The 144,179-nt window shown below is 40.2% G+C and overlaps 1 protein-coding gene across 8 annotated transcripts; it reads right to left on the minus strand.

Annotated features, from left to right (window-relative positions):
• Positions 1-33,750: 33,750 nt before the first annotated feature.
• LOC126272418 (mucin-17-like) lies at positions 33,751-118,039 on the minus strand. 8 transcript variants are annotated; one of them, XM_049975258.1, is made up of 10 exons: positions 117,697-118,030; positions 114,870-115,178; positions 114,644-114,760; positions 107,141-107,352; positions 100,744-100,992; positions 84,182-84,290; positions 72,646-72,902; positions 62,530-63,114; positions 56,159-56,300; positions 33,751-39,202 (listed from the first exon to the last, which is right to left on the minus strand). In XM_049975258.1, exons 3-10 carry the CDS (start codon positions 114,699-114,701, stop codon positions 34,338-34,340), a joined length of 6,477 nt encoding a protein of 2,158 aa, XP_049831215.1. In that variant the 5' UTR covers positions 114,702-114,760; positions 114,870-115,178; positions 117,697-118,030; the 3' UTR covers positions 33,751-34,337. The 8 variants fall into 8 exon arrangements, with proteins under 8 accessions (XP_049831215.1, XP_049831213.1, XP_049831214.1 ...); XM_049975256.1 differs by having other exon boundaries at positions 56,159-56,303; positions 117,697-118,020; XM_049975257.1 differs by lacking the exon at positions 114,870-115,178 and having other exon boundaries at positions 117,697-118,039.
• Positions 118,040-144,179: the final 26,140 nt, after the last annotated feature.

A 144,179-nucleotide genomic window follows, 5' to 3' on the forward strand; every position in this document is an offset into this window, starting at 1 on the left:
CACCCATGCCAGAAGAGAGCAGCTTTAGTACACTGGTAGGCAGAGCAAAATCTGCTCCTTACGAGGACCACACAGGTCCTGAAATTAATTATCTGAAGTATGTGTTCTGATAGAATGTCTATAGGTCATGTGATATGAAGTCAGCATTCTCCATGAAAATGTTGAACATTCATGTGGTGAGTCACGAACTGCATTCCTTCCTTTCTGCAGCACTACACCCAACAACATAGGCAGAGTCCTGGGAAGACAAAGTATAAGATATATTTTCTGACTTCCTAAGAAGCTAAGGGAAAACTTGAGATAGAATGTTTTATAGAAATCAGAATTAAGAATTCAGAAAAATTGTATGACTTATTCAAGAGAAAGAGCTTCACAAACTGAGCAACTCAGTAACATAGTGGCCCACCTGTGCCTCTTATGCAAGCAGTTATTTGGCTTGTCAATGATTGATAGAGTTGTTAGATGTCTCCCTGACGGATATCATGCCAAATTCTGTACAATTGGCTCATTAAACCATCAGAATCCTGATTTGGCTGGAGGGTCCTGTCTGTAATGCTCTAAATGTTCTCAGTTTGGGAGAGATCCAATGACCTTGCTGACCAAGGTAGGGTTCAGCAAGGATAAAGACAAGCAGTAAAAACTATCGCAGTTTGCAGGCGGGCATTATCTTGCTAAAATGTAAGCCCAGTGTGTGTTGCTATGAAGGGTAACAAAATGGGGTGTAGAATAAGTTGACCTACCACTGTGGTGTAAGGGACCTGCATATGACAACCATAAGGGTCTTGCTATGAAAATAAATTGCTCCCCACATTATCACTCCTGGTTGTCAGGTCATATGGCCGTCAACAATCAGGTTGGTATCCTACCACTGCTCTCTGCTGATCATCAGGGCATATTTCAAAGTGAGACTCATCACTGAAGAAAATTCTACTCCAGTCAATGAGATTCCAGGCTGGAGACATGTCTGGAGATGCTACAGACATTGGTGGGACAACAATATGACTGTCACCTGCCATACACCCTGACAGCCAGGAGTGAAAGTCTGGAGTGTTACTTTTTTTCATAGCAGGACCTCTTTGGTACAACAATCTGTGGCATCCTTACAGCAGAGCAGCAAAGTGATGTCATTCTACATCCCTCTTTGTTGCTCTTCATGGAAAGCTGTCCTGGGCTTATAAATCAGCAAGATAATCCTCACCTGCACAAAGCACAAGAGTTTCTAATGCTTGTCTTTATGCTTGCCAAACCCTACCTTGGCGAGCAAGGTCACTGGATCTTTCCCCAACTGAGAAAGTTTGGAGCATAATGGGCAGGCCCCTCCAATCAGCTTGAGAGTTTGGTAATCAAGCACACCAATTTGACAGAATTTGACATGATATCCCTCAGGAGGACATCCAACAACTCTAACAATCAATTCCAATCCAAATAATTTTTTGTATAAGGGCCAGAGGTGGACCAATGCATTATTGACTTGCTCAGTTTGTGAAGCTCTTCTCTTGAATGAATCACCAATTTCTCTTAAATTGAAATAATTTGTTTGTCTGTAAATGATAATCACATCTACCGATTTCCATCCTATTCAGATACTTCCTTCATTTCTTTTTGAATGCCACTTACACATTCTGTCTTTCTTGCTGTTCTGTGTGAGTTACCTACAAGTATATGTAGTGAGTTTAACTGCATTAAAGGAAAATTTAATAGAGAAACTAATAAATTGTGAGACAGGATTCCTGGACATTACTTATCCTCTAGAGGTGACTGTGTAGTACTATTGATACACACACATAAAAATAAGTGGCAAACTATCTAGCTTTCGCAACTAATAGTTCTTTCCTTGGGGATGAGAGAAGGTTAAAAGAAAGAGTGGATCACTCAGACCCCAGGACGAGAGGAACCTACCTGTAGTGAGGACGGGAGTAGACAAACGTGAAGCGGGAGGCCAAAAATGGTATATCGGTAAGGACATGGGAGGAAACGGTGCTAATGAAATAAGTCTAGGAGGATATCAAGGATGAAAAGATTAACAACTTCCTATCTCTGCGGATCAGGAATACTAGTATCAAGTGGGAGAATCCAAACATAAGTTGTGTACCTTGAGCCATGCTTTATAGTATGCCAAGCAGCTGGATACGAGGTGCCCCCCAAGGTGGACAGCTCTTCTATGCCCATTCATGTGTTCAGCCAGTTTAGTGGTGCTCATGCCTATATAAAACATTGTGTAGTGAACTGATGAAGGGTGTGAGCAAAAGCTTTCTGTAAGTGTCTTTTAATTGTGCCTCCTGCAACTTAACATGTTTTCTTTGCAGTAAGTGGCAGTCTATCTTTTCCTACATTGTTGATATCAGTACTCAGGTTTAGAAAGAGAAACCAAATTGGTTTATGGCTCACGGGGATTACATGGCAAGGATTTCCAGGGGGAAATAGAAGAGAACTCTAGTAGCCCTAGACCCATCAAGAAGAAGAATGGAAGATTCTAAAGTGAAGGAAATATGCCATTTAGCATCTGCTCTTGGTTGTCATCTGGATCAGAAGAGAGAGATGTTTTTCAGCCACAGCTGTGAGAGCCCTCAGTCTCACAAGTCAGGTGACCTTGTGATGTGATATGATTGGCAAGGCAGCTTTGCTGACAATGATCCTGGATGAAATAGGTAGCCTCTTTGTAAAATTTAAACAATACAAATTACTTACATTTGGGACCTGGAGGCACCTTCTACACTCCTCCCCCCCCCCCCCCCCCCCCCCCCCCCTCTCTCAAAGAGTTCATCACAAATTGTGTGGACACACAATTATGGTAGTGTTGGTAATAAGAAAGAGAACTGCAAGAAATTTGAACTTGTAGGTAACTCACACAGAACAGCAAGAAAGACAGAATGTGTAAGTGGCATTCAAAACGAAATGAAGGAAGTATCTGAATAGGATGGAAATCAGTAGATGTGATTATCATTTACAGACAAACAAATTATTTCAATTTCAGAGAAATTGGTGATTCATTCAAGAGAAGAGCTTCACAAACTGAGCAAGTCAATAATGCATTGGTCCACCTCTGGCCCTTATACAAAAAATTATTTGGATTGGAATTGATTGTTAGAGTTGTTGGATGTCATCCTGAGGGATATCATGTCAAATTCTGTCAAATTGGTGTGCTTGATTACTAAACTCTCAAGCTGATTGGAGGGGCCTGCCCATTATGCTCCAAACTTTCTCAGTTGGGGAAAGATCCAGTGACCTTGCTCGCCAAGGTAGGGTTTGGCAAGCATAAAGACAAGCAGTAGAAACTCTTGCATTGTGCAGGTGAGGATTATCTTGCTGATTTATAAGCCCAGAACAGCTTTCCATGAAGAGCAACAAAGAGGGATGTAGAATGACATCACTTTGCTGCTCTGCTGTAAGGATGCCACAGATTGTTGTACCAAAGAGGTCCTGCTATGAAAAAAAGTAACACTCCAGACTTTCACTCCTGGCTGTCAGGGTGTATGGCAGGTAACAGTCATATTGTTGTCCCACCAATGTCTGTAGCATCTCCAGACATGTCTCCAGCCTGGAATCTCATTGACTGGAGTAGAATTTTCTTCAGTGATGAGTCTCACTTTGAAATATGCCCTGATGATCAGCAGAGAGCAGTGGTAGGATACCAACCTGATTGTTGACGGCCATATGACCTGACAACCAGGAGTGATAATGTGGGGAGCAATTTATTTTCATAGCAAGACCCTTATGGTTGTCATATGCAGGTCCCTTACACCACAGTGGTAGGTCAACTTATTCTACACCCCATTTTGTTACCCTTCATAGCAACACACACTGGGCTTACATTTTAGCAAGATAATGCCCGCCTGCAAACTGCGATAGTTTTTACTGCTTGTCTTTATCCTTGCTGAACCCTACCTTGGTCAGCAAGGTCATTGGATCTCTCCCAAACTGAGAACATTTAGAGCATTACAGACAGGACCCTCCAGCCAAATCAGGATTCTGATGGTTTAATGAGCCAATTGTACAGAATTTGGCATGATATCCCTCAGGGATACATCTAACAACTCTATCAATCATTGACAAGCCAAATAACTGCTTGCATAAGAGGCACAGGTGGGCCACTATGTTACTGAGTTGCTCAGTTTGTGAAGCTCTTTCTCTTGAATAAGTCATACAATTTTTCTTAATTCTGATTTCTATAAAACATTCTATCTCAAGTTTTCCCTTAGCTTCTTAGGAAGTCAGAAAATATATCTTATACTTTGTCTTCCCAGGACTCTGCCTATGTTGTTTGGTGTAGTGCTGCAGAAAGGAAGGAATGCAGTTCGTGACTCACCACATGAATGTTCAACATTTTCATGGAGAATGCTGACTTCATATCACATGACCTATAGACATTCTATCAGAACACATACTTCAGATAATTAATTTCAGGACCTGTGTGGTCCTCGTAAGGAGCAGATTTTGCTGTGTCTACCAGTGTACTAAAGCTGCTCTCTTCTGGCATGGGTGGTGAAAACTCTGGACATTAAGATACAAATCAGTGTGTGTCCAGTTGTTGGAGTACACTGAGTGCCCGAGATATCCATCCAACTTTTGTATAACAAAAACATCTAAAATGGCAGCCTTGCCTCTTTCTCTGTCTTGGTGGTAAACTGGATGTTTGGGTGCACACTGTTTGTATATTCATGGAAGTGCTCAAGAGATTCTTTGCTGTGTATTCAAACCATACATGTTGTGGAGGGACAACTTCCTCCAGCATTATTTTTCCTCAACAGAAGTGGTCAATATCAAATTTTTTTTAAATTTTGAATAGGTTAATATTATCTCAACTGTTTTTCTAAAAAAAAAAAGAAAAAATGTTCACATGATTTTGTACACAATGTGTTGCATTTCAAACTAAAATCTGTAAAAATAAATTACTTTATTTTCTTTGTTCCAATCGATGTGTACTAGCCCTGAATGTACAGGGAAATGTTTTTTAGAAACATTTGAAGTTATAAAATATTTGGCATGCTTAAAATTTCTATTATTAATTACACAATGTAGTACATTTACTATGTTTATTTCTGGATTCATAAATAAAATAATAATATAAATTAATAGAAATTCAATTGTTAAGAGAATTCATAATACCTTTGGAATGTTGTAATTATATGCCTCTGACATGACCAGACATGTTTTTATATTTTGGATTGTTAGGTTCTGCCCCCTCATCTCGGATAGGGTACCTAAAGGATACTGTGTTCTCAGAATGCTATACAACAATTCAAGCAAATCTCATTAATAGTTTTTATTACAAATAAGAAGACTGATAATACTTAACTTTGTATTTATAATGGTGTCACAAGCAATGGATAACATGCAAACAATCAATGTCCTTTGCTGTATACAAGGTCCATGTAAGCAATTGATATGGATGACACATCATTGCTATCGTAGTGCTAGTACTGTGCTAATACTGTCTGGTCAAGGTTGGCTTGGTGCTTATAATCTCTTCAGTTAGAAAGCGTTCCTGTCATGGTGCAGTGCTCGTCAGTGGGCTATTGGCTGACGTTGTCTCACCACCTTCTCTGCTCCTGCAATCTTTGTCTTCGTGCCAGCGCTTGACGAAATGCCAGATATTCCTCACACCCAAAGCAATGGACCGTCATCATGTAGGGAGTGCAACCACAGCTTGGGAGGCAGGAATGTGGGTGCAATGTTGGGCTGGAAACTGTGGCTGCAGGGGACATCAAGCTTCTGGCTGTACCCCGCCATCTGGCCTGTGCTCTGGCAGAAACGCCCCCGGAAAATAACCAGAAGGGTACGCTTCAACCTCCTGCTACCTTGAACCAAATGAAGAAGGCAGTGACAGCTGTGGTGTGGGTGGATCCAACTCCATCGGTAGGATGAGAGAAGGCAGATGAGAAGAAGCCTCCATCTCCCAAGATCATCTCGCGGTGTCATGAGAAACTCCTAAATATGCTTTCTCTAGTTCAAGTTTTCGTCAATGAGTACACCCAAAAATTTGAAGCATTTTATCATTCTTCCTCCTCAGGTGACACCGTCTTAATATAGCACTGTCCATGAGCATGAGGAGGTTTGTGTGCTCCAGATCCGGAGGGCTATGCCGGTGGTAGTGTAGCTACCAGCCGGGTCACCCAAGCCAGACAGGCCAAACGGAAGGAGCCAGACAAAGTGTGTCCCACAATGACCTATCACTCCCCTTTCCTATCCCAAACCTGTCCGCATCATTTGCTTTTTCCTGTCATTCCATGATATATGTACAAAAGGGCAGAAAGTCCTCTATAGGTATAGAGAAGCCGGGAGAAAACGCCGAATGAAAATACCTGGTGCTCCAGGTTGGGGGTTGGTGACAGGCTGCCTACCTGTCCTAGAAAAAATAATCACTGGTATGAGCATCACAGAAGAGCCTCAGATAGACAGATGGAGAGCTCTAACTGTGGTGGCGCGTGGTCCACTAGACCTGACTGCGTAAATAATGATGAATCTATCATCCTTACTGACTCCTGCTCATATGCTCCATCAACTGTTGGTATGACACTATTTGTTCAACAGAACTGAATGTATTAGGTTTTTTTTAAATGTAGGGAGAGCCCATTTTCAGAAAACTACTTAATAATTCTTTGGAAAATATCATGTTGTTTTCAATCTAATTGGATGTATTATAATACAAGTATCACCTACAAAAAGTTACCAGTTTTTCTTCTTGAAAGTTAAGTGATAGGTCATTCACATATATAAGGAATAGGAGTGGACCCCTGTGGGATTCCCTTTGTGATTTTACTGCCGTCACTAAAATTTTCTGCCTTTCCGGTATTGTGTGAATTACTCAGTACAACATTTTGCAGTCTGTCTGTCAAGTATGATTCAGACTAACTGTGTGTGAAACCAGCAGTTCCATAAAACATGAGTTTTTCTAAGAGAGTATCATGATCTACACAATCAAATGCCTTGAAGAGAGCGCAAAAAATACCAACTGGCGATATATTATTATTTAAGGCTTGTCCTATTTGATGAGTGAATGTATAAATAACTTTCTAGTTGAGCAACCAAACTGATTTGCTAAGTACATTGTTTCCACATTAGTCTGCAATTATTCTCGAGTGCATTACTTTTTCGAGTGTATTGGAAAAAGGTGTCAGTAAGGAAATTGGACAATGAATGTCTTGTTACCTTTCTTAATGAAGTTGTTTAATAATTGCATATTTTAACCTGTGTGGAAAAATTCCCTGTGCCAGTGATGCATTGCATATATCGCTAAGGACATTACTCATTAAGTTGGAACAACTTTTCAGAATTCTGTTTGAAATTCCATCAATGCAACAAGGGCTTTTGTTTTGTAGAATTTTTACAATTGCATTAATTTCAGTAGAGTTTAATATGGAACAAAGTGAATTCTTTAATGCAGAAACTGAAAATTCACACATCTTCTGAACACAATCTAGGATTGTGCTCTGAAAGTGACGTAAGTACTGTAATAGATGATTGTTGATGTTTCATGTGAAGTAAATATTCCAATGGGCGATACTTAACATGCCCAAATAATTAATCATACTGTTATTCAATTACATTACTGTTATGAAGTTTTCAAGCTTAGAAAGAAAGAATAAAAGATCTTAAAACTTAACAACAAATGAACTTTAACAACATATCACTGCAATCAGAAAAACAATCGAATGATTTAACAAAACGGACTACTAATTTTAACAGTTTATCAATGCAATGTAATGCCTTAACAGATGAAGTTTCACAAATTAAGACAGCTTATCATGGTCTTCAACAAACCATATGTTCTCTGTCTATGGAACTGATGTAATTATAAAATACTGCAAGGAAGTTAGAAACAAAGCTGATACACTTGTGGAAGAGATGAGTGCTGAAGTGAGAAACAATTTGACAATCAGTGCAAGCACACTGTTGATGACTTTTCTTATAGGATCTCACACAAAGACGTAGAACTCGGTAACAAGCTTGACTCAAAATTAGAAAGTGTGGTAAATGAAACAGTCACAGTCACTATGTCCAAATGGGACAGTTCTGGTGAATCAAAGTCAGAATAAGCACATATAAAATCTACTATAAGCAAATATATTAAAAACAAAGATTCCAAGACTTACCAAGCGGGAAAGCGCCGGTAGACAGGCACAATAAAACACACACACACACACACACACACACACACACACACACACACACAAAACTCTTTGCCTTTAAATATGTCTGCTTGTGTCTGTATATGAGTGTGTGTGTGTGTGTGTGTGTGTGTGTGTGTGTGTGTGTGTGTGTGTGTGTGTGCGAGTATATACCTATCCTTTTTTCCCCCTGTTTTCCCCCTGAGGTAAGTCTTTCCGCTCCCGGGATTGGAATGACTCCTTACCCTCTCCCTTAAAACCCACATCCTTTCATCTTTCCTTCTTTTTTTTTTTTTTGGGGGGGGGGGGCTGCCTGTCTACCGGCTCTTTCCCACTTGGTAGCTTGATAAGTCTTGCAATCTTTGTTTTTAATATATTTTTCCCATGTGGAAGTTTCTTTCTATTTTATCTACTATAAGCAAAGATTTACCAGAATGGCATTACCAAGTTACAGTGTGAATCACAACTGTGCAAACAGGGATTCTTCCAATCCATATGTGGCAAACAGCAAACCAGTGTTTAACAGTATTGGTTATAAACAGTCTTGGTTGCAATTTTATTTTTTATTTTTTGATGCTTGCCACCTGAGCCCCCATCTTACTCTGTTACTCGCTCCTTTGAACGGGAACCCGTTATGCAGATCTTGGTGCCTCTCACATCCATCTAGAAAAGGTAATGATTTTACAATTTTATATTTCTAGTTTTTACTGAGTTTAACAAAGGCAATGTTGGCCTGATAAAGTTGATGATGCCCTTTGGCTACACTGACTAAAGGATTCTTCTAAGAAATATCAAATTAAGGTATTTGCTCTTTCAACATTGGATCTGTTTGTACATGCTTATAGGTTATCCAAGTCTGTACAACGTGATCGTGATTCTTAAATAGATGTATTTGTTCTCTGTTTTCTATGTAGATAACCTGAAGATGCCTAAATAAGGCAAAATGCATTGCCCAAAAATAAAAAAAAAACTACAATTGCAGCCAAGGCTGTTTTTAACCACTAATGCAACAGGAATTGTCTGGCAGTCAGAAGAACAGTCCAAGTCATCCCCACCATAAAGCTAATAAAACATATGATAATTACAACAGTCCTGCTGAGTATCATGCAACATATGGTAATTAAATGAATTCTGGTGATTTATCGCCAAACAGTGTACTAGTGAAGTATGGGTTGCATCTTCACTATCCTCCATCCTACTTGAAGTAAGTTTACTTGAGCACATATAAATCCAGGTCTTTTTGCCAGGTAAATGTACCCCACATCTAGTTGTGTTTATGTGTTTATAAAGGCTTTCAAACATGTGCTACCTCAATCCTACTGTGAACAACAAATGATTTGCACCACAGCTGGCTGTATTCAGGATTATTGCACCTTTGAGGAACACAAATGACAGAATCTTGTCAAATGTATGAGCAGTCTGAGAGAGTATTTTTATCTAAGGATTGGTAAGGATGCCTGCAGGAAAGACTCAGCAAACAGATATTCAATCCTGAACCATTTCATGCCACAAAGGGTAGCTTCCACAGATATTTTGGGAAGTACTTAGACGAAACACGCTATTGGTATGAGCCAGTTTCTCATAAAGATATGCTGAGAATTCTAAAGGCAAAGTACATGTACCAGATGATAACATAGAATATTTTATGACCACACTTGACTCCACAGACCTTATATGTGAAGATGTAAAGGCCAATCATAATAACAGCAACAGTTACAATAGCATGCTACAGACAAATGAGCTGCATGCATAGAATCACATTTCAAGCCAATTGAACACCTGTCGCTGTGCCCATGTGGTGTCACATCCAATGTTGCCTGTGTAATGATTCATGATGTACTGACCACTGTCTAACAAACCCAAATAATGACAAAGAAGGGTACAATATTCAGTTTCATCCTTATTACCAAGGAAACAGGGCAGACAGTTTTATAGAAATAACAACAGTAACTGGAATTCATATAAAAGGAAGCAGAACCAGGGGAATATCAACAATACTCACCCACAAAGTAATCAGATGCACCATGGTCTGCCAGATACTAGTTGGCAAAATCAAGGCCCTTCAGTAAATTTTACTGAAGTGATTAATGTGCTACAGCCTGCTACCATTCATCAAACGAATTTCAGCTACCTTAAGCCCTCCAATGATCAAAGTTTCAGAGGTTGGGTGCAATCCAGGCAATCATGTTTTTATTACTGTTGTCACTTCTTCTGGTGTAGGCAGCAGTCAGCAAAATATTTTCACATTTGGAGAAGAAAGTTTATAACTAAACTTCTGTGACCTGTTTTCATTGCAATCAACAATGCTTTTGTTTTAATGAATGTCGCCCCAACTCACATTCCATATCACTACAAAATGGGCTGTCCTTCTTTCAACTATTTCAGTGTCCTCCCTCAATCCAATCTCGTAAGGATCCCATACTAAATAGCGATACTCTAGAAGAGAATGAACAAGAGGAGTGTAGGAAGTCTCTTTAATAGAATTTGCAATGCTCTGCTTCCCTAGCTCATTTCTTGCACTCTGTTTTGAAAAATCTTGAGGCCTCATTTCTCACTGAACTGTGAGGATACACTGAAAACTAATGTCAAGTAGAAAGTTTCCCAATAATGTTAACTGGATATGAAGTAATTTTTAAAAGTGTTTCACCCCAATGCATTTGCTCTGTGTTATATTTGATAGCATGATCCGGTTTCACAACTCACAGTACATGCAGGTAAATGGGCGTGCATCTCCTCCTTTGTAAACTGACAAATATGAAAAATTATCCATCTACCAAGCAACGACACAGATTTGGTTAAAGTTCAGTGTGGCAGAGTAAATTTATATTGACAGAAATATGATTGGAACATCGCACACAAAATATTTGGCAAGAGGATCACATAATTAATAAGACTGTCCCAGAAATATTGTTAGCAGATTACTAGCACTCTGAAGTCACTAGTTTACAGTTTTACACAAGATATTCACGAGAGATGGTGTTTCACAATTTCATACGCGTTACAAATGTACTTATTGCACATATTATGGTGAAGTGCAGAATGTCACATTAACCAACATAGAAATGCACATTTTCATATGGCTTGACATATTGATGCTATATGAGTAGGTGCTGAACACAAATTTTTAACGTGCACTAGCACAGAGATGTTAACTGTGTATGATTCAGATGGAGTCTCTCACACGATCCCACATAGAGATGTTGACTGTATGTCGGCCAACTAGAAACTGGTGATTTTGAGAGGTGTCAACCATTTACAGAAAGGTGTAAGAACATGATGTGAATTTTGAATCTTCATAATGTTTTGAGAGTCTGTTAGCTTAGGTTCTACAATTTAGTGTGAACTCTAACACTTTACTATTGTTTGGTTTATGAGAAATGTTACAGGTTTTGTAAGTTAATCACTTTTATATAATTTCAAATATATTCTCGGAAAGTCAGGAATGTATACTTTTCAGTGAGCGTTAATAATATTTACCCTGCTGCTTCTTGCTCACAAAATGTTTCCTTATTTGACACTGTTGTAATGTTGTAATTTTAGTTACCTGTGTATTTTAATTGGTAAGGCTTTCAGTAAAATTTATTGCATTATTCTCTTCATGAACATAGATATAAACAACTGAGATGTGAGTTCAAAAGTGAATGTGTATGAATAATAATTTTATGCAGTTCTGTACAGATGATGTATTACATGTGCACCTGCTTTATATACATAGCATGAAAAACAAGTTACTCTTGTGAGCAGAAAACATAACAGATGGGTTAAATCCCAACTTGCTACAACTGTGTTTGTTGTGTCTTCTAAGTGGTCTGCCAGTGAAACACAGTCTTTTTTACTTCACCTCCTCCTTAACATTTTCTGTGTATTTGTAAGTGTAGCTATCGATGTGTTTAAACAATGAAAAGTCTAAGATTTAATAACAACAGTATCACGAAAAGATTGGATTACTACTTGCCATGTAGAGGAGATGCCCAGTTGCAGATAAGCATGACAAAGAGACTGCTTTACATGGAAGATGTCAACCAAAAGGGCTTCTTCTGTAGTAGAAAACTTACAAACATGCACACATGTGACCACTGTCTCTGGCTGCTGTGGTTGGACTGAGTTGTAGCTGCACCTGATGGGAGCAGCAATCCAGTGCATGTGGTGGTAATAAGGAGGCGGCCTGGGGCAAGAAGCGGGAGGGAGCGGGGCAATAGCAGGGTGGGGTGAAGGAAGGTGTACTGTTGTTTGTGGGAGCATGCAGGGGCTGAGAGAATAGCAAATTATCCTTTTCATAACATCATTATTTAGGTATTTTGGTGAATCACAATATTCAAATTTTTGTGATTTAACTTTTTACTGAAATTATTTATTTACTTATTTTGTATTCATACTGAGAACTCACACATCGTATTGTATGGGTCATCACTTTTCATACCAGATGGATACAGCAACTATCCACATTATAATTTTAAGGTCCAGACTGTAAAGAAAAAAGTTAAAGTCTCTCTTTCCTGTACCTCAAAACGTTAAAAGTCCACAGCTTACGAACAGGAAATTATTCAAATTGTTGATTTCATCAGATAACTCTTATTCCAAGTGTCTCACTCACAAAAAATCTCTAAATATGAGACCATCTCAACAAAATTCTACATCACCACTCACTCTCATGAAATTCTACAAGTATGAAATTCTATGTCCATGTATGGAAAATTTGTTTGGTCATTTGATTATTTTACTAGATGGCAAGCCGACATCATCATCTGCAAACAATCTCAGAGGACTGCTGAGATTGTGTTCTAAATCATTTACACATATTAGGAACAACAAGGGGCCTATAAAACTATAATGGAGAACCCCAGAAAGCACTTCTGCTTCATGTGATGACTTTCAGTTGGTTACTATGAACTGTGATCTTTCTGAGAGGAAATCATGAATTCAGTCACACATCTGAGATGATACTCCATAGGCACGCTATTTTATTAGAAGTCTCTTGAAAGTAATGGTGTCAAAAGCCTTCTGGATACCTAGAAATATGAGTCAGCTTGAGATCCCATGTCAATAGCACTGATTATATCATCTGAATAGGGACTCTTTTGTGTTTCAGAGAAATAATATTTTCTGAGCTTGTGTCGGTTGTGTGTCAAAAGGTCATTTTCTTTGAGGTACTTCATAGTATTCAAACACAGTATACGTCTCAAAAACTACAAGAAATCAATGTCAGTGGTATGGCTCTTTAATTTAGCATATTCTACTTTCTTTATTGCGTTTGTTTGACCTGTGCAATTTTCCAGTCTTCAGGTACAGAGGCTTTTTAAGGGAATGGTTGTATATGACTGCTAAAAATGCTGCTATTTCATGACCATACTCTGAAAGGAGTGTAATTGTACAAAGTCTGGACCAGAACACTTGCCTATGTTGAGTGACTCAAGTTGTCACTAGTTGAGTATTTAGTTACACTAATATCCTAACAATGGTCTATAACAAAGTGAAGCTTTTAATGCAACAAAATTCTGATAGGTTAATGATTTAGCATTCACCTAAGATACTTCTGATGGCATCTGCAGCAGTATTAAACGTAAGAAAACTTTTCTTCTCATGTGCGTTTTCAACACAGCAGGGAACATCTGCAAACACTAGTATTACACCTTCTCACGTAAAGCAAAAGGAATTCATCTGTCCTTAAACAAGAGAGATAGCAGTCATAAAAAAGTATTTTAATTGGGGAGTAAGGCCCTTATTGCTTTTGGAGCTATGTGAAGTACAGGATTTCTCATGAAAGAAGCCCGGGAGGGATTCGCGGGTCACATGGCACGGCCACTGGCTGTCCGCCACCACATCTGCCGGCCACCCCTGCACCCAACTTGCGGATGCAAATCTGCCACTAGTCAGCTGTGCATGAACTACCCCTATGTTAAGCATATGCAACGTTGCCATGTGATTAACTAAAGCTTACCTTCATTTACAGTAAGTGTTCAAAATGATGTCCCTCTGTACTAAGAGCAATCGGAAATCTCCTTAACACATTAGGAAACATTCTATGAATTTGGCTGCCAAAAGGTGGGAAATGACTAGCCGAATCCTACCTTCCAAGTCTTCAAGCATGTGGAGATTGGTTGCATAGAGCTTGTCTCTTAATGTCCCACAAAGTTAAAAATCACACAGATTTATATCCGGAGCACAAGGAGACCAGTCAACTATTCTATCATCAAAAACACTTCCTATTGCCATCACAGAAGCACTGGTGATGTGTGTCTTGCATTGCCCTGTATGAAATAACCACACACATATTTTCATTAGAGGTTAGTTCTTGAGAGAGGGGGGGGGGGGGGGGGGGGGGGGGGGGAGAAGGTTGCAGTATATTATTCACATACCTGTCAGAATGTCCTGTTTCATGGAAAAAGATGGTTGAATAGTTCATCATACACTAATTTCACACCACACTCCTATTTTCACGTCATGCAGTGGATGTTTATGTAATTCATAGAATTTTCGGAGCTCCAACATGTATTGTTCTGAGAATTACGTTACCCTGACAAATTCAGCTATTCAACACCAGAAAAAATAACAAGCATATCAGAATCAACTTCCCCATCAAGCACAGACTGTTACAGCAAGCTGCATAATGGCATCGAGCAACAGTATCTGAATTCCTTAGTTGATGCACTACTGTTACTTTGTATGGTTTCAATTTCAGTTTGTGCACAGCTCTGTGAGCAGATGCTCTTGACACCCCAGTCTGAAGTGTCAAATACCACACAGATTTTCTTTGACTTCTTTCCAAGGCCTCCCCTATCTCACCTAATAATTTCTGGTTGAAACACTAGGTTTCCATAGGCCTTTGTTTGTGTAACACAGAGCTAGTCTCTTGAAATTTATGCACTAATCTGAGTATTGTTGAATCATTGGGAACATGCACTCTGGGAAATCTCCGTATGAATTCAAGCCAACATTCCACATACGATTCTGTTTTTACTTAGTTCAATGCACGAAACACTTGTTGATTCTTCGTGTATACCTAACAATGGGAAATTGACAGGAAACTCAAAACAAAATGCCTGAACACTCAGTTGTGCAGTACAGAAGACTCAGGCATGGCGTTTCTGTTGCAATAAGAATGTCTAGCAACAATGTATGAAAAATTAAACGTGACAAAAAAAAAACTAAAAAGAAAACACCCATCTGCTCAGTTGCACAGTGTAGGGGATGTGCAAAAAGTATTGGTGTCTGAGAACTATGCGAAGCGGCAACCAGCAGATGTAGCAGCAACAGCTGGCAAACATGCTGCACAACCCATAGACCCCTCCCAGGTGTCTTTGATGAGGCACACTGTACTTTGAATGGTGGCAGTTTAAAATCAAGGCAGATCATTAAAAAGGTCATAAATCTGTAGTAAACCCTGATTACCAAATTTTAGTCCAGGATAATATTGTGTAACGAGAGGATTATTATTATGTTTGGAGCGCACTAACATTCTAATTCCCACTATTGTTAAATTACTCTACTGGTGACAAATCACTGGAAACAGTAACTATTGTGAAAGACTTAGGAGTAATCATCTGGAATGAAAATACAAAACAAATTCTATGAAAAATATTTGTAAGGCTGAGATTTGTTTGGAGATTCTTAAGGGAATGTATTCATCCACAAAAAAGTGGCTTGCAACACTCTTGGTTAACTGATTCTTGCATATTACTCAATATCTGAAGCACTTACCAGGACTGATTAATAGGAGAGGCACAGAAGACCCAACAAATAGTGGTTCAATTTGTCACTGGTAGTGTAGCTGCCACTACAGCTTTATGCACATGCACAAGAAACTCCACTAGCAGAAAGAAAGGCCTTGTGCATCACGGCGAGGTTTACCACTGAAATTCCAAGAGAGTATGTCCTGGGAAGACTCGCAATATTTTAGTTCCTCCCAAATATGTCTTGTGAAAGATCATAGTGAGAGAATCAGAGAAATTATAGCTAGTATGCAGATTACCAACAAACATTCTTTCCATATGTCATCTGTGAATGGTACAGTGAATGGGGAAAAACATGGTGCTACCAGAAGTGCCCTCTAACATACACATTAAGGTTGTTTGCAAAATATAAACAAAATCAAGATATTCATGCTTTGTGGGCCCCAAAGTGGGTCTTTGTGGTCTCTCATCATATACAAAGGAAAAGTCACCAAGACTAACAAAATGTATTGGGTCATCCTTAGTTATCTGAGACTGTAATGCCATTTATTAAGCACCTCTGAACAATCCCTGAACAAAGTATGTGACATTAAAATAACCACAGAGTCAAAAAGTCATCATGACCAAAATGGAACTGCACCAGGAACAAATTCTCTGTTTCCAGAATGAGATTTTCACTCTGCAGTGGAGTGTGCACTGATATGATACTTCCTGGCAGATTAAAACTGTGTGCCGGACCGAGACTCGAACTCAGGACCTTTGCCTTTTGCGGGCAAGTGCTCTACCATCTGAGCTACCCAATCATGACTCATGCCCCATCCTCACAGCTTGCCCACGAAAGTCAAAAGTCCCGAGTTCGAGTCTCGGTCCGGCACACAGTTTTAATCTTCCAGGAAATTTCAAATTCTCTGTTATTTATTAGGCAATGTTGTCATGAGAACTGGATAGTGCTGAACAATGAAGGTACTACTATTAAGACAAATCTATCTCATAGACGTACACTGACATACTACAGTAAGGAATAACTACAACAAGTTTTAATGCAGATCTGAGCTGCATCTAAAGTGTAATGACATAAATAGAACTGTCCACACCAAGCATATGTCAAATACAAAATATTTAAGTAAATTCTGTATTTTCATATTTTACTGATAACTCCATTATCCACATTTGATGCATGTATTCATAAAATTTTATTCTATGTATCGGGTGATTCGTAAAAATGGGCAAAGTATGAAATTTAGTCAGCCAATAAATTTATAGCAGCTTTGGTGCCACCAATTAGACAATGACTTTTCTTCGATATTTGAACACTGCAAGATGTAATGAACTGAAACATTTATAACAGCAGGGAAACAGATAGCAGAGAGAAACATATGTAGGTAGCTGGGAGGGCTATGTTTGGGGCTGTTACTGCAGTAGGGATGGTGATGAATAAGATGCCATAATCAAATGGTATATGTAAATAATAGCAATAAGCGGAGAACAACAAATTTCTATATTTCGATCTATGATCAAAAACTTTTTAGGTCCTCAGACAACTGGTTTTGACCAGCAATGTTCTTGTTCAGATCTTGGTACTGATTTGCTGCTTTAGTTTACAGAGCCTTTTGATTCGGTCATAAGCCCGACATGGCAGTCATTTAAAATGCTGCAGCATGGTTCCAAATCGAACCGTGATCCAAAAAGTGTAGAATAAATTTCTTTATCTCCGTCTGTGATCACAAATTTGTTAGGTCCTCGAACTACTGGTTTTGGGAGCGAAGACCATCTTCAGATCTCAGTATTGGTTTGCTGCTTCACTTGGAGCTTGTGAAACTAGTGCTGTGTCTGGCTTACAACTGAGTCAAAAGGCTCTACAAACTGAAGCAGCAAATCAGTACCAAGCTCTGAAGATGGTCATTGCTAACCATAACTAGTAGTCTGAGGACTTAACAAGTTTGTGATCATAGACAGAAATAAAGAAAATTCTTCTATACTTTCTGGATCATTGTATGATTCACGGCCATGTTGCAGCTTGTGAACACGTGCAGGAAAATAACAAATTATCCAATTAATCATATAAAATTGTAAGGGATGAGTAAAGATGATATTTAGGTAATGTATTAAGCAGTAATGGATGGACACCACTTATATTTTCACTATCGTTTGTATAACTTCTATAAAAGTGACAGAATTTAGTTGTTGAATGTTATTTTTCACTACACTTTAATTCCCCCCCCCATGCTTTCATTATTACTTCCATAGTGTACCTTACAACATTATACCAATCCGATGAGAAGTTGGGTTTGTAGCGTTTTTGTCAATCTTGCCATTTCTGCCAAGGTACATTTTTTGCTTTTCCATGCACGTAACCCTTTATCTTAACCCTAGTGCATTCAATAGAGTTGAAGTGGGTGTGACATGGTAGAAGTGTGAAAATCCAAAAGCCTTCTCCCCCCCCCCCCCCCCCCCCCCCCCCCCCCCCCCCTCTTCAGGTAGATGTAAGGGTGTTTTATTTTGGACGGAGGTTAGGGGGGCGACGAAAGGCAACTCTGGGTGGTGTGGGGAGAATTTTGTCAAGGGATGATCTCATTTCATTCCGTAACATTCCTTGTTAAACCCTACAATATTCCCAGACTACCTTCTCTACCCAGCGGTTCCTACCCCTGTAACCGACCCCGCTGCAAAACCTGCCCCATGCATCCCCCTACACCACCTACTCCAGCCCCGCTACTGGTGAAACATACACAATTCAAGGCAGGGCCACGTGTGAAACTACACATGTCATTTATCAGCTGACATGCCTACACTGCACAGCCTTTTACATTAGTTTTACAACAACTAAACTGGCTGAGCGCATGAACGGACACAGACGAACTGTCCGCCTAGGAGATGTCCAATACCCAGTAGCGGAGCATGCCCTCCAGCATAATTCTAGGGACCTAGGAACCTGCTACACCGTATGTGCCATTTGGCTTCTCCCACTCAACACCAGTCCCTCTGAACTGCGGAGATGGAACCTGCACTCCAGCACATCCTTTCATCCCGCCATCCCCCTGGACTGAACCTACATTAAACAACCTCACTCCCATTTACTTTTCAGTCTTCTCCTCTTTCCCTTTCCTCTGTAGCTATTCATGCATCTTTTCATCCTACATCTTTATACTATATGCCTCTTTACTTCTGTATGCATCCTCTTTGGTTTGAAGCTGGCACAGTACCTACAGTAGAATATCTTTGGCTTCCCTCTGGCAACCATGCTCCATCCTTGCTACCCTCCCTGTTTTCCTTTCCCTGTTGCTTCATAACCTGGGTTGTGAGTAACTAAATCCACTTTCCCTTCTTCCCTTTCTTTCCCCTCTCTCCTCCCTGATGAAGGAACATTTATTCCGAAAGCTAGGAACTTAAATTTTCGGTAGTTTTTTGTGTTTCTATCGGCTGTACTGAGCTAAGGTAAGTACTGGCCAGCCCCTCTATCTCTTTGTTAGTAATTGTTTCAAAACTTTATGGTAGATGTGACAAGGCGTCTTCTGTTATATTGTCTTCAACTTTCATGTGCGTTATTTCAAAACTACATCCCTGAAGGAATGTTTTCCAACTTTGATTCCAGCATGGAGTAACTTGCAGGTTAATAAAAATCTCAATGCCTTATGATAACAAAATACTTTAGTATGTTTACTATAAATGTAGTATTGAATTTGTTGGACACCCACATTATGGCAAGAGCTTCCAGCTCAGTAGCTGAATGTTTAAGTTCACATTCTGAAAGTGAATGGCTTGCAAAACTGATCAAGTTAACTTCAACTTTATTGTTCTTCTCAGGCATCTGAAACAGACAGGCTCCAATTCCAGAAAAGATGTCCCCGTTGCAGTATGACAGTCCAAATTCATGCCACAATGGCATAAGATCTCAGAATTTACCAAAGCAATTTTTGTAAGATCAAAATCTGATTAACATGTCTCCATCCAAGACGATAACATATTTTTCTTTAGTAAATTTAACAGTGCTGAGCTATTGAGTGATTGGTTAGGAACAAAGTGGAAAAAAAAAATAAAAAAAACAGAAAGTGAACAGTGGCCAATGGATGTATTTAGCTGCCACTTTGTTCTAGGAGCTGGTAAATTCTTCATTATACTTACTTCACTAGAATCAGGTGTTTTTCCTGAAGGGAATATAATGTGTTCTAGAAATTAAATTTTTTCCTGGTAAAGTTTTGGTTTTTGTAAGTTGGCTCTCACTTCAATCTGTGAAAATTTACAATTTTCTATCAAGATGTTCCTCCCTTGTAGCAGTAGAAATTAAGATAGCATCTACATACAGTGTCAGATCCAAATTATTATTAGTGTAACTATTACTGTGTAACTAGCACAGCAACAAATACACCGAAATGTTTTTTGAATCCAAATGGTAATACACAAAATTGATACCTTCAGTCAGTATAGACAAAAGCCATATACCTCTTGCATTCTTAGGTTGTGATGGACTGGCACAATTATTAGACATGTGCTTTCAAGACTAACTTAATTCAGCCATTAGGCTTATCCCCTGCTAGTAATTGTCTATGGTACAGGGAGTGAATTGGTTCAATGACATTCCAATGAATTAGTCATTCTATTTCTCGGGCAGCAGCCTCCCATTTCATCTATGAGATGGAGTAAGATTTTCTACATTATGTGGCATGATGTCCATATGGTACATATATGTATTTATTATATCTTGTTTTCCATCAAATGTATGTGAATACTTTGCAAGTATGTTGCTTAATTGTAGACATTGTTTTGAACTGAGACAGAACAACTCTGTTACTTATGGTAAGTAGCAATGTGTCTTTTCCTACATTGTTGATATTCCTACCTATAGTTTCCATTGTTTAAGGCAAAAGTTATGCCTATTGTTGGAATTTTCAGTTCAATTTGCATGTATTTGGCACTTGTGTGTGGTCATCATTCTGCTATGAGCAGATGATACTATGTTTGCAGAATACACAAAAATCTGTTGTCCAAGAATTATACAGAGCTGAGATCATACAGAAACAAATCCTAAAAAAAAAATTGGCCTAATCAGTACCTAACCACTCTCGATCCAGATCATGAATATGTCATCAATGAATCTGAAGCAGGTGTGGGGTTTGTGATTCTGGGTGTTTAGGAAGGATTCCTGTAGATGGTTCTTGAATATGTTGCCATAGCATCATGCCACTTTGGTCCAGAATGTAATTATACTATAAAAAGGGTAATTGCTACTCACCATATATAGTGGACTTGCTGAGTCACAGATAGGCACAACGAAAAGACTGTCACAAAGTGAGCTTTTGGCTGATTTGGCCTTCATCATAAATAGACTACACACACACACACACACACACACACACACACACACACACACACACACACAAACACACGCGCGCGACCACAGTATCTCCCTACTGAAGCCAGACTGTGAGCAACAGCGCATGATGGGAGAAGCAATTGGGTGGTGGGGGTAAGGAGGAGGCTGATGTGGGGAGGGGGAAGGATAACAGGGTAGGGTTGGGGAACAGTGAGCGTACAGGGATGAGGTGGAGAGAGGGTAGGGCAGCTAGGTGCAGCCGGGGATGTCAGACAAATGGCAAGGGGAGAGGGGGTTAGCAGAAAAGGAGAGAAGTAAAAATACTGTGTGTGGGTGGGTGGGATATAGGTCTGTGTAGTGCTGGAATTTGAACAGGGAAGTGGCTAGAGGGTAAGAAAAATGACTAATGAAGGTTGATGCCAGGAGAATTACGGGAATGTAGGATATGTTGCAGGGAAAGTTCCCACCCGCACAATTCAGAAAAGCTGGTGTTGGTGGATGGACCCAGATGGCACAGGCTGTGAAGCAGTCATTGAAATGAAGTACGTCATGTTGGGTAGCATGATCAGCAGTGGGGGTGGTCCAGTTGTTTCTTGGCCACAGTGTGTCAGTGCCATTCATTTGGACAGACAGCTTGTTGGTTGTCATGCCCACGTAAAATGAAACACAGTGGTTGCAGCTTAGCTTGCAGATTCATGACTGGTTTCATAGGTAGCTCTGCCTTTGATGGGATAGGTGATGCTTGTGACCGGGCTGAATTAAGCGGTGGTGGGATGATGTAGGGAACAGGTCTTGCATCTAGGTCTAGTAAAGGGACCTGAGCCATGAGGCAAGGGGTTGGTAGCAAGGGTTGTGTAGGGATGGACCAGCATATTGCATAGGTTGGTGGGCAGCGGAATACCACATTGGGGGAAAGGAGGGGGGGGGGGGGGGGCTAGGAGGGTGGGAAAGATAATAGATAGGACATTCCTCATTTCACGGCATCATGAGGGGTAGTCAAAAACACTGGAGGACAATGTGATTCAGTTGCTCCAGTCCTGGATGGTAATGAATCATGAAGGTGAATGCTCCTATGTGACCGCATGGTGGGGACTTTGGGGATGTGGTGACTGGAGAGAGAAGACACAGGAGCTCCATCTTAGTACAAGGTTGGGAGGGTAATTATGGTCTGTGAAGGCCTACATGAGACCATCGGTATATTTTCGAGTGGGGCTGCTTGTCACTACAGATGTGATAGCCACTGTGGCTAGGGCTGCATGTAAGGGTATGGTACGGAATGGGTGGCAGCTGTTGAAGTGGAGATATTTGCTGCTGGTTGGTAGGTTTGATATCGGTGGAGGTACTGATATAGCTATATTTGACATAGAAGGGAACATCGAAGGAGATGGCTTGTTGGATCGTATAGGGCCAGGTGAAGTGAATGGGGAAGGTGGTGTTGAGGTTCTGGAGGAATATGGGTAAGGTGTCCTCACCCTCGATCCAGATCATGAATGTGTCATCAATGAATCTGAAGCAGGTGTGGGGTTTGGGTTTCTGGGTGTTTAGGAAGGATTCCTGTAGATGGTTCATGAATATGTTGCCATAGCATGATGCCACTTTGGTCCAGATAGCTGTACCTTGGATTTGTTTGTACATAATGCTTTCAAAGGAGAAATAATTTTGGGTGAGGATGTAGTTGGTCATGGCAACTAGGAATAAGGATGTTGGTCTGGGATCCGCCAGGCATTGCAAAGGTAGTGTTCCATAGCAGTAAGGTCATGGGCAAATAGGGGTGTTAATGTAAAGGAACGTGGCATCAACATAGACGAGCAAGGCACGGTGTGGTAAAGGAAAAGCAACTGTGAAGATTCAATGGAGGAAATTGTTAGTATTTTTTATGTAGGAGGGTAGGCTGTGGGTAATAGGCTCCGGAGCTTCTCTCACTGGGAGCACAGAAACTGGGCCTCAATGTGGTGTCCTAGGTGGTTGGGTTTACGGACTTGAGGAAGCATGCAGAAGGTAGGAATGTGGGGATTGGTACGTGTGAGGAGAGTGATAGACTCTGGAGAGAAGTTCTGGGATGGGCCTAAGGATTTGAGGAGAGACTGGAGATCCTGCTGGACTTCGGGAATGGGGTCACTGTGGCTGGGTTTGTAGGTAGATGAATCTCACAACTGGCAGAGTCCTTCTGCCAGATAATCCTTGCTGTTCAAAGAACAGTGGTGGAGTCTTTGTCATCACGTAGGATTACAAGATCGGAATCAGTTTTTAAGTGGTGGATTGTGTTGTTTCTGCAGATGTAAGGTTAGTTCACATGTTGAGGGATTTGTGAAATGATGGCGAGGCAAAATCATCCTATCTAAAAGATACCAACAATTTTCTCCACTAACTCTACACAGTTCCTGTTCCTTTACCACATGGTGCTGTGATTATCACAACTGAAACCCCCTCTCTTTCCACTAACATCTCTAACACCATTGGCCTCACCGCTATTGAACACTACATTTCCCAACCATCCATGGTCTCTCCCACTATTGAACATTACCTTTCCCATTGCCTGACAGATTCTATGCCTACAACCTCCATTCTAGTTACTATGAACAACTATATCCTCAACCAAACTTACTTCTCCTTTGAAGGCATTACCTACCGACAATCTGAGGTACAGCTATGGGCACCTGCTTGGCAGCATCACATGCCAACCTATTCACGTGCCATCTAGAAATACCCATGCTCAAAAACCCCTTTCCTGATTCAGATTCACTGAAGACTGTGATCTGGATCGAGGATGAGGACCCCTTATCCACATTCCTACAGAACCTCAGCATCTTCTTCCCCATTTGCTTCATCTCGTCCTACTCAACCCAACACGCGATCTAGTGTATGTTGACCTCCACCTCAAAGATGGCTACATCAGTACCACCATCCGTATCAAACCTACCAACCAGTTGCAATACCTCACCTTCGACAGCTGCCACCCATTCTGTGGCAAGAAGTCCCACACTTGGCCGTGGCACCTGCAGTGATGAGTGCTTCCTCTCAAAATATACTGAGGGTCTCATGTAGGCCCTCACATAGTGAAATTACCCTCCCAACCTTGTACTAAAACAAACACATTTCCTCTGCCTTCTCTCTCCAGTCACCCACCATCTCTCAAAATCCCACTGTCCAGCCACAGAGGAGCACTCCCCTCATGGCTCAGTACCACCCAGGATTGGAGCAACTCTGCCACAGTTTTGACTACCTCCCATCATACCATAAAATGAGGATTGTCCTACCAACTATCCTTCCCACCTCCCAGCCCCTCCCTCATCCCCTCCACCCCCTGCTTCCACCACTGTGGTATTGTGCCACCCACCAAACCTACACAATGTCTTCATCCATCGCTACTCAAACTTTGCTCCCAACCACTTGCCTCTTGGCTCCTATCCCTGTAATAGACCTGGATGCAAGACCTGTCCAATATATCCTTCCACCACCACCTATTCCTGTCCAGTCAAAATCGTCAGCTATCTCATCAAAGGTAGAGCTACCTCTGAAACCAGTGAGGTACTGTGCAAGCTAAGCTGCAACCAATGCACTTCATTTGACGTTGGCATGACAACCCACAAGTTGTCTGACCACATGAATGGCCACCAACAAACTGTAGCCAAGAAACAGCTGGCCCATCTGGGTGCAAAGCGTGCTGCCCAACACATCATTCTTTTCAATTACTGCTTCTCAGCCTGTGCCATCTGAGATCCTTCCCACAAACACCAGCTTTTCTTAACTGCACAAGTGGGAATTTCCCCTGCAATATATCCTGTGTTCCCTTAACACTTCTAGTCTCAACTTTTATTAGTCATTGTTGTTACCCTCTAGCCCTTTCCCTGTTCCCATTCCATTACTACACATCCCTCTATCCCAATGCACACACAGTCTTTTTACTTCCCTCCATTTCCACCTTCCCAATCTCATCTTGCCCTCCATTTAACATGCCAATCTTTTTACTTCCCTCCATTTCCACCTTCCCAATCTCATCTTGCCCTCCATTTAACATGCCAACTACACCTAGCCACCTTACCCTGGTACCCCCCCCCCCCCCTCCCCCCACTATTCCCACCCCAGCCTCCACCAAACCACCACCATTCAATTGCTTCTCCCTTCATGAGCTGCTACTCACAATCTGGTTTCAGTAGTCAGAGACTGTAGTCATCTAGTTGTGAGCTGCATTTGTCTGTGTGTTTATGTAGTCTATTTGCCACAAAGACTAAGTTTGCCAAAAGCTCACTTTCTGACACTCTTTATGTTGTATCTAACTGTGAGTCAGCATCTCCACTATATGTGAATAACAACTATCCTTTTCGTAATACAGTTAGAAAAAAAATGTAAAGACAAATGTAAAACTAATATTTTTTATGTATATGTCATGAAAAGATTTTGTGCCTCATTAAAAAATAATGAGATCTGCGAAGGGAAGAGCTGGAAACATGTCTCTGTAATATGAACGACAGAACTTTATAGTGAAAAGCGTTAAAACTGTTGTAAAATTTATGCGAGTACAAATGAGCACTTAAACATTTGTGATGCGGATAAGGCAACTGGCAGACAGATTAATGTGAGAGTGGGATCTTGGGATATGTGTGTGTTGTGTAGTGCAACTGGATAATTTTGCTGCTGTCGAAGCTTTACAAAAGTGGAAAATTCACTTACCTAGATTCAACTCTGTGAACAGCTAGTTGCCTGTGGTTCAATGTGTAGAAGAGGGATGTCTGTAAGCAGGTCAACAAGACATACCAGATGTGCAGACACAGGAACACAGTAGCTTACTATTCTGTCACCAATTGGTTTTAGCCTTGCCCAAACAACATTCCCAGTGACACAAGACAAACTCGATTGTCAGTGCTGTGTGTCGTACCCATAGCCTACTAAAAAATATTCAATATGAAGCTAGGTTCAACAGGACATTTGTGCCTGTGTCTGATCATTAGTGATATGCAAGGCTGATTAAACACACATTGTTGTGCAGAGTAATTAAAGAACTAATAAGATTCTCTTCAATATCAAACAAAAAATCATTGTGAAGTATAAATTATTTAAAATGCTGTACCATGATGACAATGCAATTTTAGGTAATAAGGACTTTCACTTCAACATGGCCAATAAGAGTTGTGCAAAGATGTTTCTGATCCTACTGTAAATTGTTCTATGAAACCTGGCCCATACTGAATACCTGATGCCTCAGCAAGTGAAAACGCAGTTGATTCAAGATGTCCTGTATCAGTCCAACCATCTAACTCATCAACTGACACCTATCCTTCTAATTGGTATCATGTGATAACCATTGGCATCACCTGTCATCCACCCACATTGTATTCCTCATTAACAAAATGGTTTGACAATCTTTTATAAAATGAACAGTGACATTAACATCTAATCTCTTAGTGGAGAAAAAAAAAAAAGATGAAATTTAGGTAATGCAATAAGCAGTAATGGATGAACACCACTTATTACTGTTTACCTGAACTTCTTATATTAATACTGAATTAAAAATGAGAAATGTGGAAGCAAAGATGTCCATGGACTCTGAAAGGAATTTTATCACCTTAAATGTAACTTTCTTTTGCATATGTGAACTAGGTAAATCCAACGTGTGTGTGTGTGTGTGTGTGTGTGTGTGTACACTGAATGATTTAAATCCAGAGATGGGGAATTACACTACTTGCGAATATAAATGAGCTATAACAACAACAAGCAGTAAAAATTGTAAAACCAACTAACCAAGTTGCAAGAAGAACTGTGGCAACAACATTCCAGGGCTTTATAATAGAACAATATACAAAAAGCCTATACAGGCTAACGAAGTCTAACTCTCTTTGTTAGTCATCCTGTTTTTGTTTGAGAAACAATTGAAAACTATTATTCAACTTTCCGTATCACCATTTCACTGTTTCTTTCTTTGACTGAGCTGCTACCATAAGGTGGTCTTGTTTTATCAGTGTATTACTTTTACTAGTAGTAAGAATTGTGTCAGAGTCATGTATTTATTTAATATTGTCATTGTTCCTTGTCTTCATCCCAGGTTTTAAAAAATTTTGAGGTTTACTGGTGAGCCTTGAGCTAAGTTGGGTGTTACTAATACAATGATGCTACTGATTGGTCAGTAGTGCTGCAACTTTGAAAGCGTATCGGATGGTCAATAAAAGAATGTGTATTTCTTCTAAATTGCTGTGATGAAGTCCAGTACCTTTTCAATGAACACTGAAATGCAAAGCAAATGCTAGCCCTGAATTACTGATACTTATCCTCACAGTCATGTATCACACTGTTAGTGACCCTGATTTCGGCTCAGCTACCACCATTAACATAATTCTGCTTTTTATTCTTGCCAGTAATCAAATAAATTAATCTTTAATATTAAATTAAAGAGAGAGAGGAGTTACCGTAGTCTTCTACCGAAATATCAGTAGTTGTCAACATCACCTAGCTACAGTGCCGTAAGAAACACTGTACATGCCAGGGGAAACTCAGGTCTCACATGTAAGTATTGCGTCTCATTAATTGGTTTTGTGCATCCTGGGGTTTGGGTGTGCACTCCAGTGGGTTGGATGTCAACATCAAGGAAGATGACTTTGGATTTTCAAAAGGTTCAAATGAATTTGAATTCGTAAAAGTTCAACTGTTGCAGAAGACGGAGTTTTTGTTCTTCACTATGAGCCAGGGCCACAAAGTTGTTCATGATGGATTTTTTCCAAGTACTTCAATATGCTGCTGTCAGCAGGATGAACCATGTATTTGTCAATAATTTAAATGTTTGTAGCTATGTATTTGCATGAAAGCAAGGAATAAAGTTGAGGTTTACATTCAACTATCCTCAACAGTAATGTTTTTCTCTGCTTGTTTTCTTTCATCCATCATCATGTACATGCTGCACACCAATAAAATTCTCGTTGGTATTTGTTTTTTCACAGTAAGTAGAGCAAATAATGCCATTCAAGCAGACACCTGAGTTGGTGTTTGAAGATGAAAAACCTGCTGTTTTTGTGCTGAACTCATCCTATTTGATGTTTTTAAAAAGTCTCCTCGATAACAACAATATGAAGCTCTAGTATATTCTTCCCCCATCTTGCTTATTAAACTGGACAAATGCAACTCAGAAAGCAAGTTCTATATGGGGAAAAACACTTTTTTGTACTGTTTTTTCCTCTTGTTGATTTTCTGGATTGCTTGCTATATTCCAATTGAAATTACATTGTGACTGACGCTTCAGTGAGTGGAGTAGTAGGGACGGCACAGTAGCCAATCCCAGCTATTTCTATGGCTCCACGTATTTGCTTCTGTGCTACTATAAAAATATTTTTATGCAAATAAGGCATAACTGTTTCTATTGCTGTGTCAGTTTTTGAGGGTAGTATAAAAAGAAAAGTTTGGTGGTATTGTTTGGTTCAAGAAAATATGGGTAAATACAAGCTATTTAATGAGTACAGACTGTAGAGAAGATTCAGTAACTAGTACCATACCACAACCCACTGGAAAAGGCTGCATACTAATTCTTCTCATTCAAATACATCAGAAAGGTTCATGGAAAACTGTATGTTGTTGTTGTTGTTGTTTAGATCAAAGAAAGCTGCTGATTACCACAAACAAATAAATGGACACATTTCAGTGGTGATTTAAGAACTCACTCACAACAAACTTAAACAACTTTGGTAATAGTTATGGATCACACTTCATATCATTCAACTATTCTTGATAAGGCGCCTATTGTAGCTTCCAGAAAACAAGACATTATTGACTAGTGACAACGGAAAACGACTGCCGAAACAGCACATTACTGGAGCACACGGCCCAGAATAAAACACTTTTTCACGTACATGAAACAGGGGGGGGGGGGGGGGGGAGATATGGCTGTAGGGTTCTCAGATGTCTACCATGTCACAGCCACTTCAGCTCCATTGAACTCAAATGAGATTAAGATAAAGGGTTATGTGGCTGGCAGAAGTGGCACGATTGACAAAAAGTACTACAAACCCAACTTCATCAGATTGGCATAATATTGTAAGGAATAGTATGGAAGTAATAATGAAATCATGGGGGAATTAATTTGTAGTGAAAAACAACATCTGTATTCACCCCTTACAATTTTCTACAATTAATTGGATAACTTGTTATTTTCCTGCACATGTGTGACTTGATCACTCAATCTTGTTGCACAAGCTGCGACATGGTCGTGAATCAAGCAATGATCCAGAAAGTATAGAAGAAATTTCTTCAGAGATTGGTACTGATTTTCTGCTTCAATTTATAGAGCCTTTTGACTCTCTTGTGAGCCAGACATGGCACTAGTTTCACAAGATGCAACTGAAGTAGTAAACCAGTACCAAGATCTGAAGATGGACATTGCTGATCAAACCAGCTGTCTGAGGGTCTAAAAAGTTTTTGATCATGGATGGAAATATAGAAATTTGTTCTCTTATTGCTATTATTTACCTATACCATGCGATTATGGAATCTTACTCATCACCATCCCCAGCAGTAGCAGCAGCAGCAGTTCCAAACATTGCACTCCCAACTGCCTACAAAGATGTTGGCAATAGTCGGTATGTAAAAAACTCGATTCTTTTTTGGGCATATGCAACTTATGATTGTATGAGCATGTCGATCGTTGAGTGTGAACCAGAAACTCTACTCCCCACTACTGCCATCTGTCAATCACAAAATAATTATGATCACAGTATAGATGCTTATCAACCTTACCAACTCCTTCCATCAAGTCACTGCATGCTGCAAATGCTATTGGCTTTGGCAACACTCAGGCTTACAGTCTACGCTCACAATTGTGAACCATGGACAAGATACATATGATTCTCTCAGCTATCTATTTCAGTGCTGTTATAAATGTTTTCAGTTCATTACGTCTTGCAGCTCTCAAATATTGAAGAAAATACACTGTATAATTGGTGGCACTAAAGCTAGTATTAATATATTGGTGACTAAATTTTATACTTTGCCTATTTTTACAAATCACTCGATACAAAGAACAAAATTTTATTTGTAGATGCATCAAATGTGGATAATGGAGGTATCAGTAATGATATGACCATACGGTATTAACTTAAATATTTTGAATTTGACATATGCTTGGTGTGGATAGTTCTATTTATGTCATTAAAGTATAGATGCAGCTCAGATCTGCATTAAAACTTGTTGCAGTTATGCCTTACTGCAGTATGTCAGTATATGTCTGTAAGATAGATTTGTCTTAATAGTGGACCTTCATTATCCAGCATGGTCCAGTTCTCATAACAACATTACCTCATACATAAGGGAGAATTTGTTCTTGGTGAAGTTCCATTTTGTGTCATGATGGCTTTTTTACTCTCTGGTTATATTAATGTCACATACTTTGTTCAGGGATTGTTCAGAGGTGCTTAATAAATGGTATTACAATCTCAGTTAACTAAGGATGTCCCTATTCATTTTGTTAGTCTTGGTGACTTTTCCTTTGTATATGGAGACCACACATACGTCTTTGAGGCCCATAAAGCATGAATGTCTTGATTCTCAGCCTTACTCTTTCTAATGGTGGACATTACATCCATCCTAATCTACCTTTGTACAATAATGAATCTCAGTTGATTCTTACATAATTGTGTGGAGTGCACAAACTCCTGAATTTTTAGTTGAAAATTTTCCAGTACACACAAACTTTTGTTGAGGTCTGGTTGTCAATAACACATAGGATCATAAGTGGGACTCTCAAAAAAGTGAAAGCACTCTTTTAGTATAAAAAAAAACATGAAAAATTTAGAATCTACCAAAGTATCAGTGTCACCATTATCAGGTGTTTTATCCAAAACATTTGGCAGTTACAATGCTTTAAAGTAACTAACGAAAATATTTGTGGTTATTTCATGTAGGACAATGCAAGACCACACATCGCTAGTGCTCCTATGACAGCAATAGGAAGTGTTTTTGATGATAGGATAGTTGACTGACCCCCTTGTTCTCCAGGTATAAATCTGTGTGATTTTTAACTTTGTGGGATGTTAAGAGACAAGATGTATGCAACCAATCTCCACATGCTCGAAGAGTTGGAGGATAGGGTTTGGCTAGTCATTTCTCAGCTTTCGGCAGCCAAATTCACCGACTGTTTGCTAATTTGTTCAGGAGATGTCACGTTGCTCTTAGCATAATAGGACATCATTTTGAGCACTTACTGTAAATAAAGGAAAGCTTTAGTTAGTCAGATGGGAATGTTGTTTATGCTTAACATGGGAAGCGTGCGCACAGCTGACCACCGGCAGATAAGTGTTTGCAAGTTGAGCATGGGGGCGGGCGGCAGCAGATGCGGTGGCAACAGCCAGTGGCCGTGAAGTGTAACCCACGGACCCGTCCCGGGCTTCTTTCATGAGACACCCTGTACTTCACACAGCTCCAAAAGCAATAGGGGCTTTACTTCCCCATTGAAATAGATTTTTCATGACTGCTATCGCTCTTGCTTAAGGAGAGATGAATTCTTTTCTCGTACATGAGAAGATGCAAAATACTACTGTTTGAAGACGTTTCCTGTTGAGTTAAAAATTGCATATGACAAAAAAGTTTTCTTAGGTTTAATACTGCTGCAGATGCCATCAGAAGTATCTAAGGTGAATACTAAAATGTTAACCTATCAAAATTTTGTTGCATCATAAGCTTCACTTTGTTACAGACCGTTGTTAGGATATTAGTATAACTAAGTACTAACTAGTGACAACTTGAGTCACTCAACAAAGACAAGTTATCTGGTGCAGACTGAGTACAATTACACTCCTTTCAGAGTATGCTCATGAAATAGCTGCATTTTTAGCAGCCATATTCAACCATTCACTTAAAAAAAAAACCTCTGTACACGAAGACTGGAAAATTGCACAGATTAAACCAATGCAAGAAAGGAAGTAGAATATGCTTAATTAAAGACCCATACCACTGACATTGATTTCCTGTAGTTTTTGGGACATGCACTGTGTTGGAACACTATGAAGTACCTCCAAGAAAATGATATGTTGACACACTACCAACACGAGCTCAGAAAATATTGTTCCTCTGAAAAATAACTGGGTCTTTATTCACATGATATAATGAGTGCTATAATATGTTCCACTAACTAACCAGCATGCAAACTGATATAAATGTTTTTATGTGGTGGCAGGTTGTCAATAAACAACAGTAGATGACACTAGCTGTATTGAAGTCCAGTCAATGCTCAATAAAAGCCTATTTGTACACCTATGAATGCCCACTGGTTGATAGAATGCTGTATTGCACTAAGTCTCATCAATCAGAAGAGCAGTATTTACTTAAGAAATAATAACAAAGTTCCGCAAAGGTTAGATTCAACCTGAGTTCCACGAAGTATCTCACAAATAACACAATTCCAACAGCAACCATTCACGTTGTAATTTTAAGGTCCTGACTATAGCGAAAAAAGTTAGCCTTTCTTTGCTATACCACAAAACATTAGAAGTCAACAATCCGTGAATGCAAAATTGTTCTAATTGTGATTTCATCTCATAATTCTTATTCCAAGTGCCTTCACTCATGGAAAAGGAGCTCAACTTGACGAAAATCTACATCGACATGACTCACTCTCATGAGATTCTCTAAGTATGGAATTCTACCTCCTGGTGTGGCCTTTTTGTCATAGAGTGTCAATTCTGCATCCTATGACAGCAAAAATTTGAAGGTGCCCATGCTTCCATGCTCTGGGAGTATATATTCTTGTTTGCACTACTTGTCAGCAAACTGACAATTTCTGCTAGGTAACTACTTTTTTATAGTGATTATTACAACTTAGGTCTATAGAAAAACTCAAACTACCAAAATATTGGCACTGATATCATATACTTAATATCTAAAGTAGTTGTTCATTTATTGCATAATTGGTTGTTTTCATGTTTTTGCTACCCCCAAGTAGTTTTGCAAAAGAAATTTCTAGTTAGTAATAGTACATAAACATATAACGCATCTACCCCATTTGATTATTTTCCTTCTCTATTGGTGGGTGCCCATAGATGCATGGTATCTAGCATCACCTATTAGTTAATTACACTGGCAACAATTTCTAGTTTCTGGCAATTTATATAATACTTTTAATCAGCTTTAATCAGCCATAACTTCAAATAGGATATACCGGGCATACATCTTATTAAATCAGCGACTAAATTTCCTTCATTTAGTCAGCCTTCCGTTTTGTATACTTCAGCTAGTTCAGTCTCCATATTGTCCCCCTTCTACTAGAAAATATCGAAACTAGTCATTTCTCAGTGTCTAGCTCGAGTGACCATATAACTGCCCTCGCCACCAGAAAACCCTGAGTCCTTGCTCCTCTGGCTTACCTCCTCATGGTGGTTGCAGTATCTCAGATCACACCTTCTGATAGCTGTTATTCACCATATGACCTAGCTGCAACCAGCCTGTGTCTACATTCTGGGTAATGCAAAAAGGCCACTCACAGACACACACAGAATCCTCGCATTTCACCACCAAGCCCGAAAGCTTGTCACATCACAATTTTCCAAATTAACATCTGATTAGTCCAATTTTCTCCATATCTTTCCTCTGATTTTGGTTCTAATATCAAACAATTTTATGGCTGTTGGTATGTTATATCTCTGCTCCTGCTTGATCTATATTTAAATGAATATTTCATTCAACATTGTGTGTGTTATATAAACAAATTTTCATTGTATTTTATTCACAAACACAGCATACACACAACAATATAAATTAACAAACATTTGAGACAAACAGTGATTCAGGTAATAACAGTTAAGAGAAATAACAGAAATTTGATTTCCAAAATTACAAAGATAAAAAAATATGCTTTTCTTCTAGATATTTTTGCTTACACTTCCATGAACATTCCTAACATTTAACAGCAATAGTAAAATGTCAAGTTCCACTATTCAGAATCACATTTTACAAAATAGTGGAGTGCAGCCAATCTTAGAACATTCAACTAATATGAGCAGCACCAACAAGTTACATAGTATAGTATGAATGCTCTGAGTCACTACTTATATGCCACATAGAACTGTGGCATATAAAATGGAGGATACATGATACCAAGATCACTCCCAACTTACAGTAAATCCTTATTACTAAAAAATATAAACGTATTTAAAACAGGTATCAAATGATATCACAGCCTGACAAGAATTTGTAAGCTCAGGTTTTGTTGTTTTCCGAGAATCGATTACTTTTTGTTTCCTTTTAGGAAACTAATCATTTTTTGTGCTGCTATATGTGTTATGAATTATTTCTCAAACCTGTGCGCCTCAAGAATGACTTTGCCCATGAAACATTCAATTTTATGTTCCCACCATTTTCTTCCAGAAGACTGGGATCATACTGCATTAACACTTGCCTTGCTGTCTCAATGACAAGGTAAGATGACACAGGTTCACCTGTTTTTACTATTTCTTGTATACACCGACGAACTTCCTCATCATATTTCCCCAACCTCATTGGCCTTCCACGTTGTCCATATCCCAATGATGTTACCTCCTTATTCAAAACCTTCTGATCAAATGTACAATGTTCACGTTTCAATAAATATTTGTCTCTAAGTGTTCTCATTGTACTTGATGGAATCTCAACTCCGAGAACATGTTTGAAATACAAACACGCCTGCTGACTTCCATGTTCTGCAGCGTATTTACCCATTTCAGCACGTAGTTCAGGGCTATATACACAGTAATTTCCTCGTTTACAGCCTTTAAAACTTCTTGACAACACTTTTTTTTGAGATTTTTTAGTAGCAACAGGGTTAGGTTTATCATCACCTTTGGTAATGCCAGGAGCCTCTAAACCAGTCAACAAGTCTTTACTAGGTGAAACTCTGACTGTACTTTCCAGTGAGTTATTAGCAGAGACTGGTGTAGCCTTGGTACTAGACAATTTTTTACTTGAATATGTTGTGTCTGTATAACTTGCTGCAGTACAGCTTAGGGATCCTTTATTTTTATATGAAAATGTTGCGTCTGTAAAGGTTGATGAATTTTTACTGTTTGATATTGGATTGGAATGTTTCACAATAGTTCTACTAGAGCTTATTTCAGGCAGGTTGTCCAAGAAAATGTGAAGTGCAGTAGATGTAGCTGTTGTACTTGCTGAAGTATTAGTTAACGGTACTTCAGCCAAGTAGTCTAATGAAGTACTCTTTGATGCTAAACAGTTTTTATTCAAAAGTGAGGGGCTTGCAGCTGTGGCAGTTGCTGAGGCATTACTAGAAGATATAATGGCATTATCTGATAAATTATTAGTAGAAGGTATTCTGGTAACACCATTCCATGAAGTATTACTACTACCTACGGAGCCTGTATAGCACGGGGACGAATTCCCTGGTTTTAGTGTTGTCAAAGAGTTTGAAGTGATGCAAGAATCTTGTGTAGATGTACAATTTGATCCAGTGTTGTTGCAAGGGACTGTAAGCTTATGACTCATTACTGGTGTGTGTGATGATGCCACAGTAATATAATTTAAATTATGTATTGTTGGAAGTGTCACAACTGGACTGTGTACCTCACCTTTACTTCTGCATGTAGTTAGATGTTTCGAATCTGTCGGAACCTCAGATCTACTTTCCATACCCTGCTTTTGTTTGTTGTGGTATTCAACAATGATGGGGATTTCCTCAGTACTTGATTGGACATTAATAGAGGTTAAATCTGGTAAAGAATTTACTGGTACTGCAGTGTCCACAGGTGTTGAGCTTAATACTGTTGACACTTTAGGCCTGCATACAGCTGCAGCCTGTGATGACATAACAATTACATGTGAATTTATGGAAGCAGTTGTCACAGTGTGTTTAAAGTCTGATACAGCTGTCAAGGCCTGCACTGAAATTGTTGCAGCTGATGGTCTTGTGTCTGTGACAGGTGAGTTTGCTAACTCAGGTATCTTTGATGATGAGCCAGTTTTTGGATGAGCAATATGAGCAACAGAACATGCTGGTCCCAAGAGATCCAGTTTTGCAGTTAACATGTTTGTATTTTGGACTGAAGAAGATACAGAGGTACTGTGATGAATGTTTTCTACAAAATTTGGTTTTGTTTGTGCAGTAACTGCATGCGTAATGGCACCTTCAGGAGTGAGAGTCATTTGATGTGATGCCACCGAAGATGATAGTGATTGTGATACTGTGCCATGATTTTGCATTATTATTAAATTGTTCACAGAATGCAATGAAGATGAAGGCCCTGCTGAAGGTGAAATTTTCTTCTGCATAGAGTTGAATTTGTTTTTAGCATGATCTGTATTTGAACCCGATGATACAGATGACATGACTACCTTATCTATTGGATATACCAAAGAATCCCTGTCTGACAATTTAGACTGATTATCAGTTCTCTGATCTAGTGTTTCCTCTGAACTAATTAATGGCTTTAACGTTTTCACTTTTTCATGCTGGGAAACTGTATGTGCTGAATCAAGTTGATACACAGGAGACTGTTTTTCAGATGAGTGTGAATGACCAATGATGACTGAGTTCTGTAATGGAGTTGATTCACTTAATTGACTGGGAGTAGGGTGGGGTAGCACTGCAAGTGGGGGAATTTTCTGTCTTGAGTCCACCGTACAAAGTGTTTCTGTTACAGATGTTACTGGAAACACAGCCACATGTGAAGGAGACTGTCCAAGAGATATTTTTGACTGGGTAATAGCAACAAGAGGTGGTGGTTCTGTGAGCTGTGATTGAGAAAAGTACCTGAGAGGTACCTTTATTTTCTTTTTTTCTTCTTGAGCAAGAGTTATTGCATAAGCACATGCTACACTTTTTGTTGTAGTCCTTGAAGATGTGGTAGCTACAGTATACAATGGTGCTGCCCGGTTGACTGGTGATTGTACTAAAAAAGGGTGACTGGTGCTAGAAGACATGGTTTCCTTAGATACAGAGGAGGAAGGATACATAGTAGCTGATGTATCCATTTGTTTCTCTTTGAACAAAGATGAAGATAAAGGTGTTGCAGGCTTCTGAGGAACATCAGCTGGCAATACAGATGGGTCTGATGTAACTGGTTTTATATTTTTTATTACCTCACATATCACTGATGATGCAGGTGTGATAGATGTTTTTAATGTTTTTTGAGTGACTGGTGCATTAGTGCTGCTTATTACAAAAGACAATGGTGACTGCTGCTCAGAGTTTTGAGAGCTGAGAGTACTTAGCGGTGGTGATGAGTTTAATGTGGCAGTTGTCTCATGTATTTGCAAGACATTTCTTGCCTCTGGCTCTAGTGGCTGAAGTGTATCTGGTGTACACTGGACTGAATATAAATGACTGTTAGTAACATCAGAAGCTGGTACTGGAGATTTGGCACCTTTATTCAACAAAAACATTGGTGAATTGGTGGAATTAGCTTCATGAACTGTCGCTGGTCCAGATGGATATGGTACATTGAGTGCTTTAACCTCATTACATTTGTTGTATGTTGAAATATTACAGTCTCCCCTAGGTGGCAGCAAAAATGTGTTATTCTGGTCATCGAACAAGGTGTTCACACTATATTCAGTTGATGCTTTAGTACAAACATGACTGACAGAGAAACACGATGGACTGGTGTGCAACCGACAACTGTCACCTGAATATTTAGTGGTTGGTATTGTGTCATTTGTATTTCCCCCTCCAGCTTGATCTGAATTTAACTGAATGGTAGCATTAGTCTCAGTCAGTTGTGGAATACCCTCTTGCTGGAAAAGGACATCTCCAGTTTGTGACAACACAGAATGAATTTGTGATACAAGTCTATCAGTGCCATGACTGCTGCTGTTTGATAGTTGAAAACTCTGTTGTTTTCTGGGATGTGCTGGCATTCCATCGAGAGCAGATATTGTCTTATTAGCAAGCTCAGCATCAGAAAAATGTGACAATGGTGGTAGCTGCAATGAAGAAATGTAGTTGTTTCCTGAGATTGAGTTTATGTCTTCTCGCTGACTGTGTTCATTGTAATATGAGTAAAACTCATTATGCTGATACTCTTGGACAGAAATATTAGGATCATTTGAAACTGGGGTACTATCCACAATATGATTAAACTGGCTCGGGAATACTAATGATGATGAAGCAACTGAGCCACTGCACTGGGTGTAAGGCTGTATATCAAGAACAGAACTACTGTGTTGATTGAAGGAGGCACAGTTGGATGACGCAGCAGCTGGTGATGGAAATATAGCATTAGGAGAGTCACTGAACTGAGGGTCATTTAGAACACTCATAGAACTTTGCAAAATATTTATAGTCTGCATTGCACTGACTGTGTCTGCACTTTGTACACAACTCTCATGAATGTGGTTTTGTGTAAAAGCCTGTTCCACTTGATGTTTAAAAGTATTTTCTTCGATGTTCAAATGTATTTGTTGTTGTGCTATTTCATGCTGCAGTTGTTTTCCTTTCTGTTGAACTGCCAACTGCTCCTGTTTCTGCTTCCATTGAGACTGTTTTTCAAAAGTCTTCTGCAAATACATTTTTCGGAATCTACGAACTACAGTTTCTGTTATAGGATGACCAAATTTTCTTGAATAATGCTGTATAGCAGCACCAACAGTATATTTAAAAGCATAATTTCCTATCTCTTCTTTAAGTTCGTCACTGTAATGTCTTTTATGACTTACATTAGACCTTTTCTTGTTGATTTTCTTCTTTAGTTGTGTTGGAATTTGACTAAGATATAATCTTTTAAATTTGTGTACTATACCCAATTTTGTGGCACGTCCCAATTTCTGAGTGAAATGATCTGATGCAGCCCGAACACCATATATCACAGCATATTTTCCAATTTCCTGTTTCAGCTCTGGTGTGTAACTATTATGAATTTTAAAAATATTACGTATAGTACTTTCACTTACAACTCTGCCCAGTTTCTTTGAGAAATAGCGAGCAGCTTCACTAGCACCTTTTTCAGTAACATACTGGGCAATTTGTTCACGTATTTCTGGTGAATACTTATGGTATCTACCCCGTTTTCTTTGTTTCTCTCTGGCACATTCAAGCAACTTCTTAACACAAGCAATTGTACTTGCACGTATTTCAGATGGCTGGCTGAATTTCACTACTTTTTGCAGCTGGTTTCTGTTTACAAGATGGGCTCTCCTTTCTGTGCCTGGAGCAGAACCTAAAGCAAAACAAAACAAAATATTGATCACATTCAAGGGTTCTTACATTAAATTATTGCAGGAACTTCCAACTGTACAGAAGAGAACAAATGTAAAACTAATATTCACTGAAAACTTTGGAAACATGTATGAGTACTTTGAAAAAGAAGATCAGGTGTTGATGGTTGGGACAGCTGGAAATATCCTGACTAAGAATGAAAAATACAGTATTAGTGGTGCGAAACACAAAATAGGAGCAGCTAATGAGCACACAAATGTGAGTGGCACCATGATGAGCCCTGGCTTAACTCTGTTGTTAAGCAAGTAAATAAGGAGCTGAGGCTCCTTCAGACAAATGCAATATCTTATATGGTTGCTGTTCTGGTAGTTGGTATAGGAAGATTTGGGTTGTACTTCTTACGGGCTACAGCTGAATAGAAGAAGAAGACACAAGGGTGTCCAGCAGTACACAAAGGCATATCCTTGTGGTTTTGGAATCAGGCGAGACGCCAACTTTAGATCAAAATTCAGAATTCACCAAGACTGTATTAAGGGAACAAACTGACAGAGTCCCATTTGGTCTTATAATAATAGAATGAAAAGAGAAATCAAATTGCTTCATCAGAATATTATGTGGTAAAAAACAAAGTAAATAAGTTGCTAATTTGCTTGCAAGCCCTTAGCAGCTGAAAAAAAATTGATGTCAATTGTCTGTCTGAGCAACAACAACAGGCACAGAAAACCTTCTCATAAGTGGTTATAAATTAGATGCATATTCATGTAGAGACATTGTGGATAATGGGAGTTACCATCACATTAATAAAAAAATCAATGTCATGCAAAAATGTAGAAATAAATGTGTACAGATTAGGATATAAAAGCATGTGCTTGTGAGTTAATATTGGGGAATATAATAATGTAATTGTTACAATATTATAAGAGGGAAAGTTGATACTCGCCATATAGCAGAGATGCTGAGTCACAGATAGGCACAACAGAAAGACTCTCATGCTTAAAGCTTTTGGCCAATGGCCTTTGTCAACAACAGACACACAAATGGGCGTGCGCACGCACGCATGCATACACACACATACACACACATACACACACACACACACACACACACACACACACATGAGCAAATGCAACTCACGCACATGGCTCCAGTCTCAGGGAACTGAAACCACACTGTGAGCAGCAGCATCACTGCATGATGTGAGTAGCGACTGGGTGGGTGAAAGTGCTGCAGGCTAGGCGGAGGGCAGGGCAGATGTGGGGAGGGGAAAGGGGGGGGGGGGGGGAGCCACGTAGTGGAAAAGGAGAGAGAGATTTTTTTCCGGGGGCACAAATACAATGGTCATTAGCGCCCAGACTCAGTTAGGAATGCACCGTGAGGCACAAGGTTAAAACAGCAACTAAAAGGGACAATACTATAAAAGACATAGACAGGCAGAGAGAGGACTTAAAAAAACAAAAAAACCAGCATAATAAAATGTCCTTAGACAGGTTTGTCAAGTTGATAAAATGAAGAACGCGAGCAGCTGCTCCTGGGTCATCCGCTAAAATGGCATCCAGAGTACATGGCACGCCAAGATCTAGACACAGTGTATTAAAATCTGGACAGGTCGTTAAAATGTGGCAGACCATCAGCAATTGCCCACATAGGCAGAATGGCACCGGCGCAGCCATCAGCAGATGGTGATGGCTGAACCAGCAGTGTCCAATTTGTAAACGGGCCAAAACGACCTCCTCCCGCCGAGAAGGGCGGGAGGAGGACATCCAAGCCACGGGAAGAGGTTTCAAGGCCCGAAGCTTGTTGTCCATAAGTGCAGCCCAATCAGCATGCCACAGCGATAAAATGCGCCAACAAATGATCCTGCTACAATCTGATGAAGGGACACAACAAGAAGCTGTCCGAGGCTGGAGGACTGCAGCCTTGGCCGTGGCATCTGCAGTTTCATTCCCAGGGATACCGACATGGCCAGGAACCCACATAAAGCTAACCGGAGAACCGTCGTCCACCAGCTGCTGAAGAGAACGTTGGATCCAGTGCACGAAAGGGTGAACCGGATATGGATCACTGAGGCTCTGGATGGCGCTCATGGAATCGGAGCAGATGACATAAGCAGAATGTCGGTGGCGGCAGATGTAAAGAACAGCCTGGTAGAGGGCAAAGAGCTCAGCTGTGAAGATCAAACAATGGCCATGGAGCCAGTATTTGAAACTTTGTTCCCCGGTAATAAAAGAACACCCAACCCTGTCACTGGTCTTAGAGCCATCTGTATAAATGAAGCTCATATTAATGAACTTCAAACGAAGTTCGACAAAACAGCAGTGGTATACTGAACTGGGGGGGTAACCTCCTTTGGGAGCGAGCTGAGGTCAAGGTGAATACGAACCTGAGCCTGGAGCCAAGGTGGTGTGTGGCTCTCGCCCACTCTAAAGGTTGCAGGGAGTGAAAATCAAGGTGTTGAAGGAGGCAACGAAAGCGAACTCGAGGGGGTAGCAGGGCAGAGACATACAACCCATATTGACGGTCGAGAGAGTCGTCAAAAAAGGAACGATGAGACGGGTGGTCGGGCATTGACAGTAGCCAACAGGCATACTGGCAAAGCAGTATATTGCGCCGGTAGGTGAGTGGCAATTCACCAGCTTCAGCATGAAGACTCTCGACGGGACTAGTATAAAACGCTCCGATCGCAAGACATAAAGCCCGATGTTGTATGGAGTTGAGGCGGCGTAAGAAGGACGGCCGTGCAGAGGAGTATACGAAGCTCCCATAATCCAGCTTGGAGCGGACGATCGACCAGTATCGGCGAAGTATGACGCTTCGATCTGCTCCCCACGACATACCACTGAGAACACGGAAACGGGTACAATGGGCAGTCAAATATGACACATGTGGAGACCAGCTATGTTTCCTGTGAAATGTAAGACCTAAAAATTTTGTTGTCTCCACGAATGGGAGAGCAACGGGACCGAATCGTAAGGACGGTGGGAGAAACTCTTTGTAGCGCCAGAAGTTAATATAGACCGTCTTCTCGGCAGAAAAATGGACGCCATTGGCGACACTCCAGGAGTAAAGACGGTCAAGACAACAGCAAAGACAGCCCTCCAGGAAACATGTACACTGCACACTGCAATAGATGGTAAAATTGTCCACGAAAAGGGAGCCTGATACATCAGCTGGGCGGCAATCCATTATTGGATTGATCGCTATGGCGAAGAGAGCGACGCTCAAAACTGAGCCCTGTGGCACCCCATTCTCCTGGCGAAAGGTGTCTGACAGGACAGAACCCACACGTACCCTGAACTGTTGATCCATTAAAAGGAACGAATAAAAAGAGGGAGGCAACCGCGAAGGCCCCATGTATGCATGGTGCGGAGAATGCCCGCCCTCCAACAGGTGTCATAAGCCTTCTCGAAATCAAAGAACACAGCCGCAGTTGGGTGCTTCTGCAAGAAGTTATTCATAATGAAGGTCGACAAGGTAACCAGATGGTCAACAGCAGAGCGGTGCCTACGAAATCCACATTCTAGTAGGCGTTGAGATTCGAGCAGCCAAACCAAACAAGACTTAACCATTCGCTCCATCACCTTACAGACACAGCTGGTAAGCGAGATGGGTCAATAACTGGAAGGCAAGTGCTTGTCCTTCCCTGGCTTAGGAATCGGTACAACAATAGACTCACGCCAGCATGCGGGGACATGTCCCTCAATCCAGATGCGATTATAAGTATGAAGAAGGGAACCTTTACCCGCAGGAGAAAGGTTCTTCAGCATCTGAATATGAATAGAATCAGGCCCTGGAGCGGAAGACCGTGACCGGGCAAGTGCATTTTCAAGTTCCCGCATGGTGAATGGGGCATTATAACTTACACGATTCGAGGAGCGGAAGTTAGGTGGCCTAGCCTCCTCTGCCTGTTTATGGGGGAGGAAGGCAGGGTGGTAATGAGCGGAAAAGTGGCCGAAGGCATTGGAGACATCCTCAGGGGCCACAAGGACGCCATTCGCGACCGTCAAGCCAGAAACTGGTGAGTGGACCTTAGTGCCAGATAGCCAGCACAGGCTACCCCAGACAACAGAAGAAGGAGTAAAACTGTTGAAGGTGCTTGTGAAAGAAGCCCAGCTGGCTTTCTTGCTTTCTTTAATAATACGACGACACTGCGCACGTAATAGTTTATAATTGATGCAATTCGTCACTGTAGGGTGGCATTTAAAGGTGCGTAAAGCATGTCGACTAGCACGTAAAGCATCTCTACATGCTGCAGACAGGTACGTGACGTGGAAAAGAAGTAGTGTGAGGGATGGAATATTCAGCAGCAGTGAGAATGACTTACGTGAGGTGTGCGACCTGACTATCGCAGCTTGTGAAGGTTTGATCCTGAAAGGTCGCCCTGTAAGAGAAGAGCCCCCAGTCTGCTTTGGATATGTTCCAACTAGTTGAGCACGGAGAGGGGGTATGATGCAGGAGATGGATAACACACTGGAAGTGGTCGCTCGAATATGTATCAGAAAGTGCATACCACTCAAAGCGGCGTGCAAGTTGGGTAGTACATATAGAGAGGTCTAAATGGTTATAGGTGTGAGTTGTGTCCGAAAGAAAAGTGGGGGCGCCAGTATTGAGGCAGACAAGATTAAGCTGGTTGAAAAGCTCTGCTAACAGGGAGCCCCTCGGGTAGGATGCTGGAGAGCCCCAAAGGGGATGGTGGGCATTGAAGTCTCCAGTTAACAAAAATGGTGCAGGTAGCTGAGCAATAATTTGCATCATGTCTGCCCTGGTAATGGCAGACGATGATGGAGTGTAAACGGTACAAATGGAAAATGTAAAAGTGGGGAGAGTAATTCGGACAGCAACTGCCCGCAGGCTGGTGTGCAATGTGATGGGATCGTAGTAAATATCATCCCGGACCAGCAACATAACCCCTCCAAGAGCCGGAATAACTGCCACAGGGGGTAGGTCAAAACGCACAGAGGTGTAGTGTGCCAAGGCAATTTGATTGCATGGGCGTAGCTTCATTTCGTGGAGGGCTACGACTAGCGGATGGTGCAAGTGGAGCAGCAACTTTAAGTCCTCTCAGTTGGAGCGAATGCTGCAAATATTGCAGTGAATAAGTGCCATTGTGAGAAGAAAAAGAAGATGCAAGAAGGGGTCACCTCGAAGGCCGCTGAGGGCCTGGATTCGAGCGAGCACTGCCGCCGCTATCAGTAGGCAGACAGTCATCGTCCATTGGTTCTATAGGTTCATCAGCCATCTTGTTAAGATGGCTGGGAGGGGGAGCTTCCGCCGCCAGTGAACGGCCAGATGTTTGGCTACCAACGGTGTGGCCAGGCGAAATGGATGACGGCCTAGGGTGGCAACCACTGGATGGCGCAGGAGAAGAAATGCGCCGTGACGGAGAAGGAGAACTGTGCTTCCTATGAACCTTCTTGGAAGGTTGTTTAGTGGAAGTACTGGTCGATGGCTGGGAGTTTGGGGTACATAGGAAGTCTGCATGGGACAGTTCCTTCTTGAAGGCCTGTGCATCTGACTTCTGGGTCTTCGTCTTGGCAGAAGCTGATGAAGGTGCTTGTATCGGAGGGGTGACGGGAGGAAGAGGAGACGTCGACCGGGCAATCTTAGCAATGGCCAAACGGACAACTGTAGTGCTGAAGGTCAGATTGCATGTCTGCGTCGCCACCTCCATGGTAGTCCGAGGAGATGTGAAGACAGTACTGTATTTCCCCACTCGGAGCAGCATGGGCTTCCTACTAGCAAATAGCTTGCGAGCAGCCGAGGTGGACACTTTCTCTTTGACCCGAGTTTCCTGTATACAGCATTCTTCCTTGTAGATGGGACAGTCACGAGATGACACTGCATGGTCATCCTGACAGTTAACACAATGAGGAGACGGAGGTGGAGAGTCACTCTCATGGGCATCCCTACCACAAGTGACACTTTTAGCCGCATTGGAACAAGACTGGCGAGTGTGATTAAAACGCTGACACTGGTAACAGCGCACAGGTGTCAGGATATAGGAGCAAACAGAAATAACCTCATAGCCCGCTTTGATGCGCAACAGCAGCTGAACACTATCAAAGAACAAGAAAAGTGTCTGGGTCGGTACAAGGTCATTGTTGACCTTTTTCATGACCCTATGGACAGCTGTCACGCCCTGCTCAGCGAGGAAAGACTGAATCTTCTCGTCAGTCAATCCGTCAAGTGATCTAGTATATACCACACCATGAGACGAATTCAAAGTGCGGTAAGCCTCCACCCGGACAGGGAACGTGTACAGGAGTGTGGCCCGAAGCAGTTTTTGTGCCTGAAAGGCACTCTCAGTTTCTAGTAACAAGGTACCGTTACGCAACCTGGTACAAGACTTGACAGATCCGGCTATGGCATCTACGCCCTTCTGGATAACGAAAGGGTTGACAGAAGAAAAATCCTTTCCGTCCTCAGATCGAGAAACTACGAGGAACTGTGGGGCAGGCGGTAGTACTTTTGTCACTGGTGGCTGGTCAAGTTTCCGTTTTTGGGTAGAAGTCAAGAGAGAAGAAGAAGAGAAATCCACTGTGGAGGAATCCCCCATGATTGCCAGCATCTCCGATGGCACGCTCTTTCATTGTGGGGACCCTCTCACAGGGCACTCCCTCCTTAGGTGAATGTTTACACCTCAGGTCACACCTCCCGAGAAATGGATGGAGGGACTAATCGGCATGGTCGGAAGGTGTCAGCTCAGGCAATCACCCCTCCCTGGGCCTGGCCTTTACCCGGGGATATGTGCGCACCTTACTTGTCTACCCAGGGCGGGGAATTACGCGTTACCCCGTTACCAGCTACGCGTGTGAACGTGTGGGTCGGCCTTCAGGCACACACAGGGAGGAAGGAAGAAGAGGAAAAAGAAGGGAGAGAGAGAGAGAGAGAAAGGACAGACTGTCTCAAACACCGAGGCGGAGACCAGAGAAGGCAAGGAGAAGAAGGCAAGGAGGAGGAGGCAAGGAGGAGGAGGCAAGGAGGAGGAGGCAAGGAGGAGGAGGCAAGGAGGAGGAGGCAAGGAGGAGGAGGCAAGGAGGAGGAGGCAAGGAGGAGGAGGCAAGGAGGAGGAGGCAAGGAGGAGGAGGCAAGGAGGAGGAGGCAAGGAGGAGGAGGCAAGGAGCAGGAGGCAAGGAGAAGGAGGCAAGGAGGAGGAGGCAAGGAGGAGGAGGCAAGGAGGAAGAGGCAAGGAGGAGGAGGCAAGGAGAAGAGTAAGTAAGACAGTGAGATGGAGAAGAACAAAGAAAGAAACCAGAAGAAGTGAAAAACCAAAATGACCGCAAATATAGGCCGTGGAACCGCCCATCTCCGGACGCAGGCACTAACTACCCCCTTGAGGGGGAGGGACTCCTTTGAGTCGCCTCTTACGACAGGCAGGAATACCTCGGGCCTATTCTAAACCCCGGACCCGCAGAGGGAAAAAGTAGAGAGAGAGAGAGAGAGAGAGAGAGAGAGAGAACTAAATTTAAAAAAATAAATAAAATAAAAAAATAAAAAAGACTGGGTGTGGTGGTGGAATGATGGCTACGTAGTGCTGGAATGGGAGCAGGGAAGGGCCTGAACAGGTGAGGACAGCGACTAACGAAGATTGAGGCCAGGAGGGTTAAGTGAACGTAGGATGTACTGCAAGGAAAGTTCCCACCTGTGCATTTCAGAAAATGCTGGTGTTGGTGTAAAGGATCCACATGGCACAGGCTGTGAAGCAGTCATTGAAATGAAGAATATCATGTTTGGCAGTGTGTTCAGCAACAGGGCGGTCCCCTTGTTTCTTGGCCACAGTTTGTCAGTGGCCATTCATGCGGACAGATAGCTTTTTGATTGCATTGCCTTCATAGAATTCAGCACAATGGTTGCAGCTTAGCTTGTAGATCAAATGACTGGTTTCACAAGTAGCCCTTGCCTTTGATGAATAGATGGTGTTAGTGACCGGACTGGAGTAGGTGGTGGTGGGAGGATATATGGGACAGGTCTTGCATCTAGATTACAGGGGTACGAGCCATAAGGTAAGGGATTAGGAGCAGGGGTTGTGTAAGAATGGACGAATATATTGTGTAGATTTGGTGGACAGTGGAGTACCACTGTGGGAGGGGTGGGAAGGATAGTGGGCAGGACATTTCTCATTTCAGGGCACGACTAGAGGTAATCGAAACCCTGGCAAAGTATGTAAATCAGTTGCTCCAGTCCTGGGTGATACTGAGATACGAGGAGAATGTTTCTCTGTGGCCAGACGGTGGAACTTTGGAAGGTGGGAGACTGGAAAGAAACGGCATGGGAGATTTGTTTTTGTAAGAGGTTGGGAGGATAATTATGGTCAGTGAAAGCTTCAGTGAGACACTTGGTATACTTCGAGAGGGGCTGCTCATCACTGCAGATGCGATTACCATAGGTGACTAGGCTGTACAGAAGGAACTTCTTGGTATGGTATGGGTGGCAGCTGTTGAAGTGGAGGTATTGCTGGTGGTTAGTAGGTTTGATGTGGATGGTTGGTACTGATGTAGCCATCTTGGAGGTGGAGGTCAACGTCTAGGAAGGTGGCTTGTTGAGTTGAGTAGGCCAAGGTGAAGCAAATGGGGGAGAAGTTGTTGAGGTACTGTATGAATATGGATAGGGTATCCTCACCTTCAATCCAGATAGCAAAGATGTCATTAATGAATCTGAACCAGGTGAGGGGTTTAGGATTCTGGGGTTTTAGGAAGGATTCCTCTGGATGGCTCATGAATTGATTGGATAGGATGGTTCCATGCAGGTGCTCATAGCCGTACCCTGGATTTGTTTGTAGGTAATGCCTTCAAAGGAGAAGTAATTGTGGGTGAGGATATAGTTGGTCATTGTGGCCAGTCACTGTGCTCCCGCTGAGAGAATCTCTGCTCTCTGCCTCCACTAAGAGAATCTCTGCTCTTCTACACTGACACCTTCAACCTATTACCCAGAACCTACCCTCCTATACATTCCTAATGCCCATGGCCTTACCGCTATTGAACACTACCTTTCCCAATGCCCGACGCATTCCAAACCAACAATCTCCTTCCTAAAACACACAGAATCCTAAACCCTTCACCTGGTTCAGATTCATTGATGACATCTTTGCTATCTGGATCGAAAGTGAGGATACCCTATCCACATTCCTCCAGAACCTCAACAACTTCTCCCCCATTTGCTTCACCTGGTCCTACTCAACCCAACAAGCCACCTTCCTAGACGTTGACCTCCAACATGGCTAAATCAGTACCTCCATCTATATCACAAACCTACTAACCAACAGAAATACCTCCACTTTGACAGCTGCCACTCATTCCATACCAAGAAGTCCCTTCCATACATACATATGCTTGAATATGTGTGTGTGTGTGTGTGTGTGTGTGTGTGTGTGTGTGTGTGTGTGTGTTTTGATAAAGGCCACTGGCCAAAAGCTTTAAGTGTGGAAGTCTTTTTGTTGTGCCTATCTGCAACTCACCATCTCTGCTATATGGTGAGAAGTAACTTTCCTTCTCATAATATTTTTACATTCCATCCAGGATTTTCTATTGTTCGATAATGTGATTGTCGTAATACACACATCTCCACTGATTAACTAGGAAATATTCATGAAACATTTTGATAGATTATCATGCGCTCTGTCACAGAAAAATAAGGCATTATTTAATGTAAATTTTGTAAACCATATTATAAGGCCCCCCTAATCCAATTAGTAAAATTACAGATGACAATTTTTTTTTTAATATCAAACAATGTAAAATCCAGGCTGGAATAATGACAATAACATGAAAAGGATAGATTGCTGTTCACCACAGAGCAGAGTTGTTGAGCTGTAGATAGTCACAATAAAAAGACTGTCAAACAAGTAAGCTTTCAGCCAAAAAGGCCTTCATTGGAATCAAACACACACACACACACACACACACACACACACACACACACACACACACACACCCCTCCCTTTACACTAACATTCCTAATGCCCATGGTCTTATTGCTATTTAACACTACTTTCCCAGCATTCGACAGATTCGAAACAAACAACCTCCTTCCTGAATGAGATTTTCACTCAGCAGCGGAGTGTGCACTGATATGAAACTTCCTGGCAGATTAAAACTGTGTGCCGGACCGAGACTTGAACTCAGGACCTTTGCCTTTCACAGGAAAGTGCTCTACTATCTGAGCTACCGGGGCCTTTGACTTTCACGGGCAAGAGCTCTACCATCTGAGCTACCCATGCACGATGGCTCAGATGGTAGAGCACTTGCCTGCGACAGGTAGGGGTCCCGAGTTCGAATCTCAGTCCGGCACACAGTTTTAATCTGCCAGGAAGTTTCATATCAGCGCACACTCTGCTGCAGAGTGAAAATCTCATTCTGGAAACATCCCTGAGGCTGTGGCTAAGCCATGTCTCCGCAATATCCTTTCTTACAGGAGTGTTAGTTCTGCAAGATTCGCAGAAGAGCTTTTGTAAAGTTTGGAAGGTACGAGATGAGGTACTGGCGGAAGTGAGCTGTGAGGACAGGGCGTGAGTCGTGCTTGGGTAGCTCAGATGGTAGAGCACTTGCCCGTGAAAGGCAAAGGTCCCGAGTTCGAGTCTCGGTCCGGCATACAGTTTTAATCTGCCAGGAAATTTCAACTTCCTTCCTAGTTGCCATCACAAACTGTATTCTCACCCTGAATTATTTCTCCTTTGAAGGCATTACCTACAAACAATTTCAGGGTATAGCTATGGACACCTGCGTGGTACCATCCAATGCCAACTTATTCATGGCCCATCTAGGGGAGTGTTCCTCTTATGTCTCAGTACCATTCAGGATTGGAGCAGCTGAATTACATTCTCTGCCAGGATTTTGACTACAATGGTACAACAGCAACTGATGCAAGAAACCCTAGAAATGGGTACAAATATGTGGGAAATAACATTTTCATTGTTGCAGGTGTACCATGTAAGGGCTATTCAAAATAACATTATTCATTTTATTTTCATAAATGTTACGTTGAAGAAAGAAACAAACAATTTAAGGTGGGATCACACTGACCCCAGTAGTACGCAGTGGAAAAACCATGAATAAATTTTAATGTGCTGAAAATATGAGAATGAATGAAACATCACTGGATACAACTGACTTAGAGGGAGAAGACATATATTTTGAAAATAATATCTCTGAACAGAATTGAATAGGCTTGCTGGCTTCTTTTGCCATATGAATAATTGCCTAGTTTGAGGGTACAGAAGTCAGTAAGTTTGCGTATTTTCATATACTCATGTCTTATGGGATGCCACACTATTCTGGGGTAACACATCACTTAGGCAAAAAGTATTCACTGCACAAAGGACAGTAATCTTGTGTAGGGTTATACATGTACATCTTGCAGGCATCTCTAAGTGACTGGACCTATTAACCACAACATCACAGAGCATTTATTCATGTGTGAAATTTGTTATCAACAGTCCCCTTAAGATTGAGATTGACAGACATATTGACATGTACAGCACCAGTGGTAAAAATGAGTTACATTTCCCTATAATGAATCTTATTTTGGCACAGAATAGGATGAAATATGCAGCTGTAAAACTGTTTGATAATCTATCCACGGAAATGAAAATATCTGACAGACTAGTCATAAATATTTTTTCATTTTTAGATATGTGATGTGTTTTATGTTTGTTTTATTGGCCTGTTCCACACCCTAACAGTTATCATGAATAATGATATATGGAATTAGTAAGTAACTAACTACTAACTGGGCGTGGGAGTTAATATTTTTGGTCATTTGTGACGAATAACAAATCTCACAACATTACAATGGCCAAAGACAACACTCTAAGAAGTCCCCTGACTTGCAATTGCAAGGGCACTTGCAATCAGCACTCAATCAGTTGCATATGAAACTGATGTTTTGCAGAGTACTGAGTGGCAAATATTACTGAAAATGAAGGTACACCCCTACCACCCACAGAAAGTGCTTGCTTCGATACCTGTTGACCTCAGATGTCATGTCATCTTGCATCAATAGTTCTTGCAGCACCCTACAGCCGATCCTCACTTTTCTGCATATGTAGAAGCTTTTCATGGATGAAATCTGTTTCACTAGAGACAGACTGCTAAATATGTATAGTAGTCAAGTTTGGGCCAATTAGAATCCCTGTACTACATTTCTGAAAAACCGTCAACACTCATTATCAATTAACATGAGGGCAGCATAGTAAGTGATTATATACTAGACCTGTTTCTCCTTTCTCTCAACTTAAATGCACCAGTGTACACAGTATGTCTCAGATGGATACAGACTGCCCAGGTTCCTGGACCATATTGCACTCGTTATTTGACAATGTTATGAATAGGATAAATCGCTACTTACTGTAACGATGACACACTGAGTTGCTGACAGGCACAATGAAATGACTGCTACATACTGAGCTTTCAGTCAAAGCCTTCTGAAGAAAGGGAAATATACACACATTCACACAAGCAGGCACATCTCATGCACACATGACCACCAACTCCAGCTCCTCCAGCCAGAATGCAAGTGCGTTGAGTAGAATCGAAGTAGCAATACAGAATAGGGCAGGAAAAAGAGATGTGATTGCAGGGTACTGGTGGGGACAGAGAAGTCAGCACAGCCTGGTGGACATACAGGGACTAGATGATTACAGGACAAGGCTGCCATGCACAGCATCGGGAGGTTGTGGGGGAAGGTGGTGGATGGGGAGCAGAAAAGAAGAGGGGCACAGAAGGGGAAAAGGTGAAGGAGGAGGGCAGGACATTGGCTGAGAATGATGCACAATGAAGGTGAGGAGACATGAACTGGGAAGAGGCAACAGTACAGAGGGGGCGGGGACAGTAGAGTACTGCAGGTTGATGCTGGAATGATTTTGGGAGCAGAGAACATATTGTAAGGATAACTTCCGTCAGCGCAGTTTCAGAAAGCTGATGGTGGAGTGGAGGATCCAAATGGACCGGGTTGTGAAGCGCACATCAAAATCAAGTATTTTATGTTCAACCTATTTCATGGCCAGCAGATTCACCTGATCTCACCACACTTGATTTCTTTTTGCCGGGCCAAGTGAAAAGTCTCATATACAAGACACCAGTTGAGACCAAAGAAGATCTCTTGACAAGAGTTCTTACTCCCTGTGACACTGTTTGAATGATACCAGAGATATCATAACAGCTATGACATAACTTTGTGTGATGATACCATGCCTGCATTGACAATGACATCTCAAACAACTGTTGCAAATGCAACAGCCTGTGAAACCTATGCATGTAAATGGGATCCATAATTACTGTACACAGGCTTAGAATTTTCAGTCTCTCTGCCATCAAATTAGATGCACTGTTACTAGTCCAGCAACATGGGAAATTATCCGAGAGGGTATTCAGTGGAAATTTTGTACATCATGATCAGGATTTGGAAGCTGGGGCCCTTAGTTTGAGCACTGCCCACGGCTAAGTCAGAATTTGAGTAAATCGATACAATCCACATTATAACATTCGCATATATGCTCTATGGAACAAGTAACTAAGTGGAAAATGCTGAATAAGATCTACGAAGCATCTCCAATTTCACCAGCGTATGTCAGAGCAACTCAGGCACATACGAGGGCTGCTATATATATTTCTGGCCTAGGCAACACTAAGTGTTCTGACATTTCCATTGGAAAGTTTGACATTTTTTAGCATAAATGTACTCAGAACTTTTTGACTTACGACAATTATTTTTTCTTTTACAGGGACTTGAAGAAATCAATTTGGCACAAAAATGGAATTAACTCGTGAACATTTTCGTGCGATCATTTTTCACAACTTTCGACGTGGATTATCACGACAAGAGTGCATCGATGAACTTAAATCTTTGTATGGCGACGAAGCACCATCCTATAGCACTGTGAAAAACTGGTACAACGAATTCAATCGTGGCTGACGCTCGCTCAAAGACGAATTCCGTGAAGGTCGTCCAAAAACAGCCGTTGTGCCAGAAAACATCGATGCCGTACGTGAACTGATAATGCAAGACCGTCATGTGACATACCGTGAGATAGAGGCATGCCTAGGCATTTCTCCCACCAGCATACATTCGATATTGCATGAACACCTGGCCGTAAAAAAGGTTTGTTCTCGTTGGATCCCGCACAATTTGACAATCGCTCAAAAGAAAGCTTGTGTGGATTGGTGTAAAGAAATGCTGAAAAAATACGATCGCGGTGCTTCAAAAGACGTTTATAAGATCATCACAGGTGACGAATCATGGATCTATGCGTATGAGCCCGAAACAAAACAGCAATCGACCGTGTGGGTCTTCCAAGACGAGCCAAATCCAACGAAAGTTGTTCGTGGAAGAAGCACTTCGAAGCAAATGGTCGCCTGTTTCTTCGGCAAAACTGGTCATGTGGCGACTGTTCCGCTTGAGCAACGTAGGACGGTCAATTCTGAGTGGTACACCACCATTTGTTTGCCTGAAGTCTTCGGAGAAATTCGAAAAATGAACAAGAGAAGACGAATCATTGTGCACCATGACAATGCGAGCTGTCACACATCGGCTCAAACCAGCGCCTTTTTGACCGGCCAAAACGTCGAAGTGATGGGTCATCCGCCGTACAGCCCTGACTTGGCACCCAATGACTTCTTTTTATTCCCACACATCAAGAAAAAAATGCGTGGTCAACGATTTTCGTCGCCAGAAGATGCTGTTGCAGCATTCAAAAACCATGTTTTGGAGGTGTCTCAATCGGAGTGGAAAAAGTGCTTCGAAAATTGGTTTGAGCGCATGCAAAAGTGTATAAATCTTGATGGAGAATATTTTGAAAAACAATAAACCATTTTCGTAGATAAATATTCATATTTTCATTATTAGGCCAGAAATATATATAGCAGCTCTCGTATAAACTCCCCAAAATGATTTTCTCCCCATAAAATGAGTCTAAACAACATCCAGAACAATGACAAAGGAGAGATGATAGTGGCACGAAGAATATGAAGTAGGAATGGCTGGTTTTGATTGTTTCTAACAACACCATGTAAAGACAAATAATGTTTTAAAATGTGAGAAATGGGTATGCTACAAATAAACCTCTTTTATCCACAAAACATTTATTTTTCAAATATCAGAACTATTTAAATGTTCATTACCTTCACAGAGCCCAACACACAGCATCCATTAACTTTCTCTTTAAGCATCCAAAAGAATTTCACATTGCTGTCCTGTGTCTAACATTAGACGCAAATGAACAAAATCAGAGGTATCATCAATATGACAACAATGATGTCAGTTAATTAGGTAGTCAACTTTTTGGCCCATTGCACTCACACAAAAAAGCATTACATGACCGTGATTGCAACTGGAGCAACAAATGTAGGTATTTTCACTAAATTAAACAAATATCAAATTGTTCCACAAAACACACATGCGCACACGCATACGTACACTATTCTTAAAAATCATGAAATCTATCCTAAAACAAAGTAAGAAGATAGGTTAAGAGACAAACAACTAACATACGACAACAGGTACAGGTGGCTGGCTGATCACTAAACAAGCATGGATACACCAGTCATTCTACAACACACTAAAATACACAACCTTAAAAATTTATGCTGAAGACCAGACAACACAAAATATTTTTCAATTTTTTACACATTTTCATATCATCATCACTTAAACTAGAAGTCACGTTACCATTTAAATTTATAGCTAACCTGTTGTCAAAAAATAAAACACCCTTATAAAATGTGGCATACTGAAATATTGACATCGAAGATGTCACATTCAAAAATATGTTAATGAACATTGATTAAATGGTATCTACACCAGATGAAGAATTTAATCCCTTTGACACCAATGCGCATTTATATAGATAGATCTATTGACAGGGTGATTATGTTGAATATATGCTTGTTCCTGTCATTCACATTTGTATGTCATTAAAATATCAACAAAGTCTGTAAAATTTCTTTGCAGTGATACTCTCTGCATGCTGTTACCTAATCCTAATGGACATCCTTGTAGCACTCAGTTATTAACAAAAGATGCCCAACATGTTACTGCCAGAATATTCCAAATCAGTGAACTGTGCACAAAGGAGAGGATGAAGCATCAATATCAGCGTCAACAGATGGTACAACAGTGAACTGCACCAATTATTATCATCTGTCAGCAATTGATAAAAACTCCTCAGCAAAGAAGCATCAAATGATAAGTAGAAATTGTTCACTTGTGTATCATGATATCTGAAAATGTCATAACATTTAAATAATTCAGTTTATATCTAGACACCTAGTAAAATCTGTTCCTTCACTTCCATATCTGCTTTATTTTAGTGAATAAAAATATTGCCAACTGTCTGAAGATAACAATTGCAATTATAATTTTATTTCCTTTATGCCCAAACACACCTCGTTTATTAGACTACAGAGAAGACCTTTAACCCACTGTAATATCTTTGTTTTTCTCATATTTTTGAACTAAATTATAAGCAGATACATTGATTGCAGTCATAGGCTTTTGCTGTGATTTAATCTCATAAAGTATTGTACATGCAATTCATCATTAGTAACAGCATAGGCAGTTGTGTACACTATTTAGAGTTGTTCTACTATGAATCACAATGCCACCTGACAATTTACACACTGCTGTGAATAAGAACATAATAATTCACCTGGTTATTTAAATCTTTTGTGCAACCATGGAACAGCTCCTCTCTATGAGACATTTTCTATTTTCTATTCAACACAGTTCAACACAAAATACATGTGGATGTGAGACAATTGTTTTTATACATATTAAGTCTCACCAGTTACCTTCAAAGCTCATAACTTAACAAACAATGAAACTCAAATGTATGTTTGATGAACAGTTGACACTGACCAACTGTATTCTTTGTTTTGTGATTCCACAGTATGGACAACTCGCACGAGCAAAAATATATCCTTTGTTTCATCAATAAGTCAAAAATTATGTGAGCAGTACAATCACTTACTTGTTTGCACACCTGATCCAGCATTATCTTGATGACCTTCTGTGGAGTTTTTTCTTCTAAATTTTCTATGAAGTAATGGACAGTCCTCTCTCATCTGTGTTTCAGATTGTTGAGCTCTTCCAATATGATTCTTCTGATGAATCTGCTATGACATTTTAGACATGAAAAGCTAATTACAGAGTTGACACTGAAATAATGGCGCATATGAATTACACTATCCACTAATCTCAGCTGTAGTCAAATCAATACATGTACAATCTCAAAAGGCTATCTAGAACTCTCATTTCACATATTTTTAACTAAAAAAATATAAACAGAAGTTTTTGAAACTTGGTGATACAGAAAAATGTTGAATATTAGATGGACAGATCATATCTCTTAGAGCAGAGATAATTATTCAAATAGAGAAGAAAAGTAATTTATGGCACAACTTGCCTAAAGAAATCATTTGATGAACACATTCTGATGCATCGAGGAATCATCAGTTTGGTGGTGGAGGGACATGTATCAGGTAAAAGCTGTAAAGGGAGACCAAGACTAGAGTACAGTAAGAAGGTTGAAATGTGACGTGGTTGCAGTTGTCTTGCAGAGATGAGGCGGCTTGCACAGGATAGTCTAGCATGGAGAATTTTAAAAAAAGAACCTTGCCTTTTGTGGGCAATTCTCTTACTGACAAAGCTATCCAGGCAAGATACATGACTTAATTCGGCACAAAACTTTAATTTAGCATTAAGTTTCAAAAAAAGTCACACTCATCTGCAGAGTGAAAGACTAATTCTGTAACCACAGTGACATATTCTGCCTGAATAAATAACTCTGTATTTGAATACGCATGCCTATACCAGTTTCTTTGGCTCTTCAGTGTATAACACAACCAAGCAATTTATGTGCAGCCTTCATGAAAGTTATCTTGAAATCTTCTGCCACCACACCTCATGAGGCGCCTATAAAAACATCCAATTACCATGTTTACCAACACTCCTACTTTTAACCAAATTACAGCACAATCAGAATCTAAAGTCAACTCACTAGATATTATCATATCATTTACATCTGTGAGCTTCTAAATATACATTCCACACGCTACCTTATGGTGTGTGGTGGAGGATATTTTGTGTAACACTGTCACTTCCCCCTTTTCCTGTTACACCTGATTTGTAGAAAGAACAATTGCTAGTAAGCCTCCATGTGAGACTGAATCTCTCAAATTTTATCTTTATGGTCTTTTTGCAATACATACACTATGTGACGCAAAATATCTGGACACCCCCAAAAATATACTTTTTTGTGTTAGGTGCATTGTGGTGGCACCTACCGCCAGGTACTACATATCAGTGACCTCATTAGTCATTAGACATTGTGAGAGAGTAGAATGGGGTGCTCCGCAGGACTCACAGACTTCGAATGTGGTCAGGTGATTGGGTGTCACTTGTGTCATACGTCTGTATGCGAGATTTCCACACCTCTAAACATCCCAATGTGATAGTCAAGTGGAAACATGAAGAAACAAGTACAGCACAAGAGCGTACAGGCCAACCTAGTCTGTTGACTGACACAGACTGCCAACAGTTGAAGAGGGGTCCAGGCAGACATCTATCCAGACCAACACACAGGAATTCCAAACTGCATCAGGATCCACTGCAAGTACTATGACAGTTAGGTGGGAGGTGCGAAAACTTGGATTTCATGGTTGAGCGACTGTTCATAAGCCACACATCACACCGGTAAATGCCAAACTACGCCTTGCTTGATGTGAGGAGTGTGAACATTGGATGATTGAACAGTGGAAAAACGTTGTGTGGAGTGATGAATCACGTACACAATGTGGCGATCTGATGGCAGGGTGTGGATATGGCGAATGCCCGGTGAATGTCATCTGCCAGTGTATGTAGCGCCAACAGTAAAATTCAGAGGCGAAGGTGTTATAGTGTGGTCATGTTTGTCATGGAGAGGGCTTGCACCCCTTGTTGTTTTGCATGGCACTATCACAGCACAGGCCTACATTGATGTTTTAAGCACCTTCTTGCTTTCCACTGCTGAAGTGCAATTCGGGAATGGCGAGTGGACCTCTCAACACGATCGAGCACCTGTTCATAATGCACAGCCTGTGGTGGAGTGGTTACATGACAATAACATCACTGTAATGGACTGGCCTGCACAGAGTCCTGACCTGAATCCTATAGAACACCGTTGGGATGTTTTGGAACGCCGATTTTGTGACAGGCCATCCCAACCAACATCATATCTCTCCTCAGCGCAGTACTCCATGAAGAATGTGTTGCCATTCCCCAAGAAACCTTCCAGCACTTAACTGAACGTATTCCTGTGAGATTGCAAGCTGTCATCAAGGCTAAGGGTGGGCCAACACTGCATTGAATTCCAGCATTGCCAATGGAGGTCGCCACGAACTTTTAAGTAATTTTCAGCCAGGTGTCCAGATACTTTTGAGCACACAGTGTACGTAGGAGAAAGCAATAAACTCTTCTAGGAATTAACACTTTTGCAATTTTAACAGTAGACTACACCATGGTGCAGAATGTCTTGTCTTCAGTGTCTGTCACTGGAATTGGCTGAGCATCACTGTGACACTTTTGCACTTGCGTAACAAAAAGTACTGTTCTTCTTTGGATATCCTCTACCTGGTACTGATCGCACACTGACCAACAATATTCAAGTACTGGTTGAATGAGGGTCTTGTGAGCTACCTCCTTTCCACATTTCCTGTGGATTCTTCCAATGAATCTCAGTCTGGCATCTCCCTTAAACACAAATAATTTTTTGAGGTCATTCCACTTCAAGATGCTCTGTACACACACTCCTAGATAGTTTATGCAAGTAACTACTTCCAGTGATTGTTCTGCAATTGTGCACTCATACAATAGAGAGTCATTCTGTCTATGTATTCACAGTACTTCTGCAGGACTTCTTGCATTTTGTTACAAATTTTCTAGTGTTTCAACTTCTTTGTATAGAGCAATCATCTATGAAAAGCCCCACTGAACTTCCGATGATATTGCAGATGGTAACACTCCTATGACACTCCCTTGGGGCACGTCCAAAGTTACTTTTACATCCAAAGACTTCTCTCCATTCATAATGACATGTTGTGTTCTGTTTGCCACAAACTCTTCAATCCAATCACAGTGTTTCTCTGATATTCCACACGCTTATATTTTGTTCATTAGCAGCAGTGTGGAACTGCACTGAATGTCTTCCGGAAGTCAAGGAGGATGGCATCTCTCTGGGCACCTGTATCTACTGCTTTCTGGGTCTCAAGGGTGAAAAGAGTGAGCTGGGTTTCACACGTTTGTTGATTTCAGAACTCATATTGGTTCCTATATATCAGAATTATGGTCTCCGGTAATGTTATAATATGCAAGGATAAAACATGTTACACAATTCTACAACAAACCAATCTCAGAAATATATGCCTATAGTTTTTGCATTTGTTCAATGACTCTTCTCGAAAATCGAGATGAACTGTGTTTTCTTTTCCAATTATTAGGAATGCTTTGCTCCCCAAGAGACCTAGAGTACACTGCTGCTAGAATAGTGGCAAGTTCTTTCGCACTCTCTTATGTAGAGTCAAACTGGTATCCTGCCACATATTTCCTCTGTTGTGCGACTTCAGTTCTTCTGTACCCTGGTCACTTATTTTGATATCTTTCGTTTTATCAAAATCTACAGAAGGAGCTATAGTGAAACAGTTTTGTGTAAAAGACATATAGTATTCTGGCCTTACCTGTGTAATACTGTGTTTCAAAGCCATTATGTTCACAGAGTATGTGGAAAGATAGCTTCGATGCATTTGATGAAATATATGTCCAAAACTTCTTAAGATTTTCTGTCAAGTTGGTAAATAGAATTTTACTTTCGAATTCATTGAATACTTCGCACATAGCCCTCCTTAAGCTAATTTTGGCTTTCTTTAGTTTTCGTTTGTCTGTGAGGTTTTGGCTATGTTTAAATTTGCAGTGAAGCTCTGATTGCATTTGTAGCAACTTTCTATCATGGTCGTCAAACCATGGTGGATTTTTTCCATCTCTCAGAATTTTGCTCAGCTCATATCTGCCTAAAGTGTATAGTACGATGCTTTCGAACTTTGTCCAGTGATCTCCAACACTGTCAGTGCTCTTTCAATTCCAATTTCGTCTTGGCCAGTCAATTCAACTGGTAATTCTGTCCCCCTCTGTTTCTGTTGAATTGTATCAGTTATGTAATAGCCTATGTCTGCCAGCTGCATAACATACACAGTGTAGAAATTGTCCATATGGAGATGGTAACCACTGGCATTACCACTAGCGTTTGTAAGTTTGTCACACACATGCATAAACAATCCTTTTTTTAAATGAGATTATTGGCCTCAGCAATGCCTGTGTAGTAGTTGCTTCAAAGTATGGTTCAAATCCTTCAAGCTATGCTGTTTGACTGTCAGCCAAAATATAAACCCACGTGGCACAACTTCATTGGCTTGTTTGAATTGTAACACCTGAAAACAGCACACCCTTTGAATCCAATAGTGCTCCCATCAATGCTTATGTCCCTTCCTGGAATGCAAATTTCTCTGAAGTTGTTGTCAAGGTACTGACTGCACTATGCTTTTTGTTGTAGACCCCTTGTGTCACTTCCAGCTGGAGGTCATCTTGCACCATGGAACATCCAAAAAAATTTAACCAAATCTTTCTCAGCTGAATACATCTTTATAAAATGAACATGTTTGTGTCCAGTCTTCAGTGAAGTCATTCTGAATATTAGGCTCAGGACTCAAATGTCTAAGAATGCTTTCATTTCATCAAAAGTTATATCCTTCAGACCAATCTCTGCCTCAGTAGTAGTTTTTTTTTAACCTTAGCATACTCACTTGTACTTTTTGTGTAAAAAATCCTGAACCTCATTACAATGCTGAAGAGTGGGTTTGAATCCATTTACAACAGTGAAATTGGTTTTTGTGAAGTCCAGCTGATTTCCATATTTTTGGCATCCGCCAGAAGCAACTGGTCATCCATGTCACTAAAACTTATAGACTTTGCATGTCCATTTGTTAATTTTCATATTTTCACCTTCAATGTCACTGTTTGCAAACTATAATTACTGTTGTCATCACTCCAATCACTTATATCACTCACACTTACATCCAACATCTCCACTATTGCTTTAGAATTATCATGTAAATCCATCAATTTTGTTGTTATAGTTCCAAATACCAGCTTTGGAGTAAACTAGAAACATGAAACCAAAACAATAATGTGACAAATGCATTTCCTCATAGTTATATCGCAAGCCAATAGATGTCAGAACACTTCAGTTCATGAAATACAGCAGTGAGAACCCTGACAAATAAGTTATAGTAAATTAAAGTTTGTGTTGGGGAACAACTGACATGTGAGTCTATTGTGACTTTTACGTGGTTGAGACTACCGGCTGGTCAAGCACTAGGGGTTAAGAAAACTGTGGGAAACCTAAATCTGGATGGTTGGATGGGCATTTGACCCACCAACTTCCTGAATGAAAATCAAGTTTCGTAACCAATGTGCCACCTTGCTCCCAATAACCAGCAAACCCACAAAGGCACCCAATGCACTTGTCTACATCATTCATGGAGATGGGTTCAAATTCCAACAGACAAGGCATCCCATGCTGGCTCAAATGTATCCTTTGCTATGGGTGACACCTAAAATATGTTTTTAAGGTGTAAGAGAACAGCCATCCAGCCAGTACCAATTCTCACCTTGCACTCAGAGATTCATAACCTCACTACTGTCATTCAGTTTCAAGCGAGTGTGAACACACCAGTTATGCATATTAAAAGGGAATGTAACACCAGGTATCCCAGAAGATGACAGAGGCACCACAGATGCAACATTTCATGGCAGGTTGTTCGAACTGACTTCAGCATGGGCAACAGACTTCATGTTGTTAATGAGCTTACAAACACTTCTGTGCAGTGGCCACTTCACCCGCTGTATTCTCAGATTCATTCTTCTTGGACTGCATGACTTCTGGGATTGGCCTTCATAAGAACACAGAAACAACATGACACTAGCAGTTGCTATTTGCCAGCAACAACATTAAGATGTCAAGCAGCTGCCTTGATGAAAAACTATTGGATTTACACAATGAACTCTTGCAGCAGACTAGAATTGTATATTCAAAAGATGTACCATAAAATTCTGAAGAGTCATAATAAAAATATGCTTTACTTTAACCCTAAGGCTGAAATTCCTTGATTTGCATAACTATTTCAGTAAACTCTTTAATATTATTGTTCAATTACGTGTTTTTGGTGTGTAGGTATCTCAGTATGTATTAGCAAAATGTTAACTAGTACTGAGTTATTTAATTCAATATTGTAACTCTATTGAAGTACATACCTGTAGAACAAAATTTTGTGATTTTCCTTTTGCTACAGAGCACACTGAGGATACTTTGTTGACAAATGAGTCTTTTGTTGTATTTTCTTTATTTTCCTCCAGAATAAATTTTGGATTTCGCCCATGTAGCTTGTAGAATGGAGACAGTGAATCACACCCAAAGGAAACATGATAGGTGAGTAGAAAAGACTGGATCTTTCTGTCCCAGTCAGAAGGATAACAGTTGACAAAGTCATTCAACAAATTTGTACTCCAAGAACATTCATCAGCCCCATGTTGTTCCATCTCTGCTCTTTTTGTAGTTTTATTGCCAAACATACATGATGTCAACTCTGATTCAAACATGCCTCCTTTATAATGTTGGTGGACTTTCTCTAACTCCTGAGTTGTAAATCCAATGAAGCAGCATTCAGCAAACCCCAAAAGACAAAATATTTTTATGATGAAAGTTGCTACAGTTTTTATGTTTCTCTCACTTGTTGTAGGTTTCACACAAATCCACATTGATACTGGGTCAACTATTGTAATCAAATATTCATTATGATCAGCTGTTTTGGGGTAAGGACCACACACCTTCACAAGAACCTGCAAAATAAAAGGCAAGTTAATGGTTTGTGAGCAAGAGCAATGATCTGCTTTTCTAGTCAACATAGTAACTCCTTAAAAAAGAAAAATATTGGGTATAATATAGAGAACATAATAAAACAAACAAACACACACACAGGCAGGGAGACAGAGAGAGAGAGAGAGAGAGAGAGAGAGAGAGAGAGAAGAGAGAGAGAGAGAGAGAGAGAGAAGAGAGAGAACACCGTTCTGTAAATATTACTTGATTCTGATGAATTTATAAGAGCACTGGACATCTGTACAAGACACTAAATTACAAGTAACCAAACACACCAAAATATTTCATTTCTATCTACACACATAAAAAAGTTTTGCATCACCACAGTTCCCACAACTCCTGAGAATCGACATTGACCGTGGATATTGTATCACAGACACAGTCCCTTTGACTGTTCAGAGATGTCACTAAACCTGCCCAAAGATGTAAACAACCATGCATGAGCAGCACCTGTGAGACGAAAGGGGTCCAACAGCTAATCAGTTCTAGCCATTCCACCTGGAAGGAGGTACACAGCTTGCGTTGTCTGTAGTTCAACCATGCCTAGATGGTCAATACCACAGTTCGATTGTGTCCACATTGTTACTTTGTGCCAGGAAGGGCTCTCAAAAAGAAAAGTGTCCAGGCATCTCGAAGTGAACCAAAGCGATGTTGTTTGGACATGGAGGAGATACAGAGAGACAGGAACTGTCAATGACATACCTTGCTCAGGCCGCCCAAGGGCTACTACTGCAGAGGATGATTGCTACATACGGATCATGGTTCGGAGGAACCCTGACATCAATGCCACGATGTTGAATAATGTTTTTTGTGTAGCCACAGGATGTTGTGTTACGACTCTAAACTGTGCACAATAGGCAATTTCACTCCCAACGTCCATGGCAAGGTCCATCTTTGCAACCACAACACCACACAGCATGGTACAAATGAGCCCAACAACATGCCGAATGGACTGCTCAGAGTGGGCATCATGTTCTCTTCACCGATGAATGTCGCTTATGCCTTCAACCAGACAATATTTGTAGATTTCTCACACAATGCTCTTTCTTGCGACTTGGTAAGTACTCTTTTGCAGGATAGTTGGTATCTATTTTAAAGTGTCTGCCAGTTCAAGTCTGCCAGCATTTCCATAATACTCTCTCTTGGATCAACCAAACCTGTGATGTGCTGCAATTCTTCATATACATTCATTATCCCCTGATAGTCCTATATGGTATGTATTCCACATACTTGAGGAATGGTTTAGACTGGGTTTCTTGAATTTTTGTAAAGCAATCTACTCTGTAGGCTCATCACATTTTCCCAGCATCCTGCCAGATCTGCCATCTGCTTTACCAAATTTCGGGGCTAAAATATGACGACCACTGTCCATCGCTAGATTGAATGAAACCATGTGGTCCTGCAGAAAAGTGACACTACAAATAAAATATACATTCAGAGCAGAGATGAAGAGGAATCTTTTTGGTGTTTCATGCTGGTTGGCATGGAGAACAACATTCTGTTTGAGATACTTCATTATGTTTGAGTTCAGAATATATTCTAAGTTCTACAGAAGATGAATGTAAAAGACATCAGACATTAGTTCTGTGGGTCATTCCTGTTGGCCTTCTTGTAAATGTGTTTGACCTGTGCTTTATTTCAATCACTTGGCACAGTTTTTTATTCAAGAGATCTGCAGTATATTATGATTAAAATGAGAGCTAAGAAGGTTGCAAAATCTGTATATAATCTGACATAAGATTACTTTGAGCATACGTATAATTTTAGTGATTCTAGCTAATTCACAAATCCACCACTGACTCTAATATCTATGTCACTTATCCTAGCAGTGATACAATAATTGAACTGGGACAGTACTCATAGCTTTTACTTTATAAAGGAATATTTGAAAAGGGAAGTTCAGCGCTTTTGCTACCCTCCATTGTAGTTCCTGTGCCATCTATTAATGTGTGGACATTAAAGTTGGTACAATTGACAGCCCTTAAAAAAGAGCAAAATTTCACTTGGTTTTGAGTGAGGTGTTTTGATATTCTGGCAGGGCATTTGTTGAAGGTTTCCTTTACAGCCACACACACTTCAGTTACCATTTCAGCAACTTGGAAAGGATAGATTGCAATCTTTTCTTTCCATGTTGTTGTATTCCATCTGGGATTTTTCATGTTTTCATTTTGCTATATATATGGCTCTATGCTTTGTTTTATACCCATTCTGCAGTATCTTTTAAAAGTCTGTTTACAGAAACTGTATATGATGGAGGCTCTCTCACATCATAAATTGTTCTACTAGGTACGCACGTATCCAGCTTGGTCAACTATTCTTCAAATTTTCTGCCTAAGCTCATCTACATGCTCCTGCACATAGTAAAATGTTTGAAGTACAACACTATTACCTCTATATAGAGGTGTATGAGTTTTTGTGTGATGCTTTGTCACTAAATGAACCTGAGATGAAAAGTGCTACTCTTCTTCGGATATTCTCTATTCTTCTATCAATACTTTCTAATATGGATCCCAGGCTGGCTACTAGTTAAATGAGGGTTTTGTAACATACTTTTGTTGTCGGTACATTATGTTTCTTGAGGAAAAGTCCAATGAATCTCAGTCTGGAACATGCCTTTCCTGTAATTTGTTTTATGTGGTAATTCACTGTAAATTGGTTTGTATGCATATTCCCAGTTATTTACTGAAAGTAACTACTTCCAGTGCTTGTTTGGATATTGTGTAGTCATAGAGTAGTGGATACTTCCATACATTTATGCACAAGATATTACATTTGCTTATTTTTAAGGTCAACCACCAATCCCTGCACCAAGCATCATTCCTCTGCAGGCCTTCTTGCACTTGCTACAAATTTCTAGTGTTGCAATTTCTTTGTATATAACAGCTGGTCAGTGAACAACCTTATAGTGTTTCCCACACTATCCACTAAGTCACTCACATGCATACAAAGTGAACAGTAACAAACCTATAATGCTCCCTTGAGGTATGCACAAAATTACTTTCATGTCTGAAGACTTCTATCATTTTAAGAGTGACATGCAGTGTTCTTTCTGCTAGGAACTTCTCATTCAAATCAAAAAGGTGGTGTGACATTCCACACCCTTGTATTTTGTTCATTAGGCTGTATTGTGGAACTACAGAAGTCACAGAATATGGCATTAATCTGATGGCTGGTATCTACTGCCCTTTGGGACTTGTAGACAAACGAATGAGTTGGGTTTCATGCAACCATTGTTTGCAGAATTCATATTGAGTCTATAAAGGAGATTTTCAGTGTTCAGAAATGTCACAATAAAAGTGCATTAAATATGTTACAAAATTCTACAACAGCCCAATGTCAGAGATATAGGTCTAATGTAATGTGTGACTTTTCAATTACCCTTCTTGTAAATGGCATGGACCTATGCTTTCTTCCCAATCACTATGATTACCTCGTTTTTCCAACGATCTACTGATGGCTGCTGCCCAAACTCTTTGCCTTTACAAATGTCTGCTTGTGTCTGTGTATGTGCGGATAGATATGAGTGTGTGTGCGAGTGTATACCTGTCCTTTTTTCCTCCTAAGGTAAGTCTTTCCGCTCCCGGGATTGGAATGACTCCTTACCCTCTCCCTTAAAACTCTCATCCTTTCATCTTTCCCCAAGCGGGAAAGTGCCGGTAGACAGGCACAATAGAATAACACAAAAACACACACACAAAACTACGAGCTTTCGCAACCGGCGGTTGCTTCGTCAGGAAAGAGGGAAGGAGAAGGAAAGGTGAAAGGATGAAGCGGGAAAGCGCCGGTAGACAGGCACAATAAAATAACACACAAAATTACGAGCGTTCGCAACCGGCGGTTGGGAAGGAGAAGGAAAGATGAAAGGATGTGGGTTTTAAGGGAGAGGGTAAGGAGTCATTCCAATCCCGGGAGCGGAAAGACTTACCTTAGGGGGAAAAAGGATAGGTGTACACTCGCACACACACACACATATCCATCCGCACATACACAGACACAAGCAGACATTTGTAAAGGCAAATAGTTTGGGCAGAGATGTCAGTCGAGGCGGAAGTACAGAGGCAAAGAAGTTGTTGAAAGACAGGTGAGGTATGAGCGGCGGCAACTTGAAATTAGCGGAGGTTGAGGCATGGCGGATATCGAGAAGAGAGGATATACTGAAGGGCAAGTTCCCATCTCCGGAGTTCGGATGGGTTGGTGTTGGTGGGAAGTATCCAGATAACTCTGACGGTGTAACACTGTGCCAAGATGTGCTGGTCGTGCACCAAGGCATGTTTAGCCACAGGGTGATCCTCATTACCAACAAACACTGTCTGCCTGTGTCCATTCATGCGAATGGACAGTTTGTTGCTGGTCATTCCCACATAGAAAGTGTCACAGTGTAGGCAGGTCAGTTGGTAAATCACATGGGTGATTGCACACGTGGCTCTTCCTTTCATTGTGTACACCTTCTGGGCTACAGGACTGGAGTAGGTGGTGATGGGAGGGTGCATAGGACAGGTTTTACAGCGGGGGCGGTTACAAGGGTAGGAGCCAGAAGGTAGGGAAGGTGGTTTGGGGATTTCATAGGGATGAACCAAGAGGTTACGAAGGTTAGGTGGACGGCGGAAAGACACTCTTGGTGGAGTGGGGAGGATTTCATGAAGGACGGATCTCATTTCGGGGCAGGATTTTAGGAAGTCGTATCCCTGCTGGAGAGCCACATTCAGAGTCTGATCTAGTCCCGGGAAGTATCCTGTCACAAGTGGGGCACTTTTGGGGTTCTTCTGTGAGAAATTCTGGGTTTGACGGGATGAGAAAGTGGCTCTGGTTATTTGCTTCTGTACCAGTTCGGGAGGGTAGTTGCGGAATGCAAAAGCTGTTTTCAGGTTGTTGGTGTAATGGTCCAGGGATTCCAGACTGGAGCAGATTCGTTTGCCACGAAGTCCTAGGCTGTAGGGAAGGGACCGTTTGATATGGAATGGGTGGCAGCTGTCATAATGGAGGTACTGTTGCTTGTTGGTGGGTTTGATGTGGACGGATGTGTGAAGCTGGCCATTGGACAGAAGGAGGTCAACATCAAGGAAAGTGGCATGGGATTTGGAGTAGGACCAGGTGAATCTGATGGAACCAAAGGAGTTGAGGTTGGAGAGGAAATTCTGGAGTTCTTCTTCACTGTGAGTCCAGATCATGAAGATGTCATCAATAAATTTGTACCAAACTTTGGGTTGGCAGGCTTGGGTGACCAAGAAGGCTTCCTCTAAGCGACCCATAAACAGGTTGGCATACGAGGGGGCCATCCTGGTACCCATGGCTGTTCCCTTTAATTGTTGGTATGTCTGGCCTTCAAAAGTGAAGAAGTTGTGGGTCAGGATGAAGCTGGCTAAGGTGATGAGGAAAGAGGTTTTAGGTAGGGTGGCAGGTGATTGGCATGAAAGGAAGTGCTCCATTGCAGCGAGGCCCTGGACGTGCGGGATATTTGTGTATAGGGAAGGGGCATCAATGGTTACAAGGATGGTTTCCGGGGGTAACAGACTGGGTAAGGATTCCAGGCGTTCAAGAAAGTGGTTGGTGTCTTTGATGAAGGATGGGAGACTGCATGTAATGGGTTGAAGGTGTTGATCTACGTAGGCAGAGATACATTCTATGGGGGCTTGGTAACCAGCTACAATGGGGCAGCCGGGATGTTTGGGTTTGTGAATTTTAGGAAGTAGGTAGAAGGTAGGAGTGCGAGGTGTCGGTGGGGTCAGGAGTTTGATTGAGTCAGGTGAAAAGTTTTGTAGGGGGCCTAAGGTTCTGAGGATTCCTTGAAGCTCCGCCTGGACATCAGAAATTTGATTACCTCGGCAAACTTTGTATGTAGAGTTGTCTGAAAGCTGACGCAGTCCCTCAGCCACATACTCCCAACGATCAAGTACCACGGTCGTGGAACCCTTGTCAGCCGGAAGAATGATGACGGATCGGTCAGCTTTCAGATCACAGATAGCCTGGGCTTCGGCTGTGGTGATGTTGGGAGTGGGATTAAGGTTTTTCAAGAAAGATTGAGAGGCAAGGCTGGAAGTGAGAAATTCCTGGAAGGTTTGGAGAGGGTGATTTTGAGGAAGAGGAGGTGGGTCCCACTGTGATGGAGGATGGAACTGTTCCAGGCAGGGTTCAATTTGGATAGTGTCTTGGGGAGTTTGATCATTAGGAGTGGGATCAGGATTATTTTTCTTCGTGGCAAAGTGATATTTCCACCAGAGACTACGAGTGTAGGACAGTAAATCTTTGACAAGGGCAGTTTGGTTGAACCTAGGAGTGGGGCTGACGGTGAGGCCTTTGGACAGGACAGAGGTTTCGGATTGGGAGAGAGGTTTGGAGGAAAAGTTAACTACTGAATTGGGGTGTTGTGGTTCCAGATTGTGTTGACTAGAATTTTGAGGTGTTGGGGGGAGTGGAGCTGGAAATGGGAGATTGAGTAGATAGGAGAGACTGGGTCCGTGTGCAATGAGAGGAGGTTGAGGTTTGTTGGAAAGGTTGTGGAGGGTGAGTGAGTTGCCTTTCCGGAGGTGGGAAACCAGGAGATTGGATAGTTTTTTGAGGTGGAGGGTGGCATGCTGTTCTAATTTGCGGTTGGCCTGTAGGAGGATGCTATGAACAGCCGGTGTGGATGTGGGAGAGGAAAGATTGAGGACTTTGATTTGGGATAGGACTTGACAGGTGTGTTCGTGGGCCGAGTCGATGTATAGGTGAAGGATTAGGCGGGTGAGGGCTATGGATTGTGCAGTTTGGAACCGGTATAAGGACTGATGGAAAGAAGGATTGCAGCCAGAGATGGGAAGTGTGAGATGGGAGTGTGAGGCCTTTGGGGGTAATGCCAAATGTCAGACAAGCCTGAGTAAATAAAATATGGGAGCGTAATCTGGCTAGGGTGAAGGCATGTTTGCAGAGGGAATGTAAATAAAATTTAATGGGGTCATTGTAGGGATGTTGTGAGGTTGACATGGTATTAGAAGGTGGAAAGGGTAATATGAGGTTAAAGTGAAAATAAATAGAAATATATATAGGGAGAGATAAAGGTGTGAAAAAAGTCGATAAAGTGTTGGTTTGACATGAGCTATGTTGATCCTGTGCTGAACTTAGGTTGGTGAACAACAATGGGTGCAAAGGTTAGGCAGTTGTGTTGTCTCCAAAACACGTTAAAGGGTGGGGAAATTCAGGAAAATGTCGAAAAAAAATTCTCAAAAACAAAAACTCGAATAAAATCTCGAAAAAATCTCGATAAAAATTTTGAAAAAAATGCGTGTAAATGTATTCAAAGGACTGGTTATGTACTGGCAGGTTATGAAAATGAGGCTAACAATTGTTTGACGAAGAAATAATAACTTTAAACCTGTGGGAAGCTGCTAAAAAATGATCACTTATGTGGGAAAAACGATAATGGAAATAAAACGAAAGTTGTTGGAAATAGCTGAGATGGTTGTTTAATGGGTGAAAGGAACTGAAGCTGTGAAATAGTATTCACGAGTTTACATGAAATGTTTGTAAACTTGGAACAGTGGATTTTATAACAGCGGTAATGTTGAAAGCGTTAAAGTTTTCAGGTTATGGTTTGGAAGTAAATTACGTATTATTGAGTATAATTAGGCAGGATAAAATGTATGGTAGATTACGGAACCTCTTGGTTCATACCTATGAAATCCCCAAACCACCTTCCCTACCATCTGGCTCCTACCCTTGCAACCGCCCCCGGTGTAAAACCTGTCCTATGCACCCTCCCACCACCACCTACTCCAGTCCTGTAACCCGGAAGGTGTACACAATCAAAGGGAGAGCCACGTGTGAAAGCACCCACGTGATTTACCAACTGACCTGCCTACACTGTGACGCTTTCTATGTGGGAATGACCAGCAACAAACTGTCCATTCGCATGAATGGACACAGGCAGACAGTGTTTGTTGGTAATGTGGATCACCCTGTGGCTAAACATGCCTTGATGCACGACCAGCACATCTTGGCACAATGTTAAACTGTCTGGGTTATCTGGATACTTCCCACTAACACCAACCTATCCGAACTCTGGAGATGGGAACTCGCCCTTCAGTATATCCTCTCTTCTCGATATCCGCCAGGCCTCAACCTCCGCTAATTTCAAGTTGCCGCCGCTCATACCTCACCTGTCTTTCAACAACTTCTTTGCCTCTGTACTTCCGCCTCGACTGACATCTCTGCCCTTACTCTTTGCCTTTAAATATATCTGCTTGTGTCTGTGTATGTGCGCATGGATATGTGTGTGTGTGTGCGCGCACGAGTGTACACCTGTCCTTTTTCCCCCTAAGGGAAGTCTTTCCGCTCCCGCGATTGGAATGACTCCTTACCCTCTCCCTTAAAACCCACATCCTTTCGTCTTTCCCTCTCCTTCCCTCTTTCTTGAAGAAACAACCATTGGTTGCGAAAGCTAGTAATTCTGTGTGTGTGTTTGTGTGTGTTGTGTTCATTGTGCCTGTCTGCCGGCGCTTTCCCGCTTGGTAAGTCTTGGAATCTTTGTTTTTAATATATTTTTCCCATGTGGAAGTTTCTTTCTGGGAAAAATATATTAAAAACAAAGATTCCAAGACTTACCAAGCGGGAAATCGCCGGTAGATAGGCACAATGAATAAAACACACAAACACACACACAGAATTTGAGCTTTCGCAACCGGCGGCTGCTTCGTCAGGAAAGAGGGAAGGAAAAGGAAAGATGAAAGGATGTGGGTTTTAAGGGAGAGGGTAAGGAGTCATTCCAATCCCGGGAGCGGAAAGACTTACCTTAGGGGGAAAAAAGGATAGGTATATACACTCTCTCTCTCTCTCTCTCTCTCTCTCTCTCTCTCACACACACACACACACACACACACACACACATATCCATCCATACATACACAGACACAAGCAGACTGCTGGATCTATACTCGGCCCTTATGGTCACTGTTAATAATGTCTTCTTTGTTGATCAAGAAATTTCCATATCTCACTGCATCATTAATATGGCGTGTAGCACCCAACCTGAAACCTCCCATACCTGTGTCGGTTTAGTGGAAGCGTTTATAGTATTCATGAACTGTTACCACAGTATTTTGTGTTTTTTCTTCCTCCTTCGAACTTAATCAGCTCCTATTACAATTGTGCCTTCTTAATTCCAGATTGTTATTTTATCCTCTCTGCTATTTACTAATACTTCTACTCTACTGGTACATCATTTTCCAACTATTCTCTTGACATCAGGTGCTTAGAAAGTGTCATATTCTACTGACATACACAATCATTCACCAATATTCTGATAAACTACTTTAATATCAGTAATCATATTATGCCATGACTGCCCTCCAACCACTGACATTGTGGAACTGTCTGATTATTAAGCAGTACACAAAAGCAATTAACTAATACAAAACTTTGAAATGTACGTTATTTTCAGAGAATTGTTTTATCACTTACAACTTCTCTGCAAAAAAGTGTTATGGTAATAAAGATGTTTTAAATCATAGAATATAACTAACCTTCTGCCAAACTCTGTTTTGAATTTGCAAATCAGTATCTAATGAGTTCTCATTATTTGCAAAGAGATCATCTTCATTGTCATTTTCATGTGTTCTGTCAAGTTTACGCTGTGCAGAAGAATGTAAATGACTTCCACAGAATGACTCAGAGCATATATGGCAACCTCTTACAAAAGTGATTATATCCACATACATGCCTCGCCAAAAGTAAGTCTTATTGAGTGTTTCATGCATTCGTTTGGCACCAAGATGAATTCCTATTAAAAAAAAAAAAAAAATACACTATAAGAAAAAAGAAATGTCACTTTGATTTAGAAACTAAAGCCATAAGCATGAAACAAGTATTGTAAATATATTTAGATGATGAGATACTGTGTTTATCAGATCACACTAACAAAGATAAATAATGATCACAATCAAAGATTAAAAGAAAACAAAAATGTTTACAAAATTCAATATATTATCCAAATATTATCTGGCATACATAAGGGAGGGAGGGGGGAGATGAAAGACAGGTGCATGGAATGGAAAGTAGAGAGATTCAGTACCAAATGACACAAGATTTCTAGTTTTTAGAAGATAAAACAAGTGTAAGGACTTAAAAAAGCCATGAAGAACCTTTTTGATTAATCGGTATTTTTCAAAGAAAATAGTTACCTATATCTTCAAATGCTGAATCTTGTTTACAGTACATTATTACTTCACAATGAACATTACTGTATGTCATGTAGCTTCTTTTCAATCCTTGAATCTAGATATTCAGTTAATTTATACAAAGTGTGACTCTTAACATAGCCAAACGCCATTAAATTCTGATAAGACTTGGAACTTTTGTTTGGTACTTCTCACAGAATGGCAGAATGTACTACAATGAAATCAAAAACGTGTATACAATCAGCCGCTGGGACTACAAATACATCACAATCTTAACTGTAAAATCATACCCCAGATTTAATGTAGCACTTTCATTGTGCTAAATCTGGAGTATATATGATTACAACTAGAAGTGGATTTACATTGAATGAATTAGTTTATTCTTCATATTTCCATTTGCTATCATCATCATCATCGTCATCATCTGGCACTGACACCTGCGAGTCCCCACCTGGCAAGTTCAGCTGCCGAGTTGCAAGTCTTTTCACTTGACACCACATTGGACAACTTGCTTGTCAATGATGATGATGAGGACAACACACTAGCCAGTCCCTGAGCATAGAAAATCTCCTACTCTGGCAGGAATGGATCTTGGACCTGATGCATGGCAGTCAGATGTGCTGACTACTCAGCTAAGGGGTCGGACTCTTTATGGATAAAGAAGTGTGATATGAAAATCAACTCTCGTGACAGTCCTAGACTACCCTGCAGAGATCTCTTTAAAGCACTTGGTATTTTGACAAATGTTTCATAAAACATAAATTCTTTAATGTTCTTTGATGTTACCAATATTTTTTCCCCAAAAATAGTACAGGACATTATTATGCTACTACGACTAAACTAAACACCATCTTAACCAATATACCAAAGCTTTAACATAAGGACAGATGCAGGCAAATACATGGGTACAAATGTATTCAACAAAGTATTAGAGACTATTAAATGTACAGAGGCAAATATAGTGGCTTTAAAGAGTGAATTAAAGAATTTTCTATTCACCAGATCTTTGCTATTACATTCAAGAATCCACCCACATGTATTCCTAACTCACATTATTGGATATTATTTATAATAAATACTTCAAATGGTTCCACTAATAAATTTGTCAATGGTATAGGAGTTGACCACCAGTAAATCATCTGGTCTCTTCTTAATATGAAGATTATTTGTATCTAAACCTTTTATGGCTGCTGGCGAGTCAATGACAATGTGTCTTCTTGAATAGTGGACACACTTCTAGACCAAAGTAAGTGAGTATAAATCTTTACGCATATCATTCTAGTATCTACTGATAGTACTGATTCCATGAACCTGGTTTGTGAAAGATATATACTATAACAAATTTTATTAATGAACAAATATACTGGGATAAATGCATTGGGAAGTAGGTAGTAGTACCTCCAGTTGAGTATCGAACTGTGATTCATATTTCCTGCTCGGCCCACATATCAATATGGAGGACAGGTCAGAGATATTCAAAGAGATTTCGGGATTATAGCCAGTCATCATAAACTTCACTCCACAATGTTTTGACTGGACACCTACCAGTCATCGTCAGGTGAGCCATAGAAGACTGATGAAGAAGTACTCCCTACACCTTATACAGTGCATTGAGAGCATTGCCACGCATCCGTCAGTCACGGTGACAGAAGCAAAAGGCATTCAGCAAAGAGTAACACAATCAAACCCAGGTACTGCAAATGCTTGCCTCCATTTTGGCCAGTTTGGGTCCATCTCAATCTATGTCACCTGCTGCATCACCCCTTTGACCTCCTGTTTCGCCTTTCATTACCCTGGTCATTTATCTCTGCCATCTATATTGACTGATGTTACCTTATGCTGTGCTTTCTTTTTGTCTTGGTTATTGCCTCACATGTCTTATACACAACTTGACTCTTTATGCTCTGAATTTTCTGCCCTATTTTCTGCGGGTTTGGGTTTTGCCAACAATTTCACGGCCCACATTACTGTGAAACCTCCGGTCACACTCCGTTTCTTTTGGGCTTGCCAGGTGCCAATGGCGCTCCATGACCAGGCCAAGGCGGAGCTTGACCCCCTTTGGGGTCATCCAACCAATCGCATAAAGCAAATTGGCTAGCCCCTTAGCCATTGTCAAGAAGGCATCAGGACAGTTACACCTTTTCAGTGATTTCCAAGTTTCTATCAATTCTCAGTCTATCATTTACATATATCCTTTGCTAAGCTTGCTGGTGATCAGTATTTTTCCAAGATCAACCTCTCTCAAGCATATTTACAGCTTCCTGTTGATGCTGAATGAAACGGAAAGAGTTCAAAAAAGTCACCCAGAACCCTGGGTTGGGGGTGACTTATTGGATGTGATGCGAAGAAAAGATTGATTGTTGGGGACAGCACTACATGATTACACAATCTTCCATCTTTAAGCTCTCAGGTTCTCGAATGTTACCCAGTGCAGCCCCTAATAAGCATTTAATGACCTTAATACTGACAATTCTGGGTTTTCAGTTTCAATATATACTGCCATAGAATATATCAGACCATTTACTCCAAATAATATCCATAGAATGAATATGATATTTAACACACCAGAAGACATAACCTCCATCGTAAAATCTTTAAAATAAAAAAATATTGCTGTGGTTAAATTAAAATATAAATAAAGTTAATTAAAGAGAGCTCTTCTGAGATTAGTAACATAGTGAATTATTTGTGCAACAAGTCATTTATTACAGAATCATTTCCCAGTTGGCTAAAGTATGCTGAAGTTAAGCCTCTTTGACAAAAGGAGATAAAGAAATACTGTCAAACTTTTGCCTTGCTTCATTTTCATCAGTGCCCTTGAAAATATTAGGTAATCTAATGTACAAGTGATTTCTTATCCACCTTTCTGCATCTACACTCTTTATTAACAACCACAACACATACAAGAATTACGTAGGCTGATAACTGCAAGCCAAATAATGACAAGGTTAGAGAAACATTAACAGAACTATTAACTGTCCAAGTACAGTGTCCTATCACTGACGACTGAATGCACATCGGCATGGAGCTGGTCTGACTCAAAAACATTTGTGTGCACAAGATGGAGGTGTTTTGCTGTAAAAATAACAATATATTTTTGAGTAAATGAGAATACTGTGGTGCAACCTGCCCAAATAGCCACACTTGTTAGCACATCACTTCAAGGATTTGGGTAGGCGTGCCGGCCCATGGCTGAATCCGTCTGCCAGATTAACAATCAGGGCTGGTGTGCCAGCCAGCCTGGAAGTTGTTTTTAGACAGTTTCCCACAATGTAATACCTACGTGCTGTCTCACAATTTACAAACATTTGGAAACAATCTCACAATTTCAAATGGGATAACACTAGATGTATATAGATAGGGTGCACAAATTCTGCCCTTGGGGGAGGAGGGGGGGGGGGGGTGATAGGGTGCACAAATTCTGCCCTTGGGGGAGGAGGGGGGGGGGGAGGGGAGTGATGACAGGAGCAGCATCTGGTCCCTTCTACCACTAACAGTGCCAAAACCAGATTAGCATGCTGCACTTGTGACGATATGGAATATGGCCGGGAAAAGAAGAGGAAGAAGAATTTTTTGGTGTAAAAGACAGGAAACAATGGGTGTAAATAGGAAGAAGACCAATATTAAACTACGAGTTGTAATCCAGCTGAGAATTAGTTATGTCTGGTGTCACCCAAAGTTCCACCTTAGGGCACTTACTTTTTATTGTGCATACTAATGACTTTTAATCAGCAGCATAACCAATAACCAGATACCAAGTCTGTTTTGTTTGCAGGTGATACAAACATTGGAATAAAAAGCAAATAAAGCACAATTTCAGAAATAGTGTTTGGTGAAACTGTCATGGAAATTAATGAACAAATCCTGGCTAATTTTATTGTCACTAAAGCTATATGTGTTTCAGAACTTTTCACAGTGTACAATGATTGCTAATAAATTCAATTGGGAGGAGCATACTACAGAACTGTTGAAGCGCATCATTCCATAATGTCAGACAGTATCATTTTTTTGGGGGTAACACATCAATCCAAGCCAATATTTTGTGAGCCGAAAAGTATGTTGTTGAAACTTGGACACACAACACAACCAAGAATGTTAGTATGAGTTTATTAGACTGTGGCATGTATACCAATCACCATTACATACACTGAACACAGTAAGATAAGCAAATGCTTGCAAGCAGTAAAACAGTAACTGAGTGCAAGCATAGTGCAGCAGGGTTCAAACAGGCCCTCGTCTGTGGTGGGCTCTATTGGTAGTTCACAGTATTGCTCTTTCATGGATGATGACAGATTACTAATGCACACAGCTTTCAAGTATGTGCACATTACTTCATTCTTCTTCCCTTTGGCAACAGCTCGGATTCGTGAGATATCCATGGCATCTCCCTCCGCGAGGCTCTGACTGAGATGACTTGCTGATATTGGGGCGTTTGGACAGAAGGCTTCACAATCCTCCTCCTCGTGTCAACACGTAAAGTAGGATGGGTGACGTCAGTGCAAGTTCCATGTCCACATCAAATCCAGGGACTGGTGGTCATGGTGTACCCCCAATTGGTGGCTGAGATGGAGGAGACAGCTCTGACATAAATGGCAGCTGCATTGGCATTGGTAGCGCTATTGGAGAAACTGCACCAGGTTCAACCACCAGTGACGGGGGACCCTCATATGTCATGGCAGGGACCCAGCTGCATCAGGCGATCCATCGAGCAACACAGACTGCCATGGCGATGTTGGTGTCCTGGCCAGGGTTGTCCAGTCATCCATACACAGGTGCATTGGGTTGAAATGATGTGCACAGAGGCCCTCTTCCTTGTGGACATTGTAGAGCAAGGAGCTGTAGAATCAGGGATGACAGCGGGAAACATTTTGGGCTCCGACCAAACCCACATGCCCAAGTAGCCACCCCTGGCTGGAAACAGGATGATGACTGCATAGGTTGGTGTACCTGCAGATTGTAATGTAGTCTTAAGTTTAGAAAACTCCGTTTCACATGCCTGCAACCAGTGAAAACATGTTTCCTTATGCAGCAAGGCACGTAACGGTTGTGAAGCCAACGCTGCACCCGGCAAAAACCAATTATGATAAGCAATCTTACCTAAAAAATACCTGGAGTTCCTTGACTGATGTATGGTGCAGAAGAGCCATAATATCAGAGACATTCTAACAAAGAGGTTTGATATCAGCAGTAGAGATCCTGAACCCAAGATAAACAATAGAAGGCTGAAAGAAGTGGCACTTTTCCAAATTGCATTTTAACCTGGTGGCCTGTAACACCAAAAAGAGCATTTGTAAGTTGTCAAGATGTTCAGCAGGGGAGGAGCCAGAGACCACAATATCATCAAGATAGCTGGCACAGCCACACCTCATGAGTTGCTCGAGAAGCCGCTGAAAAATCACCAGGGAGCTGGCCGTGCCAAACCGTAACCACAAATATTGATACAAGCCATAAGCCATGTTGATGACCAAGAGCCATCTATACAGACAACAGCATGCATGTATTTGTTATAAGCCAAATATCAAATGCCGGACATTCTGGTACAAAGTGTGTTTTAATCAAAGACAAAGTTTCTTCACTTGGTGTGTAGTTTCACACAGTTCTTCATAACCAACTAGGAGAAGATTACATGGCTCTCAGACATATAAAGATACACTGTGAACGAATATGCTATTTTCAAACAAATCAAGAAACTGGGTGTTATACAAGAGGGGAATAATAATAATAATAATAATAATAATCATTTAAAATAATAATAATAATAATTTAAAATAATAATAATAATAATAATCAGAATGAAATTTTCACTCTGAAGTAGAGTGAGTGCTGATATGAAACTTCATGGCAGATTAAAACTGTGTGCTGGATCTACACTCGAAGTGCTCTACCAACTGTGCTACCCAAGCACAACTCACGCCCCATCCTCACAGCTTCAATTCTGCCAGTATATCGTCTCCTACCTTCCAAACTTCACAAAAGCTCTCTTGCGAACCTTGCACAACTAGCACTCCTGGAAGAAAGGATATAGCGGAGACATGGCTTAGCCATAGCCTGGGGAATGTTTCCAGAATGAAATTTTGGAAAGTAGGAGACGAGATACTGGCAGAATTGAAGCTGTGAGGATGGGGCGTGAGTCGTGCTTGGGTAGCTCAGTTGGTAGAGCACTTGGCCGCAGAAGGCAAAGGTCCTGAGTTCAAGTCTTGGTCTGGCACACAGTTTTAATCTGCCAGGAAGTTTCAATAATAATAATAATAATAATAATAATAATAATCCCCGTGGAGGCCCGGGGAAAGAATAGGCCTCCGGTATGTTCTGCCAGTCATAAAAGGCGACGAAAAGAACAAACCACTAATAGGGCTAACCCCCCTTTTGTGTGATTAGTTGGTTCAGGACACAACTAAAGAAGCCTCGGACAAGTGCCGTCATAGTCGGGGACGAAGCTTGAACCCTAATCCCGCCCACAATGGTAACGACACTGCTAGCCAACTGGAAAATGATTTAAATCCAAATAGAGGTGTTTTGCAGGATATGCTTCCTGCAACCACCCTAGAAGGAAAACAAAGACAGAGGATGAGATGGTCAGATGAAGTAAATCGACACCTCATGTTCTGTTATTACCAAGCAACAAACCTAGGAACCAACACAACTGGATACAGATCAAAAGTATACACAACATTTATTACCAGAGACCCAGAATTAAAATTTTTAACAGAACAACGACTAGCTGATCAGATCCGTGTAATAATCAAAAATAACAGGATACCCCAGGCAGAATTAGAAAACATCAAACAACAAGTACAACAAATACTGGAACAAAATAATGTGCAATCAGAAGAAGAAGAAAATACAGTAATGGACTCACACATCCCAGAGCAAACAAACAAAGAACAACACGCATCAATTAAATAACCAGAGGAAAACGAAATCTTAATAGTGCCACCAGAACAAGTACAAATAGAACACGAAGTGACACACATGTTAGATATAGAAGAAAAATTTCAGCTGACGTATATATAGAATACAAAGACACAAATACAGACATTAGACCATTCTTGCATAGAGCGCCAAATAACCCACAAGTCGAAACAACTATAAAACTATCAACACAATCATACACAACAAAATAAATGAAAACACAACTATGGAAGAGTTACAACTACTGGTTTATATAGGAGCACTCACTACACTAAATATACACACTAGGCAGAGATCAGAACCAACCAACACACAGAAGAAACCCACAAAACCAGCATGGCAACACAGGCTACAGATCAGAATAGAAAAACTGAGAAAAGACATTGGACAGCTAACACAATTTATAAGACATCAAATGTCAGAAAAAAAAAAAAAACGAAAAAGGTTAGGTAAAATTTCACAACAAGAAGCGCTAGAGCAATTAGATGAAAAGAAGCATAAATTACAAGCATTGGCCAAACGACTTAGAAGATACAAAAAAAGTGAAAATAGAAGGAAACAAAATCAAACATTCAACACAAACCAAAAGAAATTTTACCAGACAATAGATAACACACACATTAAAATAGACAATCCACCAAACATAACAGACATGGAACACTTCTGGAGCAACATATGGTCAAACCCGGTACAACATAACAGGCATGCACGGTGGATAGAAGCAGAAACAGACACATACAAGATGATACCACAAATGGCTGAAGTGATAATTTTGCAACATGAAGTCGCCAAAGCAATTAATTCTACTCACAATTGGAAAGCCCCTGGAAAAGATAAAATAGCAAATTTCTGGCTAAAGAAGTTCACCTCAACACATTCACATCTAACTTAATTATTTAACATAATGATGTAAATAAAATAGAAAGAAACTTCCACGTGGGAAAAATATATTAAAAACAAAGATTCCAAGACTTGCGAAGCGGGAAAGCGCCGGTAGACTGGCACAATAAAATAACACACAAACACACACACAAAATTACGAGCTTTCGCAACCGGCGGTTGCTTCGTCAGGAAACAGGGAAGGAGAAGGAAAGATGAAAGGATGTGGGTTTTAAGGGAGAGGGTAAGGAGCCATTCCAATCCCGGGAGTGGAAAGACCTACCTTGGGGGGAAAAAAGGATAGGTATATACTCACGCATACACACACACATATCCATCCATACATGTATATACAGACACAAGCAGAACATATGTCTGCTTGTGTCTGTATATGTATGGATGTGTGTGTGTGTGTGTGTGTGTGTGTGCGTGTGCGTGTGCGTGTGCGTGTGCGTGTGCGTGTGCGTGTGCGCGCGCGCGCGCGCGAGTATATACCTATCCTTTTTTCCCCCTAAGGTAAGTCTTTCTGCTCCTGGGATTGGAATGGCTCCTTACCCTCTCCCTTAAAACCCACATCCTTTCATCTTTCCTTCTCCTTCCCTCTTTCCTGACAAAGCAACCGCCGGTTGTGAAAGCTCGTAATTTTGTGTGTGTGTTTGTGTGTTATTTTATTGTGCCTGTCTACCGGAGCTTTTCCCCTTGGTAAGTCTTGGAATCTTTGTTTTTAAAATAAATTATTTAACAGTTACATTGCAGACCCATACACATTCCCTGATACACTTACACATGGAATAACTTATATGAAACCTAAAGATCAAGCAGACACACCAAACCCAGCTAAATATCGCCCCATAACATCCTACCAACAATATACAAAATATTAACTTCAGTCATTTCACAGAAATTAATGACACATACAACACAGAACAAAATTATAAATGAAGAACAAAAAGGCTGCTGCAAAGGAGCACAAGGATGTAAAGAGCAACTGATAATAGATGCAGAGGTGACACATCAAACTAAAACTAAACAAAGGTCGCTACACTACGCATACATTGATTACCGAAAAGCTTTAGATAGTGTACCCCACTCATGGTTACTATAAATATTGGAAATATACAAAGTTGATCCTAAATTGATACAGTTCCTAAACATAGTAATGAAAAATTGGAAAACCACACTTAATATCCAAACAAATTCAAATAATATCACATCACAGCCAATACAGATTAAGCATGGAATATACCAAAGAGACTCATTAAGTCCTTTCTGGTTCTACCTTGCTCTGAACCCACTATCCAACATGCTAAATAATACAAATTATGGATACAATATTACTGGAACATACCCACACAAAATCACACATTTGCTATACATGGATGATCTAAAACTACTGGCAGCAACAAATCAACAACTCAACCAATTACTAAAGATAACAGAACTAATGAGCAATGATATAAATATGGCTTTTGGAACAGACAAATGTAAGAAAAATAGCATAGTCAAGGGAAAACACACTAAACAAGAAGATTACATATTGGATAACCACAGCGATTGTATAGAAAAACAGATGCCTATAAATATCTAGGATACAGACAAAAAATAGGAATAGATAATACAAATATTAAAGAAGAACCAAAAGAAAAATATAGACAAAGACTAACAAAAATACTGAAAACAGAATTGACAGCAAGAAACAAAACGAAAGCTATAAATACTTATGCTATACCAATATTGACCTACTCATTTGGAGTAGTGAAATGGAGTAACACAGACCTAGAAGCACTCAATACACTTACACGATCACAATGCCACAAATATAGAATACATCACATACATTCAGCAACAGAAAGATTCACATTAAGCAGAAAGGCCGGAGGAAGGGGATTTATCGACATAAAAAGCTATATTATGGACAGGTAGACAATTTAAGAAAATTCTTTCTAGAATGAGCAGAAACTAGCAAAATACACAAAGCAATCACTCATATAAATACATCGGCTACACCATTGCAATTTCATAACCACTTCTACAACCCTTTAGATCACATAACATCAACAGATACGAAGAAAGTAAATTGGAAAAAGAAAACACTACATGGCAAGCACCCGTATCTTCTAACATAGCCACACATCGATCAAGACGCATCCAACACATGGCTAAGAAAAGGCAATATATACAGTGAGACGGAAGGATTCATGATTGCAATACAGGATCAAACAATAAACACCAGATATTACAACACGCATATTATTAAAGATCCCAATACCACAACAGATAAATGCAGACTTTGCAAACAACAAATAGAACCAGTAGATCACATCACAAGCGGATGTATAATACTAGCAAATACAGAATACCCCAGAAGATATGACAATGTAGCAAAAATAATACATCAACAGCTTGCCTTACAACATAAACTTATAAAACAACACGTTCCCACATACAAGTATGCACCACAAAATGTACTGGAGAATGATGAATACAAATTATACTGGAACAGAACCATTATAACAGATAAAACAACACCACACAACAAGCCTGACATCATACTCACCAATAAAAAGAAGAAATTAACAAAACTAATCGAAATACCCATGCCCAATACAACAAATATGCAAAAGAAAACAGAGAAAAAATTGAAAAATACATCCAACTGGCTGAGGAAGTCAAGAATATGTGACATCAGGATAAAGTTGACATTATACCAATTATACTATCAACTACAGGAGTCATACCACACAATATCCACCAGTACATCAATGCAATACAGCTACATCCAAACTTATATATACAAATACAAAAATCCATAATTATTGATACATGTTCAATTACCCAAAAGTTCCTAAATGCAATATAACATATACCGTATAGTTAAAAGGAAGTCACGCTTGATCAAGGTCCGCGTCACTTTCTACTTCTGACCAGACATAACGTCTGAGATAAGAAAGAAAGAAAGAAATAATAATAATAATAATAATAATAATAATAATAATAATAATAATAAACAAAAGCTATAATGCTCAAAAGTTGCAAAAAAGCAACTTATTTTCTACAAAATGTCTTAGCCGTTTTTATTTTAAATCATTACCTGTTTCACTTTCTATGTGTGCATTCTGCAGTATCTTCTGCTGGTGGTGCTTTTTGGTGATGACTTCCCTGGGTTGTTTATGATTATAATATAAGGTTCCATTGATAACCTAACACACACACAAACAAAATCAATTACCAGAAGAAACTGACAATTTCTATTCGTGATTTCAAATAGTCTAATCTACATACAGTTTTAATGGTAAAAGTAAGCATTTGTCTAAAACATCCCCAAGTTAAACATCACAGCATATATCATGCAAAAAACCTATATTCAAAGAAAGATAGGGCTGTTCAAACAGCAATTAGATATGAAAACTCAATGCCAGCTTTCCATAACTGAAAGAATTTTCCTATGTTACTGGCAAGAATGAAAAGTAAAACGGCAGGTAGACTGTATATTTGTGTAAGGTAAAAACATTTTACTCAGATACTCAGCTGAAGACAGAAAAAGTATGGGACAATGAATTACAACTGATTCAAAAAAGAGAATGAATTGAGATTTAAGAGAAGTAAATAAACACACACAGCAGAACAGAATACATTTATAGTACATGTTGATGCTCATAAATACACTATATGTACTTCAACTGAAATGGTGATTAAAATAAGTAGTTCATGTTTAGGAAAAGCAGTACACAAGTTGCATGTGTCTGATACCTTTACAATTCTACGCAACACTGACTTGAGAACAACTTTAAAAAAATTATTAGTCACTCCGTGTGCACATCATCTGATGTTCTACATACAAGGACTGAAAATCCCTGTTAGCTACATAGGAAGTAGAAGTGTCCTTTGTAAAAATGCAAGAGAAGTAGTTGTGTCTCATAAGCAGTATTGATGTTACAGACGTGTAACTACATTCATTAAAAATACCAATGCATTCAAATAAATATTTGGCTATCATTAGAAGATATACATCAGCTATTTAATTTAATTGTGAAATCAACCTCTTTTCTCTAAAGTTGCAGTTTTTCTAATAAATCACTGGGTTACATTTAGCTGATGGCATGCACAGTGTTAACAAAAAGTGATACTGTGTTATAATGCAGTAAACAGATTCAGTTTTTAGATCTCTTTGTTTTTTGTTAATAAATACCTAGCATCGTTCAACATCTCTGAATGTCCTCTTTAAATGCATGATCTCTGGAATATGACAAACAAATTAATGAATGAACAAGAATCTTAGTCTATCATGGACTACATGGGACCAGCCGCGAATGTAGGAGAACCTCTTGGAAGCTGTGACAGTGGAAGACAGCTATGTCAGACTGAAAGTTTGTACTGCATTATCAAAGTGCTAATATAGTATTTAAGATACACTGAAGTGCCAAAGAAACTGATATGGGCATGCATATTCAAATACATAGATATGTAAAAAGAAAGAATACAGCACTGTGGTCGGCAACAGCTATATCATACAGTAAGTGTCTAGTGCAGTTGTTAGATCAGTTACTGCTGCTATAATGGCAGGTTATCAATATTTGAGTGAGTTTGAATGTGGTGTTATAGTCTGGGCACAAGCAATGGGACACATCATCTCTGAGGTAGCGATGAAGTGGAAATTTTCTTGTACGACCATTTCATGAGTGTGCCATGAATGTCAGGAACCTGGTAAAACATCAAATCTCCAACATCGCTGCAGCCAGAAAACAATCCTGTAAGAACGAGACCAATGACAACTGAAGAGAATCATTAATGTGACAGAAGCGCAACCCTTCTGCAAATTCTCAATGCTGGGCCACCAACAAGCATCAGCGGGCAAACCATTTAACGAAACATCATCAATGTGGGCTTTTGGAGCCAAAGGCCCACTCCTGTACCCTTCATGACTGCATGAGACATCTACATCTACATCTACATCTACATCTACATCTACATCCGTACTCCGTAATCCACCACAACTAGCGTTTTCTCTCTCTGTTCCACTCCCAAACAGAACGAGGGAAAATGACTGCCTATATGCCTTTGTATGAGCCTTAATCTCTCTTATCTTTGTGGTTTTTCCACAAAATGTAAGTTGGCAGTAAAATTGCACTGCAGTCAGTCTCAAATGCTGGTTCTCTAAATTTTCTCAGTAGCGATACATGAAAAAAATGCCTCCTTTCCTCTAGAGACTCCCACCAAAGTTCCTGAAGCCTTTCCGTAACACTCGCATGATGATCAAACCTACAAGTAACAAATCTAGCAGCCCACCTCTGAATTGCTTCTGTGTCCTCCCTCAATCCGACCTGTAGGGGTCCCAAACACTCGAGCAGTACTCAAGAATAGGTCATATTAGTGTTTTACAAGCAGTCTCCTTTACAGATGAACCACATCTTCCCAAAATTCTACCAATGAAGACGACTATCCGCCTTCCTCACAACTGCCGTTACATGCTTCTCCCACTTCATATTGCTCTGCAATGTTACGCCCAAATATTTAATTGTAAATAAAATAGAAAGAAACTTCCACATGGGAAAAATACATTAAAAACAAAGATTCCAAGACTTACCAAGCGGGAAAGCGCCGGCAGACAGGCACATGAACAAAACACACAAACACACACACAGAATTACGAGCTTTCGCAACTGGCAGTTGCTTCGTCAGGAAAGAGGGAAGGAGAGGGAAAAATGAAAGGATGTGGGTTTTAAGGGAGAGGGTAAGGAGTCATTCCAATCCCGGGAGCGGAAAGACTTCCCTTAGGGGAAAAAAAGGACAGGTGTATACTCGCGCACACACACACACACATATCCCATATTTAATTGACGTGACTGTGTCAAGCGCTACACTACTAATGGAGAATTCAATCATTACGGGATTCTTTTTCCTATTCATCTGCATTAATTTACATTTATCTATATTTAGAGTTAGCTGCCATTCTTTACACCAATCACAAATCCTCTCCAAGTCATCTTGTGTCCTCCTACAATCACTCAACGACGACACCTTCCCGTACACCACAGCATCATCAGCAAACAGCCGCACATTGCTATCCACCCTATCCAAAAGATCATTTATGTAGACAGAAAATAACAGCGGACCTACCACATTTCCCTGGGGCACTCTAGATGGTACCCTCACCTCCAATGAACACTCACCATCGAGGAACACTCACCATCGAGGACAACATACTGGGTTCTATTACTTAAGAAGTCTTCGAGCCAGTCACATATTTGGGAACCAATCGCATATGCTTGTACCTTAGTTAGGAGTCTGCAGTGGGGCACCGAGTCAAATGCTTTCTGGAATTCAAGGAATATGGCATCTGTCTGATAACCTTCATCCATGGTTTGCAAGATATCATGTGAAAAAAGGGCGAGTTGCATTTTGCAGGAGCAATGCTTTCTAAAGCCATGCTGATGCATGGACAGCAACTTCTCTGTCTCAAGGAAATTCATTATATTCGAACTGAGAATATGTTCGAGAATCCTGCAACAAACCAATGTTAAGGATATTATTGATCTGTAATTTTGAGAATCCGTCCTTCTACCCTTCTTATATACAGGCGTCACCTGTGCTTTCTTCCAGTCACTCGGGACTTTACGTTGGGCAAGAGATTCGCGATAAATGCAAACTAAGTAAGGAGCCAATGCAGTAGAGTACTCTCTGTAAAACCGAATTGGAATCCCATCACGACCTGGCGATTTATTTATTTTCAAACCATTCAGCTGCTTCACAACCCCAGGGATGTCTATCACTATGTCCTCCATACGGGAATCTGTACGAGACTCAAACGGAGGTATGTTCGTATGATCCTCTTGTGTGAAAGATTTCTCAAATGCTAAATTTAAAATTTCAGCTTTCGTTTTGCTGTCTTCCGTTGCCAGGCCAGACTGATCAGTGAGGGAATGGATGGAAGCCTTCGACCCACTTACCGATTTTACGTAAGACCAGAATTTCCTTGGGTTTTCAGCAAGATCTTTTGCTAAGGTATGACGGTGGTAGTGGTTGTATGCTTCGCGCATTGCTCTTTTTACAGCAGCACAAATCTCTACTAACTTTTGCCTGTCCTCATTCTCCCAATCTTTCTTGTACCGCGAGTGCAAATGTCTTTGCTTCCTGAGCATTCTCTGAATTGCGCTGTTAAACCACGGTGGGTCTTTTCCGTCCGTAACCCACTTTTTCAGCACATACTTCTCCAACACATGATTTACAATGTGTTTAAAATTTGCCCATAATTCTTCCACGTCCATCGTACCGGAAGTAAATGAAGTTGATTCATTTACTAAGTGAGATGCTAACAACTGCTTATCTGCTCTTTTTATTAAGAATACTCTCCTAGCCTTCTTGACCGACTTCTTAACTTTTGTAACCATAGTCGTAATGGCAACATCATGATCACTAATCCCTTTCTCAACACTGACACCGTCAATGAGGTCTGGACTGTTTGTGGCTACCAGATCTAAAATATTTCCATTATGCGTTGGCTGTCGATTTAGCTGTTCAAGACAGTTTTTGGTTAATGTGTTCAAAAGTAATTCACATGACGGCTTGTCTGTACCACCTGTAATGAATCCATAGACATCCCAGTCTATACTAGGTTGAAGTTGCTTCTGATTAATATAGCATGATCCGGGTACTTCTGCGATACAGAGTGTAGACTACCTTTGAATGATTCTAGAACTGTCATGGTGGAACCTGGTGGCCGGTAATAACACCCCACAATTAACTTTATTTCCCCTAGCCCTATTAAACGGGCCCAGATAACTTTACAGTCACACTCTACTTCGACCTCAGTAGACACAATGTTTTTTGTCAACTGCAATGAAGGCACCACCTCATACGGTGTCTAAACTGTCTTTCCGATACACGTTCCAACCATCACTAAATATTTCAGAACTTCCTATCTCAGGGCTCAGCCAGGTCTCAGCCCCGAGAATAATTTTCACGACACACACTTCCTGCAGGGCAGTAAATTCAGGAACTTTATTCTGAACATTCTGAAAATTTACTGCTAATATCTTGATAGCTGAAGTGTCTTTACACTGAGCGCATCCTGATTTCCCTGCCTGCACGTCAACTGGTGAGTGTTCATCAGGACACCTCGAACTACTGCCTAGCGTAAAAAACCCCAATGTGCACGCCACACAAAGCTTTACGCATCATCTGGGCCCATCAACACCGCCATTGGACTGTTGATGACTGGAAACACGTTGCCTGGTCTGATGAGTATCATTTCAAATTGTATCGAGCAGATGGCCGTGTACGGGTATGGAGACAACCTCATGAATCCATGGAACTTGCACTTCAGCAGGGGACTGTTCAAGCTGGTGGAGGCTCAGTAATGGTGTGGAGCATGTGCAATTGGAGTGATGTGGGAGCCCTGATATGCCTAGATATGACTCTGACAGGTGGCACACAGGTAAGCATCCTGTCTGATCATCTGCATCCATTCAGTCTCTGTACATCCATATTCTCAGAGATGGTTGTGGGACTCAGCTGTACAATACAGAATGTCAAATTAAACACCTTTCAGACATCTAGTTTCCAAACTTATTTTATTTGGCTACCAGATTCAGTGATTTACTATGCCATATTCAGGCCCCTGACCAATGTATAGGAAGATATATCTCGATTCTGATCAAAACAGGAGCCAGCAATACTGCTATTAGGAGATTTCTGCTTGCTCTAGTGATACTTTCAAGTACCGCTATAGCAAGACAGAATTGCTCGCCCCTGTTTTGATCAGAACCAAGGTGGAATCTTCCTACTCGTCGGTCAGGGGCCTGAAGATGGTGTAGCAAATCGCTGAAGCTGATCGGCAAATAAAATAAGTTTGGAAACTACACAGCTGAAAGGTGTTTAATTTGACATCCTGTGTCCATTCATGTCCACTGTGCATTTTGATGGATTTGGGCAATTCCAGCAGGAGAATGCAACATCCTACACTTTCAGAATTGTTACAGATTGGCTCCGGGAATACTCTTCTGAGTTTAAACATTTCCGCTGGCAACTAAACTCCCAGACATGAATATTATTGAGCATATCTGGGATGCCTTTGAAAGTGCAGTTCAGAAGAGATCTCCACCCCTTTGCACTCAACAGATGTATGGGCAGTCCTGCAGGTTTCATGGTGTCAATTCCCTCTAGCAGGCGAGTCCATGCCATGTTGTGTTGCGGCACTTCTGGATGCTCGTGGAGGCCCTGCAGAATATCACGCAGGTGTACCAGTTTCTTTTGTTCTTCAGTGTATAAGGTAAAGATCATGGTTCAAGTCACTGTACAGAACACTGTCAGTAATTCGGATTACTGGAATATATAATGTATTCCAGGAGAAAATTACTTCAGAGGAAATATGAAGCATTGACATACGTGGACAATAAGGTGCAAAAAGTTGAGATGTACATGCTTTCAACTCCAGATAATCCCAAGATATAGATTACACAAATGACAAACAAGGGAGGGCATGGGACAGAGCTCAACAATTTCACTGAAACTGTGTAAGTAGAAACAGATAAGTGTCTCACCTGACTGGGCCATAGGAAAAGGTAAAATGCTCTCTAAAGGGCAGTGTATGGGATTTTTTTCCCAGTAACTATCAAGTTAGTGATGTGATGAAGTCATCAGGCACACTCATTAATATATTTAACTTAATTGAAATCATTTTAATTTAATTCCTCTACATATTTAAAAGTTAATTTCCATAATTGCATGAAGTACTGAATGAAAGAAAATTTCATGAAAATTCTAGAAATTATCAGCTTTTTGTTTATTATTACAGGGTATATTACTTTTTTAGAGTACTGATCAGAAATAGTTAAAACTTAAATACTATTCAAACCATGCACATTTTGTGAAAGCATTTTTTTAACAAGAACATTTTCTAAAATATGCATCAATGGACAACATTTTTTGTTGAAGTGTTTAAATGAAGGTCTTCCCCCTGTCAATTTTGATTTATACCAAGCATATCAAATCATTGGGGTGAAAACAAGAGTACTGAATTGATGCTGCATGACTGGATGTACTTTAATTGCATGTTATCTTGTCAACAATTCTCACTGTTGTTGTTGGAATTCATGGACACTTTGTAGTCTTTTAATTTGATTTTCCCTTTGTGATGGAAATATGCATCACAGAGTTGAAAAGAGGTGCACATTTGGGTGGAATGATCTTCATAGTACACGTTACTTTATCTTTCACATTGATAAACATCTCATGACACACTGTCAAATCTACTTGGCCACCCCTCAGACCCACCAACACAAGGAATCCATTGTTGGTAATGTATGACTTTAATACTGTTACCAAGAACTTTGTATAAAGCTCTTTTGTTAGTTTTCCTGACTTCGAGCAATTAACAACAACATTCTTATAGTTTCCTTCTAATTTCTTTACAGTACCAGCAGGCAGTGGACCAAATTTAGTGGCAAGCTCCCGCATACTTAAAAATACATGAGGTAACAGTCTCCCTGAAACAGTGAAACAGTGCTGAGCTGTACAAGAGTGGCTAGTTTTGGAGAGATTGAGGTTTTTCACCAAAATGGTCATTACACCCTAGCAATCCAGTAACCTATTATATGCTGGCATCCAGCCTATTCAGTGTTAATTATGTAAGCAACATTGGAATTTGACACTAAGTGTCTTCTTGTACACAATACTTATCTCTCCTTCCAATATTTCTCCAAAGCCATAACATCACATTCGCTGATGAATTTGATGATTTTTTTGTTGTCTTACTAAATGTTTACATTTCAAGCTTTATACCCAGGCACCAACAGCAATAAATTGGTGATGAGACTTTGGTCCACTATCACCAACCAGAAACGAAAAAGTCAATCAAGGAATGGTGCCACAGCTCATAGCTAAAATAAACGCTCAACTGTCTGCTGGAAATGTAATGGTCATTCTCTTCAAGTGTATGAGTGGTGTAGGAAGTTTAAAAGCAGTGTAACTTCTGTAGTGGATGATCCAAGTCTGGGGCAGGATTACCATGTAGTGACAAATGGGAACACTGTATTACTAGAGGAACTGGTAAAGGAGGACAGATGCCTAATTCTTAATGACATTGTCAAAAGTTTGAAGATAAGTATTGGTTCAGTGCAGAATGTTGATCACAATGCACTGCACTTCAAAAAAGTGTCTGCAAGATGGGTGCCACATCAACTAAATGTCAAATCGAAAGGCATTGATGCCTGTGACAAACTTTTGCCTCGTTTGTTTGTGGGCTCACTACCACCAACCAGAAACAAAAAGGTCAAGCAGAGAATGGTGCCACAGCTCACTGTCAAAACAAAAAAAGTAATACACAGTCTGCTGAAAAAATCATCCTCATTCTCTTCAGGGATGCAAATGGTGTAACTCTGGCACACTACAAAGATAGGGATTTGACACTAACCAGTACTTCTTATTCAGACATGCTGAAAAATCAGCTTCATCCTGCAATGAGGAGTAAACAATGGGGGTCTACTTAATTCAGGAATATTGCTGTAGCATGACAGCACCCGACTGCATACAGCCAGTAAGACAGTTTAGATCATCCAGAAAAGTAATATGAATGTCTTCTACATAGTTCTCATTCACCAGTCCTTGCTCTTAGTGATTATCTGTTCGGTGCTGGCAAAGAAGCAACGGGAGGCAGGAGATGAAGAGGTGAAAACCCTGGTGCACAACTAAAAGAATTCTTTTATTGTGGTATCTACGCACTTCAGAAGTGGTGAAGTACGTACATACTATGTTGAGTAATGACATGTCTGTGTCTTGTTCACTGTTACAGTTAAAAATATTATAGCACTTTTAAGTTTTTCATTTGAATCACGCTCGTATATTATCTTTTACAAAACTTTTGAGAAGGTTGTTATACTGTAACAGATAACTTAGTACCTGTCCTACCACCTTTCTTAATAGGGTGGTCTAACAATGGAGTACTTAGCCTGGAAAGATACTTTGTAAAATATATGCGCGACTGAGTATAGTAGTTACCTCAGAACAACAACCTTTCAAAATTTTGCTTGAAATATGATCAATCCCATGAGAAGTTCACTTGTAAGAGTGATATCCCTGCAAGAAACTGGAGAGATCTGAAATTGACTGAATGCTTGTGGTACTGAATGCCATCTATACGGGAATGCTTTCTTTGGCTGACAGTTGATAGTGGTCTATGCTAAGTGACATAAAGGCTTTGATTGAGCTAAGTAGTATAAGCGCAAGAACAGAGGTTTTTTTTCACTCAAAAATGCTATTTTATATACAGTAATACAAGAGTAATTTCCATAGCTATCAGTCTAAATAGAGTTGCATGATCATAATTTGATGTCAGCACTTTACACAAGAAACCAGGATGGGCTGCTTCTGTTCATTCCCCATCCCTGAAAGCTCTTCTTTGTGATGAGATTTGCATGGACAGTGTGTGACTGAGTAAGAATGAGTTAATTCATAAAGAAGAGAGCATACACAATATTCTGTTGAGTGACACATATAAATAGCTCCATTATATAATGCACATTGAATGCTTAGACATAATGCTGTAACAAGTTCAAAGTTCAGAAAAGGTACGACATTCTAAAGTTGCTCATATATGCCTCTAATTACTTCACTGTTGTTGAAAACCATTATCTGCACTTGTGTTAATGACCTGGAACTGTGATTAGTGTCTGAAATTTTGAGTAAACCAAGTTTCTGAAATAATTATGGATAGTGACACACCATTTATCGATTAGAAGACAGATGCAAAGCAGACAAAATGTGTTGCATTGTTTAGCATGTATGTAGCTAACTAATGACCTTAATTCACACTATTTGTTTCCTTTTTCTATAATGTACATCTAAAAGTTAAAAGAATGAACATAGTGGAAAATAGCATGGTAATAAAAAAATACACAGCTGAGGAAGGGAATTGTTGTACGAGTCACAGATTTATAAACTATGTGAGGTTTTCACTATATCTCTCACAAATTAGATGAGATTTTAGTTCTCATGGAACTGTGATTTCAGTACACACAGAGACATGCCACAAATGGTAAGAAAAGTGTAAGGTTATAACATAACCAAGAGGCTGCTTATTGCTATTTCCCCTCCATCCACATCTAGTCCATCCAATACTTTCTTCCTCTCTTTCTATTTCTGTTGCTCCCTCAACTCAGTCTGGTGGAGGAGACATAATGTCATAATAATACTGACAATAAAATTTTAAAACCGTTAATGGATGACTGGAGTTTCCATATTTAAAATTAATTAAATTCTGTTGCATCTCATCATAATCTTAAAAAGGAAAATGAGAGCACAGTATAACTCAAAACAGCACAGTTAAAAATGTTGAAGTAGTGTTATTGCAAGGCACTATTTTGAATCATATGACTGTTGTTGACGAGTTTACTTGTCATACTGCCTGCCGGCCACCAGTTTTCCCCTGAACACTGCTGACAAGTCAAGTCGCACCCATTTGCTGACCCCTGAGCGCTATATGAGTGCTGATGACGAGGTAACTCACACAGCAGACCTCCCACCCCATGCCTCAGTAGCTTTTCGCTTTTCTGGACGATAGCTTGTTGTCTGATTCTTTGTCTGTTGTGAGCCTAGGCTTCGCAATACAGTTCACTGTCCAGTAGAATTTACTTCAGTGTTGTTTGGGTCCTGTATTTTACAAAGAAAATGGCAAGATGTCATGGGTGCACTGAGAAAGAAATCATGGAGATTCTTACGAGGAGCGACAATGAGGATGAACTATTCGATCTTGAGGAAAGTGATAGCTCTTCCACAGAATTGGAAAACTGTAGTCATAAAATGTCTAAATCAGCAGGGGTGTCAATGCAGTCTCGTTTTTCAACAAGAGATGTTGGCTGATCTCAATCTGAAGACACAGAAAGTGATAGTGAAATGCCTATGAAGAAATAATGTCTTAAGAGATAAATTTGACTGGAAAGAAAATGATTTTCAGCCAGTTGATGATACATTACCGGGACATGTGTAAAATAGAGAATGAGCCAAACATTCTGTCAGTTTCCAGATTATATTTTATGGGAGTCTCACCTAACTCTGCCACCTCAAATATCTCTGGAACAACAATAGATATTCACAAACGGTTTTCACAAGCATGAATGTACAGCAGGGACTTAGGAAACCAAATACTGTGCAAAATTTTAAAATGTAAACACATACTATTTTCAACATAAATTTGAGTATTTTTAAATGGACACTCCCTATTATTTCTTATGCAATCAGTAGCATAAAAAAATCACAAAAATAATGACATTAGTTGCATCGCAATATTTCAATTACATCCCAATAAATTACTAAGCTAAGTTGATGCTTGAAATAAATGGAGCGCACAGCTGACACAAGTGCTGAGATTCAAGTGTGCACCTCACACTGCCGGTAATTGTGACATGATTGATGTACTATGTCAGTGGAGCGTTAATGTATGGTGGGGTATTGTATGACAACACATCATTGCACTGTATTTCATTGATGGCACTCCAAAAGGGTGATAGTTTAGCCCCTTTTTGTGCTGTACCTTACTTGAACTGGTCCACTTGTGTGTGTCAAATAATGCGGTATCAGAATGATGGAGGTCTTGCGTATAATGTTTATTGTTGCTAAATGACAGCTAAAGGTACAATTAGTGGTAACACACTTGGTTTCACATTTCTAAACATCATATGTTCTGAAATATGTGGCTACCGCAATCGCATCACAGTTTATGACGTAATGCATCGCATGCAGTACTGTGCTCAGAGCAGAGGTTGCCTGCACTGATACCTGTATCGGCACACGGTACACCTTCAGTGTACAAGTGTCTCCTAATCTGGTCTGCTGAACTGCTCTCATACTGTAACGTAATTCACATATGTTGCCACATCAAAACCTGTTTTCTTGTGGCTTGTTACAATTGTTTTCATCTAGTCGATATGTAAGCCTTCAGTAACGAAGAAAAACTAGGAATTGTTTTAATTTATGGCGAATGTTACAGAAATGCAACCACAGCTGTGACAATGTACGCTGAACGCTACCCAGATCGGCGGTGTCCATCAAGTCGAACCACTGGCAACATCTGCATGACACTCACGGAAACAGGAAGGTGGGCTTCCACAAAATGTCGACGTACAATGCCAGCGACTGGCAATGGAAATGAAATTACTGTTCTGGCTGCCATAGCACACAATCCTCAGGTGGGTGTATGAGAAATTGCACGAGGTGTAAGAATAAGCCACAGTAGTGCATGCAGAATCTTGCATGGGCATCAGTTTCATCTGTTCCATATCTCACTGCACCAAGAACTGTATGGGAATGCTTTGAATCCTGAATTCATTCTGTCGTTTTGCACTTTAGCAGCTGCAAGGTAATCCAGTATTCCTAAGCAATACGTTGATTACGGATGAGGTTTCATTTACAAATAATGTGAATCTGTGGAACATGCACTACTGGTTCGTGCAGAATCCCCACTGGATTCACCAAGTTGCTCATCAATGACAGTGGAGTGTCAATATTTGGTGTGGTATCATTGCTAATTGTATTGTAGATCCCTATTTTTACCATGGAACATTGAATGGACAGCGATATCCATCATTTCTTCAACACACACAAGCGCTCCTCATGGAGGATCTAGGGTTGGAAACTCGTCTATCGATGTGGTTCTAACATGATGGGTGTCCCACACACAATACAAAACTTGCCAGAGATGTTCCAAATAGGTGGATGGGGCAGGGAGGTACTGTGCAATGGCCAGCATGGCCGTCCAGCTTGACGCCATTGGACTTCTTTCCGTGAGGTGTAGAGAGAGACAGAGTGTATCAAGAGCCCTCAATGACAGTAGCGGATATGCAACATCGTATTACTGCGGCGTGTGCAGAAATATCTGTAAAAACTCTACAATCTGTGCAACACTCTCTTGTTACCCATCTGCAAACGTGTATTGACGCAAATGGAGGGCACTTTGAACATATGTTGACATGACACACTTTCACTGGCCAAGATGTGGGTGTATTTTCTATGCTGAATGTAATGAACAATAATACTGTTTCTGTGTGTGACAGGGCACTAGTAAATGTGTTTGGCAAAGTGAATTGAAGTGTGTCATCTCTAATTGTAGCTCTAGTTGTCATTTTGCTAGAATTAACACACATTTACAATTTAAAAAGTGTAACTTTGCACTGGACGTGTTACTTGTTTATTTTTGTGGATTGTGCATACCTTCCCATTGTGAGAGCCCCTGACACAGGCAGCGTAAGGTGCACACACGAGTCTCAGGACGTGCGTTAGCTGTGCATTTCATTTATTTCAAGCATTAACTTCACTTCGTAATTTCTCAGGATGTAACTGACATATTGCGTTGCAATCAATGCCATTATTTTTGTGGTTTATCATGCTATTGATTGCATACAAAATAATAGGGGGTGTAAATTTAAAAATACACAATTTTGTGCAGAAAATAGCATTTGTTTACATTTTAAAATTTCGCACAGTATTTGGTTTCCTAAGCCATACATACATTCATGTTGGTGAAAACCGTTTTTCAATATCTATTGTTGTTCCGGAGATATATGAGGTGGCAGAGTTAAGTGAGACACCTTGTATAGTCGACAAAACAAATCGGTTTTATTTATTCACCAAGGAGAAACTCCAGAATCATTGCATTCTGGAATATCAGTGTAGAAAGATACTGGATATGAAAAAATGTAATGTTTCATAGCTGTTTGTCTCCTCACGCATCATGTGAAAAAACTGAAAATTAGCTAATCATGAACCAGAGATGTTCTTCTAAATACTTCAATTATCAGTGCACTGATCTCAAAAGACAGCTTTTTGTTCTTATGAGAATGTTAAATTTCAGTAACAGTGCTGTCAATACTGGAGGAGACAGATTATTAAAAATTAGGAACATTGTTGATAAAGTTCGTACATCTTTCCATTGTGCATTTAATCCACATCAGAAACTCTACATTGATGAAAGTTTGTTATTATTCAAAGGATGCTTATCTTGCAGACAATTCATTCCATCAAAACAGAGTAGACTCATAATAAAAACATTTGTGTTATGTGACTATAAGACTGGCTATGTCTTAGATTTCATTGTTTATACAGGGGCATCAACAGAAAATGAGTTCCACAATTTGGAGAAAAGTGGTAACATAGTGGCTACACTATAAAGCCCAGTTTAGAACGTGAACATGTCCTCTACCTCAATAATTGGTACTCAAGCCCAGATTTATTTTCCTGGTTTCACAATCATGGGACAAATGCAGGCAGTACTGTCTGTAAAAACAGGCAATTTGCCAAAACTTCAGAAGAATCTGAAACAAGGAGATATTCAATTTATGTGCACTACTACAATGCTTGCTATAAAGTGCTGACAAAAGGAAATACTGGAGAGAGAGTACTGGAGAGAAAATTAAGAAACCACAAAACATGGTAGACTATGACACAAATATGGGAGCAGATGACAGTAATGATATGCTCCTTAGCTCTGTCAGATGTATACGAAAAACAATGAGGTGCTATAAGTTCTTTTTTTCACGTTCTTGATCTGTGTCTTTAAAACACTCATGTCCTACACAGGTCACTAACACATCATGAAATGTCGACAGCAGTGTTTAACCTGTCGCTGGTAAGGGAACTTACACAAATTTATGCATCTGAGCACTGAAAAGCTGGCAGCAGAAGGCATTCTGATAATAATCCTCTACGGTTTGTCAGAAGGCATTTTCCACACATTGTAACAAGTGAGCATTCCAAGAAAAATGTGCTAATGCATATATGCTGGAAAAAGAAAGTGCTGCAAAAAAGCATGTACAAATATAAAACTTGCAAGGTACCATTGTGTGTCATACCTTGTTTTAAAAATTACCACACACAAAAAAAAAAAAAAAAATACTAGTCATAAAACAGGACAAATACAACAATGCTATCCGAAAAAAAAAACCTTCGAAAATGAAAAAAAAAAATAAAAAACAAGATAAAATATATTTTTAACTTCACCAGTGCTGGTTCAAATCACAATCAAAAAGAAGGATGGAAAATATCTTCACAAAGTGGAAAAGGAACTCCGAAATTTACAAAAAAAAAAAAAGAGATATTTCACAGTTTTCAAATATTGGAATATTTGTTGAGTACTTATGTGCAATGATTAAAGTATGGCAAAGAAACAAGTATTTGTGGCAGACAGTCAGTCAATTCCGGCGATTCCAAATTATAACAACACTGATTACCATCTGTAATAGACAGCTGCGTCCTATAACAGGTAAAGAATCTGACTGCAGATGACAAACAACTCAGTTTGTTGTTTTCTCAGAAATAAATAGTAGGCCATGTGAAATTTAGCCAAACACATCACAAAATTAATTTAACGAAGTGAAGTACAATTGTTCTTGCCATTGCTCAGAGTAAATTCTGATGTTGCAGTGCGATATGAATGAATATCTGTATGTCGCTTTCTCCTATAAATGACATAATACAACGTTTCGAATAACAAAAACAATGTACTGTTATCTGTGGCTTATTTTATTCATTCTTGAGTTAGTACAGTGAGGAACCCATAGAGATATTCAGATGTTATAAATGGTTATGCAAGAAAGAACAATAAACTATTGAGGTAAATTTAACGAATCACATCACTTTCAGCATAAGCTACAAAAATCATGTAAAATAACTACAAGCAAGATATAATTGTTAGTGATGGAAAACAGTTTTAAAAATTTAATTAGATTATGCAGTAACTCATCTGAGAAAACTCTGTAGTGAGAGCATTTATTCTGTATCAGCCTTGAGAGGGCACAGTGCTTCACCTGGAGTCCCATCACTCCAGAAATATTCAGCACAGGGCAGGTGAGGCAGAGCAGGCCGCTCTGGCCCCAGCGGCAGCTCATAGAACAGGCACTTACAGCAGGTAGCCGGATTACACTGTGGGCCACAGCACCTCAGTGTGCCAAGAAGAAAGTGCGCCTCCAGCAGTCAAAGGGTAAATTTATTATTTTTCCATCAGCTATTGTTGTGACTTTTAGAGAACAGCTACCAACGTGACATGGTTACCATGTCCACTGATGGAAGAGTTGAAACCAAGCAATGTGGCACCATGCTTACAACACTGGACTTGCATTCAGGAGGACATGGTTAAAATTACTGGCCAACCAAAAAGATTTCTGCTTTCCATTACTTCCATAAATAGCTCCAAACGAATGCCAGGATGGTTCCTTTATAAAGGACATGCCCAACTTCCTTCCCCACCCCCAGCTTCAAGCTGCACCTCTAAGTGACCTCATAGTCAATGGGATGTCAAAGTCTAGATCTTCCTTCCACATGAGTTAAAACTACCATAATATACTATACCAATCACACATTTACAATACACCATACTCATGAGTGGTGTGATACTGGAGGGAATAGAATGTGATGGATGTTCCCACATACCACAGCCACCTCCTAAAGTTTGACATACTAGCATCAAATGTCAAAGTACACTACAACTTACAAGGCAGAAATAATTCTTAAAACCTATGAGTGCTTTGCTTCAGTAACTACAATCATAACACCTAACTTAGAAGCACTAACATTACTCATAAGTTATTAAGGTTTTGATAAACAACTGAACTGACTAGGACTTATAAAGATCCAACATACATGCAGTTCAGGAATACAGTCCTTACTCACACAATAATTCCTAGCTCTCTTCTTCAGTGCTGTGTAGTAGCTCTCAGAATAGTCTTCTGGGTAGGTACCACTCACAATGCAATTGTAAATATGTGAATAATAAACTTCACTAGCATCATCATTTTTTGCTGTTATATCAGCAGGCCGAGAATTACTGTTACTGCAGGAAGCATCTGTAGTCTCTCTTAGATTAGATTCCACATTATCACTAGCAGAGACTACATATTCCACTGTTTCTGAATTTGTGTCCTAGAACAGAAGTAATAGTATTAACTGTGATTTTCAAGTGAAATTACTTCCACCCATATGTCACCAACAATACAAACACAGGGGAAAAAATTAAAAAAACAAAAAAAAGGCTATCAGAAATGGTTTGTAGTTGATGGAAGTTTTCACTGTGTGAACACTTCTTTTTTCCTTCAAAGTAGCCACAATTAGCATTATAGGCTAGATGAACAGTACAGCTTATAAGCATTTGATCTTAACACACTTTATTTGCTTCTTAATATTACATGCCCACTGCAAAGACAGCGGTTGATGAAATGGGTAAGACGCTTTCGATGGACAGGAAACTTGAGATGAGTGATAAGAAGCCTGATGCCTGCCAAACAATCATCACTGTTCCATTCCATCTCTGTGATGATAACTTTTGTATTGCGTAGTAAGGTAAAACATCAGTTTCTGGAATATGGATGGACCCATGCAGTCTTGAAATATACAGGTACATGGAAATTGATGCTAGTGATAAAGAGGTCTTTTTTCAGCAAAAGACCAAGAAGCAGTAATTCTGTGGCACAGATGTTTCCTACTCTTTTTTTTCGATTAAATTCTTCTGGTTGTGTGACCAAATATTAAGTCATAAGGCTACCAACATCTTGTCTAATGTTGCATGCAGCCTCCGTAAGGCTCACCCTGATGCAGTAGGCAAGAAATCAGTAGTTTCATCACATAGAATGCTGCCACGTAACCAGAAGAATTTTATTGAAGTTGCCTTGGACAATGAAAGTTTACTCTTTTATATTCTTATTCCTTTTTTGCTAATGGCACTTCCCAACAACTGATTCTCTTTTCCCACTACAGCAGTAGATCATCATGTTATAAGAGTTTATCTGCCAGATGCACTTTGGCAAGAACAACATTTAGATAGCTGTAGAAACAATTCTTACAATCCTCATCATCCAGTAAGATGGGGGCCAGGTGGGGCTGGGGGGTGCTAGAAATTCACTGCCTCTTTTCCTACCTCTCACTGGTCACATGAAAATATCATCCCACTGGCTTGGTGAAACTGATGCATTGTCAATCTTCCAGCAGTAGACGGCCACGACTAGCAGTGCCCCTTATCTATACTTTAGCGAAATGAATGTCATAAATTTGTATACGGAGAAGGTAAGCAAAGTTTCATGAGCCATTAATAGACTGTATCAGGTGCAACGTGGTGTTCATTCATCATACTGGTCTTTGCTGCAAAATGAAGACTTCAGATGTGGCATTCTCTTCTGTGTAACTATTGCAAAGTATGACATAACTTGTACTGCCCTCAATGAACTTTCCTTTATCTAGGAACCTGGTTTTAATCAGAGCAATAACCAACATTAATGTGTGCTAGCCAGTAATATTCCTACATTTTATGTTCCAAATTCATGCTAATTTAATTCTTTCATTTTATGATTACTAACCATGATGACCATGCGGGTGCATATGTCCAATTGGACTTAAAATGTGGCATTTAACTGACATTTCCTAGGACCATCCATGTGTGAGGTGGCCACCAGCATTCTGAACAGGGCTGCCTGGACACCAAACCAAATCTGAGTCACAGGAAGGACATTATCATACATCTGCCACCTGCATGCACTTTCAAACAAGAGACTTCCAGTTTCCCCTCGAATCAGTTTCCCTCGTCTTTATCCATTATCCTTACCCACTACCAATGGACTGGACAAATACAAAAAGAGTAAGTGATGGAAAAAAATAAAGGAACACTAGCAAAAAATGCCACTGGCTTGACTCTGTTTAAGGCAATTTTCAACTTGCCAAGAAATTACCAAGACATTTGATCAGTTGACCACAGCTCGTACACAAGCTGTCAGAGTTAAACATCTAATAATATAAAATGTAATAATATGAGAAGTAAGTGATGTATTTATTTGCAGTATGGTAACTTATAATGCTTTTTTTACACACCTCAATACACACACTATTACTGGCACTACCACTGTATTCCACTTTTCTCCATGTTTTGCAACATTGCTGGCATAACATTTGTGATACCTGCACATAAGTGATGGCACAGATTTGGTAGATCACAAACTGGCATCTGGTACACCTGATTCTTAACAAATCCCCACAGAAAAAAATCAACTGGTTTACTGTCTGGGTTTCTAGGGGACCAAGCAACTTGATGGACTACCTCTCCCAATCCAGCGATCTGACAACTCATGGTCCAACAAATCCATCACAATGTTCACAAAATGGCATGGCGTGCCATCATGCTGAAAGATCACATCACGAGAGAAGTTGTGGTCTCATCCAAGAAACAGAATAAATCAAGGAATGCCTCATTTTCATCCATTTTTGCCAGAGTTGTCTCTGCAAATGCCTTACATCAGAGCATGTCCTCAGGCTTGATTTTGTGATTAAACTGCAGTTTGTGCACTCATGTGTGTAACCTTTTATGCACAACATCACGTACTGTCAAATGAGGTAACCAACAGCTTAATTTCTTGTCAGATTGACTTATGAGGACTCCGCTCGAAGGACATACAGATTAATTCAGCAGTAGCCTCTGAAACTGTTCGCTTGATGTGGTGGCCCAATATCAAAGGCAAACTCCCAGCTTCCCAAAGTAGATTTTCTCATTTCTTGATTGTTAAATAAGTGGTAACATCATCAGTTGTCCACAGTCCATACTCATGCTGAAAATGACATTGTACCATACATTAGCTTTGTGAGAGAAAGCACATGGAACACTTCCTACAGTGGAGTCCACAGGTCTACTATGTGAACAAAGTATTACGTGCATGCACACATGGTACTAACCGCCGCAAGTAAACCCAAAAAACATTTCAAGCTGCCATACTTGTACAAACAAATCACCAACCAATATCTCAACTATGTCTCAAGTAATTACATTTCATATTGTTATATGTTTAACCTGGGCATCCTGTACATTTATATCCACATGCTGTAAGCCATGAATAGTTGCATGCCAGAGGTTTCTACCCAGTTTCCCAAATATTGAAAATTCATTCCATCCCACACGTAGATGGACCGTAGGAAGAAATTACTTCTTAAATGCCTCTGTGTGCACAGTTCTGATGGGAACAATAAATAAGGCGTTGTAGAAAATACACTCCTCGAAATGGAAAAAAGAACACATTGACACCGGTGTGTCAGACCCACCATACTTGCTCCGGACACTGCGAGAGGGCTGTACAAGCAATGATCACACGCACGGCACAGCGGACACACCAGGAACCGCGGTGTTGGCTGTCGAATGGCGCTAGCTGCGCAGCATTTGTGCACCGCCGCCGTCTGTGTCAGCCAGTTTGCCATGGCATACGGAGCTCCATCGCAGTCTTTAACACTGGTAGCATGCCGCGACAGCGTTGACATGAACCGTATGTGCAGTTGACGGACTTTGAGCGAGGGCGTATAGTGGGCATGCGGGAGGCCGGGTGGATGTACCGCCGAATTGCTCAACACGTGGGGTGCGAGGTCTCCACAGTACATCGATGTTGTCGCCAGTGGTCGGCGGAAGGTGCACGTGCCCATCGACCTGGGACCGGACCGCAGCGACGCACGAATGCACGCCAAGACCGTGGGATCCTACGCAGTGCTGTAGGGAACCGCACCGCCACTTCCCAGCAAATTAGGGACACTGTTGCTCCTGGGGTATCGGCGAGGACTATTCTCAACCGTCTCCATGAAGCTGGGCTACGGTCCCGCACACTGTTAGGCCGTCTGCCGCTCACGCCCCAACATCGTGCAGCCCGCCTCCAGTGGTGTCGCGACAGGCGTGAATGGAGGGACGAATGGAGACGTGTCGTCTTCAGCGATGAGAGTCGCTTCTGCCTTGGTGCCAATGATGGTCGTATGCGTGTTTGGCGCCGTGCAGGTGAGCGCCACAATCAGGACTGCATACGACCGAGGCACACAGGGCCGACACCCGGCATCATGGTGTGTGGAGCAATCTCCTACACTGGCCGTAACACCTCTGGTGATCGTCGAGGGGACACTGAATAGTGCACGGTACATCCAAACCGTCATCGAACCCACCATTCTACCATTCCTAGACCGGCAAGGGAACTTGCTGTTCCAACAGGATAATGCACGTCCGCATGTATCCTGTGCCACCCAACGTGCTCTAGAAGGTGTAAGTCAACTACCCTGGCCAGCAAGATCTCCGGATCTGTCCCCCATTGAGCATGTTTGGGACTGGATGAAGCGTCGTCTCACGCGGTCTGCACGTCCAGCACGAACGCTGGTCCAACTGAGGCGCCAGGTGGAAATGGCATGGCAAGCCGTTCCACAGGACTACATCCAGCATCTCTACGATCGTCTCCATGGGAGAATAGCAGCCTGCATTGCTGCGGAAGGTGGATATACACTGTACTAGTGCCGACATTGTGCATGCTCTGTTGCCTGTGTTTATGTGCCTGTGGTTCTGTCAGTGTGATCATGTGATGTATCTGACCCCAGGAATGTGTCAATGAAGTTTCCCCTTCCTGGGACAATGAATTCACAGTGTTCTTATTTCAATTTCCAGGAGTGTATATGACTGCACAAGAATTATAAATTTACAAAACTGTCATAGACTGGAGAGAACTAAAATTATGCCTTTGTACCAACGATATTATGAAAAGGATAGTTGCTACTCACCATATAGTAGAGATGCATCCATGCCCCCCCCCCCTCACACACACACACACACACACACACACACACACACACACACACACACACACACACACACACACACGACTATTCTCATTCTTGTCTCCCATCCTGTTTATTTGCCGCCCTCTGCCAACACATCTGCCTGTCTTTCCCCACTCCTCTTCTTTTTCCCCCACCCCTGCTCCACAACCTCCTGACACTTTGCTTGTAGGTATTCTAGTCCCTGCACACTCCGCCACACAGCATTCGTTTCTCTCCTCACCCGTACACAACTATCCCTTCCGCTCCCCCGCCCCCTCCAGATTGCTGCTTGCATCCCACACGATAGCTGCATTCCAGCCCAAGATGCTGCAGTTGGTGGTCATGTGTGCATGAGGTGTGCTTACTTCTGTGTACGAATTGTGTGTGTTTCTTTTTTGCTGATGAAAGCTGTGGTCGAAAGCTATATGTTAGTGTCTTTTAATTGTCTCTGTCTGCAAATTAATGTGCCTTCTTTACAGTAAGAAGCAATCTGTCTTTTCCTATATTGTTATTCTTACCTGGAATTTCCACTGTTTTACTTTTGAATATATTTCACATAAAACAATAAAAGCCACTCAGGATTTGAAAAAAAAAAAAAAAAAACAGATATCTATACAAAGAAAAGTGGTTAGTGAAATATAAATATTAACATGAGTATTTGGTAAAATTAAAATTTGAAAGACCAACCACTCAAAACTAAAATAATAGATGGGCATGATTGGTTGATCACTCACTCACAATGGACCAGCCACTGTATCTCAAATTAAAATATCTTAGTTTGGGCACAAATCTATACAATGCATAAAATGATAAAAACTTCTCTTCACAAAACAAACATGATGGACATGTTGTTATCAATTCCAACTGTTGCCCTCTTGCCAGAACACAAAACATAATTAGCTACAATGTGCCATATGAAAACCGGTGGGCCTCCTGCTTGATGAAGGTGACTGTGTGCTTTAGGGCAATGACTCTTTCCATTAGAACAATGAGAATGACATTCGGCATGACCCTGAAACATGCAGCACAGCTTATTTCTCTACATCTCCAGACACTACCATATTGAGCCTTGATGATTCTCCTATGCCATGAGGTAAAAGCACACCACTGTATCACTGAGAGGGTCTACATCAGTGCCTCTGGCTGCCAGATTAGCTTGTTCGCCATTATTGCTGCCTGGTACCCAGCAAACAATGTATTCTGTCCATGTCATTGTAATAAGAAATTGTGTTCCAGAAAATTTTGTTTGCTGGGTACTTCTGTTGAATACTCTGATGAGCTCTTAAGGAACCTGTGCTGATGAGAAACTGCTTATACTGTTCATGTGTAAATGAGTTGCCACCTTCACCAGGAATGAAGCACTGGCAGTCAAACCAAAGTTAGGACTACTACACAAGGCAATCTTCAACTTGAGTTTACTTATATGACAACCTTTGCTTGTAAGAATTTGAAAAATTATGTTAGATATGGAACAGACCTGTGGCACATGATGAGAAAATTGTCGCAGCTGATCATGTGTTACAAAATCATCAGGATTTAACTGCATAAGATCACTCAAAGTTTGCTGTAGATAGTCTGAGCAATGTACTTGAGCTGGTAACTGTCCCACACGTGTAGCCTCTCTACTAGAAATCTCATTTTGTGGAATAGCATCATAAACACTGGTTGTTTTTGAAGTGACATCATTTTCTGTGGAAAAAATTAACTCAATTTAAGTTAGCAGACATAAAAAAAATCTCGGTATTAGTACCAATATACTGTATATGCCAGTGCATAAGAGACACATTTTTCCTTAAAAAAATAGTCTCAAAAACTGGATGCATCTTAGATACTGGTAGCAAATTAACGTAGATACTACAAGCTCCATTTCTTCAAAATTTCTATTTTTCAGCTTGAAGTAATTCATTGTTAGCTTCCTTGTGAATTTTGAGCATTCCTGCTGTACAGAGTTCAGTGGATGCACATGTCTCACTGTTGATGGTTTTTATATTGTTTGTTCAACTTCAGTTATTGTTGTGTTTAATGTGGAGATACACTTGTGTTTTACCTATGTTGTGGTCATATTTGCAGACTATGGCTGAAAAATAGCATTGCTATACAACTGCATTTAGGGTGCAAGTGATTGCATATCCTAAGGAGCATGGAACCAGGTTGGCAGAAAGGCATTTAGGGCCATCTCCAACTGAAATACTGAGAAGAATTGCAGTAAACATAATCCAAGACATGTAACAGTTAAATGGCAAAACTGGAAGCAGAACATCATAATTGCATTTTACGACAAACAGGAACTTCAGTTTCTAAGAAACTGATCATTCATCAAGCAAAATCAGTATCTACTACCAAAAGAATCACTCACTGACTTTACTGGATCAACATCATGGTGTTCAAGATTTACGAAGAGGTATTGGCTTTGTATGTACACCAAGAGAAAAAATACCACAGAAGATACCAGTCAAATATAAAGAACAAATTGTTGAATTTCACTGATCTGTCATTAACGCAAGGAAAAGAGAAAAGTTTTTACTTTCACAAACTGGAAACATGTATGAGACTTTGCTAACCTCTGGTGTGCCTTCTAATTTACCTGTGGAATCCGAGGACAAAAAGTGTTAATGTCAAAACTTCAGGGTATGAACGGAGTCACTGCAAAGCCATTTTATCCGGCTCAATTTGTATCAAGTGACAGTTCCTGAGGAACAGCTGCCAAAAGAATTATTTGTCCATGTACAAAATAAAGGGAAGATGGATGGACGAAAAATGAGGTTTACTTCAACTGTTACATGTATGTATCTACAGAGTGTTTAAGGATGAAGTGGAACAAATGGGTGCAATCTTCAGATTTTGAAACTACACTGTCAGGGAGGGGGAAGAGACCTAACATTTCTCCAGTTTGGGAGAGGGTGAAAGCATCAGGGAACTATTTAAAAATTGAAACAGTGATTAAATTGTTTATAATGTAGGGAATCACTAATGCACTGGATGGTACAGAGGATATTGTAGGAGGATTCTAAGTCTGACATGGTGGCTAAGTATTTCTGTCTTCAGCCCTGAGGATGAATTTTGCAGATCTGAGGAGAAAAATTAAAAGGTAAGCACTTTTCTCTATTTATATTGCCTAGATATTTGATGTACGTGCAAATATGTGTTAAAATTGTTTTGCAGCAGATGTAATAAGTGAGAAATTTTATCCCTAAAAATAGTCTTAAAAAGTGAGCAGTCTTTACCCTGGCGTGTCTTATATGCTGGCAAACACAGTAAATGACAACAATGCACCTCATAGCAAATCTGAACACAATATTTACAGTAATTGGTTAAGTTCACCTAATTACACCAACATAAATACTTCTCTCTCTCTCTCTCTCTCTCTCTCTCTCTCTCTCACACACACACACACACACACACACACACACAGCACCCTTCCTATTTGCAGTACAAGAATATACAAAAACAATGCTTCACAAAGGAATTATTCAAATGGGACAGGAATTTGTAAATGTGATGTACATGTGTAATCAAATAAATGATTACAATTTCAGAAAAAAATGAATGATTTATTCAAGAGCTTCGCAAACTGAGCAAGTCAATGATGCATTTGTCCATCTCTGGCCCTTATGCAAGCACTTATCTGGCTTGGCATTGATTGATGTAACTGCTGGATATACTCCTGAGTGATATTGTGCCAAATTCTGTCCAAGTGATGCGTTAGATCATCAAAATACCGAGATGGGTGAAGGTCCTGCCCACAATTCTCCAAACATTCTTCATTGGTCAAAGTAGTGTTTGGCAAGCACGAAGTCACGCGGTAGAAACTCTCCAACCAAAAGTGTCCTACTATGAAAAGAAGTGGCACCTCGGACCTTCACTCCTGGTAGTCAGGATGCATGCCAGGTGACGGACAGGTCAGTATCCCATTGTTGTCCAGAGCATCTCCAGACGCATCTTTGCTGGCCATCGGAGCTCATTTCAAAATGAGACTCATCAATGAAGACAGTTCTATGCCATTTGATGATATTCCAGGCCAAAGATTGTCTGGAAATGTCATAGACAGCAGTGGTACTCCAATCTGTCACCCAATTATTGTGTGGCTTTTGTTGTTAGGTATGTAGGTATGGATATGACCATGAAAAATAACAGTGCTATGTCACAGTCACAGATGAGAGAGGACATGTTGCCCATTATTAAATTCATCCAGTTATTTCGATGAGATTGTGAAGTGCATTAGTTATCACGAGAACATCAGGTTGACGTGTGTGTGTGTGTGTGTGTGTGTGTGTGTGTGTGTGCGGTGTTTTTTTTTTTTTTTTTTTTTTTTTTTTTTTTTTTTTTTTTTTTTTTTTTTTTTTTTTTTTTTTTGGGGGGGTCTATTCTTCTCGAGGTATTTACGGTGTATTGAATAAGTTTTAATTTATGTAGGGATGTTTGGTTTTTTGAGGTGGTGTGGTTTTGCTTTTATTTTTCATAGTTGCAGGTGTTGCTTTTTTTGGCATCAATAGTTGCAGTTGATCTATATAAGTCAAGGGAAATAATCAATTCCAATTTTTGCAGCTTTAGTTCAAGGTGCATCAGATGTGGTTGACCTACATAGGTCAAGGGAAGTGTCGGATTCCCGTAGTGGAATGATGTAATTTTTTCCATCATTTTGTGTGTTTTGAGATCATGGTGTGTGACCTTTTTTTTATAGATTATTTATTTATTTTTTGATATTTTATTTAGCTTGTCCCCACCCTTAGGTTTTAAACCCCCAGTCTCCGACAACTGTCCTGTTAGTCTGATGGTATTTCTGGAGGGAGATGTTATTGTCTTATTTATACGTATTTTCATGTTTGTTGCATGGTACATAGTTACATCATAGGCACCATAATGGAGACACTTAGAATAGCCATTTCCACAATACTGATGACATCATGGGTCAAAGTAGACGGGTGGAATCGGACACTTCTGTAATCCCAAAGATTGCACAGACTGATAGCAAAGTACTATGAATAATTAATTTGGCATCAAAATCTAAGTATTGCTACTGAGCTCCCTTTGGACTTTTCAGTACATTTACCATATTCTTGAAGTTTTCATGAGAGGGTTGTAAGTGCAAAGATGCTTGAGAACATTAATTACATGCTTCCTCAGAAAAATGGGATGATGACTTGATAGGTTGTCAGATAGCAGTAACTATACCTACACTGCCATGGATAAATAAAAAATGGCAGTGAACTGCTGGAACACCAAAGCATTTAACGTAACTGGCTTACCTTCAAGAGGTACAATTTCTGTACTGTCAATAAATACAATTAAAAAAATATTCCTAGGTTTCAGAACTGTAAATTCTTTCTTCAGGGAGTAAAGAGGGATTGGTTGGGGAAGGTTAAAAACGAAGGGAAAGTCACTCAGACCCCAAAATGAGAGAAACCTACTTGTTGTGACGGTGACAGGAAACAAAGATGATGGAAGAGGCATCAGAGAAAGAAGGTGGTAAAAAGACTAGTAGTAAGCATTGTGCCAGTTTCAGTTTAGATATGATACAGGTACAGAATGAGATACAATGAAACACACACACACACACACACACACACACACACACACACAGAGAGAGAGAGAGAGAGAGAGAGAGAGAGAGAGAGAGAGAGAGAGACTCCTCAAGGAAAGAACTAATAGTTCTGAAAGCTAGGAATAATGTTTTCACTTTTCAATGCATCTATTCGCACTACTGGAATTCTGTACCCTGAAAGTAAACACTGCCTAGCCTTTCTGTCTCTCTAGATCTTCCTCCTGAAACAATGAAGAGAATGTAACACATAAATTAAAATCAAGTTTCCTTTTCCACTTTCTGAGACTGGGCCTGGTGCTGGATATCTATAGCTTGTTGTTGAAGATGTAGGGCTTGTAGTGTCTTGAAGAACATAATTAATCTTATCAATTAGTAATGAAATGAAAGAGCCAAACACAAATGTGTTGCAGAAAGATATTATCCATCCAATTCCCCTTCTTCATGAACATTAGCATACCTCTGTTTCTCTGTCTTTAATCCATTTTATCTGTACTCCTGATATTATTGTTACAGTTATTACCTAGTGATCTCTCCCCCTACCCTGCTTAATAAGCAATCATAGATCCCATTCTGCACTATCACATCACAGATGTACAAAAGTGCGCTTGCTATGGGTCGACGGAATCCTCCAGTACTAGATGTCTTCTTTGATTTGTGATGTAACAAGAAGATTTTGTCAATGAAATTCGCCTAGAAAATCTGCAGTCCCAGTTTCCCAATAATTTCAAACATTTTCGCTATAAGGAAACCAGTGCTGTTTTGTCTTTATTATTATTATTCCTTTCCTTTCTCATATGTTATGTCTGGTTAAAAATGGAAAGTGACACGGACCTTGATCAAGCGTGACTTCCTTTTAACTGTACGGTATATGTTACATTGCATTTAGGAACTTTCGGGTAATTGAACGTGTATCAATAATTACAGATTTCTGTAGTTGTATATATACATTTGGATGTAGCTGTATTGCATTGATGTACTGGTGGATATTGTGTGGTATGACTCCTGTAGTTGATAGTATGATTGGTATAATGTCAACTTTATCCTGATGCCACATTTCCTTGACTTCCTCAGCCAGTTGGATATATTTTTCAATTTTTTTCTCCTGTATATTTGCTGTATTGGGTATGGATATTTCGATTAGTTGTGTTAACTTCTTCTTATTGGTGAGTATGATGTCAGGTTTGTTATGTGGTGTTGTTTTATCTGTTATAATGGTTCTGTTCCAGTATAATTTGTATTCATCACTCCCCAGTACATTTTGTGGTGCATACTTGTATGTGGGAATGTGTTGTTTTATTAGTTTATGTTGTAAGACAAGCTGTTGATGTATTAGTTTTGCTACATTGTCATGTCTTCTGGTGTATTCTGTATTCGCTAGTATTGTACATCCGCTTGTGATGTGATCTACTGTTTCTATTTGTTGTTTGCAAAGTCTGCATTTATCTGTTGTGGTATTGGGATCTTTAATAATACACTTGCTGTAATATCTGGTGTTTATTGTTTGATCCTGTATTGCAATCATGAATCCTTCGTCTCACTGTATATAATGCCTTTCCTTAGCCATGTGTTGGATGCATCTTGATCGGTGTGTGGCTGTGTTAGATGATATGGGTGCTTGCCATGTAGTCTTTTCTTTTTCCAAATTACTTTCTTTGTATCTGTTGATGTTATGTGATCTAAAGGGTTGTAGAAGTGGTTATGAAATTGCAATGGTGTAACCGATGTATTTATATGAGTGATTGCTTTGTGTATTTTGCTAGTTTCTGCTCATTCTTTAAAGAATTTTCTTAAATTGTCTACCTGTCCATAATGTAGGTTTTTTATGTCGATAAATCCCCTTCCTTTCTGCTTAATGTGAATCTTTCTGTTGCTGAATGTATGTGATGTATTCTATATTTGTAGCATTGTGATCGTGTAAGTGTATTGAGTGCTTCTAGGTCTGTGTTACTCCATTTCACTACTCCAAATGAGTAGGTCAATATTGGTATAGCATAGGTATTTATAGCTTTTGTCTTGTTTACAATTCTGTTTTCAGTATTTTTGTTCGTCTTTGTCTATAATTTTCTTTTAGTTCTTTAATATTTGTATTATCTATTCCTATTTTTTGTCTGTATTCTAGATACTTACAGGCATCTATTTTTTCCATCGCTTCTATGCAATTGCTATGTTTAGGAACTGTATCAATTTAGGATCAACTTTGTATATTTCCACTATCTGTAGTAACCATGAGTGGGGTACACTATCAAAAGCTTCTTGGTAATCAATGTATGCATAGTGGAGCGACCTTTGTTTAGTTTTAGCTTGATATGTCACCTCTGCATCTATTATCAGTTGCTCTTTACATCCTTGTGCTTCTTTGCAGCAGCCTTTTTATTCTTCATTTATAATTTTTTTCTGTGTTGTATGTGTCATTAATTTCTCTGTAATGACTGAAGTTAATATTTTGTATATTTTTGGTAGGCATGTTACTGGGCGATATTTTACTGGGTTTGCTGTGTCTGCTTGATCTTTAGGTTTCAGATATGTTATTCGTTGTGTAAGTGTACCAGGGACTGTATATGGGTCTGCAATGTAACTGGCATTTGTGGTATCATCTTGTGTGTGTCTGTTTCTGATTGTATCCACCTTGCATGTCTGTTATGTTGTACCGGGTTTGACCATATGTTGCTCCAGAAGTGTTCCATGTCTGTTATGTTTGGTGGATTGTCTATTTTAATGTGTGTGTTATCTATTGTCTGGTAAAATTTCTTCTGGTTTGTGTTGAACATTTGGTTTTGTTTCCTCCTATTTCCACTTATTTGTATAATCTAAGTCGTTTGGACAATGCCTGTAATTTCTACTTCTTTTCATCTAGTTACACTATCGCTTCTTGTTGTGAGACTTTACCTAACCTTTTTTGTTTTTTGTCTGATATTTCATTTCTTATAAATTGTGTTAGGTGTCTGATGTCTTTTGTAAGTTTTTCTATTCTGATCTGTAGCCTATGTTGCCATGGGTTTCTTCTGTATGTTGGTTGGTTCTGATCTCTTTGCCTTTAAATATGTCTGAATGTGTCTGTGTGTGTGTGTGTGTGTGTGTGTGTGTGTGTGTGTGTGTGTGTGTGTGTGTGTGTGTGTGCGCGTGCGAGTATATACCTATCCTTTTTTCCCCCTAAGGTAAGTCTTTCCGCTCCCGGGATTGGAATGACTCCTTACCCTCTCCCTTAAAACCCACATCCTTTCATCTTTCCTTTTCCTTCCCTCATTTCTGACGAAGCAGCCGCCGGTTGAGAAAGCTCGAAATTCTGTGTGTGTGTTTTATTCATTGTGCCTATCTACTGGCGCTTTCCCGCTTGGTAAGTCTTGGAATCTTTGTTTTTAGAAATAAAAATGTTTATGAGACATCACAACAGATATCAGGTGAAGTGGGCTTGGGAACAGCACTTGCTGGAAGTATTACCTTTATTTGCATGTAATCTGCTTTCTACTGGTCTTGTAACTTTTCCAGGAGTATCCATATTGTTTACGTGTCATTTTAACTGAAGTCTAGCTTCTCCGAACTACAGTTGTGGTAACTCTGAAAAAGACATTTGAAGTGGTTACTTAACTCTTAGTTATGGCCACATATAATAAAATCACAAGCATAAAATCTTCATGTTATAATAGCATACAAAAACTATGAATACCTTTCAGTGACTCTTTCTTTTACCATAAAACCACACTACTGGATTTCCAAAAGGCTTTTGACACTTTCTCACATAAGCAGCTTGTAGTGAAATTGTGTACTTATGGAATATCGTCTCAGTTATATGATTGGATTTGTGATTTCCTGTCAGAGAGGTTACTGTTCATAGCAATTGATGGAAAGTCATCAAGTAAAACAGAAGTGATTTCTGGCATTCCCCAATGTAGTGTTATAGGACCTTTGCTGTTTCTTATGTATATAAACAATACGGGAGACAATCTGAGCAATATCTAGCAAAGCTCCTGACAGTCTGAAAAAGAGTAAAGTAGAATCAATTTATAATGGTGGTGACAAGAGGGTGATCCTGGAAACTATAGATTTATAACAATTGTATCAACCTTTCAAAGAATTATAGAAATAGGCTATTGAAAACCGAGTTTTATAGAAAAACGTAATGTTCTGTATGACACACAACATGGATTTAGGAAAGTAAAGTCTATAAAAACAGCAGTGGCAGGCTTCATGACAATCAGAACATTAGAAGAACAAAAGATAGTTTCTAGTGTATTCCTGGATGTCTCAAAAGCCTTTGACTGAGCTGATTTTCAAGTGGTGAACTATGGGGGTAGTACAAGGCCCAACACTCTTACACTAATATTTATATTGTATGTGAATGATATGTCAGCGTCAGTATAAGAAAAGGTAATTAACTAAACAAATACTGTCTTTTTTATTGCTTTGTTTCACAAATTTTATTATGGTTACTGCACAACCTTGGCTTAATCCAAAATTACTTAAATGACAATTTTTTTGACAAATTACATACTGACTTACTATAGTTAAGCAGTTACACTAACATGACTAGATATACCTCGGAATAAAGTTATGTATCGCCCGAGAACTTTTTATCTACTTATGGGCTGCAGCCCAAAGTTCTACTTTTACCTTGGATTTGTGATATCATCTAAAAGAGGTGAATAATTGAATTGCGTTTGCTCATTTATTAACATGTGTCATGATATACACATTTGTTTCTTAATTTCTAGGATTTCCAACTGGCTGTCTTGCCCCCCTTTCCGCTATGTGTAACACCTGAACATCTATTATGTATTTGTGGGTTTTGTTAAGGGAATGTTCTGCAAAGACTTAATCAGGCATCTTCAATCTCCAGATTCTATTATGTTCTTTAAGCCCGATGCTGACTGAACTCCCAGTCTGTCCAGTGTAGCAAAATTGACACTCCCAGCATACGATCTTATAAACCTCACTTTTTGCGATAGCTAGCTGTTTGTCTTTTGCACTGAACAATAAAGCTACATATTGTCCGAGAGACGTAAAAGCACAGAGAAACCATTTGCCTTCAAAATGTTACTTATCCTATGAAACTTCCTGGCAGATTAAAACTGTGTGCCGCACCGTTACTCAAACTCAGGACCTTTGCCTTTCGCGGGCAAGTGCTCTACCAACAGAGCTACCCAAGCATGACTCACGCCCCGTCCTCAAAGCCTTACTTCTGCGAGTACCTCATCTCCTACCTTCCAAACTTTACAGAAGCTCTTCTGCGAACCCTGCACAACTAGCACTCCTGAAGTGCTAGTTTGGAACGTAGGAGGCGAGGTACTGGCGGAAGTAAAGCTGTGAGGACGGGGCGTGAGTCGTTCTTGGGTAGCTCAGTTGGTAGAGCACTTGCCCGAAAGGCAAAGGTTCTGAGTTCGAGTCTCAGTCCAGCACACAGTTTTAATCTACCAGGAGGTTTCATATCAGTGCACACTCCACTGTAGAGTGAAAATCTCTTTCTGGAAACATCCCCCAGGCTGTGGCTAACCATGTCTCCGCAACATCGTTTCTTTCAGGAGTGCTAGTTCTGCAAGGTTCGCTTATGTAAAGTTTGGAAGGTAGGAGACGAAGTACTGGCGGAAGTAAAGCTTTGAGGACGGGGGCATGAGTCGTGCTTGGGTAGCGCCATTGGTAGAGCACTTGCCCGCGAAAGGCAAAGGTCCCAAGTTCGAGTCTCGGTCCAGCACACAGTTTTAATCTGGCAGGAAGTTTCATATCAGCGCACACTCTGCTGCAGAGTGAAAATCTCAGTCTGTTACTTATCCTGTTTGACATTTTCCCTATAAAAGGTAATCCGCACAATTTATTTTCCAGTTTGTCTGTGTTATTTATTAGGGAAAATAGGGATCTGGTTCGCTTCTTCATCTTTTAACTTAGAATTTTGTCGGAGATGTTGGGAATCAAATTCATTATCTGTGACTATTGTATTAAGTTGATGGTCAAATCCTTCACATGGGTATAGAAAGGAGGTGGTCGATCATATGGTGGAATGTTGCTTGTTTACAGGCTGTAGAATGTTGGGAGGAAACTGTGATAAATGTATCAACAAAGAAGTCTCTTCGGTAATTTTAAATTTATGATTGCTGTATTCTATGTTTACGATAATGTCTAGGACATTTTTGCAGGGTCTCTCTAACTCCTTGCTGATATTAGTGTGCCTCTGGTTCATATTTTCCACAAATTTGTGTTTCCAATAGACAAATCTGTAAAAATACGAACCAGTGGAATACTAATTAAAATTCAGCAAGGAGTTAGAGGGACCCAGCATAAATTTCTGGATATTAGCGTAAAGGTAGAAGGCAGATAGATGCTATGATCTACATAAGTGTAGCGTAATACTCATGATATTAAACTTCGAGAAATTCGGGCTAGTACAGCTCTAGACATATCCTAAACAGAACTCCTATTTAGAAGCCCTGCCGTAACATTCATAACAGTGTCAGATTCTTTTCTGTGTAACATATCACAGTAGTAATGAAACTACAGCTTACCAGTTTTCAGTACTTCAGGACTGGTGCATACTAAACAAAATGGAATACATCTTTAACATTTAAATACGCAATTCCTACGTTCGTTCAGGATTCGGTTCACTGGTCAATGAGAATATTTCTTTGAAAGACCGTACGGCATTTTTTCAATTTCCTGTCATTAACCTGAAACATTCGTCTTGAAGCTCGTTGTGCATCAAATGGGAATAGTTGCATTATTCTATAATTGTAGGTGCCACATACATAATCTCCTACACAATGCAATCAGAACTCAGCGTCTCTAGTCTCTACTACTAGTGACTAACAACACCAAAACAAAAACAAGTCAAAGATCTGTAATATTTGGCAAAGATACTACCAACGAGTTTAAATTAACGACGTTGGATTCTACCATAGATGTTGTATATCTATGTTCTTTATTTACTTAATTTTTGGTCTTGTGACGTTTTGTACTGATATAGGGCAAGTCAATAAAGAATACCGAGAGGATAATGATGTTATGTATATTGCACAAGCTTACACCATTTAATAATTAGATGATTTTAGGAACGTCATTATATAATTGCGTACCTCTATGAAGAACATTTTTCTGATAAGTTGATGTCCTGGCATAGGAGTAATGACTGTTATTGTCCCACGACTATGCACAGTGCTGTTTTGCTGATATACATTGGAGGTTTCTAAATATTCTCTGGTAAAGACTATTGTTTGAAATATGTACAACTAACAATAGTCATAAGTATATGGCAAAATATATAAGAAATTGTCTAAAAGTGGGTCAATCAAGCCTGACAAATTATTTAAAGAAAATGTGCATAACTTCTTGTTAACTAATCCATTCTATTCATCAGAAGAATTTTTAGAAATGCCCAATATCAACTTAAATTTGTAAAAATTAATTTTGTAAAATTAATAGGTTAATTGAACTGACAAAGTGTATTGCTTGTAATAATACTGAATAACCAATAAAGAATCCGAATCTAACATGGAATATTCAGTATCTTTAATACCGGGAAAAAAGGGTAACATGATTGTTGTTTCTTTACATTTCGTATGATTCTGATAGCTCATTTTTGGGTTTTGAATATGGATTGACTACAAGGTGCATCCCACCAGAATATTATTCCATATCTGACGGCTGATTGGAGGTGTGCATGAGATTCCTGTATTACTGTTTCTCTGTTACAGCTTGTGCTAGGTATCTGTAGCATATAACAGACTGATGATCGTTTAGGTGTAAGAACTTTAACATGTATGTTCTATTTCAGGTAATTCTGCAAAGCTTTTCCTAGGAATTTCACAGCATCAACCAATTTTAAACTTTTGTTATTTGTTTTTCAGTGAAGGAACATTTGTTGCTTAGTGTGGGATACATGGAAGTTCACAGCTATCATATTTTCGATGTTTATGATAAGTTTATTTCTTCCAAACCAGTGTGTTAGCTCCAGAGATGATGTGTCTGTAGATATTTGAAGGTCTTTTTGGTTTAACTTGTAATCAAAATATTGGTGTCATCAACAAATAAAGTTTCTTGTTTGGTATGCACCATTTCATTCAGGTCACGCATATTCAAAAGAATGAGGACTGAACCTAATGTTGATCATTGTGGCACACCGTATTTCGTTGTAGCTTTTTCTGATGCGTATGTTGCTGTTCTTATTATGTTTCCAGTGATCTTATCATGTATAAGAACAGTTTTTTTGCTATCGATTAGTAACATATGAACTAAGCCACTCATTTGGAATATCTCCAATTTCCTTTGTTTCCAATTTACGTAATAGAATAGTGTGCTCTGTAATATAAATTGGTTTGGATAGGTCTAAGAAGGTTCCAGTAGCCATTCCCTTTTCATCTACAGCTTTTAGGATCACATGCAGGAATTCATAGACCGCTATGGATGTGAACCTTGATTGGCTGGAACCATGCTGACGATTTGACAGAAAAGAGTTTTTGTTAATAAACTCTAGCAATCTATTGGAAAAGAGCTTCTCAAAGATCTTTGAGAAACCACTAAGCTGAGCTACAGTCCTGTAATTGTTAACATTGACTGTGGCTTCCCTTTTGTTCAAGGGCGTTACTTCACAACCTTAAGAGGGTTTGGAAATGTACCAATGGAGAAAGAGTGATTAATAATATGCTTCAGTAGTTCTACAACATAATATCCAGCTTGGATTATAAAACAGCCTGGAATATCATCAAAATCACATGATGGTTTCTTTAATGATCTAACTCCCAGTATTTATTCACTGTATGTGACCTGTTTCAGAAACAGAGACCCACTTGGGGATTTGTGGTTTTCAATGTGATGCATATTATGAACTTGAAAGCTACTTTGGATGAGATCATTTGCTACTTTGCTAAAGTACTCCTTGAAGGTATTAGCAACAGAGCCTCATGGTCACTGTAGCCCATATTTACTACATTATTATTGTATGGAGAATGGGTTTCTTGAATAAAAATTTGGTCTAGTGCTGTTTCAGAATGGTTAGGAGTTCTTGCTGGCACATTCACCATGGGGATTTGCCATACCCAGTAATCTATATCTGCAGTTTGAAGGTTTCAAAAAATCAATGTTAAAGTCACCACAAATTATTTCCTTTTTTAGTGGATCTATAATACTTAACATTGTCTCAGATTTATCCAGGAAGTCCTCAAAGTCGCCATCAGGTGATCTGTATGCAGTTAGAATGGAAAGGTGGATGTTAGTAAGTTCAATAGCTGCCATTTCAAATACTTTTCCCTTAATAACATCAGAATGTATGAGGATTTCTTTATACCTTATTCGAAAAGACAGCTGACTTACCATGTTTATCGTGAGACCTCCAGAATGAACTGTCTAGGAGAAAACCAGATATATTTACAGTTTCTATTTGTTATTTTTTTACTCGGTGTTCAACTTTTGTATCAGAGTCTAGTATTAATTCTAGTACTTGTAATTTGTTGGCTATAAATTGAACATTACGATGCATTATATGAAATGGGAAAAAGTTGGTTTTGTTTTGTTTATTCCTACTACTTTTAGACATTTCTGATAAACCATTTACCTACTTCCTTATTCTGTTTAGCTTATGTACTTCCTTCTTCTTCTTTCTTCTAAAAAATCGTTCAGATGGGAAGGAGGCACTTTTTTCCTTCCACTCACTTGATTGGACATTGCTGCTGGTGCTGTTTCTTGTATATTCGTTTCCATAGAAGTGGTTGGCAATGATGTCGCTATCTTCAAAGTAATATGGTTGGAGTCATGAACGATGACGATCGAAGTTAGGCTTGTTCTGCACATCTACGTCACACGTACTCTGACTGCCGATGAGTGTTGAGTAAATGTTCTGAGCACTCTGCTCTGAATGCTGTAGCTAATGTGATAATTAAACTTAAGCACAGCGAGTTATTTAGAGAGCTTCTATTACATTTGTTGCGATTTGTTATCGCTGATGATTGTGGTAAATGATAAATTGTGCACAAGCAAGTGAGAGATATATTCTGAAGGATACATGCTTCCTTCAAGCGGGAAGCACGTTCATACTCATAAAGCAACTGTCGCTGGAATCATCAACAATGCCATCCCCATCCAGACCTCTACATGCCCTAACTGGCATCGTTCATGGATCAGACTATAGCATAACTATTTCTGGGTCATATCCAATGGGAGGTATCTGGTGTTAACACTTCTTGTGTACTTTCAGTCTGAGAGGACTTTTCTGATGATGTTCTTTAGGTATGGGAACTTCACTGTGCTTAGTATGAACATGAGTAGCACTTACCACAACTGCTGGGACTGTCTGGGATAGAGGAATGGTAGTTGAACTAGATGTACAAAGAGTACACTTCATAATTTCCACAATTTTTTTTTATAGATAACAGTTTTTTCCCTCCCACTGAGATGTATACCATGCCCGGTAAAGAGTCGACAGTTGATATCCTCTGTGTGTATGAAGCATGTTTTATGAAAGGCTTGGCAAATTTTGTAATACAATCTGTTTGCTTTCTCAGTTGCTTTGTTAGCACCGGAAAAATTTAGAAGATCGTATCTGTGCGGAATTCCTACAACAATCGTTGTTTGCTTCTCGAGTAACATCAGTGTTTTCCTTAAGCATTTTGTGGCTCCTTTGAGGTCATTTTTATAAACATCGTTGGCACCTGCTATTAATATCGTGCACCATCTGCTATTGGAACAGTTCTTAGGTATTTCACATATAGAAGTTCCTGGTTTAACGAAACTAGTGTTGTTTACTTGCTGATCATTTCGTAAAACGTTTGCGATTCCTTTGCTATGACTGTCAGAATATACACAGATTTCATAATTTTTCGTCAGCTCATTACATAAAGATGCCTTATTACTACTAACTTCTTTAATCTTCTTTGCTTTAGGAGGAATAAATAAAGGTTTATTGGCTGCATTTTGTGACTTCAGTAATTGTTGTATCTTGCTCTTGTGTTTATTATTTACTTCCACTATGATATCTCCATTCTTAATAATCTTTGAGTTGGTTATATTTGGCATGAGACTGTCATATTTATTAATTGACAGCACATGGTAGTTCGTCCTAGGCATGGTATGAAAAGCTGCCGTGCACCAATTGACCTGAAAGAGTTCATATTTTTTTGACTTCATATGAGATCGAGTAATAGCCCTTAGCGAATCTTTCACGTAACTTTTGGAGTCCATACATTCACTGAGGAGTGATTCTGCCACAGAAAGTTCCACAAATTTGAAGAGCATTTAAACTGCTGATTTGCGACCGTTACATTTTAGTCCACAATCACACGTTATTTTCTCTTTTTCAGCCTGTGTGAAACATTCGGAATGGTACCATTTCTGGAATGTTGGAAATATTCGGATTTTTTCATCACAACATAAATGACCCTTGGTACTGATCAAATAATTATTAAATGCGGAGCGTTTCGCCACAGCCTGTATACTTACCGCCATCTCGTATACGATCCATCTGAAGTGAGTGTGACTTACTGGAAGTGTTTCCAAACAGGGATAATCACGTGATTTTGGGACGACGCTGCTTATCTACAATTTGCGGTAATTGCGGAACTTGAATATTACACGTAGTCCCTTATGTTATACACGTTTCTGGGCGTTTCAGTTTTAGCAACCTCTATGGTGTAGTATAGTCATTGCTACAGAAGTAAAGAGAGTATGTGAAAGGAGGACCAGTAGATTTTCATAAGAATGTACAATGAATGACTAATTTCTGAATCTCATATTGATATAAGGCGTTTCATATTTTGCAAAGTGAGACAAGTGATAGATAAATTTGCAAGTCTGTTTGAGTAAACTGCAAATTAAAGAATACATATCAGTGTTATGTTCATATGTAGATGAAATTTATACATGACAGTCTGATTAATTTCCTCCACCTTATACAGGCTCTCAATCTTTTGTTGGTATCTAAGTATTTCTGTATGAGAAATTTCCCATATAGAGTCACTGTAACATAATTACTTAGGATAGATTCGACGACTTGAAACAGAGCACTAGAAAGCATTAAAAGTATTGTTGTTGGCTAGCACTTCTTTTTTTACTCCAAAATCCGAGCACTGATATTTTTTATTTTTATTTGTTTTTTTGTATATAGTGTATGGTTTTGCTTTTCTGATAAGATGGCGAAAAAATATGAGATATTTTACTTGTCTATAAAAAGCAGAAGAATAAATAAAGAAAAACTGAAAACAATAATGGTCAAGCAGGTGGTGCAGATCGCCTAATGTGTTTACAGTAAAAATTTCATGGTTCCAAATGCATTGCTTTTCCATGACATTTTGGTGCCCTCTACAGTGTTATTGTAACATAATAATTTAGAGCAGAGATTCGACAATATGAATAAATGCAATAGAAAACCTAAAAAAATATTGTTGGCTGTCACTACTTATCCAGTTACCAAAAACATGTAAGTAAAGTGGACTCTGGAGCTATGACAGTGTGGCGAATTAGCACAGTACCACTCCTCTTCACATCTATAAGCCAACTTCAGATTCTGTTATCTTGTTGTTAAGATGTCTGTAAACTATACGAAGTTTCACACTACTTCTGAAAGTGATCTATCTGTAGCAGCGAAGTACTAGCACTTAAAATATGTGAAGCACTATATGGGCGAAAATGCGACATACCAAAATCACATGAGATTTCCTCCATTTCTAGTCAGGAATACGTCTCTGCCGCTTGTCGGTTTTATTAATATTCATTGTGTGTACATGATAACTGTTTACAATGTACCACATTGACGTAGATAGTGTTATGTAGTAAATTTATGTTATGTCAAACTGGGAAACCATCTCAAATTGGCTTACAAAAGTCACCTAAGTTACTGCACAAGTGTACCACATGATAATTGGAATATCTTCTCACCCTCTTACACCATCAGCTACATCAATCTTACTAGTTTGAAGCTCACTCCTTTTCCTCATTAAAATCGTCCTCGAATATTTTCTTGCACAGTGAAACTGACATTTGTGTAAAGTTTATCTCAACAGTTTGAGAGTTTTAAGAGTACAAATTTAACAATTAAGTCGTTTTATTCCTTTGGCCTTCATACTACAAGAATATTGTGCTTATAAGGGCTAAGCTGTCAAAACTCACATAGTTTTGAGCAAAAATTTACACAAACGTCAAATTTACAATTTCATAATAGTTTGCAGAGAACAGCTGTAGATTCTAGTGGAAAAGAACTAAGCTTCAGTCAGTTAACACTTCTAAGCTGGTGGTATAAGACAGTGAAGTCATATTCAAAATCTCATGTGGCGCACATCTGCTGTAGCTTAGGTAACTTTTGTAAGCATGCCTGAAGTTGTTTTCCAGCTTGATGGAGCACATATGTCCTGTACCAGATTGTTGACATCGACTTCCCCTACACCACCATTGAATGTTGTAGGCAGCTATCGTTTACACTCTGTACACTGTATGCCATTAGTAGGCACAGTTGTTTGGAATTAAAATGATGAAATCGTTAAATTAAAATAAGTACAGTGTTCATCCCAGACACTCATAGTGAGGAAATGAGACCTGCTAACAATGAGAGTCATCTTTAGAGAGCTCCAAAACGATCACTTGGTGTTGTAGCTAGAACTACAGCTGCCTGTGTAGAAGGAATAAAAGGAAGTTACTCTCTAAAACATATGAGGGACTCTGAAATCGTATTTTGCGACAAATGAAATGCCAACTTACATAAATACATTGGAGCAAGAAAAGAAATTAAGTAAAAAATTAAAAACTTCATTTGAGAAATTATTTTATACTGTGAGTGAATGTGTTTCTACGTACTTGTTGAGGTTGCTATTTACATACAGATACTGTATGCCCCCAGTATTATTTTTAATAGTGTTTGTACATAGTATGTATATGCCATTTTATCTGTTCTAAATATCCTATGTATTTAAGTTATTTCCTGTTATTCTTAGTTAAATGAAAGATTTCTTGTGTGTGAACAAATTTCATTCTTTCAGCACAACTTCTGTGAGTCATAAATTATACATTTTTGATTCCATTATACAATTGTTACATGTAATTTGATTATGATGGGCTACCTGTTGCCTCCCTGAGATGCAAACAAACTACACTGAGACATCCTATCTTCTGTTGTGATCATCAGCTTCACTGTCCGAATACTGTCCATCTTGATGGATTTTTGTGCTTCCAACAACTGTTTTCTACATCCTGTCCTTAGATCCATCTTACATTGTCTTCGTCAGCTGAATCTTTTGACAACCACCACAATCCAACATCTCCTAACTTCTGATATCGATTCTCATAAAATATGAACTAAATTAATTTTCACATTCTATTTATACTGAGTGTTGTATGTTACTTATACCATGCCATATGAGTCAGTAAACAAACACAAAACAAAGAAAATATCTAAAGATCTATACATCTAGATGCTTATATAAAATGAGAAAATATTCAAATGAGTATAAGGCTAAGGTTGCAGTGGTGAGTTAGTAGTAGGTGGACCAGAATCCACATCCCAAGGCATTGCTGGTGCCTCAGTGGTGGATGACCAACAGTAGAGGAGGTGGGGGATGGAGTGGTTATTGAGGTCCATGGGGCTGGCACTGATAACCTGACCAACGACTGTCAGTAACAGCAGAATGCTGGAAATCATCTGAAAAACATCAGGATCACTGAATTCAAACGCCCATACAGAACTTTGAGCTTGTTCAAAAGCATGAACCACGAATAAACAATTATGTAAAGTGGGTTACTCCAAGTGAAAAGGTCGTTTTTGAGCCCCGAGTCTGATGTGTGAACAAGCAGCATGTTCTTGAGTGTGGAATGTGTGTTTAGATAGGGCATAGTGTGTATTTTCGCATCGAAACGGAGATGATAGATAAACTCCAGTGGAAGACTCTGCAGGAGAGACTCTCAGTAGCTCGGTTCGGGCTTTTGTTAAAGTTTCGAGAACATACCTTCACTGAAGAGTCAAACAGTATATTGCTCCCTCCTACGTATATCTCGCGAAGAGACCATGAGGATAAAATCAGAGAGATTAGAGCCCACACAGAAGCATACTGACAATCCTTCTTTCCACAAACAATACGAGACTGGAATAGAAGGGAGAACCGATAGAGGTACTCAGGGTACCCTCCGCCACACACCGTCAGGTGGCTTGCGGAGTATGGATGTAGATGTAGATGTAGAAACTAACAGTCACGAGTGAGACCTTGCAAGGAGGCCATACCTTCGGTATATGATGGCGCTGATTGTTTAAATGTAAGGAAAAACTGCCACCAGAGCAAGGTTATCCTGAAAATATTTGTCTATTTTACGTTTTATGCCTGTAAAACTCAAGCCACTTGGTTTCTTATCCAGAAAAAGAGGCTTGACAAGATCAAAGAAAAATTACACCTCCTTACATCACCAAAAAATTTATAAGCACCAAATTGTTGATTCATGCGGTCCACATACTCAGTGACGACTTTTTCAAAAATATACCAATGGGCTACAGTGCGATTGCCTGTAGCCTTTTGACTTACAAGGTTAGTAACCAAAACTAAATTGATTATATTAGTTTCATATGTACCAACTGAACTGTCTAGATATATTCAAATTTTATCATTAGCACTTTAATATTACAAAAAAATAAAAAAGAGATCAGGCTATCAAATTGCTAGTATGAGCCTGAGACTATCTAACTATAGTGCCATCACGAAAGTGGCACTTTAAGAATACCTCATACCACATGCTTGCTCAATATGCGACATGCAGTTCCGAAGAAAAATACTAACCTTTTAAATTCAGTGTTCTGCGGCAAATGATTGACTTCTGATTAAACACTTGTCCAGGACATGATCTGTCCATCCCAAAACCACCTTGATATTCGCCTAGATTACTCTATAATTTTGTTTCTACTCTGTTTAGTAGGATCTTGCAGAGTATGTTATATGCAACTGGTTGCAAAGCAATTCTTCTGTAGTTGTACACGTCTTGTTTATTGCCTTTGGTGGTCTTGATACATCCACTCTCATGGCTCTAGCAGTGTCTTCTCCACTAGTGTCGTCCTGAGCTATAAGGAGTGTAGATGTCAACAAATTGTGTGGTATCACCGCAAGACACCATACTTGCTAGGTGGTAGCCTTTAAATCGGCCGCGGTCCGGTAGTATACGTCGGACCCGCGTGTCGCCACTATCAGTGATTGCAGACCGAGTGCTGCCACACAGCAGGTCTAGAGAGACTCTCTAGCACTCGCCCAGTTGTACAGCCGACTTTGCTAGCGATGGTTCACTGCCTACTTACGTTCTCATTTGACAAGAAGATAGTTTAGCATAGCCTTCAGCTACGTCATTTGCTACGACCTAGGAAGGCGCCATTATCAGTTACTATTGATCTTATGAACTATGTACCACCAAGAGCGACGTTCATCATTAATGGATTAATGTTAAGTATTCCATCTGCTACGTCCGTTATTTTTAAATTCTAATTTCCTTGTCCTGTTCCAGACCTCACGCCAGCCTGTGTGAGCTAAATCGCGTGCCTTTCGGCTTCCTCTAGTAACGCGGTGTTGGCTCTCCTGCCAACCACAAAAAACTGCATGGCATTGTCTGTAAAGCCCATGCCCCTCGCATTCTGCAGATATTGTACATCGGTGCCATCAGAACTTCATGGATAAGGATGGCAACCTTTCTGTCTGAGGAGCACACATGTGCGACACACGCCTTCAATTCAGAGAAGTTGGGGAAGCTTGCTACATGGATTTCTCGTAAGAAGGATGAATGTTGACATCTCCTGCAGTGAGCGTTTGTTGGACAAAGGTTAGCTTATGTCATGTCTGTATTGTATTGATGTCAATAGTGGCTATACAGAAAGTCTATTGTCTAAGCACAAAAGGTGGAGGTGTCATCATAGCAGACAATTCTGAGAGAGAAAATCCCTGAAATTCACAGACCACAACCACAGTTAAAGGATATGGTGGTCAGAAGTGGCAGACAATATGCTATGACCCTCTACCTCCCCCATCGCCACATCATCCACAACCTCAACGTTATCAGTACACTGAGTAAGAGCTGGTGTTAAATGGATGGATGACTCCCCATTCCATTCCTTGTGGGCTGCTGTTTCATTGGATGGCTGGGCAGTAGTGTGACACCAGTGTCGTGACTGAGGTGGGGAACTAGTCATCTAGTATCGTTGTTTGGCATATCTTCCAAATCACCATCATCATCATTGTCCTCTTCCAGGTCACGTGTGTGAAAAAGGCGAGTATCTGAAGAAGCCCACTGCTGTTTCTTGTGGCACTGAGATGATCACTGTTGCTGGACTTGGATTTCAGTATTGTTGTCAACGGACACTCCACTGGTACTTCGTTATACACAAGGAAGGCTGATGCTAGCATGAGCCTAGCATTCACACCAATCTTCTCTTGAGACACAACCACAGACAGCTTGCGGCCTATGGTCACAGTAGATGTCATCGAGTTTGTTGGAAGCTGCAGTGCTGTGGTGTCCTGCCCTCCTGTGGCTACTGTTTCCATCAACACACCGCAACAGTCATCACCTGCCAAGGGTGGTGTGAGAAACTTGATGTAATGGAGGGGAAGAATAGTGGTCTCTAGGGGTACGACTACACCCTGTTGTGGAAAGTTCTTAAGACAACACAGAAGGCATGCTGATCTAACTTGGATTCTTGTCTGCACATGGAACACATTTGAAGTTTGCCATTATACATGATGATGGCATTACATTGTCCTACATTCAGGTAAGACGGGTCATGCTTTGAGAGGTCGATTACAGTTTTAGGGAGATGGCAGTGCTGGTACACTCTTGATATCAACTTGATATGCAAATTAAATTTATCAATTCTTTACCCCCACCTCCCGATGACGCCACGTGTTTTCCAGAGCTGCCACATGGGACCCTGCCCCATTCCCTCCCCCACCTACCCTATTGGCGGGAGTTTCGAATTTTGGCAGGAATTTCTTTGTCCCAGGGCTGAGCGGATGTCCCATCCCACCCCTTCCCACCCTGGAATTGGTGAGAAATTTACAATGGCAGTGCCATTTCTGGGACTCCAACCCTGGTCCTTCTGGACAGAAAGCCCAAGTGTACCCCCAAAACACATGGAAACTAACTGGGTGCAGAAGAAGAAGGTTACATTAGAGTACTTTATTTGTTTTGGTAGGGAAACTGAAGTAATAACCGCACCAAATTAAGTAATTAACCAAAAGATCGGCCCTAATAACAAAACTGTATGCATAGCGCTACACAAGGACTGCCTAAAATCGCAATACAGCTCAAAAATTGACGATGCAATACAAATGGTGTTATCAATACAAATGGTGTTATCTTGCTGGAAAAAATTTCGCAACACCGCTCGAATCTAGTGGAATATGTACTCAAACTATACCCTTCATCTATGAGCTGGCGGAAAAAAAGGCTAGGATGTAAGGTAGTATCTTCATTTTGTTTGGTGGGAAATATGTTCAACTGACAAGATGCTGGCGTTGGACAGAGAGAAGTTTAATGAGTGTATCACCTGTAAGCATAAGCTGAGCACTGTATCTATTGCTGTTTGACGACAGAGTTCACTACAGAAGCCAGCTTGACAATCACCCTGCAGTGCAGATAATTGAAGCCAATATACACTACCGCAACCGATAAAAAATGCATCCCTGTTCCAATTACACACTGAAATTATTGTGAAAAAAGCAGCACTCATAATGAACATGTCACAATGCAGTGTATGTATTGGGGAAAATCTTCATCCCAAAAGACTGCAGATGAGTGGTAGTTGGAATTGCATTAGTCTCGATGTACAACCAGGCACTAGCAAAATTACACTCCCTCTTACCTCCCCTCTTCCCTCCTGCTTCCTCCCTCCTTCCCCAGCGGATGAGTGGGCATGCCATGAACTTGCGGTCTTGATGAGGGGAAGGTCCTTTGCCAACACAAAAGGTAAATTTAGTGGCACTGCCCCATCCTACACGCTGCACCCCTGGTCGGGCACAGATGCATCAGTGATTTTGTGATTTCACACACACTGAACCATGCACTGTAACAATTGTATTTAATGTCAATGCATCTCTTATAAACAAGCATCTTTTTAAAAAGGAAAACACAGTATTGACGATTATAGATGTCCTCCTTCCACGAAAATAGGCGCAGTCCGTTTTCTTTTAGTTTTACCAGCAAAATCGGAATGTTTTTTTACGTTCAGCTGCAGGATACAATTAGCATCTCATTAATTTGTACCGCAGCCGTTTACAAATGATCAGACTGCATGTCCACTATTTTTCCGTGAGAACTACTAATCGATGTAGAATGTCCTCATTCTTTCAAAAACATATTCGAAGTAAAGAAAAAGCGAGAATTTAAACTCCGAAGAAAAAACATCTTTGTTAAGCAGTTTCGTTCAGCTTGATGGACAAATTACACAACCTGAGAGCGTCTCTCACGTTCAAATCAGTGTCTGTAAATAAAATGTGATGCATGTGTGTATTATAGACATTTCAGACATGTGAAATAACATTAGAGAATACAATCTTTCACACCATTAGCTCACGTGTCGGATAAAAGCATAAACATTTTACGTTCGGCAACAAGAAGCTGTAATTCAAGAGGATGTTGCTGTTCTGCACACATGGCTGGTCGCATTTAACCAATGCAATGCTATATCACAACTGTATCTATGAAAAAAATTGTGAGAGCCTGTCTTGTAATAGAACCTCCTAAGAGATTTTACCACGTGTCTCTCCCTTTCATTACAGTGAAACCAATTAGCATCTACCTGATTACATTTGACATTTTTGCTCCATAACTCCCTTCTTCAGACATGTCTGTAACGCTTCTATCATACAACAGATTCTTGCATTCCACTTTTGTAAGACATTTGATCATCATAGCGTTTCATGCAATCTACTCACCTGTCGGGAAAACACTATCATTTCTAGTTTTCACGACAAGCTGTAATTCAAGGTATGTCTACATGCAAAAAATAGAGCTAATACACTGCATCTGTAGAATATATCGTTGTTGATAACTGAACAACACATTCGAGTATTGTACTATACCGCTCGACTAATGTGCTCTTCTGCACTGTACATAAACACAATACTCTCGAAGGACTGTCTCCCTCTATCCAACAGACAAAATAGCGGAACTGGGATGATTATGTGTCGTCATCATGGGTCTTTTAGAGTACCAAAGAATGTGAGACAGGCTCAGTACAATGGCTTAGTTTGTTGTTATTTCTGGAGAATCTTGACATTATTGTTACGAAATATCGGTAACATAACTTGCATCGAAGATGTTACTCTTTAGCAGGAAGAATTTAAATGTGCTTACATCCCCTACAGAATCGTTTTGCGCAGAGTTTGTCGCTATTTGCGGCGCTGTAGCACTGTAGAAAATAAAGTGCAAGCGGTTGAAATCGAGACTTCGCGACAATGCATGCATAGTCTCTATATGTATATGTGTAGAGCTGTCAGCGGCGGATGTTTGCGGTTCGAATGCATAATTTGTTAACTGTTCGTCTATGTATTATGTTGCTGGGAGTGCAGACACTGTAGGTACGGGGAAAGAACACTCACAGTCCAGCATGCTTACTGCAGTCGACATACTGTCAACTAACGAATAACTTATTACTAGAATAAGAAAAATACCCAAAGTCTGCAGGTTGTAGATGACCTGACATGGTTGCGGTGACGTATCAGAGTTGGAAGGTGCAAACAGACGGTAGTGAAGCTTATCTGGTTAGTAATTTGGGAGTATACTTATGGAAAAAAAATATCAGAGTGGCACAGCAATGTCAGATCACTGTTGCAGATCCCTTCATGGTAGAGTGGCAGTCAAATGGACGAGTAGAACTGTTCCAGACTTTCAGTTTCCATCAAGTACTTCGCGACTTGAGTCTGCAGGTAACCTCTCTGATGTGCCATAGGAGTACACGGATTTGTTTCCAGACTTCGAGTTTCTAATCCGCACCACACATTGACTTTTATCTAGGTGCGAGAGTGTGTTACTTTCCAAGATCTTCCTACCCAAAATGCATGCATCTATCATCGGACAGAAGCGAATTCTTCGGATTTTTTGGTATGCTGGTGTATAGGACATGAAAATATCCTCATATAATATCATACAACGCATGGGTATGCCAGCAATATGACCATATACAAACGGAAAAATATAGAAAAACACGAAACAATTACATAAAATCAATGAAAATTGAGGAAAACGTGGTATAATTACGACAAATGAATGGGAAATAAGTAAAATTGAGGGAAATACCATGATACGTGTAAAATCGCGAAAAAAACGTGAAAAATTAAATTCACTGATTGAGAATACATAAAATTAGAGAAAAAGTACGATGAAATGTGTGGAATTCAGGTGGATTGGTAATACGCAGACACTCAAGACCGAGTAAAGCTTTTTTTATTCTCTGGCTGCATTCAGTTTTGATACCCCCTTTAGGTGGGTTTCATAACACATACTTCAACAAAGGCAACATAAGTATTACATAGAGGCGCCATGTTAAAGCATGCAAAACATATGTATCCCAATCCATAACTGTGTTCTCACACATTCAGTCGAATATAGACATAAAATTAGAGAAAAAGTAAGATGAAATGCGTGGAATTCTGGTGGAATCTCACGAGTAGTGGTATTCAGTGCTTTTTTTCTAAAAAAAATTATATTTCAAATGTATTAAAATTATAAAAAAAGTGCTCTTTACAAAATAATTACATTATTTCATGTCTGTAAGCTTTTCGATGATAAATTTAATTTTGTCAAATTGTATTTTACTACTGCATGGTCTTTTTTGTGGAAATCATATTCGAGGAAACTGAAAACTTTGTCATCGGAAGCTGTTGCCCTCTTTATATCTGCTGTAGAGGATTACGAGAAATCAGAGGCTGAGGACAATGCAGAGGATACAAATATCGGTCAGGAAGAAGATGAAGAAGGAAATGGCGAAGAAGCACAAAAAGCACAAGAGGAAGAACTTCAATTTTTTTTATTAATGTAATTGTATTTTCTGTAATAAAGGCATTAATAGAGGCAGATTTGTGATAAAGTTTACAATTAAAATCATAAACGTTCACTGAAAACATTTTTTGCCCACACCATTAATTTTTTCCAGATCCGTTTTGCAATAATGTATCTACCATTTTGAATTTTTCAATTTTGTTTTAAAATTCGTTGCAGAAGGGTCATAAACCCCATTATATCCATTTTTGGCCATTTTGGAGCAGATTTTTGCCATTTTGGTCAGGTTGGTGAGGTGGTACGCAGTTGTCTCACCTAACAGTCTGAAGGCAGTGGCACTTGGTACAGTCCTTTGTCCGAGGAAGGCCCAGTTCGTCCACATTTTCTATCTATCATGGATGTGACTAAACAGCAGTGGCAGCCTGGAGCAACTGTCCCACCTCAGCAGACTGGCTGAGTGCTCATAGGCAAAGTCTTTGCATAGGCTGCAGGTAGCACTTCACGATTCGCCAACCAAGTTACCAGGTAAAAAAACAGACTGTCATTCTGTCAGAACCAGAGATGCAGGTGGTAAGATAAAACGCTGAGTCTGAAATGGGGTTATTTAAGCTGGACATAATATCATCCCTGCCTTCGCGCTTTCCGTCAATGCTAGGATGCCGTGGAGTGGCTGAGCTCGGATATTACATGTTATTACTCCCTACTGTGTGACTTGATGAAAGACATATTGGGTATTGTCATACTGCGCCATTTGCACTCCTTGTAGTGGTAATAGGTCGCGAGCGGCCCCCTGCCTTCCGTAACATTGGCATTCTTTGCGTGCTCCAGATTTCGATTGCGACACAAAGTATGAGCCGGACTTGGTCGTCTGTCGTATGCGCCAAGTAATAATTTTAAAAATTTGTATGTGCAACCGGGAACTGAACTAGATCTGTCGTGCAACAATAATTAGCAAAGATCTTGATATACAGTCGTATTATCTACCACTTCTGATCTGTTAATCGTAATGTTGAACTTGGACAAAGAAAGATCTTAGCAGTATATGAACGAAAGATATGCGCTTTGTGCTAGGGATCCTGTCTGAGACGAGAGGGGATGGGATGAGGAATGAAACAATACAAAAAATTTTCAACTCAGTCCCATAAAAGAGACTACGGAGAGAAATAAGATGAAATGGTTTTGTCATGTTAAAAGATTGGGAAAAGAAAGACTACCAAGAAGATCTCTGGAATGAATAGAATCTGGAAGAAGCCCAATCGAAAGACTAGTAACCAGATGGAGAGACCAGGTCAAGGGTGAGGTGAATCGAAGATGACTGCAATGGGAGGAAATGCTGGGGTGAAAAGAGAAGATTATGAGATCGACCTGCATATGGAGAAACGTTTCAAGAAGGAGAAAACGAAGAAGACTTACGCATGACGTAAAAAACCAGCGCAATGCCGCATAGTCGTGACTCGTCTAGTGAATAATAAATGACACATAATCACAACATTGCAGGTGTAATATCCGATATATGCCAACAAAGGTCGCTTTCTTTTAGTTGCTACCTTTCTAATTTTGATCAATAGCACAGAAGGTTTGTTACGGATACACCTTGTGAGTTAATGTAAAGTGCGAAATTTTATGCGTTTTCAGGATGATCAGGTAAAGTATATTGTGTAGCTTCTTTCTCTTCGTAAGCGACGACCCTTTTTACATTCCTTCAAAGAAACAGGCGAACTTGGCGGAAAATGCACTTTATCCATTTATGGAAAAAGGTATGCACTTAAGATCCAATACATGACTGTACATAGATACGCAGAAACCCATGACTTACCAGTTCACACAACACACAGCCAAAAGGAAACATTTCCCGAATGAAAAACGAATACAGTTTGATGTTTTTTTGGCTTACATCACAGAAACAATGCAATATCCCAAAAAAACTTATCAGACAAAAAATAGTCAACTTCAATCAGCTTTACTGCAGAGACATCAATTTTGTTTTCATTAAATGTAATAGTCAGTGGTTCTTGGGTCGTTTTGTAGTAGAACAGAAATGCATGCGTCAAGTAATCTGGGAAGTTCCAGATATGGTCCCAATTGCAATTGAAAAACACCAACGCAACGCAACTAATGCAATGCAGGACAACTTTGCTTCAAGTTTAATTAGTAATTTCGCTGTTACTGAATATTATGTGTACAAATAAACTTTTGCTGAATGTGCAAAGGCACATATTTATATTTATTTTAAGGGAAATAATTCATATCATTTGAAGGATACTAGGTATAAAATTACCTGTCTTTTTTGTAGTATTGTTGGGGTGTTTGATATCCAGGATTACAAGTCTAGGAAAACAGTATAATTTACATAACTAAGGATGAAACAGAACCATTTACAAATTGTAACAAAAATTCATTTTCATTTAATGTTAGTTTGGGTAGGTGGGCTAGTCTAGTCTAATTAAGGAGGGTCATTACACCTCTCTCTCTCTCTCTCTCTCTTTTATTTTTATTTTATTTATTTATTTATTGCTGGATTTGGGTTCGTTTGATTGAGAAGTACCATGAGTCACGTCGAGTCATGCATCAAAGTAAAGGAACTGGCCACGTGTGACTTGCTGTAGAGTAGTTGGGCTAAAAAAAGTTGTTACGTGGTATATACACACATCAAAAAAAGTTTTGCATCACCCCAGTTCCCAGAACTCCTGAAGATAGACGTTGACTGTGGATGTTCTACCACAGACACAATCCCTTTCACTGTTCAGAGACGTCACTAAACCCGCCTAAAGATGTAAACAACCAATGATGAACAGCGCCTATTAGACAGAGGGGATCCGACAGCCGATCACTTGCAGTCATTCCACCAGGAAGGAGGTACACGGCTCGTGTTGTCTGTAGTTCAAACATGCCTGAGGGTCAATACCGTGGTTCGATCTCGTCCGCATTGTTACTTTGTGCCAGGAAGGGCTCGCACCAAGGGACTTCACTCCAGACGTTCATGGCGAGGTCCATCTTTGCAACCACGACACGATGCACCGCGGTACAGATGGGCCCAACAACATGCCGAATGGACCGCTTGGGATTGGCATCATGTTCTTTTCACAGATGAGTGTTGCATATGCCTTCAACCAAACAATCGTCGGAGACGTGTTTGGAGGCAACCTGGTCAGGCTGAATGCCTGACACACTGTCTAGCGAGTGCAACAAGGTGGAGGTTCGCTGCTGTTTTGGGGTGGCATTATGTGATGCCGACCTACGCCACTGGTGCTAACGGAAGGCGCCGTAACTGCTGTACGATACATGAATGCCATCCTCCGACCGATAGTGCAACCATATCGGCAGCATATTGGTGAACCATTCGTCTTTATGGATGACATTTCGCGCCCCCATCGAGCACATCTTGTGAATGACTTCCTTCAGGATAACGACATCGCTCGACTAGAGTGGCCAGCATGTTCTCCAGACATGAACCCTATCGAACATGCCTGGGATAGATTGAAAAGGGCTGTTTATGGGCGACGTGACCCACCAACCACTCTGAGGGATCTACGCCGAATGGCCGTTGAGGAGTAGGACAATCTGGACCAACAGTGCCTTGATGAACTTGTGGATAATGTGCCACGACGAAACAGGCATGCTTCAATGAAAGAGGACGTACTACTGGGTGTTAGAAGTACCGGTGTGTACAGTAATCTTGACCACCACCTCTGAAGGTCTCGCTGTATGATGGTACAACATGCAATGTGTGGTTTTCATGAGCAATAAAAGTGGCGGAAATGATGTTTATGTTGATCTCTTTTCCAATTTTCTGTACAAGTTCCGGAACTCTCGGAACCGAGGTGACGCAAAACTTTTTTTTTGATGTGAGTATAATGAGTCCACGAAGGCAAGAAAGCGACAACTCTATTTGTTTGGTGACACTAATGTTACTAAAAGTACATTCATTGGAAAACTTCTTTCGCGGCAGCAAGATATTTATTTACATGCCTTATTGTTCAGAATTTCTTTTCAGTGAGTATAATTCGAGGGATAATCAAATTATATGGTTTGAAGAATGTGAATTGGCTACGTGGTGACAGTATTTTCAAGTACTGATGCGAACCTGTTTCTCTTAATGTAAATGATAAACCAGGCCTAATAATTACTTATCTGAGGGTGTCTAGTGAAATAGTTATAGCTGACGAAGCGTTGTTGCGGTTTGTTAACTGAACTTGCTAATTGTCATATTTGGCATTATCGGTTTATTAAGAAGACAGACACGTCGGGAAGTGTAGTGGCTAGTTCGCACCGATCCATGATGTATCGTCGGAGGCTGCAAAGAAACATATTGTTCGTCGAATTATCGCTTGACCATACCAAGACTCGGTTTTATGTGTAGCGGAGGAGAAAGTTTATTGATAACTTTCTTGGAGTTTGTGTATGGGGAAGGGGATTCTGAAGGTGTATTTGATACTTATGACAAAAACTTTCGTAACTTTTCTCATTATAACGTAAATGATAAGATGTCTTTTTTGCTAGCAAGCATAGTAATGTAATACTTAATAAGGTTATAACGTATGTGTCTTAGCTTCACGTTCGTATTGAAACATGCAACCGCACAGAGTAAGTTTGTTGAAGAACAATGACAGGTGGAGAAAATTAGAGTTGCAAGTCGAAATAAGTTTACGAAATGATACTAATTTCTTATTATCTTACATTCCTAAGTTGCTTTTGTTTGATTTAGTTTCCGGGGAATCTAAGGTGCACCATTCAGTTTGTCATTAACGGTTTCCTGTAACTTATTAAAGTGTTGAAACCGCATACGTTACAGTTAAATACCGAGACTATTATTAGTACAGCGAAAGAGCTTGTCCAGCGAGACGCTGCACACTGTACTGAGTATTCTTTAGCTCCGTACTCGTATCAGTTCCGTAGAAATCGTGCAGATAAAATTCGACAAATAAGAGCGCATTCAATTGGCCACCTTAAGCATATCCCCAACTGGTCACCTCTTCTCAATGACCCTACTGAACACCTTATCCTTAACGTCTTCTTCCCCTCCCTCACCATTACCTGTGCCACCATCTATGTCTGCTCCATTGCTCCTCTTCCTTATGACTTCATCTCACACATTGACCACACCTTCTCCACTTATGTGATTGCCGCCGACCTCAACATCCATAGCCGCACTCCTGCTGCCCTTCGGCGGTGGCATCAGTACCTCTCCACAATCCAAGGTGACCTTGTTCCCCTTCCCCAGCACACCTGACCCGAAAGTGACACCACCTCCGATGTTGTCATTGCCTCCGCCAACCTCCTTGGGCGTATCGCTGTTGCCGTCCTTGACCCTACAGGTAGCAATCACCTCCCTGTCCTCACCATAACGTCTGCTCACCGTCCCACTCTCCCTCCGTGGGCTGTCCTCCTCCTCCGTGAATCCCGCCACCTCTATCGCTCCTTCCTGTGACAGGGATACACTCCAACGCCACTGACAAATACAGCGACACATACGGAACCTTATTACAGCAACGAAACGCCGAGACTGGCGCCAGACCTACACACGACTCAACGCCACCCTACCTATCAACTCCTCCAAGTACTGGTCCGCCTTCCATCGTCTTACTGGTTCCCTTTCCGCTCCCCACTACCCCCTTCTCCATAACGATCGCCCCCTTCCTGACAACCTCAGCAAGGCCAACCACTTCGTTTCCCACCTTTCCACGGTCTTCTCCATCCCCGATGATCCCCACTTTGATTATTCTCTTTCCTCCACCGTCATGGAACGTGTCGATACCTCGGTCGCTCCACTTGCTCCTAGTCTCCAGTATCCTCTGTTATGCCAGCGTTGCCTGGATCTCCGCCCCCACCCGCTTTTACTAGGCCCTCCAAATCCTTGAACGCCATGCGCTCCACCTTGCCTTCTGTATCCGCCTTCCTTCCCCCACATGGCTCCTGTCTGAACTGATCCCCTTCCCCCACCTCCTCCTGTTCCTCCAACATCTCCGCATCCTTTACATTGTCTGCAGGCTTGATCCCCCCCACCCTCTGGTTTCCTCCTTCCTCTCCACCCCCCGCCCATTGCCGCGCCTCTATTGCTGTATCCCTCCCTCTCCCCACCTCCACACCCGCCATATCCTTCATCAGGGCAATTTCCAAAGCCTCCCCCTCCTGGATGACGAACTTCGCAGTGACATCTACCCTTCCTTCCAATTATAACCTGGCCTTGATCCCCTCCTCCCCAGGGCCCCCTTTTTCCTCTTCCCTCCTTCTCCCAGAGCGGATTTTCCTCCACCCCCCCTCCCCTGAGACCTTGCACCCCATACTTGCCTCTTTCCTTCCCACATCCCTCCCTACCTGGCCCTCTTCAGCGCCCACCCCCCCCCCCCCCACTCATCTCCCCCATCTCTTCCACTCCCTCGTTGGCAGTTAACAGTCAGACGTATGTGTGACCGGAGATTGTTGAGATTCCTGTAAAGGAGTTGGAAATGCACATATGTGTATAACACTCTAGATGATGCATCTAGCAGTGTTAAAGAGCCAAATTCTTCGGACGTTTATGGTGGGTGCAGTGCCATTCAGATAGGGCTGTCACGCACTACACAAAACGTGGAGCAATACATGGTGATGTATTTGACTCCCACATTTTTGGTGAGCAATCAACTCAACACTGAAAGCAAAGGAAGAAAGATCAAGGTCCAGCGTCGAATCAACGGCCGGTTCATTGCAGGCGGAAACCAAACTTGGACTGTGCAAAAAATGGGGAAGGATATAGGTCGTGCCCCTTTCACCGCGGCACCCGTCTTTAATCGTTTACGGAAAATCACGTAAATCTTGCACCACCCGAATGCAAGTCCAGCTGACATAACCGCTGGCATCACTTCTATAACACTGTTCGACATGGGTTCTATTTCTGATACCAAAGTATGTGCTTCTAGACCATTTTACCGTGGGAAATTCAAATATGTAAACAAAATATCGTTGTCAGGGATACTTTTTATCTAATATGTATATATATGTATATTCACATTTCATGGCAAACACAGAGACGTTATAGAGAAATACGGGTATGTGGTTGCATCCAGTAATGATAGAACGTGATAATTTCTTGTGCAACACACCTATGTCATTAAGACCACCTAAAATATCTCATTAAATCGAACGGCGACAGCCGGTCGCAGCCTCGGCAGTAAAGCTTCACGCCTCCTAGGGGCAGGTGCATCGGGTTTACAACAGTGGTGTTAGCCGCAATTTGTGTCAGTCTTAACGAGTGGGTGTTTTGGCTGACAAGTAACTGTCATATTTCCGAGCACGGTTGAATTTTTTAGTTCCTGTGTGTAAACTGATTGAGCCTGGTGCTGAAGGTAAAACGACTGCTTGTTTTCACCCATCAGCGTTCCTCTAGTTCCCTACTATTAATTTAATACAGGTGTATTACCAAAGAGGTATTTTTAAATTTGCAGAAATGCCACGTCGTCGTGGATGTCGATATAAGCCGGACAACTTCTGCTACATCTGTGGGAAGCTCACTCTTGCCAGAAATAGGAAGAAAATTTCTTCAGTCATAAAGAAAGCATACAAACATTACTTTGGAGTAGAGGTAGGAGACCAAGATAAAGAATGGACACCACATTTCTGTTGCGTTACATGTTACTGCAAGCTAAATCAGTGGTGGAAAGGTAAAGGGAATGTGGCGTTGTTTGCTGCTCCCATGGTGTGGAGGGAGCCAAAGGACATGTTACTGATTGTTATTTCTGTCTAACAAAAATTCAGGGTTTTACAAACAAAAAGTCGAAGAGGCACATTGTTAACCCAGATCTGCCTTCAGCGAGAATGCCAGTGCAGCATTCCGACAACCTTCCAGTACCTTCAAGCGCTCGAGGTCAAATTCCGAGTGACAGTGAAATAAGTAGTACTGAAGAAATCACAGATGATTCTTTATATCACTGCACAAGTGAGTCATCGCCACGTTTGTTAACACAGGCAGGTTTAAATGATTTAGTACGTGATCTAGGACTAAGTAAACAAAAGGCGCACCTGCTTGGTACAAGATTACAACAGTATAATCTAGTGCACCAAAGTACTGAAATCAGTGTGTTCAGGCACAGAGAACGTGCCTTTATTTCTTATTTTTCAACTGACGAAGCAGTGACACTTTGCAATGACGTTGCTGGCCTGATGAAAGTGCTGAACTTCACTTATATTTCACAGGAGATTCATAGATTCATCGAAAACAAGTCTGAAGGATGTTTTGCTCCATAACGGAAATAAAATACCCTCTGTTCCAGTAGCTTACGCTAGTTTGACAAAAGAAAATTACGAATTCGTGCAAAGGATGCTAAATTCATAAAAATACAATGAACATAAATGGAAAATATGTGCAGATTTCAAGGTAATTGCTATGGTACTGGGAATGCAACAAGGCTACACAAAGTATGCTTCTTTTCTTTGCGAGTGGGATAGTCGAGACCGAAATTCTCACTACGTGAAAAAGAAATGGCCTAGGCGAAGATGGAAAGTTGGCGAAAAGAATGTATAACGTGAAAGTCTAGTAGCTCCTGAATATATACTAGCTTCCACCGCTTCACATCAAACTTGGCCTGATGAAACAATTCGTGAAGGCCATGGATCCAACAAGCTGTGGGTTTGCATATCAAGCTACCAAATTCCCCCATCTTTCAGCTGCAAAAATAAAGAAAGGTGTATTTGTGGGCCCACAAATCATGGAGCTGCAGAAAGATGCAAATATTGAAGCATGTTTAACTGATAAAGAAAAAACCGCATGGGACTGTTTCAAGATGGTGTTGGAAAACTTCCCCGGAAGAAGAAGAGCTACTAACTACAAGGCAATGGTGAAGGATATGATCAAAGCATATCAGGATTTGGGGTGCAACATGTCTTTGAAGGTATATATGATGGACTCTCATCTGGACTACTTCACAGAGAGTTGTAGTGACGTATCGGATGAACATGGGGAAAGATTCCATAAAGACATTTCTACCATAGAAAGGCGCTATGAAGGGAAGTGGGTACCTTCTATGTTAGCAGATTATTGCTGGAATATCATTCGAGAGAAGAAAGATACACAATACAAGAGAAAAAGTGATGTGCATTACAAGGCAGCGGCTCATTGTTTGTCAATTTTCTGTAATTTCTCATGTCAAAGAAATGCTTCAAAGTGTATACACAAGGGTTGCTGTGTTATATGTTAGATCCCACCCTCCACTAATGTAATGAACTTATAACATCATAAAGATGTGCATTTGTTTGTCAAATTTCACCTCGCGCTTGCTGCACTATCAGAAACTGAAAAGATAAATAAAATTGCGATTACTCATAAATTATCCCTGACAGAAAAAACCAACAACAGTTTTCAATTCAGCGCTGAAAATACAACTAGGATCACAATACTTTTTATCAGAAATAGAAAAAAAGGTTTTTTTTGACTGAAGACCCCCTTCCAACCATGTCGTCATATATTGGTTTTGCAATGGGATGTTTTCTTAAACTCTTATTCGTATCTGAAGCATTTCTCGAAGATTTTTAAACATATTTTGCCCCTCACTTCATTATTATCTAGTTTATCAAAATAATCACAAGTTTCATTTTTTAATAGGAGCCATTCTGTGTGCTGCTTCAGAAACTCTCGTACTTCAACTGTATTAAACAGTGATACACAAGGGTCACGTCGAATTGTGAAGACAATGGGTTTTTATTCCCCAATGTGAAAGTATTGGAAACGAAACGTTGGCAAGGTGACGAAGTGTCACAAACCGTTCCCTACCCTCGCTCTCTCTCTTGAACACGCACCGGTTATTAATAATATTGTTGGCCTGTTGGTGTCCGCACGTTAAATTGTTGAAAGTGTTGAAATTGACTCATGCTGCCAAAATGTTCGGTAAACAATGAAAATGTAACTAATCATTACTAGGGTCATCCGATACGTCACCTAAGTACTGCTATGTATAAAAGTATTGAATAAGAAAGTGTGGTAATGAGATAAAAGTATTCGATATTCGGAATTCGAACCCGGTTGTACCGGAACTTGAGACAGACGGACCTAAATGCGTGGTCATGGCGACTGTTTGGTGCAAGCAGGAAAGGTTGGTTCGAGTCCAGGTCTGGCACGGACTTCCAATTGTCACTACATACTGCTTAGATTTACAAGTTCAGCATATATGGTCAGTTTGCACCGGGGATCATTTCGTCTGACTGCATCTTCACTGATTACGTCTTGGCCCGTTCTCGCGTTTCATTTGAGTGCGTTTAATGCAGTTCAATTACTTTCGCGTTTCTCTCTACCGTATTTTTAGTTCTCTTTGTCTTATTCTGATAGCCGTAATTAACAAGTACGTCTTATAGGCGGTGATACTGTGCAGAATATGTAGTTTCTTGGGTCTCCTTACTTAAGGCTGCACCGAAAAATAACAAAGTGACAGCTGAGAATGCTGTCTGCTCATCAATTACAGATTACTTACAGTACACGTAAAGTTTCGAGGTGACTCTTTAATGCTATGGATTGGCTTACTACAGGTTATCAAATTTTTCTTGCCGATACAGCTATTACACAAAAAGAGACAACGTAGTTTACTAAAGTAGAAATGGATCAAACTGCGGCAACAACGAAATACGGCTTTCTTAACGATTTATCGAGACTCGTCCGGCTTTAATACGAAGCCATTCAAGTCTGAGCTAGATAAATTAGTTTATCTGGAAGCCAGATTAAGACGAACGCCATTTAGTGAGCTGTGTAGCCTTCTAGTTGCTACAAACGTGGATAGAGCCTAGTAAATGGATATATCAATGAGTTACACACATGGTATTTCCGTGTAATTGATGCAATGCCCAAAACCACAAAACCTTTACAAAAATTTGGAGGGCATTACGTAACTGCAGTTATTTCTTGATCCATATGTAATACAACCAAAATCGAAGAAACCGTGAGTTGTAATCAGACACATATGAAACAATAACAGATGCGTTGAATAAAAAATGGTTCAAATGGCTCTGAGCACTATGGGACTAAACTGCTGTGGTCATTAGTCCCCTAGAACTTAGAACTACTTAAACGTAACTAACCTAAGGACATTACACACAT

This window comes from Schistocerca gregaria, chromosome 5 (assembly GCF_023897955.1).
Source record: "Schistocerca gregaria isolate iqSchGreg1 chromosome 5, iqSchGreg1.2, whole genome shotgun sequence".
Lineage (NCBI taxonomy): Eukaryota > Metazoa > Arthropoda > Insecta > Orthoptera > Acrididae > Schistocerca > Schistocerca gregaria.

Excerpts from the sequence above, each read along its gene's own strand:
- LOC126272418 (XM_049975255.1), bottom strand. The coding sequence starts at position 114,701 with ATGGATACTCCTGGAAAAGTTACAAGACCAGTAGAAAGCAGATTACAT. Across the intron at positions 84,291-100,743 it reads AGAGAGCTAGGAATTATTGT|GTTATCAATGGAACCTTATA; the intron begins GTGAGTAAGGAC and ends TGTGTGTGTTAG. Across the intron at positions 39,203-56,158 it reads TGGATCAGGTGTGCAAACAA|GTTCTGCTCCAGGCACAGAA; the intron begins GTAAGTGATTGT and ends GTTTTGCTTTAG.